This window comes from Macaca mulatta, chromosome 7 (assembly GCF_049350105.2).
Source record: "Macaca mulatta isolate MMU2019108-1 chromosome 7, T2T-MMU8v2.0, whole genome shotgun sequence".
Taxonomy (NCBI): Eukaryota; Metazoa; Chordata; class Mammalia; order Primates; family Cercopithecidae; genus Macaca; species Macaca mulatta.
In genome coordinates, this window is record NC_133412.1 from 134,804,708 (window position 1) to 134,948,886 (window position 144,179).

At 39.8% G+C, this 144,179-nt stretch overlaps 2 protein-coding genes and 1 pseudogene across 5 annotated transcripts; 2 read left to right on the top strand and 1 right to left on the bottom strand.

The window, feature by feature from the left end:
• Nucleotides 1-1,350: 1,350 nt before the first annotated feature.
• Nucleotides 1,351-54,785, top strand: HIF1A (hypoxia inducible factor 1 subunit alpha). Of its 4 annotated transcripts, none has more exons than XM_015143834.3 (15): nt 1,351-1,681; nt 25,589-25,782; nt 26,718-26,863; nt 26,948-27,032; nt 31,926-32,038; nt 32,681-32,883; nt 38,494-38,600; nt 40,243-40,390; nt 43,110-43,330; nt 44,303-44,589; nt 46,699-46,821; nt 46,945-47,378; nt 51,223-51,331; nt 52,230-52,356; nt 53,465-54,785. In XM_015143834.3, the coding sequence occupies exons 1-15, from the start codon at nt 1,647-1,649 to the stop codon at nt 53,614-53,616; spliced, it is 2,484 nt and encodes an 827-aa protein (XP_014999320.1). In that variant the 5' UTR covers nt 1,351-1,646; the 3' UTR covers nt 53,617-54,785. The 4 variants fall into 4 exon arrangements, with proteins under 4 accessions (XP_014999320.1, XP_001099149.1, XP_077797229.1 ...); XM_001099149.5 differs by having other exon boundaries at nt 25,592-25,782; XM_077941103.1 differs by lacking the exon at nt 46,699-46,821.
• Nucleotides 54,786-70,688: 15,903 nt separating this feature from the next.
• SNAPC1 (small nuclear RNA activating complex polypeptide 1) lies at nt 70,689-103,810 on the top strand. The gene is given in 10 exon segments (NM_001257672.1): nt 70,689-70,843; nt 75,126-75,285; nt 75,466-75,606; nt 76,878-76,982; nt 85,141-85,299; nt 87,061-87,129; nt 87,827-87,889; nt 91,539-91,689; nt 101,173-101,265; nt 103,301-103,810. Coding segments are annotated over 10 exon segments (1,104 nt in total). The 5' UTR covers nt 70,689-70,715; the 3' UTR covers nt 103,336-103,810.
• Nucleotides 103,811-140,454: 36,644 nt separating this feature from the next.
• Nucleotides 140,455-140,964, bottom strand: LOC100425700 (cytochrome c oxidase subunit 4 isoform 1, mitochondrial pseudogene; annotated as a pseudogene).
• Nucleotides 140,965-144,179: the final 3,215 nt, after the last annotated feature.

A 144,179-nucleotide genomic window follows, 5' to 3' on the forward strand; every position in this document is an offset into this window, starting at 1 on the left:
GAGATGGAGTCTCGCTATTGTTCTCTAGGCTGGAACTCCCAGGCTCAAGGGATCCTCCAGCCTTACCCCTCTGAGTAGCTGGAACCACGGTGTCCGCTAAGGTCAATGTTGAATCGTATCTTTGTAGGTCTACTGACCAGTTAGAAAGAGGTGCTGTATACATTGGTTGTTGTCTTATCAGAGTTTGATGCTTTTATATAGACCATTGTTTTTACATGCTAATACAATTGAAAGCCACTACAGATATTTATATTTACAACCCAAAGCTAGGTTTTAACAAGAAACTCGTAACGCAAAGGTGAGAAGTAAAATAATTTAGCGCCAAGTAGAGATATATGTGCAATGCTCCTTTATTGGGCTCAAAATATATTCTTTTGTTTTATAAGACTGACAGGCTTGAAGACACTTTTATATCCATTATGCCTCCAAAGACAAAAATGATTACGTTTTATTTAGTAGCTTGCAAAGTTGCCAAAGACCATTTTTTCTACTCTTTCCCCGAAATTGGTTTATATGCTTATTAAAGTCATTTATACCTATTTGTGAATGCTTAACATAGTTTCAGATTTTAAGATTTCCCTGCAACTTTATTTCCCTTGAAGTTTACAGCAAGAGGAGTTAATTTTTATTTTTAATTGCATTTATTCAGTAATTAAACTCCGCCACAGAAAAACTTAGTGGACAAGGTGAGTTCCCCTGTGTCCCATGGCAAAGGTGCAGTGGGTGACATTGACCCATGGTTAGGTAACCTGGCAAGGAAAGACCCCGTTGTAACACCTCTGAGCAACGAGACCAAAGAAGGGCTTGCAGCCACGAGGCGAAGTCCGCTTTTTTGAACAGAGAGCTCAGCAGAGTTGGGCGGCAGTCACGCTCAGCACTGCGGCCGAAGAGAAAGAGAGCGGCAGCATTACATTGCTGCACGAAGAGTAGGAAAATATGATGCAGGTTTGGGACCAGGCAACCGAAATCCCTTCTCAGCAGCGCCTCCCAAAGCCGGGCACCGCCTTCCTTAGGGGAAGGCGCAGAGTCCCCAAACCCGCGCTGAGCCGCGCCCCCAGCTCCTTTCTCTTTCCTCCGCGGCTAAACACAGACTACCACGTGAGCGCCGCAGCACGTCCCAGCTGTGCCTCAGCTGACCGCCTCCTGATTGGCTGAGAGCGACGTGGGCTGGCCGCCTGCGTGGCTCGCCATTGGCTCTCGAGGAACCCGCCTCCACCTCAGGTGAGGCGGGCCTGCGGGAGCGCGCGCCGGCCTGGGCAGGCGGGCGGGCGCGCTCCCGCCCCCTCCCCTCCCTGCGCGCCCAAGCGCGCCTCCGCCCTTGCCCGCCCCCTGACGCTGCCTCAGCTCCTCAGTGCACAGTGCTGCCTCGTCTGAGGGGACAAGAGGATCACCCTCGCCGTCGCTTCGGCCAGTGCGTCGGGCTGGGCCCTGACAAGCCACCTGAGGAGAGGTTCGGAGCCGGGCCCGGACCCCGGCGATTGCCGCCCGCTTCTCCTGCTTCTGGTCTCACGAGGTGTTTCCCGCCTCGCACCCCCACCTCTGGACTTGCCTTGCCTTCTCTCTCCGCGTGTGGAGGGAGCCAGCGCTTAGGCCGGAGCGAGCCTGGGGGCCGCCCGGCGTGAAGGCATCGCGGGGACCGATTCACCATGGAGGGCGCCGGCGGCGCGAACGACAAGAAAAAGTAAGCCCATTCCCTCGGCCGGCCGCCGGCGCCCCCGCCCGCCGTCCCGCCCTGGGCTCCCGGGCCGGCCTCGGCGCTCCTGGGGGTGGGGGGGCAGCCTTTTTGTTTCTGCGGCTTCTCCCCTCCCCTCTCTTTCCCCCAACCTCGCCGGCCGGGCTCCCCCGCTGTCCACGTCGCCATCTTGTCGTGGGGGGTGGGAGACGCCTCGAAAGTGCTTTCAGGGGCCGGGATCTGAGCCCTGCTTGCCCTCCCCGCCGGCCGTGGGGGCCTCGCGCCGCCCACCTACCCGCCTCAGAAACCCAGCCTGCTCTGTGGCCGCATCCAGAGGGGACTTTACCCAGCCCGAAAACCCCGGGAAGAGAAATGAGCTGCAGCTCGGTAGCCGCGGTTTGCACCCGGAGCTTCCGCTCCTTCCCGCCCCCATCCTCTCCGGTTCCATTGAAAACTCGGCCCTGGGGCGGACCCTGCACGCTGGTCCTGGCTTCCTAGTGGGCTTGGGGCCCTGAGTTCCCGACTGAGGGACTCGCGTGGTCGGATGCGATCTTGTCCTGTAGTTGTCCAGCCGTCGCGGGTGTCTTTGCCTTTGTGCATCCTAGGGATTTGCCGCGATGGCCTTAAGATGCGAACTTTTTAGTTTGCACGTGCAGGTTTTGTTTCGTTTTAAGCGCCTTAAAAAACTTGCCTAGACTGAGAGTCAGAGTAATGGGAATTTAGAGAAATAGCAACATTTTAAAGAGAACTTTAGAATTGGATACTTGAGTTCATATCACCTGTCACGAGAACGCAGATATTATAAATGAATACATGCCTCACTCATTCTTCAAATAATGAAAATGTAGGGGCTGGTTAAATGTAGGCAGACAGTTTTAATGATACTGAAAAAATTATATGATGAGTGAACGAAATGCGGCACTAAAATGTTGCAAAAATTTTCGAACTCTTTCGTTTTCCTGAAACTGAAGTATATTAAAGGAAAACCTTCAACATATATCCAAAGTAAGTTAATCACTCGGTTAGAACTTAATGCAAGTTTTATAAATCACCTTGAAGTTTGAGCCTAAGGGGTACATTAGAGATTAAGAATTGTGAGTTGAACCACTGGTATTAAGAGCGGACTCCCCCATCCCCCAACACACACACAATTTTGTCCACTTTGGTATTTTAACTTTTAAGGAAATCATTTAAGGAATTGAAGATTTAGAGTAAGAGTTTTGGTTAGTAGACTGGCTTTGCTCTTAAATCCTTCCACTCTTCTGGCAGAGAGATTAATTTCCCTAATCAGTATCAGCAGAAGATAAACTTGTTTATATTCTTGCTGTTTTGTAGATCCCTTCTCCTGGTCCTTCTTCAATAGAATATTAAATTCTTAGTTTGTGTACACCAGAGAAGGCACTTACAAAATTCAAAAAGTGAGCAAACAGGTTTAAATTCATTCCAAGAGTTACCAGGAATTAATTGCAGTTTATTTTGCGGAGGTGATTACAGTGCTTTTGATGAAATGATAAAGCGGCAGATTACCTCTGTGTAGTGCCAGTTTTCTATCCTTATATATATTGAATCATACTTAATACAATGTATTAAATTATGCACCAATCAATTCCTTTTTATATACAGTATCGAACTCATTTCTTTGCCATTCATCAGTTCAGAATATCAGAAGCAGTTTTGAAATGAATGAATGAATAAATTAGCTGCTGTTCATCAGCCCCAATTCTAAATGAGTTCTTAGATTTTCCTCAGCTCATCTGTTACTTTCAAAATTTTCTCATTTGAAAACTTAGCAACCTTGAGTTGGATGGATTCATTTCTTAATATAGAAGTTCTTGATATAACTGAAAAGTTAAACACTTAATAAGTGGTGGTTACTCAGCATTTTTAGATGCTGTTTATAATAGATGACCTTTTCTAACTAATTTACAGTTTTTTGAAAGATAACTGAGAGTTTGAGGGATGGGGATTTTCTTCATGCAATTTTTTTTTTTTTTTCATTTTAAATGAGCTCCCAATGTCAGAGTTTGGGAAACAAATTTGTCTTTAAAAGAAGGTCTAGGAAACTCAACCTGAAGAATTGGAAGAAATCAGAATAGAAAATGGGTATAGCTATGATATTTTAGATTTAAGATAGGACATTTCATGTTGCCTCCTAGTTATAGGGACTGAACTTACTTAATAGCACATGTGTTTTGATTTTTAGATTTTTAAGGGAATGTCAAGAGAGTAATGATTCTGTTTCAGGCTTCAGGCCAGACTCCTTCAAAGTTTTCCAAAACAAATAATTACTGAATCATTAAAGTAAAATTGCTGAGAATAGATATTCCTTAATTTCCTTTCATTAACTTTGGCCATTAAAAGTCAAGAAGCTCTCTCATTTATTAGCAAACTTTTCTCGTTATATTTCTATTTTGATTGTCCTTTTGTTTGAGGAAGCAGTATATAGTGGTTAAGAGCATAGGATGTGGAGGCAGATACCTCTGAGTTAAGGGTCCCAGCCCTTCACTTGTGAGCTTGAGCAAGTTACTGAATGCCTCTGAGCCTCTTTGCTCCTTTTGAAGTGATGATAAGAATAGCAGCCATCTGAGCAGTTATTGTAAAGGTTAAATGAGATAATGCTTGTGAAGCACTTAGCCCATTGCAGGAGTCTTGGTGACACTGTGTACTTGAAAATAGATGTTACCTGTTAAAATTCTTGTTTGAACTTCCACAACTCTTAAAATTCTTTTTTGCTAGTCCTTCCAGCTATTTCCTTTAGTTTCTTTTCTGTGTCTTCATGCATCTTTTCTATCTCCTGAAAGTGAAAAGACTAACATTGGATCCAGAGCTTGAAAAGGGCTTTTTTTCCTGTTAAAATGGGCAAAAGAGTACATCTTTGGGTTATATTGGCACCTAGTATCAGTTATTTTTCTTGAGCATCTGATCTACTCTCTACTCCAGGCCTCGTCCTTCACAATTCCTCACCCCTGTGTTTTCTCCCCAAATAGAAAACTTTGAGTTTACTCTGGACTTACATACTGTGTATGTAGAGTCAAACATACACAGCATTCTAGTCTTACTGTTGATTTAAGCAAGATATGTGCAAGACACTGCAGTCTTAGTACTGGCAGTAACTTAAAACATTTTTTGTCTTGATGCCAAAGTTTAGACAATTTTGTAAAAATTAACCTTTGTGAAAGATAATGAGTTGATAAAATATTCTCAGTAAAGCAGCTACATGATAGAAAAACTGTCCTTTGCTTATGAATTTCTCCAGAGTTAAGACCATTGAGTTCCATCTGAAGGCAAGACTTAAAGCTTGCCTTACTGGTCTGTTTTGTGGCTCAATTTGTATGAAGTCTATATTAGTGCACTCTTCCACACGTGCGTATTTACTGAACTATCAAGTTATTTTAGAGCATCTTGTGCAGTTTGGAGAATGTCAGCTTTTCTACCTGTTAACTTCCATTGTCTTTCCTTTTAATGCCATTGTCTATGGCTCTAATGGTGTCTGGGCTCAGGGTTTAGATTTTGTGGTTACATTCTATTCTTGTATGTCAAGAGTGGTGTATAGAAAGCTGAGGGGGATTAATTAGTCTCTTGACTGATTTTTTTTTTTTCTGGAAGAACTCAAAATAGTTTATTATGTTTGGTGGTGAAATTAAAAATTGATGTGCATGGATGTTAAAGATTTGGGTTAAATCGTGTGTTCATAGATGCCTTCTCTTAATATATCATTTTTTAAACTTAGATACTTGAAATACTGTATCCCTTTATCTAAGATTAACACAAGTCTGTTTCTTAACCAGGAGAAAATAATCTAAATTTAAATGTGGTGTTGGATGAGTTTCCGATCAAGAAATTGATTTTTTAAACTTTGTGACTAGTTATCCAGTGGGTGGATTTTACCCAGTGTGTGTATGTGTTCTCTGCTTAACTCTGGAAGGTTAGAAAGATAATTTGAAACTAAGACAAGCCAAACTTCTTGTTGCTCAGTATTTTTGTAAAAATATGGTGAGAATGTTTAAATTAACGATAGGCTTTGGAATTTTAAAAATAATTATATCTCTTGGTCTCTTGACACATCAAGAATTAACTGTTTTGTATATGCATTGAGTATTAATGTTCATGTTTTCTGCAGTAGAAATTTATAAACCCTTATCTATTTGCCAGACATCCCTTTAGAGAAATCTAATATCTAAAACCTGAATTTCTAAAACAAAATTAAAAATGTTTGTTTTGTAAAAACAAAAATTGTGATTACCTCATGGCTTTTTTCTTATAGCTTTTGATTGTTTTTTAAAATTGTAGTTTAAAAATATTAACATAGGGCCGGGCGCGGTGGCTCAAGCCTGTAATCCCAGCACTTTGGGAGGCCGAGACGGGCGGATCACTAGGTCAGGAGATCGAGACCATCCTGGCTAACACGGTGAAACCCCGTCTCTACTAAAAAATACAAAAAACTAGCCGGGCGAGGTGGCGGGCGCCTGTAGTCCCAGCTACTCAGGAGGCTGAGACAGGAGAATGGCCCGAACCCGGGAGGCGGAGCTTGCAGTGAGCTGAGATCCGGCCACTGCACTCCAGCCTGGGCGACAGAGCGAGACTCCGTCTCAAAAAAAAAAAAAAAAAAAAAAAATTAACATAAAATTTACCATCTTAACCATTTCTAAGTGTACTGTTCAGTAGTGTTCGATACATTCACATTGTGCAACTAACTTCCAGAACTTTTTCATCTTGCAAAGCTGAAATCATACCCATTAAACAACTCCCAGTTTCCCCTTCTCCTCAGCCTCTGGCAACCACCATTTTACTTTCTGTTTCTGCAAATTTTAACTACTCTAGATGCCTCATATAAATAGAATCATAGGGTTTTAATATTTTTGTGATGGGCTTATTTCACTTAGTGTAATGTCCTCAAGGTTCATCCATATTGTAGCATGTGTCAGAATTTTCTTCCTTTTTGAGTCTGAGCAATATTCCATTATATGTACCATATTTTGTTTCTCCATTCCTCTAGCAATGGACACTTGGGTTGCTTCCACATCTTGGTTATTGTGCTGCTATGAACATGAGTCTGCAAATCTCTCTTAAGCTTTCACTTTTTTGGGATATATATCCAGAAGAGGGATGCTGGATCATATGGTAACCCTTTTTAATTTTCAAGTCACCACCATATTGTTTTCTATAGCAGTTGCACCAGTTTACATTCCCACCAACAGTGCACAAGGGTTCCTATTTCTCCACATCCTTCTAAACACTTGTTTTCTTTCTTTCCTTCGTTCTCTTTCTCTTTCTCTCTCTCTCTCAGCCATCTAATATGTTGAAGTGATCGTTTTTAAGGGCTTGTTTGTGGATAACCAGCTGAAAGCTAACTACAGTTTGCCAGTGGAAGCTTTAGCAGAAAGAAGATTAAGTACCTCTAAAATGAGAATTCAATTTTTCTAGTGACTTAGATTTGCTCTGCCAGTACTTTTTCACAGAAACACTTTTTGGGTGAAATAGTGTACACCTGTTCTATTGTTGATAAAGCCCAATTTAATTAGGAAATTTGTTCTCTAAGATTTAAAACAATAATTGAAATAATGTATTTTTATTAAAACTGTTCCCAAGATGTTAGCTTTTAGCTGTTCTGGTGATCTCAACTGTTATTTATGAGTGTTTATTTTAAAATTTCACCTTAACCGGTTACAGTTTTAACCATAAGGATTATTTCAACATATGATTTTGAGAGTTTATTGTCTTATAAATGCGAAAATGTAGTGATGGAACATAGCTTACTGTATGTAGTTCTTCACTTGTTTGAAAAGTCACAATATATTTAGGCAAATTAATTTAAAAGTGTCTAGTATTTAATATTGCAGTTTTCACTCATTAAGGACAGGTCCCCTGTGTTCCCCCCCGCCCTTTTTTTTTTTCCAAGTAGTCTGGAAGGGTTTGTTTTTCCAGCTGAAAAATACTATGGTTAAAAAGAAGCATAAGGTTTAAAGGTGAAAGTTGAAGTCTTTGAGGGTTGGGATATGTTTCTGTTCTTAAGAGTCTTGTAAATTCAGATGCTAAGCAAATTTCTTTAAAATTATTTCTACCCTCCCCGTTTCCATTATAAAACTGGGTAGGTTTCAATGGACAAAATCCCAAGTAGACCGAATTTGAAATTTGTGGGCTGGGCACGGTGGCTCACGCTTGCAATCCCAGTAGTTGGGGATGCCTAGGCGGGTGGATCACCTGAGGTCAGGAGTTCGAGACCAGCCTGGCCAACATGGGGAAACCCCATCTCTACTAAAAATTACCAAAAATTAGCCAGGCATGGTGGTGGGCACCTGTAATCCCAGCTACTTAGGAGGCTGAGGCAGGAGAATTGCTTGAACACGGGAGGCAGAGGTTGCAGTGAGCCAAGATCGCCCCATTGCACTCCAGCCTGGGTGACACAAGACTCTGTTTCAAACAAATAAAAAAAGAAATCTGTGGTGTGAATACTGGTACCTGGTGTACACAGTGAGCTCTTAATAAGTATTTGAATTAACAAATGAGACAAATGATTGAATAATTGGATGAACAAAGAGAATGCAGGTTTTTAAAAGGTTTCTTTAGAAATATTGTGCCGGGCGCGGTGGCTCACGCCTGTAATCCCAGCGCTTTGGGAGGCCGAGGCGGGTGGATCACAAGGTCAGGAGATCGAGACCACGGTGAAACCCCGTCTCTACTAAAAATACAAAAAATTAGCCGGGCGCGGTTGTGGGCGCCTGTAGTCCCAGCTACTCGGGAGGCTGAGGCAGGAGAATGGCGTGAACCCGGGAGGCGGAGCTTGCAGTGAGCCGAGATCGGGCCACTGCACTCCAGCCTGGGCGACAGAGCGAGACTCCGTCTCAAAAAAAAAAAAAAAAAAAAAAAAAGAAATATTGTCGGCCCGGCACGGTGGCTCCTGCCTGTAATCCCAGCACTTTGGGAGGCCGGGGCAGGTGAATCACCTGAGGTTGGGAGTTCAAGACAATCCCAACCAACGCAGAGAAACTCCGTCTCTACTAAAAATAAAAAAAAGAAAAAGAAAAAGCCAGGTGTGGTGGTACATGCCTGTAATCCCAGCTACTCAGGAGGCTGAGGCAGGAAAATCGCTTGAACCTGGGAGGCAGAGGTTGCAGTGAGCCAAGATCATGCCACTGCACTCCAGCCTGACGACAGTGAGATGCTGTCTCAAAAAAAAAAAAATTAAAAAGAATGTTTTAATTCTTTAGTTCCTTGTCTCTCTGAGATTCATTGATTGGTAAGAAGAAAGTTATAGAATCTCCTTTGACTTTTCTTGATATAGATATTTAAATTCTATTACTTTATAGCAAGGTTGGGGCTTGATTATTTTCTTTGCTTTATAATAGAAGAGCATTGATTATTCTCTTTGCTTTATAATAGAATACCATTTAAATAGGAGTTCCTTGAGTGTGTTTACAATCATTTGATTTGGCTAAACTATTTTAATGTTTAATGAAATTTAAAAATTTAAAAATTTTGGAGGAAGAAACTTAAAAACTACACAGGTGCACAAAGAAATAAAAATCACCTGCTATTTCACTGTGTAGAGACCATTGTCTACTGTTTCTCAATTCTGTGTTACATATGTATGTTAATAACTGTAGGATTAGGGAATGAGTACTGTTTTTAACCTGCTTTTTAAACATTTACATCTACATTTTTTTCTGTCTAAATAGTGAGGGTCTCAGAATTTTGTAGGATTGTGGTGATGGTTAAATTAGAGAATATTAATGTTGGGTACTTAACATAGTATATGGCTGTTAATACTCTCTAGATTTCGGATATAGTATATTTTACCATTATTGCCTTTTTATCAAACCTATTCTCAAAAAAGTGAGAAAAGTGCTGGGATAATACAGGCGTGAGCCACCATGCCTGGCCCCATGGTTCTTTCTTAATAATAAATTCGAAGAGGTAGAATTGCAGGGTCAGAAAGTATCCATTTTAAAGCTTTCAATATAATTGCCTGTTTATCTTCTAGAAAGTTTGACTAGTTGTATTTTAGAGTGTCATTTTCTTGAACTTTATCATCATTAAAGTTTTAAATTTGAAACACTGGCAGTTTGATAAGTATATTAGGATTCTTTTTATTGCAAGTAACAAAATACAACTCAATCTAGTTTAAGAGGGGAAAATGTAGTCATTGGCTAACACAATCTAGTTTTGGTTTAAGAGACAAATCTAGAGTCTTAAATGATCTCAGAGTGTAATAATCCTTGACTTTTGTCTTGATATTACTTGGCTTGTATACCTTTGCTGTATTTGCATGCTGGCCTTATTCTGCCACTGACAGGCTGTCTGTATGGTGTGGAAGAGGACGGCTAGCATCCCCATACCTGCAGCCTTACAGTTTGTAATGGAAAAAAAAAAAAACAATGTAAAAAAACCCTTCTCTCTTCTAGTGTCTGTGTATCAAGTTTCCTGGAAGAATACCTGTTTGCCCTACTTGGCCATGTGAAAGGAGTTCCCTGATTACATGAGTCAAATATGTCTTATTGTAGCATATTTGATTGTCTTGTAGAATATTATCTTATTATACACAGAACTCTTGATCAGTGCTACCATTGTAATTAATGGGGAATGAGTTTTTGTTGCAAGTCATTTGAATTCATATTCTATAGTTTTCTACCAAGTGTAGTCATTCTGCAACTATTCTTGTCATGACTTTTGGGAAGTTGAGTATTTCTTCTATGGGTTAGGGTTTTCATCTCAAGAAAAAGATGATCCTTTACTAAGTAAGTGTTAAGATCGCACATTTTTCTAGAACTTTTAGCTCTACCGTGTGATCTTACACAAGTTGCTTTATTGGGATGATAAGAATGATTGCCTTATAGGATTGTTAAGAGAATGAAATGATATATCAACTCATATGAAACACTCAGAACAGCTCTTGGCACAAAGTAAGGGCTTAATTAGGTAGAAACTAACCCTATATTCATAATATTATAATATTTGTTGTTTTCAGCATGGTTTAGAATCGCTCAGGCCTTCTTTGGGATAATCTGATGAAGGCTATTCACCACCAGTGAGTAAATAATAGTGGCAAAATAGTTACTGATGCTTTTCCTTTGTTTTTTTTTTCCATGAAAATCTGGCCTTTGCAGACTAAATACTGGTTTATGTATAGACATGTTATTCTAAAATAATTTTCCATAGTGGTAATACTAAAGGAAGAAACATGTTCTCAAAGCTATTTATTTGGGATGTTAAAGGAGGGGAAATTAAGAAAGCTTACATTTCCATGTTCTTTGTGTCCAGAATCTCATTAAATGTCTTTTAACTTGTTAGCAGAGGAAAGTTGGATATTGCCTGCCTTTGTAGCTAACATAGTTAAAATATGTAAATGGTTATAGTGTCAAACGAGTAGTCAAAGCCCCAAAGCTGTGAATGGAGGAAGGGATATTTTCTTGAATAATTTAAGTTGACTTATTTCAGTGGTTCAAAAAATTTCTTCAACCCTTAACCACGACTCAGGCACGTAACTATTATACTATGTCCTATAACAGATTATTGTGCATTCATTTATTCAACAGGTATTTGTGCAGCCAGTTTATTGATATGGCATTGAATCATTGATGGCTTAGGCCACAGTTGAACATTCCATTTTTGATGTTAATTCATTCATTCATAGCATGTTCCATTTTTAAATTTTTAGTTCACTGCACTTTAAAGTTTGAGGTTCTTGCGAAGTACAGACTTTTGGGTTTGAGTTTTGTTATTTAATGTCAACCACCACAGGAGCATTGGCCAGTCTGTTTTTAGAATTTTCGTAGACATACACACACACGACATTCTCACAAGACAGTCTACTCATTTTCTTTTTTATTCCTGTGTTTTTTAACACAGGGTTAATGTTCAGATCTCTTTTGGAGCAAAATAATCCTCTGAATTTTTGAGATGTACCCAGTGACCTCAGTCTCAGTATATATACTGCATTAAAAAATGTAACCTTGTTCCTTTTAGTGGTCATTTGGTAACAGTTTGATCATAAACAAATGCAGCCTCAAACACAGAAGGCTTGAAGCAAGTATACAGAACTATGGAGAGATCATTTAGATGATCTAGAATATGCCTTTTTTTACGATGCCATCAAAATGAAAACAGTTTTAAAAATTCTCATAGAATGTAACTTTGACACTGCTTTAACTCTATTAAACAAAGCACTGCCATGTTGTAATTCCTATTTATTACTCTCTGGAGTTGCATAAGTTACCAGATCTGCCTTTTGTGTGATATCCTTTTCAAATATATGAGGGTAGATATCATGTTTCTCCTTCTATTCTTAAAAAGTCCCAAATTTCTTGAATCTTTTAATTCAAAAATTATATATTGAACATCTGATTTGTGGAAAGGGATGGGCCATATTAAAAATGGGGCTTCATATTAAAATGGGGAAAGGGTGGAGATTCTCAGGTGGAATCTAACCCTTTTTAAAGACAAAGAAACAGGATCAGAAGGTCACTTGGGAAAATTTATTTGGTAATATTGGGTAGCTGGATTAGTATAGTTGGAAAACAGAGACTCTTGCTTTAGGAGAGCTGCTCTTTTGTTATTTCCAGAATCTTCATCATGGTCAAGGTTTAGAGCTGAATATTTAATAGAAGAAGTCTTTAGGGTATGCTTTCTATTACATACCCTTATTTCGACATGTGTGTTTTTTCCTGTTATGTAAATGCTTTTTTATTACTTATGCATCTTCTATTATATTTAAGCAAATAATTATTTCAAGGACACATTCTTCTACATACACACAAAGTTTAGGGTCACCGACCTTCTTAGGTTCTAGTCTTAGATCTGTTACCATCTAAGAGCATATAAATAAGGGAAACAGAAAGAAAAGGATTTACAAGCTGAGAAGGAAGCAATGCAAAGATAGAAGAGTGATAGAGTAGGTAATTTGGGAAAAGTCAGTGATACACAGCTCTTAACCATGAACAGTGATTCTTAACTCTTGAATGTTTGTGGCATTCATGAAGGTATTAAAAGGTGACTTTTAAAAAATTGTTTCAGATAACTGAAAAAAATTGAGTTGCCACATTCTTCATTAGGTCATCTTTGAACTCTACTCATGCACTTACATGTTTAAGGCAAAGTTTTACTAAACACACACTTGTTCTTGCTAGCTTATCGAGTTTTACTGCTAGCTTCTTACTCTTAGCAATTGTACCTCACATTACATAGTATTGTCAAACCCACTATATTCAGTGTTTCGCCTGACAAACATGGTGTATTATAGGATGTGTATTCAGTTATAGATAAAAATAAATTATTCTCGTTTTTCAAAATTTGCTGGCCTACCTGTTAAGCTTTTGCTTTAAGACCTGCTAATGTTTCTCAAACTTCTGTGGTTTAATCACCTGAGTGTTTAGTTGCTCTATGGATTCCCAGGGACCCATTCCTCAGAGATTCTGATTTGGTAATTTTGGGGTGGAACTCAGGGATCTGTAAATTTCACAAGCACTCACAGATGAAACATAGACTTTAAACAGCTAAGAGTGCTCATCAGGATTATGTTGATATTATTTTTTAAACAGATGTGCCAAGCCTATAATTTGAATTTCCAGGGTTGGGATTTGGCCTTCTATATTTGGGGGAAGAAGTTCTATTGATGATTATGGATATATGCCACAGGTCAACCATTCAATAGTCTAGTCAGTGTAGTTAATGTATTTTATAATTACTAAGTTCTAAGTATGTGGTAGTATTAATGTTTTAGGAGGAGGATATATTTCCTGTATTTGTAAAGCATTTGGGTAGGTTTTTTAAAGAGGAAAGTATATAACAAACTAGTTTTGAGTGTTGCTCTTTTACTTCTTCGGGCATTTTTGAAGAACACGTACGTATTTTATTAGAGCAGAAGGCTCAGAGTGGCCCCCAGATCATCATCATTGGTAACACCTACTAACTCGTTAGAAATGCACATTCTCAGGCTCCATTCAGACTTTGTAAATCAGAAACTCTGGAAGTAAGGCTTAGCATTCTGTGTTTTGAGAATTCCTCTAGGGAACTGTGATGCAAACTGACGTTTGAGAACCTTCATCTTAGAGTAAAAGCTTTACATACACATTTTCGTTGTTTTATTTATCTAGCACAATACTTTTTTTTTTTTTTTTTTTTTTTGAGACGGAGTTTCACTCTTATTGCCCAGACTGGTGTGCAATGGTGCAATCTCAGCTCACCACAACCTTCATCTCCTGGGTTCAATTGATTCTCCTGCCTCAGTCTCCCGAGTAGCTGGGGTTACAGGCATGTGGCACCATGCAAGGCTAATTTTGTATTTTTAGAAGAGATGGGGTTTCTCCATGTTGGTCAGGCTGGTCTCGAACTCCTGACCTCAGGTGATCTGGCCGCTTCAGCCTCCCAAAGTGCTGGGATTACAGGCATGAGCCACTGCACCCGGCACAATATAATATATATAATCAGGGCTCAAAGATTTGTTGAGAGGCTCAACACCAATTCTGGACCAGGAAAGATTTTATTTATATCACCAGTCAGGAATAATCCAAAAACAAAAAGCACATTCTTCTTACAAATAACATTTCAATACACGTTAATGTAAACACATGGAAAAGTATTAGCTACTTAATAAATGTAATTAACATGTAAATGAAAAATTTACACATTATGGCTATTTCAGATGTGATATAGTTTTCATTTTCAGAATGAGCCTTCCAATTTAAAACAGTGATTCTTTTCCCCCTGTTTATTTTACTGCATTAGAAAATCACATTTAAAATAAGCATTTTGGTGAGGTTATTGGAAGGTGAATAAATCCATCTTTTCTTTAATTATAGATATTTAAGAGAGATGTTGCCGTGCCATTCAGATAATGATGATCTAAGGCAAGAAATTTAGTTGCTTTCAAAAATAAGTATATACATTCTGAACATTTTTCTTTATAAACAAACCATTTCATCTGTTTTTTTGAATTTCAAATTATACAGAATTTTCAAAATTTGAAAATTAGGTTAACATGAGAAGCTGAAGATACTGAATTATATTATCTGTTCAGTCTATACTTTTCTTTAGGATATACAGTAGGAAAGAATATATGATAGTTCAAGTTAGATTACTACTTCTTTCAGAGTTTTTTGACAAATACAGGTACAGTGAGAGTGTCAGTTCATGGTGAATTTTTGTTAAAATAAATTACAAAAAATTTGTGATCCTGATTTCTTGAAACTAGTATTGTTAATATTTGTAAACTTTACTAACATTGTGTATCACTGTATTCTGGTTTTATCTGTGCATCTATGAGTTAAATATATGTGTGTATAGCTACATATGGTTATATTTATACACATACCTTACACATAGGAGTGGAATCATACTCAATTTTTTTTGTATAGCCTGCTCTTTTCATATACTACTATATTGTAGCATCTAGTATAAGCAAAGATTAATTTTTATAGACTTTGCTTTTATCCTGAAATTTTATGGTAACTGGTTTAATGGAAAGACAATTTCTGTGACGTGTTTTGTCAGTTAGGGATTGACCCTGGTAAAATATTGCTGGATAACAACAAGCAATGTAAAAATACATTTGTTCCATAAGATAACCTCCGTGAAGGTAGGGGCTTGGTCTCTTTTGTTTATTGCACCATGTCCTGTTCTAGGAACAGTGTTAGACTCATAGAAGGTGATCAAGAAATATTTCTTGAATACATCAGTAACATTCTCTAACATGTGGGTATCCTAAAGGTTTATTTTTAAAGTTTATTGATTAGAATTCAGAAGATATTTTCCCAGACAAAATAATAATAGATTGCTAGCTGTCTTGAAAATGTAATTTGTATTTAATTTGAAATGTCAAGTTTTTGCTATTTTTTCCATTAAGTAGAGATAGGGTTTTAAAAAAATTACATGTGATGTTTTAAGTATTCTGGTTTTGCAACAATTACTAGGTAGAAAATGTAACAACAGATCCTACTAATATTACTTCCAATAATACATATAAAATACTTGTCTAAAAGTAACCCTCCTTAAAAAAACAAAGCTGGCCGGGCATGGTGGCTCACGCCTGTAATCCCAGCACTTTGGGAGGCCGAGGCAGGCGGATCACGAAGTCAGGAGTTGGAGACCAGCCTGGCCAACATAGTGAAACCCCGTCTCTACTAAAAATACAAAAAATTATCTGGGCGTAGTGGCAGGCACCTGTAATCCCAGCTACTCAGGAGGCTGAGGCCGGAGAATCGCTTGAACCCGGGAGGCGGAGGTTGCAGTGAGCGGAGATCACGGATCACTCCACTGCACTTCAGCTTTGGGTGACAGTGCAAGACTCTGTCTCAAAAAAAAAGGCAATAGGATTAGGTATCAACTTAATGAAAACTTCATGACAGCACTTTCTTGAAAAAGACTGTGGAAACCAAAGTTAGTAAACTCCTATTTCTGCCTGGGTTTGGAAGACGTAAAGATGATAAAGATGTTTAAGTGTTCCTTTCTTTTTTTTTGAGACAGTGTCTTGCTCTGTCTGGAGTGCAGTGGCACAATCACAGCTCACTGCAGCGTTGAACTCCTGGGCACAAATAATCCTCCTGCCTCAGCCTCCTGAGTAGCTGGGACTACAGGAGTGCACCCTTACACCCGACTAATAATTTAATGGTTAAGAACATTAATTATAACTCATACATTTTCCTGACCACATTAGCTTAGGACAAAACAGTAAAAGACATGAGTGTAGATGAAAGCGATAAGGGAACTAATCTTAAACACTGAACCTCTTTTCAGCAAATTGGCATTCTAGTTTCTCAGCTCTCTCTTTACACCTCTAAATCTGTTTCCTAGCAAGATCACTTACTTGCCTTGGTTTATGGTGATACTTTTCATTGTTATACTGCTGGGTGATTGTTTTAATTAGTAGCTGTTTTTTTCTACTTCAGGAAGATGGCACTGCTGGCTGTGATGTTTACCTTGTGGCTAATGCCTGTGTTTCCCTATGTTCACATTTATTCCACGATTCATTTGTTAACATTTACTAAGCTGCTTTTCTGTGCCAGGAACTTGGCTAGATGAATAAATGGTTGTTTTTGTACACAAAATTAGCTGTCATAATCAGTTATTGTAGCATTTATTCTTGCAAAAATATATATTTGTATTTCAACTAGTGATCGAATCTCAACTTATTAATTCATACATTCAGCCAGCACATAATTGAATACTTCTTATGTGTCAGAAACTGTTCTAGGTGCTTGGGATGTTCATTGAACAAAATAGACAAAAGTTTCTGCCTTTGTGGAACTTACTTTCCAGTGTAGGTGTGGATTGGTGGGGTAGAAAATAAGTAAACAAAGTAAGATACGTACTTAGGCTTTCATAAAAATAGAGCAGGGCAAGAGGACCAAGATGGAGGCAGTGATCAGGGAATCTCAATAATGGTGAGACTGGGACAAAGACTTGAAAAAGGTGGAAAAGCAAGCCTCTTAGGTATTTAGGGTAGCAAGGGGAACAACTAGTGCAAAGGCCCTAGGAGACAGTGTGTTTGAAGTGTTGTAAGGAACAGTAAGGAGGCTAGTTTGGTTAGAATAGAATGAGCAAAGGGGGCAAAGTGGTAGAAGATGAGATCAAAGAGGTAATGACGCCATTGTGGAGGCCCGTATGGACTACTGGAAGGGCTTTGGCTTTTACTCTAAAAGAGGCAAAAACCATTTTAAGCAGAGAGGAGTGATATGACTTGATTTCTTGTTAAAAGGATTATTCTAGTTGCTGTTACAGGAAAAGACTACAGCGGTGCAAAGAAACAGGGAGACAAAAGAATGTAAGATTTTCACTGTAACTTATATCTAGTATGCTTGCTTATACTTGAAAATGCATATCCAGATAATTGTAGTAAATTCAAATAGTATGTTTATTTAATAGTACTAACATTGATATGCTGGTTAATTATGATTAGGAGCACTAATAAAGCACAAATCAGAGATTCTCCAAAAAAAATGTTGAAAGGGCAGTCACCTTGTCCTGTGCCAGAAATCAAAGTCATAGCAGATTTGGGCCAAATATGTCAAAGTCAAACTTACGCACATCACTACTGAGAAGACAAAGATGAATGTGTGACAGTGTCCTGCCCCCAAGAACCTTTAAGGGTTGTAAAGGAAGATTAATATAGCCAAATAACTAGTGATCAGTTCTACCAGAGAGGACCAGTTCTGGAAGACAGGGGAAAAAAACCAGAAACAAAATGATGTTTGCATTAAATCTTTAAAAGTTTCTCTCATAAATTTACCAAGCCAGATATTGGGAAGGGTACCCCGAGCAGAAGGAGTAGAGTAAGCAAGCCAGAAAGGAAATACTGGTGCTTTTAAGTAACTGCAGTGTGACTGAAGAATGTGGAAAATGATGAGGATAAAGAGGTGGACAGGGAACTAGGTAAGGGAGGGCTTTCTTTTAAAATAATTAAACGTTGTCCTGTGTACATTTAATGGGATTTTAATCAGGCCATAATACCAAATTTCTTTACTTTAGAAGGATCTTTATGGTGATGGTTTCAGAAAGAAATTAAAGCAGAGTAATAGTGGTTGGCAATAATGATCAGCTAGTGGTTCCCAAACTTACGTATCATATGCATCTTGGGAGTTTTTAAAAACTCAGATTTTGGGGCCGGGCGCGGTGGCTCAAGCCTGTAATCCCAGCACTTTGGGAGGCCGAGACGGGCGGATCACGAGGTCAGGAGATCGAGACCATCCTGGCTAACCCGGTGAAACCCCCGTCTCTACTAAAAATACAAAAAACTAGCTGGACAAGGTAGCGGGCGCCCGTAGTCCCAGCTACTCGGGAGGCTGAGGCAGGAGAATGGCGTAAACCTGGGAGGCGGAGCTTGCAGTGAGCTGAGATCCGGCCACTGCACTCCAGCCTGGGCGACAGACCTAGACTCCGTCTCAAAAAAAAAAAAAAAACAAAACTCAGATTTTGGGATCCTGACTTAGATCTACTGAATCAGAATTTACAGATTCAAATTCCTAGTGAGGCCTAGGAATTTGAAATGTTGAATGCCCTTCATGATGCAGCTAGACAAGCATTTGGGAATAAAGCATTAGGTGACTATTTCAGTAGACTAAGGAGTGGGAGGCCATTTAAGCTCAAAGACTGTTCTACTTCTCACTATATTTCTAGTACCTAGCATAGTGCATGGTACTTGATAGATGCATCCTTTCTCCCATACCTCGCCCCACACATCTCTTCATCTGTATCCTTAGTAATATCCTCTATAATAAACTGGTGAACATGTTTTCCCTGAGTTCTGTGAGCTGCTCCAGCAAAGACGGGTTTGTGAGAATCCCAACTTTTCAAGTCTGTTGGTCAGAAGTTCCTGAGGCCCAGACTTGCAACTGGTGTTGAGGGGGCAGTCTTGAGGCCTGAGCCCTCAACCTGACACTATCTCCAGGTAGCAGAACTGATTGCTCACCTGGTGGTGGAGAGAACCCCTCCCCTCCCGATTTGGTTACAGAAGTTGTCTTCTGTTTTGTTGATTGCTGTGGTGTGGGAGCAGACGGGGGAAAAAGCTGTTGGAGAGTTTTTTCTAAAACAGTAGGGAGATATTTAGATTTATAAAAATAGAATCAAAGTAGATTAACTGAGCACACTGTGAAATATAGAGTAGAGCTGTGTAAGGAGTATATCTTAATGTCACACTGACACCAAATTGAATGTTTGCTGGAACATTCAAAGATCTAAGTGTCCCAAGTCTGTGAAAACAATCAGGTTAGTAAACAGTCTTATGCAAACAGCAACACAATGCTCAAAGCCATTTAAGGAAAAAGAACAGTAACTGAATTCTCTTATGGAAATGTGAGATGTTGTTTTACTAAGTACTGATTGTGTTATACTTTTTGTTTATTTGTTTGGTGGTATTTCAGTTCTTAAAATTCCTTCAAATGTGCTGCAAAATACAAACCAAGAACTTGGTCGATTTTCTTTTTGTTTTCCTGTGGAAAATGATGGAATTCAAAACCTTGAGGATTAGACCTTGAGAGTTAACCTTCCAGTGATTATGCCACCATTATACAAAATTCTGGAGGACAAAACCCTTCCCACTTAAAAACCAGTTAGTCTCAGAAAATCACCTCATGTGAGGAGACTGCATCATTATAGTATGTGTATTAGCTTTAGGTAGAGATCTAAAATGTTTTTAATATTTAAAAAACTTCAGCCTTTCTTCATTAATTTGGCCTAATACAAGTTAGAAGAACTTTAAAAATGAGTACAAACAACAAGGAAGGGCCGGGCACAGTGGCTCACGCCTGTAATCCAAACACTTTGGGAGGCCGAGGCGGGCAGATCACCTGAGGTCAGGAGTTCCAGACCAGCCTGGCCAATACAGAGAAACTACATCTCTACTAAAAATACAAAAATTAGCTGGGCGTGGTGGCACGTGCCTGTAATCCCAGCTACTCGGGAGGCTGAGGCAGGAGAATTGCTTGAACCCAGGAGGCAGAGGTTGCAGTGAGCTGAGATCATACCATTGCACTCCAGTCTGGGCAACAAGGGTGAAATGCCATCTCAGGGGAAAAAAAAAAAACAACAAACAAACAAAAAAGAAAGTTTCTGTGACTGCCAGACAAATGTTGAGCAAGTAAAACACCAACAATGTTGAACTTAGATATTGTAATAGCTGCTCTGTACAAATAAAGTCTACTGGGAGTATATAGGGTAGACTGAATTACCATCTTTTGATTCTTTCCCCGTAATGATTGGCGTTACCGGAAGGGATTGCCTTGCTTTGAAGAGCTGATGGACAGTAGAGCAGAGAGTATCTATCACCATTGTGGGTGCTTTTCAGTTAGGATTCTGGATTTATAAGCAAACTCCAAGAAAGAGCCTGGTTCTGAATCCCTCTGAATAGCTTCAGTCAAGTCCTAAATTCTGAAGCCAACCTCTATAATTCCTCCTTTATGTCTTTGGTATGTGAAGTAGGCAAATTTCGAACTTTATAATAATAGCCTAGACTTACAAATACTTGCCTTGGTAATTAGGATGAGTTTTTGAGAGACAGCATAGTCTTAATCGCATGGACACCAGACTGCTTGAGTGGAATATAGGTTCTGCCATTTATTAACGGAGTAACGTTGGGTAAGCTATTTAGCCAGGGTCCTTATCTGTAACATGGTGATAATAATAAATGTTAAATAATAGGTGAGAAATGTTTAGAATACCACTGTGTACATAGTAAGCACCATGCATAGGTGTTTAGATTTAAAAATACTGGCAAAGGCAAGGTTGGATGGCTCACACCTATAATCCTAGCACTTTGGGAGCCCAAGGCAGGAGGATCACTTTAGCCCAAGAGTTCAGGACCAATCTAGGCAACATAGATTCCGTCTCTGCAAAAAATTTAACAGAATTAGTTGGGCATGGTAGTGTGTGCCTGTAGGTATTTGAGAGGCTGAGGTGGAGAGAGGGAGGATCACTTGAGCCCACAATTTCGAGGCTGCAGTGAGCTTATGATCATGCCACTGTACTCCAGCCTGGGTGACAGAGCAAGACTCTGTCTCTAAAATAAAATGAAAATAAAACTGCAGGCAAAAATGCCAACTGAAAGTGAACATGAACTTTTCTTTGTATTTTTCTTGGGCCTGAGACTTTAAAAAGTGCAGGGCAGTTAAAACGATGAGATGTAATTCTCACCTATCAACTCAGCAGAAATTAATAAGATTAAAAAGATGCATAATATATTATATTGCAGAGTCCATGGGGGAATTGATATACATATTCATGAACTGGCAGAGACAAAAATGGGCACGGAACCATTTGGAAAGCTATTATGTACTTTTAAAAATTTCAGTAGCACAATTTTTATATCATGAAATTTCACTTCAGAATGTCAGTCCTGTAGAAATACTGACACAAGTGCAAAAACAGCAAAAACCAACTTGTACGTTCAAGGCCAGAAAGAGTTATTTCACCAGATAATAGAATTGAGGTACATTAACTTTATTAGAAATAAATCTGATAATCTGCTAACATTTTAAATAGTTATGGTTTAACTTCAGTTCTCGAAGTCACATATATTTACAATTAGGAATGCTAACAGGCTTTTTGTGCAATACGGAAAGATGACTTTAAATGCCTACTATTATTTTGTGTCCTTTTATTTTTTTTAATTTTTACTGACCTACTACAAAGCACCAAATGTTTTGTGTTCTTAATCTGAAGAATAATAGACATTCTCTATAAACAGCTATTGCTTATTCATGAACTTTGTACACAAGAATCTTCATAAGACAGGGGCTCAATTATTTTTCTAAATATATTTCCTATACAAAATAATTTCAAGATATAATTGTTACTTTTGTGTCTAATACTGTATATTAAATAATAAAATAGTAAACATGTAAAAACTACAGTACCATAAAGATTGAGCTATTTTGCCAGTAGTATACTCCCAGCTTTAGATCTAGAACAGTCATAGAAATGGGGAAACAAACTATTTTGACTGTACTCTTAACAGAAACAGTACCTTATGCAGTAGCAGAACGTAGCAGCAGCAGAACTTCATTTGACCTATACTTAAAAACAAAATAGATGCAATTTATAAAATTTAGAGAAATATAGTGACCTTATTTGCATGCAGAAGATGTACTTCTTTCTGATCTATACATCTTGTGTTGTGCAATGTAAGCAATAAAACAGATGGTACAGGATTCATCTCTGTGGGACCTAGACCCCCCTGGTCTAACAGAATAATTATTGGTCAGTACTGTAATTCTGTGGTATAAAACTGATAAAATTAGCCTTCCTGTGACTAGACAAGAAGCTGGGCAGTTTAGATGCTGAAACTCATAAGAACTTCGGAAGCTTTAGCTTTAAGCTTACTTAGAAATGTTACAAGACCTCTAGTAGTCACATATGAAGACTATCATAAAAATTTCTCCATTAAATCTTTATTATAGATCCCTGATTGGTTTATGTCTAGACTCATTGTGTGATAAAGGACCTAATGATTTTTATCACCTTCTTCATCTAATATAGGTTTGTCAACTCTATATTAGTTGTTTTCTTGAAGGCTGGTTTTCTTCCAAAATTCAGGCTCATGCTCAAATTCTTATTTTCAGTCTACACTAGCTTTTAAATATACTGTCCTTTAGATGCTTTATCTAACCTCACATTTCTAATGGATTTGTCTTAGACGCTTATTGCCACTCCTTGGATAGTCATTGCTATCTTCAAAGTTCTGGACAACACATGTATTTCAGAGGAACTGGAGACATTCCATCACCATAGTTAGCTTGCTTGGATACCCTTTAAAAGCATATACTCGCGCCTGTAATCCCAGCACTTTGGGAGGCCGAGGCGGGTGGATTACTTGAGGTCTGGAGTTCGAGACAAGCCTGGCCAACATGGTGAAACCCTGTCTGTACTAAAAATACAAAAATTAACCTGGCTTGGTGCTGCATGCCTATAATCCCAGCTATCCCAGCTACCCGGGAGGCTGAGGCAGGAGAATTGCTTGAACCTGGGAAGTGGTGCAGTGAACCGAGATCTTGCCATTGCACTCCAGCCTGGGTGACAAGATCAGAACTCCATTAAAAAAAAAAAAAAAAAAAAAAAAAGGCATATATAGCATGTATTATAAGGTTTTCAATTTTTCACCAAGTGTTTCATTTGGGTAGTCATTAATATATTGGTAGTTTACATCAGTTGAGTGGTTCAGAAAAAATATGGTAAGTTGCTTATAAAATTCTGAATACTTTGGCTAGGCACAATGGCGCAAGCCTGTAATTTGAGCCTTTTGTGAGGCTGAGGCAGGAGAATTGCTTGAGCTTAGGAGTTCAAGACCAGCCTAGGTAATAAAGAACACCTGGACTGATTTTGGCATTTGAACTAATATTCAGGTTTAACATGAGATAATTGATCATCACTCTATTTTGGAGGCTTTATTTGAACCAAAGAGAAAGCTATTTCCCACAGCTATCACTGCCTCTCACCTACAACTTAAGGGGGTCGGGGAGGAAGTGAGGGAGTTTCTGTTAGGGCCAATAGGGACCTGCTAGATACCCCCCATCCTGGGAATGGTGTATGGAACTCCAGTGTATGCTGGAATTATTATTGTCATACTTTTTTTTAATTTTACTCTTCTGCTTATACAGATCAAGTCATAACATTTTATTTTTAAGTTCAAATTGAACACATTTACAGAGAACAATGCAGCGAAATGAAAAATAAAATAGACTGCTGGCATTTGCATTTTCATGTAGCCTCAGTGACTAATTTTTTTTATTGTACAGCATTGAGAAAATCCTAGTTCATATAACTAGTTATAGTTCATATAGATTCATATAACCAGTTTTAAGTAATAATAGTTTCTTCCTTTTTTTACTCCACCATCTATCTAACCAGATGAAGATAATAGTTTTTAATAGCTCACCTTAAATTTCAAGGTACTCAAGTTAAATTGATCTACATGCTTGAGTTGAAGTTTTTTGTATCAAAGTTCAATAACATGCTTACATTCCTCATTAAAGTATAAAAGTCCTGTAAGCACATAAACTTGAGTGCTAAAATTAGTATTGCTATTGTCACAATACAACATGTTATATTGTAACAAGAGCATATGCTGAGAACTGTGCCTGTTAGTCCAGAATGTTGCTTCTATGGTTGTACCTTTCAGCTTTGCAGATCATTTGGAAGGAGGAGAGATCTGAGGTGGATACAATTAGGTACTTCATTCACAGGATGTAAGGAGGATTAAGTAAAATAATGCTGGCTAAAAGTCCTTACTTAGCATACTGCCCAATGCTCACAAAATCATAATAGCGGTTTTTAACTTTTGGTGAAGAACCTATTTAACAGGAGTGAGTTCAGGGGCATAGGAGATCATGTGTATGTTTAAAGTAGAAGCAGCATTCCCCATTAAGAAGAGAAATACAGTGGAAGAGCAAAGACTTTAGAGTGAAAAAACACCTGGATTCAAATCCTATTTGCTACATAATGGCTACTTTTAACCTATTGAACACCAGTTTCTTCATTTGTAAAATAGGGACAATATTTAACCTATTTACAGGTTGTTGTGAGAGAACTAGGCACCTAGTACAGGGTAATGTTGGCACATGGTAACCTTTCATACATAAACTGTCGCTATTCAAGAAGCTATTAGATGTCACTAGGCAGTTAAGCAAAGGATGACAGATTTGCTTGGTGTGACAATGAAAATCTTTGACTCTGACATCCTTCTTGAAAGAGTTCCCTGAAGATATGTCATTGTATTGACACCTTTATCTTTGCTAACCTATCCCTTTAAATTCTGGGTATTGTGTGTGCCACAGCTTTTTTTCTTCCATATTCCTGCATTTATTTGGCACCTGTTGTGCCAGTAATAGATAAGGGGCTGCTAAGGGAGGAGACAACCTGCACTGGCTTACAGCTGCTAATATCAGTTCCTATAGCTTATTGTTAGTGTTGTTCATGTGGTAAGGTAAACGGTGAGAAAGTACTGGAGTCTAAAGAAACTTGAGTAGAAATCAGTTTGTAGCTATTACCATTCTACCTGCTAACAACTCCTGTTTTCAAGTTATTATGTACAACTTTAGGCAGTTTCTCTAGCCTTAGTCGTGGTTTCTCTGTGTTGAGACTACTTTTGAATTCTATGAATTACAGCCTTAGATGTACAGGCTACTTTAAGTTTTTGCCTAAAATAAAAACATTCTCTCCAGTTACACATGCTGGGGAGGAAACGCCTGCTTCCGACAGGTTTAACGCTTGGTTTTGGACTTTTTGTGAGAGTTCCTTATGTGTGCAGTAATCCAAAATTTGTATAGTTGTCCTTTATAAAAGTACATTAATCTCGTAGACAAATCTCCATGTAACTTAATTACATGGCATCTTCTAATCCTTCTGTGATAAGCAGAAATGTAGTTTTATTCAAGTTAAGGCAAACTAACTTGTATACACTTTCCATCTCTTATTTTTTTTGTTGTTGTTGTTAAGTAGGATAAGTTCTGAACGTCGAAAAGAAAAGTCTCGAGATGCAGCCAGATCTCGGCGAAGTAAAGAATCTGAAGTTTTTTATGAGCTTGCTCATCAGTTGCCACTTCCACATAATGTGAGCTCGCATCTTGATAAGGCCTCTGTTATGAGGCTTACCATCAGCTATTTGCGTGTGAGGAAACTTCTGGATGCTGGTGAGTTATTTTACAAGGGTAGAAATAGGCCTGAAAATTAGAAGTTAGAAGTAAATAGAAATTATTTTTAGAAGGTGGTCGCAATGTTTTGATTTTGCATATCTCCTTATATTGTGATATGTACATGTTTAAAATTTTTTCTGTAATTCTTACTATTTTTATCAAGCTTCATATTTTTCTTATCAGTTATTCTTTGAAATAATCTTTTTTTTTGCATTGTAATTTGTTTTGCTTTATTCTCTTAAACATACTCCCAATTCTTTTCTAATATAACATCCTTTTTATTACCTGCTTTTAAAGCTTTAGTCAGCAATAAGATACTGGCTTTTTGTTTTTTCCCTTTTTCTCCTGTTCCATCTACCTTTCTTTCTTTGAAAAACATGACTCAGGCTGGGCACGGTGGCTCACGCCTGTAATCCCAGCACTTTGGGAGGACCGGGGTGGGTGGATCATGAGATCAGGAGTTCAAGACCAGCCTGGCCAAAATGGTGAAACCCTGTCTCTACCAAAAATACAAAAAATTAGATGGGCGCACTGGCAGGTGCCTGTAATCCCAGCTACTCAGGAGGCTGAGGCAGGAGAATCACTTGAACTCAGAGGGCGGAGCTTGCAGTGAGCCGAGATCGCGCCACTGCACTCCAGCCTGGGCGACAGAGTGAGACTCCATCTCAATAATAATAATAATAATAAGTAAATAAAAAACATGACTCTTCTTTCTTCTATGGTTTGCCTTGCTGCATTACTTTAAATAATCATGAAAAGCAGCTGGCACATCTAATTATAGTCTTTCTAGCTTCTGGCCTTCACTGTTCTGTGTTAAAATGGCTATATATATTAAAGTATCTGCAAGAAAACTTTATAAAAACATCTAAATATTATATCATTTAAGTACAACTTTTTAACTAATTATTTTCCTCTTCTTGTGCCCTTTTTAGGTGATTTGGATATTGAAGATGAAATGAAAGCACAAATGAATTGCTTTTATTTGAAAGCCTTGGATGGTTTTGTTATGGTTCTCACAGATGATGGTGACATGATTTACATTTCTGATAATGTGAACAAATACATGGGATTAACTCAGGTAAAATGCACACATATTAAGAGCCCTCCTATATGTTTTTATGATTTTATGATATAGCCCTAATTTTTAAAAATGTGTTTACAGTTTGAACTAACTGGACACAGTGTGTTTGATTTTACTCATCCATGTGACCATGAGGAAATGAGAGAAATGCTTACACACAGAAATGGTAAGAAAAGTCTGCTGTTTGATTTAATGTGACAGGTGGTTTTACATAATCAGATACTATTGCTAATTATTAAACTTTGCTATTGTAACTTACCTAAGGCAGAATGTTATTTCATGTTTAATAAAACGTTAAGTCTATTCTTCATTAAAACTATTATTCTAGTTTTTAGGAATTTCATTTTGAAAGCCCACCTAATTGCATAAATAATTGTGCATGTGTGAGAAATAAAATGGAAAAATAAATTAAAATCATGACCAAGAGAGTTATAAATAACCTTTTTTTTTTTTTTTTTAAGATGGGGTCTCACTCTGTTGCCCGTGCTGGAGTGCAGTGGCACAATCAGCTCACTGCAGCCTTTACTGCTGGGACTCAAGCGATCCTCCCACCTCAGTCTCCCAAGTTAGCTGGGACCACAGACGCGTGCTACCATGCCCAGCTAATTTTTTAAAAATCATTTGTAGAGACGAAGTCTTACTGTGGTGCTCAGGCTGGTCTTGAACTACTGAGCTTCAACCATCCTCTCATCTCAGTCTCCCAAAGTGTTGGGATTACAGGCATGAGCCATCACCCAGGCTACCATTTTTTTAAAAATTGAGATGGGGGTTCTCGCTGTATTGCCCAGGCTGGTCTTGAACTCCTGGACTCAAGTGATCCTCCCGGCTCAGCCTCCCAAAGTGCTAGGATTATAGGCATGAGCCACCACACCTGGTGGAGTTAAAAATTAAAATACACCATTAAGGCATGGAGAAATTATAATACAAATGGCAGATAATAGGACTTTAGAGAATCATTAAAGTTGAGGTGCCAGTCTGAGTCTAAGGCCCAATAAAAAAAAGTTCACCAGAATTTTAAGACAAACAACTGCTTATCTGACTTCTTTGGATGTTCTCAATAATTCAAGACCGTGTAGTTAGATTATAAGTATTACATTGTGGAGGCCCACATATTAACAAAAATAGACAGTAAGACCGCTAATTCTTACGAATGAATTGTTAAAAATAATCAAGTGTTCCGAGATTTTTGGAAAGTACCTCGTGAATTAAAAAATTAAAGTCTTTCTACATTTGTGTGTTCTTAAACAGTGTATACTGATCGTAATTATTTAAAAAATCATGTGTTCTAAGATTTTTGGAAAGTACCTCTTGAATTACAAAAACAATTCAAGCAAGTCATTCCACATTTGTGCCTCCTTAAGCAGTGTATACTGATCATAATTGAACTTTTCTTCATGATGGAAAGATACCACAAGGAAAATTTCTTATGTTCTGCTGTCCTTTGTTGCTCTCCAATTTAAGTGCATACGTTTGTTTGCTTCTATATTATACAACCTCAAATTTATTTTTTGTATAATATTTGAGGTTTTCTTTTTCATATCATTTATTATAATAATAGCTAACCTCCATTGAGAGAATGCTCTGTGCCAAGACGCTGTTCTTCCTATTTTATATGCTTTTAACTCCTTTATTCCTCACAACAACCCTGTGAAGTTAACTGTTAGACAATTTCTGTTTTACCAGGAAACTGAGGCACAGAGTTACTAAGTAACTTTCCCAACATTATTTGGTTAGTAAATGGCAGAGCTTGGGCTGAACTTCAGTAGACTGGCTTCAGAGTCCACGCTCGTTAGTCCTTTGGAGCGCTTTTCATATTCTTGAATTCTCACATTCTGTCTTTTTTCACGCTGTCAGCGGGACCTGACTCCTGTTTTTAAATTTCATATTGTGTTTTTACTGTTAATTTGGAAAACAAATGCGTACTTTTTAGAATTCTGTATAAAGGAGGAGTAAATATGCGATGAGCAAGGACCTAAGTGGGCTGTCAGTGAGTTTAATATATGAGTTCTAATGTGCAGAGTTGAGGTTTATATTGACTGCTCAGTGCTTCCCTGGGGCTAGACTATAAATGGATGGATATTAGGAAGTCTTGTTCTGATTTGGTAATGATGTTAATGCATTATTCTAAATCAGATAGTCTTAATATAGTTTAAATGTATGTTTCGAACCAAATGTTCTTTTTTAAAGCACACAAACATTTTGAAATCATTCCTAATGTGGTTATGAATTATTGATGTTCCATTGGGAAACTAAAATGCAGATTTTTCTCTTTTAGAAACTAGGGACTGTTGCAAAGCATCATATTTTAGTGATACACTGAGAGCCAGTGGTGTGTTTATAATAGGACAAACAGTCCTATTATTCTTCCGTATAAATTCTAGAAAAATGCTTTAGAATTTATAAATTATTACAAAATAAGACTTATTTTTAGAGAGTTTAAAATTTAGGGGTTTTTTTTAATGGTTTGTTGTGTTTTTTTTCCTCATTAGGAAAACACTAGTACTTTTCAGTTACCTTGATTTTTAAATTAATCTGCAGGTCCCCATTCAAAGGCCTTGGGTTCTTTTCAAAGGTCAGTATAATTCAAGCTTAGATTATGAAGGACTGAACATACCCAAAGGATTTTGCATGTGGATCTTTACTGCCACTACCACAACCATCACCACCTACGTACACACACGACACACTCATTCTCTCTCTCTCTCTCTCTCCCTCCCACACTCCCTCCCTTCCCCTCGCCTCCCACCCCCACCCTTTGCTCTCATGGCATCTTTTAAAAATATACTCTTGAATCCTTCCAGGGAGGGCAAATTCACTTCTTATCTAAGTAAACACAAGTGGCATGCATCAGTACCAGGACTGCCCATCTTGCCTAGTTCCATTATTAAATGAGTATAGGCTAGAATTCATCTTGTTCCTTAAGAGTCCAGTATTTCTAGCTAACCATGCCTACATTTAAACTTACTCTCATTTCTTTTCTACTTGACAGTGTTCTTCCAATATACTAGCATTACAATTTCTAGATTTGATTTTCTCTCCTGTCTTATTTCCATCCGTTTTCAAGTCTATTAAGATCTACCTCTTCATTTGTCTTTTACCACCATTCTTTTCACTCATACTACTGCTACTGGCTCAGCCCTCTCATTACAGTCACGTAATTCTAACATATATATTGCTGCTAAGTTAATTTTCCTTAAGTTACTGATTGTGCTTTTTAAAAGCCCCTTGTTGAATATTTAGGCAGGACTCCATGTGGACATCCACAGGCCTCCGTAGTACAGCCCTAACGTTCCCTTCTGACTTTGCCTTCCTACTCTTCTATGTGTACTTTACATTGTGGACAAACTACTATATGCAGTTTTTCAAACATGTCCTATTTTTCCTACCTCTGTGCTTTTCATTCTCTTCCTTCTCCCTGGAACCTTCTAACCCATCTCTACTTACTGACATTCTAATGTCTCTTTTTCTAAGCAGGACTTCTTGATTCCCCTTGACTAGAAGTTATTCCTCTAAGCTCTCCCTATCCTCCCTTAAAGCATTTTTATAAGTCTCAAGTACCAACTCTACATTGTGTTTTTGTTGACCTTACTATATCTACTACATTTTTAACTTCTTCAGGAAAGGTGGTGTGTCTTACTCATCTTTGTATTGCCTGCAATCTCTAGTCCAGGTTCTAAATAATAAATATTTTTATATGTGTTTTGAAGTACATTGACCAATGAAGATAAGAAATCAAGAGGCTATTTCCTTTTTTTTTTTTTTTTTTTTTTTTTTTTAGACAGTGTCTCACTTTGCCACCCAGGCTGGAGTGCAGTGGCACAATCTCAGTTCACTGCAACCTCTGCCTCCTGGGTTCAAGTGATTCTCACGCCTCAACCTCCCAAGTAGCTGGGATTATAAGCGTGCACCACCACACCTAGCTAATATTTATATTTTTAGTAGAGATGGGGTTTTACCATGATGGCCAGCATGGTCTCAAACTTCTGGCCTCAAGTGATCTTCCTGCCTCAGCCTCCAAAGTGCTGGGATTACAGGCATGAGGCATGAGCCACCATGCCCAGCAAGATGCTATTTCCTTAGTCACCTAAATATAATCTCATTTTTAGTTATAGAAGGTTTGAAATAGGAGTGAATAGACTTTACTTAATTCTGACTTTACTTTATTTCTGTAGTTTTTTTTTTTTTTTTTTTTTTTTGAGATGGATTCTCACTCTTTCGCCCAGGTTGGAGTGCAGTGGCACAGTCTCAGCTCATTGCAACCTCCGCCTCCCGGGTTCAAGTGATTCAACTGCCTCAGTCTCCCGAGTAGCTGGGATTACAGGCACCCACCATCACACCCAGCTAATTTTTGTATTTTTAGTAGAGACAGGGTTTCACCATGTTGGCCAGGCTGGTCTCGAACTCCTGACCTCAAGTGATCCTCCTGCCTCAGCCTCCCAAAGTGCTGGGATTACGGGCATGAGCCACCATGCCCTATTTCTGTAACTTTTGATAAGTCATTTGATCTGTTGTTGTTTTCTTATAGTAACAAAGTAGAAATAATTTTCTGCCTGCTTTACTAGATAAATTAAGGGGAAAAAATAAGATATGTAAAAATGTTATTTGTTATTAAAAAGAAAGTTGCTATTTTAAAGGTTCTGTAAATACATAGAGTGCTTATTAGAAATTGAGCTAACACATTCAGGAAAGAATAGGAAGAGTTTGCTGAAGTTCTTTCTTTAGGGATTCTTGTGTACCAATAGCACAGTTAAAGAGCAAACTCATACCATTTTTATATTTCTCTGTAGTTTGACTAAACTTACTTGCTTGAATGATTAACTGTTATCCCAAATACGGATTATCTTTCAGTCAACTCAGGGAATCAGAGCTACTGAGTAGTATGTGTCAGATCTCTTGGGTGTGCTGGAGTGAGTAAAAGGGGAATGAATTACTGTGTTCATGCTGAGACTTTTAATTGAACAGGTATTCAGTTGATCTAGGTGATGGGCACTTTGCTACTTTCATTGTAACAAATTTGTATATTTAGTTGCTTTAAAACTTTATTTCATGCTTTCATTAGGCCCTGTGAAAAAGGGTAAAGAACAAAACACACAGCGAAGCTTTTTTCTCAGAATGAAGTGTACCCTAACTAGCCGAGGAAGAACTATGAACATAAAGTCTGCAACATGGAAGGTAAGTGAAAATTATTTGTGATTGATGATACACTTTATTTATACATAGACATTGCAGTATTAAGATAACTTTAGAATTGTGAGGGAAGGTTTACAGTTCCTTGGTGTTTGGTTATGTAACATTTATACCTTCAACTGATTTGCATATGATTCCTAAAATCCAGAACCGTGTAGTAATTTGCCAATTTGAGGCACAAACTTAAATTAGGTGAATTGTGGCACTGGTATACTAGGCTTACCTAATCAGTTGGCTTTGCCAACCACACAATATTTGGATCCTGGTAGGGCTTAATTTTCTATTAATCATGGTTTTGTATCTTTGTTCAATGTTGAGACATAGTCATCAGTGCAAGAAATAACTATCAAACCAGCCCGGATGATGAGATGAATGAAAAAGCAGCCTAGACTTTATATGAGGGGAATTTTTTAAACAGTAATGTATAGGCCCTGGGCAGGAAGTAGGTCATGGGTGGTGGAAAAACGTTCATTGATTTTCAAAAACCTGGTTAATCCACTAGTGACAGTAAATTTTATCAAAGCTTACTGGCCATGTCACACTCAACAACTTATCTCTGCTTTTTTTTTCTTTTTCCTAGCATTGTAAAATTTTTGTTAACTGCTTTGTTTTCTTCTTCATACACAGGTATTGCACTGCACAGGCCATATTCACGTATATGATACCAACAGTAACCAACCTCAGTGTGGGTATAAGAAACCACCTATGACCTGCTTGGTGCTGATTTGTGAACCCATTCCTCACCCATCAAATATTGAAATTCCTCTAGATAGCAAGACTTTTCTCAGTCGACACAGCCTGGATATGAAATTTTCTTATTGTGACGAAAGGTAAATTAGATCTAAAATGTGAATTTGAAAGTTTTAATTAGTCTACAGCATTATTGAATATTCACCGTAGCAAAGATTCAGTGTTGGCCATGCATGGTGGCTCACACCTGTAATCCCAGCACTTTGGAAGGCTGAGGCCCGCGGTGGGATGGATCATCTGAGGTCAGGAGTTTGAGACCAGCTTGGCCAATGTGGTGAAACCCCATCTCTACTAAAAATACAAAAATTAGCACTGCGTGGTGGCGGGCACTACTCAGGAGGCTTAGGCAGGAGAATCGCTTGAACCTGGGAGGTGGAGGTTGCGGTGAGCCAAGATCACACCACCACACTCCAGCCTGGATGACAGAGCAAGACTCCATCTCAAAAAAAAAAAAAAAAAAAATTACTCAGTATTAAACTGTGCTTTCCACTAAATTAAACAGAATAATACATCCTATAATATTAGATTAACTTTGTAAATTAATTCAGCCACATTTATTGAACACTTACTCTGTACTATGAACGCTTACTTTACTAGGTGCTATCCAGAAATTAAGATGAGTCGTCTTTTCCCCAGTAGGGGCTCTGCTTACTTAAAGAGATAATTTCAAAAATATGCAGTGTGTATTTTGAGCAAAGATGGATTACCTTAGGTTGGGGACTAGAAAGCCAAGTGTTTGTACATCTCTTCATCCTACATATTTTCCTTGAGAAGCTTCAATCTTGCCCATGGTTTCTATCACTATTTCCCACATTTCTTTCTGTAACTAATTCTATTTAATTGCCAACTTAATATTTCTATCTGGATATTCTTCTGTATTGTAAACTAAGTATTTCTGTAACTGAACTGTACCACTACTGCCCCCAGACAACATCATCATCAAAAACTGCTTTTCTTCCTATAACGCTTATCATGGTTAATACACCACCATATGCCCATGACTCCAACAAAACTTTGGAAGTCATCCTTAACTTTTCTTTTACATTCATTGGCTACATACAGTTGATGTCTAAATCTTACAGATTTACTATCTACATATATCTCTTGATCGATTTCCTCCTTTCCATCCTTGCACTCCTGCCATTGAATTCATTAGCTCATTATTACCCTTGACTTGAGTTGTTGGCATAGCTGCCTTTTTGCCAACAGATTTGTACCCTTGTAATCTTTCATCCAAGTTGCCAGAAAGTGGGTGTCCTAATGTGAAAATCAGATCATGTCATTCTGTTGTTGAAAATGCCTCAAATGCTTCCCTTCATCTTTGCGCACAAAAATATTTTGTTTATAAAAATACTAGATGAGGGAAGTAAATTTTCATTTATCAAAAGAAGATGTGCATTTTAAAAGACTGAAAAAAAATAGACCTACACAATACAATCTAAACTTAGCATGGCAAACAAAGATATTTATGCTCTGGCCCTTGCCTACTTCTCCAGATTAATCAAGAGGAAGAGGGACTACTTATTCTGATGTGGCCGCCACCGCTCTATAGCTAGAGAGCTCCCCATGGTGTTTTAATGTCTTAGTGTAGTGGTCCCCAACCCCCAGTACTGGTCCGCAGACTGTTAGGACCCCGGCTGCATAGCAGGTGAGTGGTGAGCATTCCCACCTGAGCTTCACCTGCTGTCAGATCAGAGGCAGCATTAGATTCTCATGGGAGTGGCAAACTACTGTGAACTGCACGTGAGGGATCTAGGTTGTGTGCCCCTTATGAAAACCATCTCGACCAGTGCCTGATGATCTGAGGTGGAACAGTTTCATCCTGAAACCATCCCCACCCCCATCTGTGGAAAAATTGTCTTCCACAACCTGTCCCTGGTGCCAAAAAGGTTGGGGACCACTTTCTTACTGCCTTTGCACATACTTTCCTTCCTGTTCTGTAATGACATTTTCTTCACTTCTTAACACATACTTACCTTCCAAGCGCATCTACTCCTTTGTGGGGCTTTCCTTGTTCCTTCAAGAAGAAGCTGCACTGTTCCTTGTACATACCTCTTTTGTTAGCATTTATTCTACTATCGTACTGCTTGTCTCATTTTTTACTATAAGGCTATAGTATAGTATAGTAGCTAAAGGGGACATAGATTCTGTAGCCTGACTGCCAAATCCTGGCTTTGCTGCCTATATACAAATGATCTTGGACACATTAGTTCTTAGTTCTTGTCTGTAAGCATCAGTTTCTTCATAATACTAACTTGAAGATTATATGAGAAAACCAGTTTAAGCACTTAGCCATAATATAAAGTAGACAAGAAACCCCACCCCATTGGATAAGGAAATATGACAGAGCTCTGTCTTTAGAATCACATGTTAGATTCACTTATGGCTTGCAGCTCTGATACTTACAATGTGGCCTTGGCCTTGGTACTTAACCGTTGTAAAACTCACATTCCTTATCTATAAAATAAGAATCATGGCCGGGTGCGGTGGCTTATGCCTATAATCCTAGCACTGTGGGAGGACGAGGCGGGTGGATCATCTGAGGTCAGGAGTTTGAGACCAGCCTGTCCAACATGGTAAAACCGCATCTCTACTAAAAATACAAAAATTAGCTGGGTATGGGGGCACGTGTCCGTAATCCCAGCTACTTGGGAGGCTGAGGTAGGCGAATTGCTTGAATCCAGGAGGCGGAGGTTGCAGTGAACCAAGATTGTACCACCGCACTCCAGCCTGGGAGACAGAGTGAGACTCCATCTCAAAAAAAAAAACATACCTCAGAAGGATGTTATGAGGATTAAAGAAGTCTGTTGAGTGCCTAGTGCGCATAGTGAATGCTTCACTACTGGTGTCAACTTTAAGAAAATGAATATAGAAAAGCTAAGATTTTAAGGTGTTTACTACTAGTATTCATGTAAATGTATGATGGAACAGAGATTTCCATCCTATTTTGAGAAATTATTTTTTATTTTTTTGAAAACTTAAGGTAACAAAGTAGAGGGGAGGCCAGGGAGAAAGGAAGGTAATGGAGCAAAAATGAGAAAGGGAGTGACATTACCCTTTAGTTATAGCAGAAAATTAGCAAAATGATCATGACAGGAGGTAACAGTAAAGACAGTCAGCTCATATATCAACCAAAACAGTTTTGAGTTTGACCAACAGACTGTTATTTTCTGATTTAGAGCTCTTTCCAAGAACTTCTCACATCTATAACTCCTGAGAACCAAGCTATGGAAAAAATTTTACTCAATTTTAAGAAAATCTAACATATCAAGCTCCTAAATTCCAAAATATTCCACAAATAGCTGCTATTTACTATACTCAGTAATAATCATTTAAAATTATTCAACATTTTATTTGAGCATCTACTGTGTTCATGGGACTAAAGTAGAAATGAAGATGAATAGTTCCTACCTCAAAATAAATGAGTTGTATACTGCTTTAGATCACGGGTTTCCTAGTCCATTAAAAACACTTTTTGGTCATATTTTCTGGACACCCCGACCCCTTTGGTACAGAATATAACCTATGTAATTCTCTAAAGTTAAATTAACTTCACCTTTTTTGCTTCAATATGTGTAAAACTGACCTTCTAGGAAAGCATATACAGTTGATATTTTTGACTTTCTGGTATCTTTTAGTGATAGACACACCTCAGATTGAGAAGCACTGATGGACATTAGATTAAATCAGCTTCCTATGACAATATAAACAAGACCCTCATTAATCTGATCCCCCTACCTACTTCTTCAGCATCATCTCATATCTCTCTCCACTAACCATATTATAGAATCTTTGTTACCCGCACCACATTAAACATTTTTAAAAATCTTTTGCTTATGCCGTACCTTTTTCCTGAAAGTGGTTTTGCCTTTCCTTTGTCTCTCTCTAGTCATAAGTCTCCTATAAGAGGCTGTTCCTCATTCTACCATTCCTTTGCATGGATAGGATTCCATGGAATAGATTCTCATCACTGCATTTATCACATTATTTCCTAAGTAGTACAGTACATCTACTGGAAGATTAGCCACATGTTGAGTTTTGTCTTTGCATTTTCATACCTAGAATAATGCCAGGCACACATGGGCATATTAAGATTTGAATAGTGAAAAAGTCTTTAATTCCATGGGGATTTTATTTAAACAGAAAAATATAAGACCAATTAAAATTATTTTTAAAGCATAATTTCAAGAAATATGACTGATTTTGTTTAAAAACATGTTTTCCTTTATAATGCTGCCACCTGGTGTTGCTGTGTTTAGAGATGGCCCTTTGTAAAGAATTGAGGGTTTGGGCTGAGTTTGGTTTGGGTTTTGACAAATCAGCTTTTCATTTATGTATTTATTTTGTAATAAACTATGGAAGATCTTGCCTTTAAGTGTGAGAACACAAGCAATGTTACTTTTATACCTTTATAGGATATCTTGGCTATGTCCTTCCTGTAGTTAAGTGGGGTTTTTTTTCCACACACAGCATGTTATATAAGGTTTGCTTGCACCTCAGTAAGAAAGTCCTCTGAAATCTAAAGGCTGAGAATCTAAAAGCTTAACTCACGTTTTGCTCCTAGAAAGACTTGAGAAGAGAGTATTTCTGTTCAGCATGGTACTAAGAAGATAGCTTTCTCTTTCTCATGTCATGGTTGCCGTTACATACTGCTTAGAGAGAATAAGCTCTAGTCTCTGTCTTAAATAAAGGTCTACTCTCTGCCAGCAAGATAGATAGGGTAATGGGATTGTTTTCCAATCTGTTGTCATTTGAAATATTGTTTTATCTGAAATTACCCCCATAATTTCACGTAATGCCAAAAACTAAACTGAGTACAAGAGCATCTTCTAAAACCAACATAATTCCTTTAGTTCCCATTTAGTGTAGATGCTCTTTGGTTGATGATAATAGAATTGTGTAGTGGCTATTGATTTCTCAGAGTGAGGTGTTGCCTAGGGGCTTAAAAGTTACTACATAAAGCATTTGGCTTTATGAAAAAATGTTATAGATTTTATCTATATTTTAAAATAAGTGTCAGTGACTGCCTTTATAACTTTTACCATTTAATTTAGTAGTACTTCTTATCTGTTTATTAATACCCTGCCTTGTTACCAAAAGTATGTATAATGAGATGTGGTAAGAATAGGTAACAAGTAGGCCGGGCACGTTGGCTCACGCCTGTAATCCCAGTACTTTGGGAGGCCGAGGCGGGCAGATCACCTGAGGTCAGGAGTTCAAGACCAGCCTGACCAACATGGAGAAACCCCGTCCCTACTAAAAATACAAAATTAGCTGGGCACATGCCCGTAATCCCATCTACTCAGGAGGCTGAGACAGGGGAATCACTTGAACCCGGGAGGTGGAGGTTGCGGTGAGCCGAGATCATGCCATTGTGCTCCAGCCTAAGCAACATGAGGGAAAATTTGTCTCAAAAAAAAAAGAATAGGTAACAAGTTTGGGTGAAGAGGATAAAAGAGTTAAATAACAGAACGAACATAGAGGACTTAAAGAAATGTGTGGTATTGCATTTAATAACTGTAGTTCCTAAAGGTGAGGTGTAAATTTATTCTAAGCAAAGGAGGATGCTCTTTATTTTTGAAAATTCACTTGTCCATAAGATTAATGCTTATCAGTTAACTTGGGAGGAGAAAATTTTTTATCAGTTAGTCTCCCTTTTTTCCTTAAATCTTGTATTTTTTTACTAACAGAATTACCGAATTGATGGGATATGAGCCAGAAGAACTTTTAGGCCGCTCAATTTATGAATATTATCATGCTTTGGACTCTGATCATCTGACCAAAACTCATCATGATAGTAAGTACAATGGAAGAACTCAGAGATATTCTAATTACTTAACTGTTGCAACCTCTGTACAGTTTGGCTACCCATCGAATTCTCTGGTTAAAATGAACCAGTCTTCCCAGACTAAATGTGTTAACAGGCCTATTCAGTACAGATCTTGACCATTTTGTGTTTTGTATTTGTTGCAACAAATATCAGTAAAAATGGAATCATTTAATCATTGACAAAACTTGCTGGCATTTTAAATACAAAGACTTGAAAATCCAAATATTATAGAGTATTGAATAGCATAATTTTCAGAATTCACATAAATACTCAGAACAGTGGTTGGTATGTAAAAGGCACTCAGGAAATATTTGTACAATCAATGAATGTGAAGGTAGTGAACATCACATTTGATAATAAGTAGCATTTTTAAAAATATTTGTAAGTGCATAGTTATGTGTGTATATTTATGGGAGTGTATATTTATGGGTTACATGAGATATTCTGATACAGGTATGCAATACATAAGGATAAATGGAGTACCTATCACCTCAAGCATTATCTTATGTGACAAACAATCCAGTTATACTCTTTTGGTTATTTTATTTTATTTTTTTTTTCTTTTGAGACAGGATCTCACTCTCGGCCAGGCTGGAGTGCGGTTGAGCAATCTTGGCTCACTGCAACCCCTGCCTTCCGGGTTCAAGAGATTCTCCTGCCTCAGCCTCCCAAGTAGCTGGGATTATAGGCGTGTAGCACCATGCCTGGCTAATTTTTGTATTTTTAGTATAGACGGGGTTTCGCAATATTGACCTGGCTGTTCTCAAACTCCTGACCTCAGGTTATCCACCTGCCCTGGTACCTGGCCTCTTTTAGTTACTTTAAAATGTACGATTAAATTGTTTTTGACTATAGTCACCCTTAACAAGTACCTTTGACATAAGATTTGATTCTGAATTTTACTCAAATGAATGTTAAGATCCCAAGGTAAGTTAAACTTTGGACTATCTCACCTGTTTAATCTGTACCTATGCATGACTTCTGACTGTGATTGAGGATACCTGAATATCACTGAGTTTGTGTGATTGATGAGCCTTGAACTCAAGAGTAAATCCAAGTCTGCAGTCAGGACCCCCCAATCCTCAAAATAATACCATCATTAGGATTTATTCAGTACTTTCTCCCAAATCAATATTTAATTTAAATTGCCTAAATTGCCAAAAGACTTACAATGTGGTATCAATTTATATTTAAATATGCTACGTACAGCTTTTTAAAGTATCTTTGGTTCTCTGGAAACTTTAGTCAGAATTTAAGGAAGTTATTGTGGCACCATTTTCTTGAAAAAGGCTACTGATTATTCTCTAATCTTACACTTTCAACCTAAGTCATTAAAGGAATTTTAGTTACTGAAGATTGTATATTCGTGAACTCTTCACTTAGCTCATTGGCAGCAAAGGAGTTTTATTTAGGGGATTTGAAAAAGGAAATGGGTATATTTTCAGCTATTCTGGGACACACTGTCTGAATTTAAGCAGTTACAACTGATTCCACTAAATAAACATTTGTTTTCTAAAACAGTGATCAACATTCAGCATCTGTTCATTTAATTGAAAATTCAAAGTTACAATATTTTCTTTGCATGATTCTTTTTCCTTTTCCCCCCTAGTGTTTACTAAAGGACAAGTCACCACAGGACAGTACAGGATGCTTGCCAAAAGAGGTGGATATGTCTGGGTTGAAACTCAAGCAACTGTTATATATAACACCAAGAACTCTCAACCACAGTGCATTGTATGTGTGAATTATGTTGTGAGGTAAGTTTGAGAAATAAACGTTTTTGGGGAATAAATAGTGATTCTTTTTGGATACTCTGTTCATTTATAGGAAGATAAGATTATAAATATTAACTAAATTTTAATTTTTTTTTTTTTTTTTTTTTTTTTGAGACAGAGTCTTGCTTTGTCACCCAGGCTAGAGTGCAGTGGCCGGATCTCAGCTCACTGCAAGCTCCGCCTCCCAGGTTCACGCCATTCGCCTGCCTCAGCCTGCCACGTAGCTGGGACTACAGGCGCCTGCCACCTCGCCTGGCTACTTTTTTGTATGTTTTAGTAGAGACGGCGTTTCACCGTGTTAGCCAGGATGGTCTCGATCTCCTGACCTCGTGATCCGCCCGTCTCGGCCTCCCAAAGTGCTGGGATTACAGGCTTGAGCCACCGCGCCCGGCCAAATTTTAATTCTTTTACATCTCTACCAAATTATTATTTTCTGTACTCTGACCTAGGTTTCCAGTCCAGCTATTCTACAGTGATACCACTAAATACTGTCAGTAGTTGTCTATCCCCATACCTTCACTCCTATTTTTAAAAAGACCATGAAAAAAACACCAGATCCATCGACTGGTTTGGTCTACTTATACAGGTATTGGCATATATTATCTCAAGACAGCTCTGTTCTTTTTGTAGGAAGAATACTGACCTACGTTTGTATCATAGCTCTAGCACTCATTAGCTCCCTGACCTTGGGGAAGTCTCTTCATTTTTCTGAATTTCATCTATGTAGATAATCGTTCAGAAGGTTATAATGAAAAGTAAACGAAATTCTATGAGATTAATAAGCTGTATGATGTAATACATGGCTCTTGTATATTCATGAACTTTTCACTTAGCTCTTTGGCTTGTGAATATTATGTACATCACAATTTAATCTTTAATTTGATCTATTTTACCAGACTCCTGCCCCATCTAGTCTACCTGTCCACATTATTACCACCTTCTAGTCCACCTTGCCCATTACTGCCAGGCTAAGCTTTCTAGTGTGGATATCTCATCATCTTATTTTCCTTAGAATTTTAGTGATCTTTTTATCACTTCCAAGATAAACACTTGCCTAGGTGTATAGCATCCTTGTTTACCATCATACTCATGCATCAGAGATTTAGCCTTCCCTTTAAAATCTAGGGTCACCCCTCTTAGGAAGACTTTGGCCAGTTTTTATTTTTGCCACTTCTGACACCATCCTTTAATGTTTTTATATTAGTGCCACAGAGTTCTTTTGTGACTTTACCATTATGTATGAATCTTCCACTTGGAATGTCTTTCTCTTCCTCACACCCCAGTCTGCCTAGCAAATGCCACTTGATCCCAAGTACCAGCTCGTTAGCTTCTCAGTGAAGCAAGCCTTCTCTATTTTAGCAGTTATCACAGTGTATTTTAATTGTTTACATATCTACTTTCACACTGGGTTATAAATTTCTTAAGGTCAATCTTTGGTTCTTAAGGTTAATCTTTGCATTCTCAGTTCATCTCAGATAGTGAACATTTAATATGTTAATTAAAGGAGTAATTTACATTTAAGCCACTCGTGAAGATAAACTGCTGCTCATCATCCCTCTTCAACCCTGTCCTGTAGGTGGTATCACCTTATGTTCTTACCACCAAAGAAAATATGGCCCCTCTCTTAGGACTATCCTTAGATCATGCCTCATATGTTGATGCCAAAGAGTTCTTTTGTGCCAATTTCATAACGTGTGTCAGCACAACAATTCTGAAGATTTGTTGGTGTCCTTCATGTACTTGACTACAAATTGCCTTGTCATCATCACTCTTCCCAAAGGATATCTGAAATTCTTTCTTTCTTTTTTTTTTTTTTGTGAGACGGAGTCTCACTCTGTCGCCCAGGCTGGAGTGCAGTGGCGTGATCTTGGCTCACTCCACCTCCTGAGCTCAAGCAATTCTCGTGCCTCAGCCTCTCAGGTAGCTGGGACTACAGACGTGCACCACCACACCGGGTTAATTTTTTGTATTTTTAGTAGAGACAGGGTTTTGCCATGTTGGCCAGGCTCTTGAACTCCCAGGCTCAAGCGACCCATCTGCCTCAGCCTCCCAAAGTGCTGGGATTACAGGCATGAGCCACTGTGCCCAGCCTAGATATCTGAAATTCTTAACTGAAATTAGTCAAATTATCTTGTACTGGGAATTTTTTTTTTAATTTCAACTTTTATATTTGATTCAGGGGATACATACATAGGTTTGTTACATGGGTATATCATGTGATGCTGAGGTTTGGGGTACAATTGATCCTGTCACCCAGATAGTGAGCATAATACCCAACAGTTGTTCAACCCTTGCCCCTCTCTCCTAGTAGTCCTCAGTGTCTGTTGATGCCATCTTTATGTCCACAAGTAACCCAATGTTTAGCTCCCACTTACAAGTGACAGCATGCAGCATTTGGTTTTCTGTGTCTGGGTTATCTCACTTAGGATAATGGTCTCTGGATGCATCCATGTTGCTGCAAAGAACATGATTTCATTCTTTTTTATGGCTGCATACTGTGCATTGTATTGGGTCTTTATTTTGTAATAGCATTTTAAAACCCTAAATGTGACAAAGTACACGTGAGTGATCATGCATCTCAAGAAATCCTAAAATGTTCCTGTCCATAAAGCAGAATTTTTTAAGACTTTTTGACAGTCCCCCTTCCCCTCACTGTGTCAAGTGCTCATTTGTGAATTACTAATTTCTCTTGTTTTGACAGTGGTATTATTCAGCACGACTTGATTTTCTCCCTTCAACAAACAGAATGTGTCCTTAAACCAGTTGAATCTTCAGATATGAAAATGACTCAGCTATTCACCAAAGTTGAATCAGAAGATACAAGTAGCCTCTTTGACAAACTTAAGAAGGAACCTGATGCTTTAACTTTGCTGGCCCCAGCCGCTGGAGACACAATCATATCTTTAGATTTTGGCAGCAACGGTGAGTAGTTATTTTGTTAATGCCCTAAATTGTGTCTGTTGCTACAAGCCTCATTTCAACTAAACATTACTTTGACGTTTTTTGTTGGTAATCATTTGGACATTACAAGCTAATATATTTTTATAGTTTTCTTAAATGTATTTGCTTAAATATTTTTGCCCTCGTAATTTCTTACCATTCTTGCTTTTTTATATTGTTGGAAATTGTGCTTCAAAGTGTCCTTAAGGTATTTCTTCTTCCCACATAAATTTTTCCTGGCTGCTCTATTTCTGTATCCTGCTGTCAGATTTTCTCCACAGTTTAGCAGAGTTACATGGAAGTAGGCATTGTTGCATTAAAGGATAAAAAGGCAGTCATACTATAACATGAAGCATTGAAGATGAAAACTGCAATTTTAAAGTAGAGAACATTTTAATGTATAAAAAGGTTGGTGTTGCCTTTTGTCTTTTATGCCGTAGAGATTAAGAGGAGGTATCAATAGTGGATTGTAAAGATAACCCAGACTTATGGTTATACTATACTATTATATGTAAACTTTCTGATGAAGGAAAATTTGTTAACATTTTGTTGTTTGATGAATTAGACAAACCTTCCGTGAAAAGGAACACAAATTTTTTGTATGTTAAAATCCCTGTGGCCAGGCGCAGTGGCTCACGCCTGTAATCCCAGCACTCTGGGAGGCCAAGGCGGGTGGATCACTTGAGGTTAGGAGTTCGAGACCAGCCTGGCCACCATGGTGAAACCCCGTCTCTACCAAAAATACAAAAATTAGCTGGGCGTGGTGGTGTGCGCCTGTAATCCCAACTACTTGGGAGGCTAAGGCAGGAGAATTGCTTGAACCTGGGAGGCAGAGGTGGCAGTGAGCCAAGATTGCACCATTGTACTCCAGCCTGGGCAACAGAGCAAGACTGTCTTGGGTTAAAAAAAAAAATCCTTGTATACTTTAGACTGACTCGTATTTTTTCCCCACAGACACAGAAACTGATGACCAGCAACTTGAGGAAGTACCATTGTATAATGATGTAATGCTCCCCTCATCCAACGAAAAATTACAGAATATAAATTTGGCAATGTCTCCATTACCCACCTCTGAAACGCCAAAGCCACTTCGAAGTAGTGCTGACCCTGCACTCAATCAAGAAGTTGCATTAAAATTAGAACCAAATCCAGAGTCACTGGAACTTTCTTTTACCATGCCCCAAATTCAGGATCAGCCACCTAGTCCTTCTGATGGAAGCACTAGACAAAGTTCACCTGAGGTAGGTGTCATGATATAATCAGAAAGAGACAACTTTCAGATTTTAACATTCAAGAATGTATTTATAAGTTTGACTCAAACACTCATTTGAACCACAAATTACATTTGTGTGTGTGTTTGAATTTTAGCACTTTAAAATTATTGCAAGAGCTATTGCCTAACTTAGACCTGAGCATATGTTTTAGGCTCAAAGATAGTCAGGAACATGGGAAGAAACTAGCTTAATATAAACCAAAAGGTGAAATGTACATTATTTCTCTGTATCAGTAGGACAAAAACATCCTGAATTTGGACATTTAAAGAGAATAGTACTAAGTGTGCTCAAGGTAGCCACAGCCTATACCTGTTACCCCTTTTAGTTTGTTTTATTGTGTTTTGTTTTGTTTTGAGAGTCTCACTATCACCCAGGCTGGAGTGCAGTGGTGCAATCACAGCTCACTACAGCCTCAACCTTCCAGGCTCAAATGATTCTCCCACCTCAGTCTCCCGAGTAGCTGGGACTACAGGCCCGTACCACCATGCCTGGCTGATTTTTTAACCATTTTTTTTTTTGGTGGAGTCAGGGTTCTCACTATATTGCCCAGGCTGGTTTTAAACTCCTGGGCTCAAGTGATCCTCCTGCCTTGGCCTCCCGAAGTACTAGGATTACAGGCGTGAGCTCCCATGCCTGGCCCATTACCCCTTTGAGTTGGAGAACTGTCTGGTAGCAATAGACTTAACAGGGTTTAAATGGGAAAGGACTTTATAAATTCTTTGCCCAGTTTAGTCCAATTTCCATCACTATTTTGAAATTTTGGATAAGTATAACATGAAAATAACAAGTGTTACATAAAATACTTAGTAACTGGTCTTTTTTATTCTGGATCTGTCTTGATATTAATTGTCCTATAAACACAATAAAAATAATCTTTAAAGGCTAGGCTGGCCAAGACTGGAGATATCACACAGGGCTCTATTTCTAAATCTAGAATGATTCCATTTTAGGGCTTTGTACATCTAAAAATATACTCAGTAGGACAACTAAGATCCGAACATTATAACTTGATAAATGAGGCATAAATAAGCTTTAATAAGTGGTAAATAATTCTACATTGAATATTTGTTGAATAAAACTGACAAGCTAAGAGTAGGAGATTTGACATCTCATAGCCTTGTGGTGAATGAATATATATCCTATGCTCTGGTTGCTTAATTTACCCACCACAAAAAAAAAGTTTGGTTCATCTTGGTTTTTATCTAACAAAAGTAAATCTAACAAAAACATTAGAATGAGGAAAGCAAAATTTCTTGTTTAGAATACACAGCTATAGTTTTTTGTTAAAATTCTTGCCCAGAACTCTTAAAATAGTAATAATGTACATTCGTTCAGGTATATGCAGGTAAAATAACTTAAGTTTCTACTCCCACTCCTGACAATAGCTGTGAGATTTTTACGTAGCTCAGTCACCACAGGAATGTGCCTTCTCAGTTCAAAGATAAATTTCAGTGAATGTAGCATCTAGTTAATTGGTCAATTAGGTACCATTGTGGAATGTGAATTACCAAATAGGTTTTATTCTTAGAATAAGGTGTTTCTTTTCATCTTAATTTTGTAAATGATGTTATATTACATAGTCAGAAATATGTATATTGGCAAAATTAGTTACCAGTATAAGCTTCAAAATGTCACTATTTTCACTTTTTTTTTTTTTGAGATGGAGTCTCACTCTGTCACCAGGCTAGAGTGCAGTGGCACGATCTTGGCTCACTGCAGCCTCCGCTTCCCAGGTTCAAGTGATTCTCCTGCCTCAGCCTCCTGAGTTGCTGGGATTACAGGCATATGTCACCATGCCCAGCTAATTTTTGTATGTTTAGTAGAGACGAGGTTTCACCATGTTGGCCAGGATGGTCTCAATCTCTTGACCTCGTGATCCACCCGCCTTGGCTTCCCAAAGTGCTGGGATTACAGGCGTGAGCCACCAAGCCCAGCCTAGTTAAATAAAATTTGATAAACACGATGGACTTGGTTGTGTGTTTTCTGGTTTTTCTGAGATCTAGTTTGAAAATTCTGACAACTAGCAAAGTATATGGAGGCTTCTTCAGGAAATAGTAAACGTATTTCTTTTTACAGCCTAATAGTCCCAGTGAATATTGTTTTTATGTGGATAGTGATATGGTCAATGAATTCAAGTTGGAATTGGTAGAAAAACTTTTTGCTGAAGACACAGAAGCAAAGAACCCATTTTCCACTCAGGTATATTAACTTGTTTTATATTAAATTTCATTAATTTTTAGTCTGAAGTAACTTTGAGTTTCACTTGTTTTTTATTTATAAAGTGTAGCCATTGTAAAAACTCATGTATTTGCTGTTTTAAAGGACACAGATTTAGACTTGGAGATGTTAGCTCCCTATATCCCAATGGATGATGACTTCCAGTTACGTTCCTTCGATCAGTTGTCACCATTAGAAAGCAGTTCCGCAAGCCCTGAAAGCGCAAGTCCTCAAAGCACAGTTACAGTATTCCAGCAGACTCAAATACAAGAACCTACTGCTAATGCCACCACTACCACTGCCACCACTGATGAATTAAAAACAGTGACAAAAGACCGTATGGAAGACATTAAAATATTGATTGCATCTCCATCTTCTACCCACATACATAAAGAAACTACTAGTGCCACATCATCACCATATAGAGATACTCAAAGTCGGACGGCCTCACCAAACAGAGCAGGAAAAGGAGTCATAGAACAGACAGAAAAATCTCATCCAAGAAGCCCTAACGTGTTATCTGTCACTTTGAGTCAAAGGTATTTATGTGTAACATTCAAGTTACAGTTCTTTTATTATTTTTGAGATAAATGTATGTGATAGTACATGATTTCTAAACTTATAGCAAACTTTCTGATATATATGCCCTAAGGCAAATTCTTGAGCACTCAAAAAACTTTCTAAATTAACCTCATATATATATATATATATTTTTTTTTTTTTTTGAGACAGAGTCTTGCTCTGTCACCCAGGCTGGAGTGCAATGGTGCAATCTCAGCTCACAGCAACCTCCGCCTCCTGGGTGCAAGCCATTCTCCTGCCTCAGCCTCCCAAGTAGCTGGGATTACAGGCATGCGCCACTGCGCCCAGCTAATTTGTTTTGTATTTTTTGTAGAGACAGGGTTTCTCCATGTTGGTCAGGCTGGTCTCGAACTCCCGACCTTAGGTGATCCCCCCGACTCGACCTCCAAAAGAGCTGGGATTACCGGCCTGAGCCACCACACCCAGCCCTATTTTTTCTAAAATAATTATAAATTCTAAAATTATCTATCTAAATGTGGGAGGGTCTTTCAACACCTTTAAAATAAAATCCACCTCAGTTAAGTTCTGTAAATATTTAAGAGTTGGCTCAGATGTACTTCTTGCAGTTGTTTAAATCAGACTAGTTAACTACCCTTGCTACTTAGATGCTTCCATTTCTTAGAGCTCTTTTTTAAGCTTATCTGAAGGAAAGCCCTTCCAATTTAAGGGTTATTTCCAATTGCACATTCCAAATTGAGCCTTCCATCTTCAGCATTCAATATAGATATTTACAAGCCCCTCTTTTAAAATTTATTATAGTTAACTTGTATTAAAGTTGCTTTTATTTTTCATTACATATTTGTAGAACATTAGCTATATATATATTGCAGGCTACATAGGTTTTCTAACTCTATACCAGAAATCTAAGCATGAATTATGACATTACTTCTGTGGAGCTAGTTCAAACAAACATATGGACACGACCCAATTTTTAAGTTATACTTTCTGTATATAATTTGTAAGGGGATTTCACATATTTTAAGTTTGAGGCTATAGCTAGAAGAAATTTTTATCTAATAAGTGTGTGGAAGAGGGGAATGATTCCTCCTCCACTATGTCTAGACTAAGCCAGCTATCAATAGCAATAGGAAAGAACCACTGTCATAGCCAGAGCACATAGGTTTTTTTCCCTGCCTAGCATTCCCACCTTGACCTAGAGTGCTGGGAGACGTCTTTTCCCTAAGCTTGGAAAAGATCTTGGGGCTTTAGATGAACTCAGAAGTACTTTCTGTTACTTTATTTACTGTATCACTAACTCACTTTTGACTCTGAGCTCCACGAGGGCAATCATAGTGTCCTGGGTATTTTAGTGATACTAATACTTAGCTCATGACCTAATGTGTAGTACTTCCTCAGTAAATGGTTGTTGGGGCAGGGCGCGGTGGCTCATACCTGTAATCTCAGCACTTTGGGAGGCTGAAGCGGGTGGATCACCTAAGGCCAAGAGTTTCAGACCAGTCTGGCCAACATGGTGAAACCCTGTCTACTAAAAATACAAAAATTTGCTGGGTATGGTGGCACACGCTTGTAATCCCAGCTACTTGGGAGGCTGAGGCAGCAGAATTGCTTGAACCCTGGAGGCGGAGGCTGCAGTGAGCCAAGATCAGGCCATTGCACTCCAGCCTGGGCAACAAGAGTGAAACTCCGTTTAAAAAAAAAAAAGAAAGGTTGTTGTACTGACAGATGCATGAATACAGTAATAAAAATGACAATCACTTCTAAGTTACAGTTTACAATCAGCTACAGAGGATGGGATATCCAATTTTCTGAACAACTGTTCTCTTGTACTTGTCAAAGCCAAAGGGTAACACATCAGATCACTTTTTTTTTTTTCTGAGACAGAGTTTCGCTCTTGTTGTCCAGGCCGGAGTGCAATGGCGTGATCACGGATCTCAGCTCACCGCAACCGCTGCCTCGCCGGTTCAGGCGATTCTCGTGCCTCAGCCTCCTGAGTAGCTGGGATTACAGGCATGCACCACCACGCCCAGCTAATTTTTTATATATATATATATATATATATATTTTTTTTTTTTTTTTTTTGAGGCGGAGTCTTCACTCTGTCGCCCAGGCTGGAGTGCAGTGGCACCATCTCGGCTCACTGCAAGCTCCGCCTCCCGGGTTCGCGCCATTCTCCTGCCTCAGCCTCCGGAGTAGCTGGGACTACAGGTGCCCGCCACCGCGCCTGGCTAATTTTTTGTATTTTAGTAGAGACGGGGTTTCACCATGTTAGCCAGGATGGTCTCGATCTACTGAGCTCGTGATCCGCCCGCCTCGGCCTCCCAAAGTGCAGGGATTACAGGCGTGAGCCACCACGCCCGGCCCAGCTAATTTTATATTTTTAGTAGAGACAGGGTTTCTCCATGTTGGTCAGGCTGATCTCAAACTCCCGACCTCAGGTGATCCGCCCGCCTCAGCCTCCCAAAGTATTGGGATTACAGGCGAGCCACTGCACCCAGCTAGCAATTGTTTTTAAACATTAGTTCCAATGTAGTGTACACTGAAAACTTTTATGAAAGGAATTTCAAAAATTAAACCATTAAAAACATAACTACTAAGTACTACTACTACTACTACTACAATGATAGTTACATGATAGACTGAGTGTACATTTCATAAAGACAATATATCTATATAAGAATTTTTAAACTTGCCTGTCTGTATAATAGAAGTTTTATAGAAATTTTTTAAAAACCAAAGAAAACTGCAAAATAAGAGAGCAGTTAGATCACTTACCTATTTGGCATTCTCAACTATCTGGAACAACAAGGAGCCATTATGATTATGCATTTGGTTTATGGGGGGGTCGAAAAGTCAAAATAATATAACAAAGCTGATGTACTTTACTCATTAGAACAATTCTTCATGATTTAATATTAATTTTAGATATACATAGTTCATGTTTGATAACCAGATCAATACTGAGTGAAAAATAGCATAGTGGAAAGAGCAGGGGAGGGGAGGTAGGGATCTGGAGACCTAGAGTGTACTTTCATATCACAACTAGTGAGCAGTAGGACTTTGAGAAAGTTACCCAATAGGCCTCAGGATTCTCATTTATAAAATGGGTATGATATGCCTGCCTTATCTATCTTGGGAACTTAAGTAAGATTAAAATGAACTAATGAACTTGAAATGTTTTATAAACTGAAAATGCTATATGAATGTGAAATTGATCTTATATTTCAATAGTCCCAACAGTATCACCGCATTGTTATGTTAGGTGGAATAAAAGGACAATATTTAACTGTTTTGACTCTACAATAATGTCAATTTAGTTGTGTTCAGCTGTATTTTATAAAATAGGGATATGCATACTGTAGAAAATTTTCTGTTAAATTAAGCTTTGAAGGCCAGGTGCTCACGCCTGTAATCCCAGCACTTTGGGAGGCCAAGGTGGGCAGATCACTTGCGCTCAGGAGTTTGAGACCACCCTGAGCAACATGGTGAAATCCCATCTCTACAAAAATATATATATATAAATCAGCCATAATCCCATCTACTTGAGAGGCTGAGGTGGGAGGATCACTTGACTCCAGAGACAGAGCTTGGTTATAGTAAGCAGAAATCATGTCTCTGCACTCCAGCCTGGCTGACAGAGTGAGACCCTGTTTCACCCCAAAAAAAACAAGCTTTGACTTTTAGGGTGATAAACTTTAGTAATCAGGAGAGTTATGTTATATATATTACATTCCTTAATATTGGAGAACTAAGGAATTATGTATTTTCTTTAAAAGAGCTCACTGGATATTTTTTTAAAAAATAAAAGAGCTATATTTTCATTTACAATTTTTTTCTTTTCAGAACTACAGTTCCTGAGGAAGAACTAAATCCAAAGATACTAGCTTTGCAGAATGCTCAGAGAAAGCGAAAAATGGAACATGATGGTTCACTTTTTCAAGCAGTAGGAATTGTAAGTATGAGAGTAGTAGGTTTTGCTTTTCTAGCTAATGTGCTATTTCTGTGTGTGTGTGTGTGTGTGTGTGTGTTTCCACGTTTCTTCCAAATAGTAAAGTTATATTTTCAGAATTTATACATTGGGTTTTTTTTTACTCTGTATACACTGGTTTTTAAAAATACAAATGTTTAATGAATACATTCTTGGTATAAAAATTCCAAACAATTCCAATGTATTTTGAATTAAAAAGTGAAGTTCTCCCCTTACTCCACCCTGAATATCACCACCAATCTCATTCTCTTCCCTTTAAGTTACTTTGCCTGATTAAAAGAACTGGTATTGGCCGGGCGCAGTGCCTCACACCTGTAATCCCAGCACTTTGGGAGGCCGAGGCGAGGATCACTTGAGGTCAGGAGTTTGAGACCAGCCTGGCCAACTTGGTGAAACCCTGTCTCTACTAAAAATACAACAATCAGCCAGGTGTGGTAGTGCACGACTGTAATCCCAGCCACTCTGGAGGCTGAGGCAAGAGAATAGCTTGAACCCGGGAGGTGGAGGTTGCGGTGAGCCGAGATCAGGCCACTGCACTCCGCCTGGGTGAGAGAGTAAGAGTCCATCTCAAATTAAAAAAAGAACTGCTATGTTTTGGGGTAAGTCAATGGTGGTATAATACATTCTGATATTTTCAAACTAAATTAACTGGAAAGTATTTATAGACAGAATGGTCATAATGGATGGCAAATAACTTTATGGTCATAATGAATAGCAAATAACTTAAAGTATTTAAAATAATTTAGGGTAGTATTTTAGAAACTGCCTATATAATGTTATTAAATTTACACCGATTTCAAGGTTTTTGGTTGTTTAAAAAAAATTGAACAAACTAAACTTGAAATAACTTTACTGTTTATAGGGAACATTATTACAGCAGCCAGACGATCATGCAGCTACTACATCACTTTCTTGGAAACGTGTAAAAGGATGCAAATCTAGTGAACAGAATGGAATGGAGCAAAAGACAATTATTTTAATACCCTCTGGTTAGTTTATTCTTTCTGACCTTGAACATCACAGAGACAAAATACATGAAACATTTTTGTTTAGGAGCTTTAATCTAAGTGAGAAATGACTTTGGTTCCTTAGCAAGATTAAAAAGTAAAGTTGCGGCTGGGCGCGGTGGCTCACGCCTGTAATCCCAGCACTTTGGGAGGTCGAGGCGGATGGATCATCTGAGGTCAGGAGTTGGAGACCAGCCTGGCTACCATGGTGAAACCCCGTCTCTACTAAAAATACAAAAATTAGCTGGGTGTGGTGGTGGGTGCCTGTAATCCCACCTATTTGGGAGGCTGAGGCATGAGAATCGCTTGAACCCGGGAGGCAGAGGTTGCAATGAGCCAAGATGGCATCACTGCATTCCAGCCTGCGTGACAAGAGTGAGACTCTGCCTCAAAAAAAAAAAAAAAAAAAGTAGTATTTCATTTAATGGTCTTAATACAGAGATTAACATTTCAAGGTGGAGCTTTTCATTTTTCATAATTTTATTTGACTTATCTATGTCTGTGTGCTGTCAATATTGATAGAAGCTGAAATTTGTGAATTTTTATGACTACTTTTTTTTTCTTTTTTTTTCTTTTTTTTGTGAGACAGGGTCTTGCTCTGTTGCCCAGGCCTGGAGTGCAGTGGCATGATCATAGCTCACTGCAGTCTCAAATTCCTGTGCTCAAGCAATCATTTCAGCCCCCTGAGTAGCTTGCACTACAGACATGCCTCACCACGCCCGGCTGCTTTTTGTAGAGATGGGGTCTCACTACGTCGCCCAGGCTGGTTTCAAACTCCTGGCCTCAAGTGATCCTCCTGCCTCAGCCTGTGCTAGGATTACAGGCATCAGCCTCGATGCCCACCATATTTGTGCTTTTTTCCAAACTGTTATTTCTTTGTGCCTTTATTGTATCCTGTAAACATTTCTGAGACAGCAACAGTATCACTTGATTATACTTACTTTTTTACATAGTTGTTGTTTTGCCAGGTAGACTAAAAACCCTTCTAGAAGTTTGCTTTATTTTCTATGATACCTAACACATTGTGGGTGTTTAATAAATATTCATTGACTAGATGAATGTATACTTAGGTATCTCGTTTGTTTTTCAGATTTAGCATGTAGACTGCTGGGGCAATCAATGGATGAAAGTGGATTACCACAGCTGACCAGTTATGATTGTGAAGTTAATGCTCCTATACAAGGCAGCAGAAACCTACTGCAGGGTGAAGAATTACTCAGAGCTTTGGATCAAGTTAACTGAGCTTTTTCATAATTTCATTCCTTTTTTTGGACACTGGTGGCTCATTACCTAAAGCAGTCTATTTATATTTTCTACATCTAATTTTAGAAGCCTGGCTACAATACTGCACAAATTTGGTTAGTTCAATTTTGATCCCCTTTCTACTTAATTTACATTAATGCTCTTTTTTAGTATGTTCTTTAATGCTGGATCACAGACAGCTTATTTTCTCAGTTTTTTGGTATTTAAACCATTGCATTGCAGTAGCATCATTTTAAAAAAATGCACCTTTTTATTTATTTATTTTTGGCTAGGGAGTTTATCCCTTTTTCGAATTATTTTTAAGAAGATGCCAATATAATTTTTGTAAGAAGGCAGTAACCTTTCATCATGATCATAGGCAGTTGAAAAATTTTTACACCTTTTTTTTTCACATTTTACATAAATAATAATGCTTTGCCAGCAGTACGTGGTAGCCACAATTGCACAATATATTTTCTTAAAAAATACCAGCAGTTACTCATGGAATATATTCTGCATTTATAAAACTAGTTTTTAAGAAGAAATTTTTTTTGGCCTATGAAATTGTTAAACCTGGAACATGACATTGTTAATCATGTAATGATTCTTAAATGCTGTATGGTTTATTATTTAAATGGGTAAAGCCATTTACATGATATAGAAAGATATGCATATATCTAGAAGGTATGTGGCATTTATTTGGATAAAATTCTCAATTCAGAGAAATCATCTGATGTTTCTATAGTCACTTTGCCAGCTCAAAAGAAAACAATACCCTATGTAGTTGTGGAAGTTTATGCTAATATTGTGTAACTGATATTAAACCTAAATGTTCTGCCTACCCTGTTGGTATAGATATTTTGAGCAGACTGTAAACAAGAAAAAAAAAATCATGCATTCTTAGCAAAATTGCCTAGTATATTAATTTGCTCAAAATACAATGTTTGATTTTATGCACTTTGTCGCTATTAACATCCTTTTTTTATGTAGATTTCAATAATTGAATAATTTTAGAAGCATTATTTTAGGAATATATAGTTGTCACAGTAAATATCTTGTTTTTTCTATGTACATTGTACAAATTTTTCATTCCTTTTGCTCTTTGTGGTTGGATCTAACACTAACTGTATTGTTTTGTTACATCAAATAAACATCTTCTGTGGACCAGGCCCCTTTGATCAGCTTTTATGTTCAAATATAAATAATATTTGCTTCAACACCTCCAACTCATAAAATTGTTTACCAACAGTTTAAGCACTTTATGAAAATTACATGGTACTGGTTATTTCTACATTTGTCTTATTGCCATCACCTTAATGTATGTTGAGTCCCTAAATGTCATGTTAAATAATAACAACCATCATATCCCATTGAAAAGAGTATGTTATTAGAAAAGAAAGGTCATTTTTAAGTTTCTGAGCCTATTAAAATGTTCAAACACAAAATTTTAGTATTTTTAAAACATGCATGGGATGAGCGAAGCCGTTCTCAGCATTATAGTCACATAATGTTACAAAGGCTAGAGTTTCTCTGAAGATTTCTAATCTATTCCCATTAACAGATTAATAAATTTAGACCTCAAATGAAGAAGAATTTGCCCAAGCTTTAAAAGCAATACATGGCAGACCAAAAATGTAAGCTTAAGTTTCCTGACTCTAAAGTCAAACTTAGAACAAATTTGGTTTGTTTTTGTTTTAATGATACTGCATTTTAAAACAAAGTAGCTTTATCCTTTTTCTCCTGTATTTTTCTTTTACAAAATAGCTGTATTTTATACTCACAATCTCATTTTTAAAAATCAGACAGTGTAGAAAGATATTTCTTAAAACCAAAAAATCACTATGAATCCCTGCACCTACAAGTACAGAAAATTATTTTTATGAACAAATTATGTAGGAAGTGCCAGAGCCTTATATCCTGTACCCTGAGGTATATATACTGAACAAAAGGAACTGAGCCACAGATATCTTAGGTGGCTGTTTTTATCTTAAAATGGAGGACAGTGATTACAATTATATGAAAATTTTGGAACAAAAGTTAACAATACTAAGATTCAGTGCAAAATTGCGGGGGAGGGGCACACGTATATTTAACCACAAATACTGTGACCCAAAGTGCTTCAACATGTAGTTACAGATAGTAGTACACTAGAAGTGGTATTTTAGAATAAAGTAGTTGCTTACTATTCACAGGTCACAAAACAAAAAATTATGCTTATGTAGCAGATTAGCTTCAGTTGAAAACTATTTGTAAATCAGTAGATTAATGACCAGCAGTTCAGGAAAATGACTTCTGAAAGCATTGAGAAGGGAAAGCCACGTTAAAGGACAGTACAGCAGGAAGGAAGCAAGTACTTACCTACTGCTCAGTCACTCAGAAAACAAGCTACTTGGAGTGCTTTAAGCTACAGAATAGAAGAACTAGCCCTTCCCAATTTTAGGCACTGTCACAAATTTCTTCATAATGGTTTTATTCAAGGCTTATAACCCAACCCTGGCAACTATAGTTCTGGAATAGTTGTTCTCTCCTTAATATTCCTCTCCCCTCCCTATTTTACGAAACAACTGTATTTTTTTTATACTCACAACCCAGAAAATGAGAATGTATATTCTGAGTATAAAAGAAATGTAGCTATTTCTTTAAAATACAGGAGAAAAAGAATAAAGCTATTTCAATTTTTGTAATGCAGTATCATTAAAAACAAGTTTGTTCTAAGTTTGACTTTAGAGTCAGGAGACTTAAGCTTACATTTTTGGTTTGCCATCTATTACTCCTAGAGCTTGGGTACATCATTCTTCATTTGAGGTCTAAATGCTATACATAGTTCATTCATAGCAGTACCAGATAAGGGAGCAGTATATCTATAGAGTATATAGTCTTGAAGAAGTGATCTAAGGTTCAGAGCTTTTGAGGTGGCCATCAGTGACTCCAAAGCCCATGGAGCTAACCACCCTGCAGTGCTAGCCAATCCAGTTGAACATACGCTTTTCTCCATTATTAACTGTGTTTAAATAGCAAACAGAAGGCAGCAATGGAGGTGTGGAAAACTGAGGGTCCGATGTCACTTGAAAAAGTAATGAGATCACATAACACATTGAGGGAATGTCCTAAGAGGAGGGGCAGGGCATAAGTAGAAATGAATGAAAGTTTTCAAGTGCTATTTAGTGGGTTCTGAATTCGAACTAGAGATTGAGATCTCCAGTTATGGAGACATTAACTCACATTAACGAGGTAGTGAATGGGAAAGCACAAACTATAAAAGACTGTATTAATGTATGGTATGTTTTTCCCAGAGCTGTTTTGACTTAATGGCATAATAGATACAAGTTTTTATAACCTCACGATTACCATTCCAAATCTTGATTTCCTCCTAGAAACCTCTGTACAGAAAAGATGAACTTAAAATTACTCGCTTTGTAGAAACTCAATCTAAAAGTTAAAAATTTTCAAGTAGCAATACCTAAAACAAGTTGCAGAGCAAAGAATCCTTTTTTCCTTTTTTTTCAACATTAAGATCTGGTTAAATAAAACCTTTGCAAACGTGTTGCTAGCTGGAATCAACAAAAATGTAAAGAAGAAAAACTTTTACTTTTTTTTTTTAAGTTTTCCACTAACCACTTGGCTCGTATTCCGTTCCTTTAAATAGAGGTGAACCTGTCGTCCCAGATCATTTTACAGAGAATTAGTGAAATCAGTGGAATTCGATACGAAATAGTCTCCCTGTAGGATAAAAGTTATACTTTACCATAAACCTTCCTATGAACGCGTTCTGGAGATCTGATGTGTTCACACCTTTCAGAGGTTTGGACATCATTTTTTATTCTTACCTGTAGTGGATAGTTTTTCCAAGACGCTGCCCAGACACCCGATCTCCGTGTACTATTGAATTTCCTTTATTCCCTTGTCTTGGCTCCATTCTGGGACGGAGAGGAAAGACAGGTGCCTGAGAGCGGCAGCGGTCAGAGCCCTGCGGGGAAAATACCAAGCATGCGGAAGGGAACCGGCACCCTTCTGTTCCTGGTGCGGCTGGCGCTACATGATGAGGATGCGAAACCCCAGCCAACCCGAGAAAATTCCCGAGCCCCGCCTGGCGCGCGGCAGGCCACGCCTCAGTACGTGCTTGGGCGCAGCACCGCAGTCCGGGCCCCCGCCCTCGGCTCCGACCCCGGGCTCCGGGGCTCCAGCCGCGCAAGGTGGCTGCGTGTGCGCGGTGGGGTGGCTGCTGCCAGCTCCGCGTACGTGTGGGAGAGCATGCCGGAGGCCCTGGCCGCTGGTGGCCTACGAACGGGCGGCGCCAGGCGCGGGGGGTCAGCCCTGGGCTTTGTCTTCTAGGACTTGTCAAAGTCGGAAGCCTAGTACTTCCCCAAACTTTGTTTTTTAGATGGGGGGGGCGTGGGCGAATGGGACTTTGTGTGTTGCAGAGCTCTCTCCCGAAATTCCCAAGCAAATGCTTTGGGGTATGAGATTTTTTCTTTATAGAATAGAAAAAGGTTGAGTTCTAACAGATTGAACCGTGATTAGCTATATAATACTTTTTTAAAAAAATTAGACATCTAGTCAAAAATAGAGGAGTTCTGTGTTTATTTAAATATATTCCTCTTAAGGTATTCAAAGAGTTCGTTTATTTTAAATAAAGCACGTTGAGATATGCCTAGTTAAGGATCTGGAAAGTTTAGCTATCCCACTTGGTGCTGTTTTTATTTTGGGGTTTTTAGAGGTGGGGGTTGGCCTTTTTACTTTTTTGATTTTATCATATGCCAACTATTGAGAATCCTTTGGGAGAAGATAATCTTGTTGGACAGAAGGGAGGTGAGTGTATAGAATAAGGAAAAAGCTTGGAGTCTTAATCTCTGTAATAATTGGTATGTTCAGATTGCACAATGAATTGGAAAGTACAAAGCCAGGTATTGTTTAGAGTAAATAACTTCGCCTCTGCATATCCACAGCTCACTACATTTTGTATTTTATTTCCATTTGTTTCCTTCAGGAAAATTCATTGTTTATGAGTTTCCTCAAATAGAATTTCATAGAAAGCAAAGGCACACTTTTCAAAAGTAGTTGAGCTGTTTTAGATACTTTTTTACTAATAAAAACTGATCTGTAGCCTCACTCATCATAAGTGTGTGTGTTTGTGTCTAATTAGGGAGGTGCCCTTTAATGAGAATGCCATAATTCTTTTGGTCCTACAGATGCGTAATCATTATAGATGGACGATTCTCCATAGAAGAGAGCAGGCTAGTGGGGCTGTAATACTTACCACAAAGGGTCATGCTTTTTACAAAGTAGAGAAACGCTGTGTGAAGCCAGACAAGTAGATTAGGATTCTGTGAAGTAAAATCTAATTTTAAAGATCTTTGAAATGTTAACATTAAAAACCCTATTTTATGTAGAGATCCTTTCCAAATATGACTGGATAATATTATTTGCTCTTTGAAATGGATTTTTAAAACAGTTCTACATACAACTGCTATGACAAAATCTTTCATAGGGGTACAGAAACAAGCTGGACAGAAGTCATTATAAACTGTTGCCTGACTCCCTAATCTGCTGGTAGAATATTAAAGCAAAAACCTAAAGAAAGCGACCTACAAATACGGAAAATTAGAAAGGAGCCAATACAGCCTGGGAGGTACTTTGCATCAGCCTTTGCCTCTTACTTAGAGTTTTCCCAACTGCAAATATTTGTCACTCCTGTGAACTTCCTTATCACTTCCTCTTTAGCTTTCTCACTTCTCTCTTTTTTTTTTTTTTACCTTATAATTTTTGTGTGTCTTATCCCTCGTACTAAACTCTTAGTTTTTTCAGCGCATGGTTCCCATCTGACTCACCTTTGATTGGTCCTAAAACCTTCCACTCTGCATGCACAAAGACAACTCACATATGATCCAAGGTGAGAGAGGATGTCAGGTGACAGAGACTAGAGAAGAATTATGATCAGAGGAACAAAGTGGGGAACAGAACCATTTTCTAGCTCTTCCAGGCAGATCCATTCAATCAATGAATAGTGTTTAGTGAGTACAAGATATTATTCTAAGACCTCTAGGTGATATAAATATTCTAGAATATGGTGCCTCCTATCAAGAGTGCAGTTTTGTGAGGTACTCACAAATTCAACTGTACTTGTGCAAACACAGTTGAAATCTAAATAGAATTTTTATTGGCCCTTTGAGATGTTCCAAGCCACTGTTACCTTTCCTTTTCATGGCTGTCTCCAGCTTGATAATCTCTGTCTCCAGCCCAGGGTGCTCCCCGCAGGCACCCCAAATTTGGCATGTCAAAAATTAACTCCTCATTTGTCTTCCAAATGCCTTCTCCTCTTGCATCTCCTGCTCAATGAATGGCACCATTCAGTCTGAAACTAGAACCCTAGAGGTCACTTGTCACTACTCCCTTATCTACCACATATAGTCTGTCACAGTCCTTTGCTTTCCTTAAATTATAATTATGGAAACTTAAACAAAAGTTAAAAAAGTACAAAAGTACAAAAGTAAAGAGACTACAATGATGCGAACGTGTCTTTACGGTTTGTGTTCTCTGGGAAGTAGACTCTGAAATGATTTCATGTATTTATTGAGGAGTGCTTTTCAACACATGTGGAGGAGAAAGAGCAGAAGTAGGCAGAGGAAGAAACAGCTGAGGTGCAGTCCCAACAAAGCCTTCAGCAGCCACATGGGGAGCTCTGAAGCGCAGCAGCCCTTGAGACTTATCCCAAGTTACAGGGAGTGTGGAGGCCTTTACACCCCTACACTGATCAGTTTCTTGATGTGGGCTGCCCCCAGGAGACATGACCTTTAGTAAGGCAGGTTTCTTCACCTGAGACAATCCCCAAAAAGGGCTGACAGCTGAAGACCATCTTCTGCTGCACTTCCAGCAGCTAGGAGAGTAAGTGGTTCATTCCTGAGACATCTGTGTGTCATCACAGTGTCACCCACAGTGCAAGCTTTAACAGGGATCAACTCATGGATGATCTTTTTTTTCAGCGGCACCTCTACATACACACATGCACACACAAGCATAGCCATTATTTTGGTTTTTGGGTTTTTGTGGGGTTTTTTTGAAATTGAGTCTTGCTCTGTCGCCCAGGGTGGAGTACTGTGGCACGATCTCAGCTCACTGCAGCCTCTGTCTCCCGGGTTCAAGCGATTCTCCTGCCTCAAATTTTTGTATTTTTAGTAGAGATGGGGTTTCACTATGTTGGCCAAGCTGGTCTCAAACTCCTGACCTCTGGTGAACCACCTGCCTTGGCCTCCCAAAGTGCTGAAATTACAGGCATGAGTGAGCCACTGTGCCCGGCCAATAGCTACTAAATTTTAAATAAAATTTTTTTCCTGTTAACAAAAGTAATCATATTTCCTGTAAAATATTATAATGATATAGAAATGAATTATGTAAGAAGTAAAGTCCTCTGGCACTCCACCTCCAAGGACAACTACTGTTTTACATTCATTATACTGTTCCCATTGAGAATATTTGAAATATAGAAATAATATAATCATAGAGAGAAAGGGCAGGTCTTTAACTTTCCTTTACCACCTTGGAATGTAAATAAATGGCTCCAAGTAAGAGAAGTCTCTAGATCTCTTCCAAATTTTCTTCTTTAAGATTGATAATCTAGTTATCCTTTACTCAAACTGTTCAGGAGCACTGAGAAATCCAGGGAGAAAAATCTTACAACTCAAGGCATTCCAGGCCTGGGGATCTCTTGCCTATTTGTCCAAATTCTGCCAACTTCTTTCCCGTGCATCCTGTGTCCCAGTGATGTAACCTTCTAACATGCTCTCTGCCCTCTTTGTACCTTTGTACTTGCTTTCTCTCTGTTTCTGCAACACCCTTCTTATCTCATCTTCATCTCCTTAATTTCTCGCATTTTTCACAACTCATTTCTACTTTAGAAAGCCTATCCTCTCAGGGACTGGATTAGGAGATTCTCCTCAGTGTTCCCATTTTGTGTGGTGCTTAACTCTTGCACAGTATTAATCACAATAAAACTGTACTTATGTACTTGAAGTGAATTGTTCTGTACTAAATGATGAGCAACTTGAAGATAGGAGTTATGCCTCTAAATGCATACCTAGCAGAATGGCAGCATAAAGAGCTCTGTGGCCTCACTCCCCATGAAACAACTGTAACTGGTGAAGCACTTTAAAAACAATCATTTAAAGTTTCCTGAAACTGCCCAAAGGTTACACAGCAAATGAAGAACTGTTTATTCAAGAAAATAAATAAATAAATAAAAATAAAAAATTAAAGAAAAATAAAAAAAGAATCTACTACATCTTGGTAAGAACAGCAATAGGCAGTCAGTGGTACTTGAGTCATGACTTGCTGCTTTTACCACCCTGCCCACCTTGAGGAAAGCTCCACTCAGGTGAGTGTGGCCAAGAAGATGGGGCTGCTTCTTGCCCCAGATCCCCGTAGAGGACTATGAGCATTTTGGTCACAACCATTTAACCAGTCTTTAAGAAATTCCAAGCTTTCCCTCGTCTTCCTGTCTTCTTCTGAGCCCTTCAAACTCTTCCAGCCTCTGCCCATTACTCAGTTCTATGAAAGGAAAATAAATCTCAGAACCACAAAATCACTAAACCAAGCGAAAAGTCAAGCTGAGAACAATGTCTTATTTAGGAATAAAACTTCAAAATAAAGTTGTCCTGCCTAATTGGACCAAACCAATGTATATCTTACACATATTGATTGATGTCTCATGTCTCCCTAAAATGTACAAAAGCAACCTGTACTCCAATAATCTTGAGAACATGTCTTCAGGACCTCCTGAGGCTGTGTCACCAGTGCATCCCTAACCTTGGCAAAATAAACTTTCTAAATTGATTGAGATTTGTTCTAGATACCTTTTTGTTAACAGTTTGAAAGCCACTTCCACATCTTTATAGCAATGCCTCAATCCTGGTACCAATTTTCTGTGTTAGTCCACCCGTGCGTTGCTGTAACGAAGTACCTGAGGCTTGGTAATTTATAAAGAAAAGAGGTTTAATTGGCTCATAGTTCTGCAGCCTGTATAGGAAGCATGGCGCCAGCATCTGCTTGGCTTCTGGTGAGGCCTCAGGAGCTTCCAATTATGGCAGAAGGTGAAGGGGGAGCCAGCACATCTCATGGTGAGAGAGGGAGCAAGAGAGAGAAAGAGGAGGTCCCAGACTCTTTTAAACAACAAGATCTTGGCCGGGCGCGGTGGCTCAAGCCTGTAATCCCAGCACTTTGGGAGGCCGAGATGGGCAGATCACGAGGTCAGGAGATCGAGACCATCCTGGCTAACACGGTGAAACCCCGTCTCTACTAAAAAATACAAAAAACTAGCCGGGCGAAGTGGCGGGCGCCTGTAGTCCCAGCTACTTGGGAGGCTGAGGCAGGAGAATGGCGTGAACCCGGGAGGCGGAGCTTGCAGTGAGCTGAGATCCGGCCACTGCACTCCAGCCTGGGCGACAGGGCATGACTCCGTCTCAAAAAAAAAAAAAAAAAAAAAAAAAAACCAAGATCTTGTGTGAACTAACTGAACAAGAACTAACTCACCACCAAGGGGATGGTGCTAACCATTTGTGAGGGATTCACCTCCATGATCCAATCACCTCCCACCAGGCCCTACCTCCAACACTGGAAATCACATTTTATCATGAGATTTGGAGGGGATAAACATCCAAACCATATCATGTATCTCCCTGGAGGGACAAGCTGCTGGCATTTCTGCCCACTCTCATGTTCTGTTGCAAAGGCTAAATTCCAGATGAGTGGAGAATGGAAAGACTGGGGGCTCCTTTCCTTCTTTCAGACTGCATTCATAGAGCAGTGGCTCTATCCCAGGTGCAGCAGACTGAGAGTAGTGGAACCCCAGTTGCCCTTATTGCAACTCACATATACGGTATGAGTTCCATGCTAGGACAGGCAAGCTGAGAAGAATGAATGGAAGCTACTTCCCCCTTGCAGAGCCTTGCTCATAAAGCAGGAGAGTCACTCTGAGAGAAGGTGACTGTCCCCATCCTCAGCTCTGGCTGGAGCAGTAGTTCAGAGATTTTGCTCAGGGGGAGAAACATCCATAAGAAAAGAAAATTCTGAAGCTCTTCCCAGAAGAAATTACTTTATTTGGAACGGAGTAGGGGAAAAATTGAACCTAAATGTGCTCTTGAAAACAATGGATATTTTGGTTGTAAGCAATTAAGAGGAGGCTGGTACCTTCTAAAAGCAACAAGCCAAACTGCAGACCAGAGTTTACCAGAGAAAGCTAGGGAAGAGATGGCTAAGAAGAGTCTTCCTGGGATCAGAGCAAACCTCAAGACTGAACTCAAAAACTACCTCTGCAAAGGAGCCTAAATTTAATCTGATTAGACAATGGAGTAATTTAATCCCCCAGAGCATTGTCAAAAACAATAGAGCAATCAGTTAGCAATTAGTGGACTCTAACAGTTAAGTGGTTACTAAAAGGTAGACAGTTTAACAGAGAGATAGGGAAAGACAAAGAATACCGGTGAAACCACTATCATCCCAGGGTAAAGGGTGTAAGGAAGGTCAAGGCTGCAGTCTCTGAGGAACAACATCAGAAGCTTCACACTGAGCTGGGGAACTGGACTTCACTAAAATACTCCAGTCAAGTGAGTAAAATAAATAAATAAGTAAACAAAATCAATAAGCTCCAGAAGGGGAAGCAATCAATATCCATAATTATACAATAAGTTGTCTAAAGTATCAAATCTTTAACAAAAAAAGGCATGAGATATGAAAAGAAACAGGAAAATTTGATCCATACACAGGAAAAAAGGATGCAAGAGAAATTACATAACAGAGAGCCTCGATGGCTGACTTTTTAATAAAGACTTTAGAGCAGTCATTAAAAATATATTCAAAGAATCAAAGGAAACTCTGCTTAAAGATGTAAAGGAATGTATGGTGACAATAATTCATCAAATACAGAATACAAATAGCTAGAAAATATTTTTAAAAGAGCCAAATAGAAATGCTAGAGCTAAAAAGTAAAATAACTGAAATAAAAACATCACTAGATTCTTCATTGAGCACCTACTGTGTAGCAAGTACTTATAGGTGCTGATGGTACATTAGGGAACAGACACACACCCATTCTCTCAGGTTTATCTTTAACAGTATGGGAGGTCTTAGCCTGGGAAATGAAGTAAGAGGGAAAGAAATAAAAGCGATAAGGATTGGAAAGGAAAAAGCAAGCTATCATTACTATTGTTATTCACAGCTGCAGATATCACCTATATAGAAAGCCTAAAAGAATCAACAGAAAAATTACTATAAAAGTTTAACAAGGGGACTGGATACTAGATAAATATATATAATTCAATTGCATTTTTATATATTGGAGTCAAGCAGTTAGAAAATGTAAGGCAGTCAAAGATACTAAACACAGTAGCTACACAAAAACGTAAGACATATAAGAAAAATCTAACAAAAGACAAGTAAAAAGTTCAGGGAGAAAAATTATAAAACCTCAGTAAAGATGCTGCAGGTGACTTAAATGTTTATGGATATAAATAATACAATAAAGATATTATTCCAGCTGGGCTCAGTGGCTAACACCTGCAATCCCACCACTTTGGGAGGCAGAAGTGGGTGGATCACTTGAGGTCAGGAGTTTGAGACCACTCTGACCAACATGGGGAAACCTCATCTCTACCAAAAATACAAAATTAGCTGAGTGTGATGGCACATGCCTGTGATCCCAGCTACTTGGGAGGAGGTAGGAGAATCACTTGAACCCGGGAGGTGGAGGTTGCAGTGAGCTGAGATCACACCATTGTACCCCAGCCTGGGCAACAAAGGCGAAACTCCATCTCAAAAAAAAAAAAAAAAAAAAAAAAAGCTGTTATTCCTTCCCAAATTCAACTGACATCCCAATGGCGCTATTAGAGAAATTTGACAAGTCAAATTTAAAATTTATATGAAAAAGTGAAAATTCAAGAATAGTCAAGATATTCCTGAAGAACAATAAGAGAAATTTCTTTCTTAAGTAAATTCACTTAAAAAGCTGTAGTAATTCGAGTGTGGTGTTAGAGAATTGAAATCTAAATGGAGCCTTGAAGGTAGGTAACAACCCTAGGGGTAGACTGAAGCTGGAGCCGGCACTAAAGGTCTCTTCCTGTGCCAGGCTTAACCACTTCAGTTTTAGAGGCTGGGAGGTTAAGGGATTTGTGGCCTGGGGGGTCCAAGTGTTTGAGTTGAGGATAGTAAGGAGGCTTAGAGTGGTAACTGTTTTACTAACAGTAATGGAAATACTGCACTATGATTTGGTATTTTAATAACAGATACAAAGCCATACAGTTGTGTACTGGTTGCAATTAGCCATACAACTTGATATATAACAGAAGTGAATTTTGGGAAAGGATGGACTATTCAATAACAGATGCTGGAAAATTATGCATATGGAAAATACATATACATACATATGGTTATACATATGGAAAAAAGTGAAATAGGATCCTTATACCATACATAGAAATAAATTTTTAGATGGATGAGAGTAAATTAAAAGTGAAAGGTAATACTTTCAGAGTTTCTGAATAAAATTGCAGCAGACATGTTGGCAGTCTGTTCTGGTCTAAATGTCTCCCAAAATTAATGTGTTGAAACTTAATTGCCAATGTGATAGCATTAAGAGGTAGGGTCTTAGCAGGTAATTAAGTCATGAGGACTCATGAATGGGATTAGTGATTTTATAAAAGGGCTGGAGGGAACTAGCTAGGCCTCTTTTGTCCTTCTGCTATTATGCCATGTGAGGACACAGCAACAAGTGCTATCTTGAAAGCAGAGAGCAGCCCTCACCAGGCACGGAATCTGCCAGCACCTGGATCTTAGACTTCCCAGCCTCCCAGAACTGTGAGAAATAAATCTCTGTTGTTTATAAGTTATCTATTATATGGTATTTTGTTATAGCAGCAGGAATGAGCTAATACATGGTCCAACAAAGACGTGTGCACCTCTTCCAGAGATTGGAACTATTGTTGGGGAAAGGTTGCCTAATTAGGGATGACATTTCTCAGCCACGTTTGCACCTGAATAAGTCCATGTGACTGAATTCTGGCCAATAGACTGTGGATTGAAATGGTGTATAACAGTGCTTCTCAAATTATCTGTTGTAATGAACCATTTCCCCCCAATCTATCATGCACCAGTACTTTTATAAACTTTAATAAAATTAAATTATTTTTAAAAATCTAAAAAGTCATATCAAATTATTCCATCAAATTTCTATATAAAGTTAATAAGCATTTGTATTAGTCTGTTTTCACACTGCTGTAAAGAAATACACCTGACAATGGGTAATTTATAAAGGAAAGAGGTTTAATTGACTCACAGTTCCACATAGCTAAGGAGCCTCAAGAAGCTTACAATCATGGCAGAAGAGTCGTTCATCTTACATGGTGGCAGGGGAGAGAGAGTATGTGTAGGAGAAACTGTTAAACACGAATAAAACCATCACATCTCATGAGAACTACTATCATGAGAACAGCATGGGAGAAACCTCCTCCATGATTCCATCACCTCCCTCCCTCAAACCATGGAGATTACAGGTCCCTCCCTCCACATGTGGGGATTACAATTCGAGATGAGATTTGGGTGTGGACACAGAGCCAAACCATCTCAGCACTTATTCTTAATTTCTGTACTATTGTGAGATGGAGAAGTAATAAACAGTTTGCAGACCAGTAGTTGTCAGTGAACCACACTTTGAGTGCATACCATTTCCAGGCCTGGCCCATAAAAATCTCTCATGCAATCTTCCACATTCTCGTTCTTCTCCAGTCCACAGGCTCGATGTCTTCACTAAAACATTCCAGCCAAGTCACTCAAGGTGCTCAAGGTGACCTTGAAAGTCAATCACTGAAGATGGCAGAGTTTTCATCAGCTTTGGTCAGCAGGTAACTGCTTGAAGCAGAACCCTCCTCACTCCATCCTGTCATTAATTGAACTTAATGTAAAAGAAAAACAAGCTTAGTTTGTGTTCAGTCATTCAGCATTCAAGATTTATTAGTTATACTAATAATGAAATATAGGGAAAACACTTATAACTTTAAGATACAAGAGCCCTTATTAGAAAAGATTTTGAAATTTGACTATATTAAAAAAAAAGAATTTCTATACATAAAAAAATCACCATAAAGATAGTAAATAAAAACAACCTAGGAAATAAACAACACATAGTACAAACACCAGTTTAGTATCCAGAATATATAAGGTGCTTCTACAAATCAATATGAAGAAGTCAAATGCCACAATTGAAAAATAGACAAAATATATAAACAAGCATGTCACAGTAGAGGAAATATGAATAGAAAATCAGAATTTGAAAAGATACACAACCACATTAGTATCAGAGAAATGTGTATTAAGACCACAATTAGAAGCCAAATTTGTGAGATGATACGGCTCAAGTAGGAAATCTCATGCACTGCTAGTGAAGTGTAAATCAGTCCTATTCTTTTTTTTTTTTTTAAGACAGGGTCTCATTCGGTCACCCAGGCTGGAGTGCAGTGGTGCGATCTTGGCTCACTGCAACCTCCACCTCCCAGGTTGAAATGATTCTCATACCTCTGCCTCTCAAGTAGCTAGGACCACAGGCGCATGCCACCATGCCTGGCTAATTTTTGTATTTTTAGTAGAGACGGGGTTTCATCATGTTGGTCAGGCTGTTCTTGAACTTCTGACCTCAAGTGATCTGCCTGCCTTGGCCTCCCAAAGTGCTGGGATTACAGGTGTGAGCCACCACACCTGGCCAAGTCAAGCTATTCTAAAAAACAATTTAAAATTATAAAGTTGAACACTTGCACCTCTTATTATTTAACAGTGATGATAATGGTAGGTATATATTCTAATTCTAGGTGTATATACTCTAGATTCCTGCAACGTACAAGTAGAGTTGCCATATTTAGCAAACAAAAATATAATATGCCCAGTTAAATTATATTTTAGATTTAGATAAACAATGAATAATTTTTTTAGTTGATCTGAAAGTCAAATTTAATTGGGCCTCTTGTATTTTATCTGACAACCCTATAAAGGTGACATATACAAGTGATCAAAGTAGCATTGTTTATGATATCAAAATCTGGAATATACTTAAATTTCCATTGAGGAAATAATGAATAAGCAGTATATTTTTGCACAATAGAATATTAGCACTGAAAAATGAACTACAATTATGAGTAATAATATGAATCAATCTTGGAAACAAGTTTTAAAAGCAATTCAAATAACACATATTATAAATTGCAATACCATTTTCATAAAACTCAAAACCAACCACAACTAAAAAATATACCGTTTAAACATACATACATATGTGATAAAATATATAAATGAGAAAGAGAAACAAAATTCAAGGTAGTTATTTATTTTATTTTTTGAGATTCGGTCTCATTCCGTAGCCCAGGATGGAGTGCAGTGGCATGATCGTTGCTCACTGCAACCTCTGCCTCCTGTAACCACCACTTCCCAGGCTCAGGTGATCCTCCCACCTCAGCCTCCCAAGTAGCTGGGACTGCAGCTGTGCACCACCATGCCCGGCTAATTTTCACCATGTTTCCCAGGCTGGTCTCCAACTCTTGGGCTCAAGCGATCCTCTTGCCTTTGTCTCCCAAAGTGTTGGGATTTCAGGCGTGAGCCACCGCACCCAACCAGTAGTCGTGATTAAAGTAGGGTACAGGCAAAGGAATAGGTCAGAGGAGGAAATCGCAGATTGATGTGAAGGTGTTGGTAATGTTCTGGTTCCTACACAGGTGAAAGGTGCACAGGTGTTTAACTGCTATGCTTTTTATCTCACACATCACATACATTTTTCTGTGACATAAAATATCACATAACATTTAAAAAACAGGTCAAGAGGGCAGGGTGTAGTGGCTCACGCCTGTAAACCCCAACACTTTGGAAGGCCAAGGGGAGTGGATCACCTGAGGTTAGCAGTTCCGAGACCAGCCTGGCCAACATGGTGAAAACCCGTCTCTACTAAAAATACAAAAAAAAAAAAAAAAAAAAAAAAAAAAAATTCGGGTGGAGTGGTGCATGCCTGTAATCCCAGCTAGTCGGGAGGCTGAGGCAAAAGAATCGCTTGAACCCGGGAGGCAGAGGTTGCAGTGAGCCGAGACCGCACCATTGCACTCCAGCCTGGCAACAAGAGCGAAACTCCGTCTTAAAACAAAAAACAAACAAATCCAAAAAACAAACAAAAAAACAGGTCAAGGATCAGAAAGTAAAGTGAATTGATACTCCATTTACAGACAGAAAGCCCAATGTTTTTCTATAATATCAGGATACCTCTCCTGAAGAATGATAGCATACCTTTCAATCAGAGAAATGCTCTAAAATTCAAAATGTTACTCCTGGAGGAAGGAAGCTAGGTGGCAACGTGTACACAAAAAGGCAATTCATCCAAATAATAATATAAGAAGTAGGTATTTTCTAAGTACTATGTAGCACAGGGGTGAATGCGTGGCGGGGTGGGAGGGCGGCTGTTTACAAGAGGGTATGAAATACAGCTCTTCTTTTCAAGAGTGGTTGCAGAATACCAGGGTTTACAAAGAGAGGGTCACACATTAAGCATCGTATTATGTGGGTACAGAGTATTAGGGTTCTCGATGACCAGAAGGAGAATGAGTTCAGTTTGTTTCCTAGCAAGCCTTCTTTAGCTTCTCTTCCCACGTGGGGGTGGGTGGGGTTGGGACTGTTCTTTCCTAGCTCAAAAGTTCACTTATGTCACACTAGGGTCACTTTAAAGGAGAGTGCTAGTAAGGGTAAAGTCAAGTTACATAACCTAGCGGAAAATGAAGACCTAAAACCGCTCGTGAGCAAACACAACACTTGAGACGTAAACCTCTTCAACTAAACCTCTTCAATAGAAGGGTGGATCTTAGCACTCTGGGTGAAAGCAATCTCAGCCAGCAAAACAGCAGAACGCTTTCACGCACGCGCATTAAGCAGACGACCGGTAGCAAGAGCCCGGATAAAGGCGGAGCTAAAAGTGCCGGATAATACGACACGGAGCGCGTGTGCGCACGCCGTAGGGGGCGGGCCGTTCGGGGTTGGTTTCCTGGGCGACCACCGCTGGTTAGTCGGTTAGAGGTGTGCGGGCTTCGGGGGCCATGGGGACTCCTCCCGGCCTGCAGACGGACTGCGAGGCGCTGCTCAGCCGCTTCCAGGAGACGGACAGTGTACGCTTCGAGGCCTTCACGGAGCTCTGGAGAAACATGAAGTTCGGTACTATCTTCTGGTGGGTGTTTCTTGTCCACCACCCGCCTCTCCCTGCCCTCAGGTGGTGTAGAAAGTTGCCTCCTTCCCGGCGATGTTGCACTTGGGAAGTGCTGAGAAGAGCGGCAGTCACCGAAGGTTGCCTCCATCACTCCTGGACCTTCCCCTGTGCGCAGGCAACGCGGTTTCCCTGCTGTTTCATTGTGCCCTGGTGGTTGTTGCGGTCTCTTCCCAAATATGCGTCTTTGCTTCGCCTCCTTTCTAAACTCCTCTCTCCATCTCCACTGCCTCCACCCTGACCCAGGCCACTATCATTTGCCCTTCCCCAGTCTTGTTCTACAGTCTTGTTCTAGGACCTCATGTTTAAAAACACACAAGCAAAGACAAAACCCTTCGAGATTGAATTAATCTTTCCTACAACAACCAAAGTTGTTTTTTTTTGTTTGTGTTTTTTTTTTGAGACACAGTCTCCCTTTGTCGCCCAGGCTGGAGCGCAATGGCGCGGTCTCGGCTCAGTGCAACCCTCCGCCTTTTGGGTTCAAGTCATTCTCCTGCCTCAGCCTCCCGAGTAGCCGGGATTACAGGTGCCCGGCACCACGCCCGGCTAATTTTTTGTATTTTTAGTAGAGACGGAGGTTTCACTATGTTGGCCAGGCTGGTCTCGAACTCCTGACCTCGTGATCCGCCCACCTCGGCCTCCCAAAGCGCTAGGATTACAGGAGTGAGCCACCGCGCCCGGCCCAAAGTTGTTTTTCAAACGTGCAAATTTGATCATGTCACTCTCCGGCTCATTCTGTAGTGGCACCCATTGCCTTTGGGATAACGCTTGAATTCTCTGACTTGCCAAGACCATTCCTCACTGGCCTTTGCCCATCTCTCCAGCTTCGCCTGCCAGTCCCCTCCATGCACTCACTTTCTTGCTCCAGCCGCTGCTTTTTTTTTTTTTTTTTTTTTGGCCCTCCACAGGCTTTTCCTAAGCCTGGAGCTTTCCACCGCAACTCTTGTTTTTTCCACCTTATTCTTTACTCAGGGTTAAGCTCAAATGACTTCCTCGGGGAAGTCTTTTTCGCTCTTCTAGACTGAGTACGCTGTTCATGTCCCCCCCACCCCCAGCACCCTGTTTTTATTTTATCTCATCGCTTGCCACGTTTTGTTGTAATGGTATAGTTGAAAACGCAGTGTGGGATTGTTAAGGGCATAGGTTATGGATCCCAATTGGCTGCATTTGATTGCAGGGTCCACTGTGACTTGGGGCAAGTTACTTGAGTTTCCATATCTGTAAAATAGAGGCAATGATAAACCTCAGAAGCTGTGAAGATCAAATGAGTTGATATATCAGAAATTCTAAGTCCTCAATAAATGTTCATTATTATTATTATTTTTCTTGAGACATAGTCTCGCTCTGTCATTCAGGCTGGATTGTAGTGGTGCGATCTTGTATCACTGCAACCTCCACCTCCCAGATTCAAGACGTTCTCCTGCCTCAGCCTCCCGAGTAGCTGGGACTACAGCTCGTGCCACCATGCCTGGCTAATTTTTGTATTTTTAGTAGAGACGGGGTTTCACCATGTTGGCCAGGCTGGTCAAATGTTCATTATTACTACCGTTTTAAAATTTTTGTTTGACTAGACTGACCTCTGTGAGGACAGTGGCTGGATGAATCTATTTTTATTAGCATAGTACATATAATATTGAAAAGGCTAAATAACTGATTTTCGGAATGAATTAAACCTTATGATTAAAACTATGTTTTTCTGAACAAAATGTTAAGACTCATTTTCTCTCTGTCAGTGTAAACAAATTACCTTTGTAGTTTTTAAATTGCAAGAAATGGAGGATGAAGAGCTGTTCGTTGTACGGTTAATAAAAGGAGAGAGACTAATTTTTTTTAAATTGCTACTAAATGCAATGTATAGCTTTATTAAATGGCTACTAAATGCAATGTATAGCTTTATTGCATAAGACAGTTATAAAAAGCAGGTACAATTATCCTTGTTTTATAGATGAGGAAATTAAGGCTTAAAAAGGTTAAGTAATTTCTCCATTACAAAGATAGTGGATTGTAGAGCAGATGTTGGAAACTGTGTATCTGCCTGTTTCTAAAATCCGTAATATTCCACCGTACCACTTCTTGGGGGGAAAATGCATTTAAGGAAAACTTAGCTAAAAATGTAACATTTACATTTTCTAGTAGGGAAAACCTAAAATGAAAAAAGAAACAGGAATCACTAGAGGAGTGGTGGATTTTCTTGAGAAATTACTTTGGTTACCATAACTAGAGTAGGTATTTTGTGTTCTTTTCGTATATTTATTATTTGAAGAGCCAAAAAGTCCTTCTACTACCCCCTTCCCTTCCACCCCTGCTTTGTAATCAGATGTAATGGAGCCCCTGCTTATGGCTGCAGGGTGAATGTCTTTATTGTTGCTGTTTTAAAAGTGAAAGTTCTACATATTTATATTTGTACAGTGTATTAGTCACTTGCATCAACACTTTGAGACATTTAGTAATGTCTTATTTGAAATCTGGCATTTTTTATCTACTAATTTCAAGTCTTACATAGAAACCTATACAGTATGCACAAATATGGCTTCATTGTTTTATCCAAAGTGGTAAGAAGACTGTTACATTGACTTTTTTAAGGCCTTGTTTTAAAAAACTTTTTGTTAACTTAGCACAGCAGAACAGTTTCAGATAGTTTATTCATTATGCTGTTTATATCCACAGAAAATACATGTGAACCTTGAAAATCTGAGACAGGTCTCAGTTAATTTAGAAAGGTTATTTTGCCAAGGTTGAGGACATGCCCTTGACACAGCCTCAGGAAGTTGTGATGACGTGTGCCCAGGGTGGTCAGGGCACAGCTTGGTTTTGTCCATTTAGGGAGACATGAAACATCAATCAATATATGTAAGAAGTACATTGGTTCGGTCTGGAAAGGCGGGACAACTTGAAGCAAAGACAGGAAGACTGGAAGTGGGGAGGGAGCTTTCAGGTCACAGATTGGTGAGACACAAATGGTTGCGTTTGCGTTCTTTTGAGTTTCTGATTAGCTTTTCCAAAGGAGGCAAATCAGATATGCATCTATCTCAGTGAGCAGAGAAGTCACTTTGAATAGAATGGGAGGCAGGTTTGCCCTAAGCAGTTTCCAACCTGAGTTTTCCTTAGTGATCTTGGGTACCCAAGATACTTTCCTTTCAGGTACATTTCCTGTGTTATTTCTTTGATTGATTGCCAAGAAAGCCTTGTTCCTCTCTTGGATGTTTGGACAAAGCTTTTGGTTGTATGCTGGAGTATGCTCTTCTCCCCTGCTCCTCCCTTCTTCTAATGAGCTTGTGGTGCTCTGGACAATTAGGAGTGTGGGTTACTTTGTGCTGTTTCTCTTAACTTTTTCACCTAGGCTTCCCAAGGACAGAGGAGATTTAGTGCAAATCCCCGAGAGTACTGGAGAAAATGTTCATTATGTAAAAAGTAAGGTAGAGGTTTGTCTTCAAAGACTTTCCTCCCTATCTAATTAAGACTAAATAGTAACTTCTCTTAGAAGCAAAATTTATTCAAAGACCTATGCTAACATTCTTAAATATCTGCTAGCTGTAATAAAGAAATCAGTGTACTTTATGTTCTTAGCTCTTACAGTTTAGCCTAAATATTTGCCCTGGCGTGCTTATACTGGTCCAAGCAAGCATTAAGTCATAGCCTGTTCCTCTTCCTTATTTAAAAGTGTTTTTACCTTTCTCAGCATTCCACAAGTTACTTCAAGTTCTAAGTTGCTAGTCAATCAAGACAGATACAGAATGTGAAGTCCAAAGTAGACGCGTCAAGTTATAAATGACCCTGTCTCCTTTGTTCAGTGTAGCAAAACTGCTGGCGACTGTCCCCTTTCTGTAGAAAGTAAAAAAATGGCCTTGCTGAAGACATAAAATTTACGTTCAAGTGCTGCTTCTCTACAGCACCAAAGAACAAGCATTTCTGACGATTATATATTAAAATGCACATAGTTCTGTAACATAACCATGATTATTTTAACATTACGGGTTTTAAATATTTAACCAATAATAATTTGCAACCCCTTCCTTCTTGCTCTTCAATTTGGCAAGTAAAGTTGATGCTTTTGGAAACTGCATCATGTTTACCTAGTAGTTGCCTTTGCCTTGGTGTGAAATTATCTCTGTGCTTGAATCATGAAAGAATTGGGTATGGAATCCTCATCAAATTATTATAACTACCATTTAAACAAGTATATACTTCTGGCTTTTGTTCATTATTCACTTAATGAGTCATAATATATTTTCTCTCTGTTTATTAGTGGCAGAATGAGAAATTTAGAAAAGAACATGTTTACAAAAGAAGCTTTGGCTTTGGCTTGGCGATATTTTTTACCTCCATACACCTTCCAGATCAGAGTTGGTGCTTTGTATCTGCTATATGGATTATATAACACCCAACTGTGTCAACCAAAACAAAAGGTAATACTTAGTGAGTTATTTTTCCTTTGCAGAAATGTAAAACAAGTACCATATTTTTATAATAAATATTATGTGATTAAATATGATTTAAATAAAATGCCAGTATTTTAAAATTATAATATGTTTGTGAAAATATGTTTACATTTAGTACAACGTTTTTTTTTTTCTTCCTGGTTGCAGATCAGAGTTGCCCTGAAGGATTGGGATGAAGTTTTAAAATTTCAGCAAGATTTAGTAAATGCACAGCATTTTGATGCTGCTTATATTTTTAGGAAGCTACGACTAGACAGAGCATTTCACTTTACAGCAATGCCCAAATTGGTATGTTGCCTAAAATAATTTGTTTTTTTCAAAATGAGCAATTATACTTTATTGTCCATAAAACCTCTCAATCTCCAGAAAATGGAATGAGTATTGATAGTGTTCAAGACTTTTAGCCTTTTTTTTTTTTTTTTTGAGACAGGGTCTCACTCTGTCGCCCAGGCTGGAGTGCGGTGGCACCATTTCGGGTCATTGCAACCTCTGCCTCCTGGGTTCAAGCGATTCTCCTGCTTCAGCCTCCCAAATAGCTGGGACTACAGACACGCACCACCAAGCCCAGCTAATTTTTGTATTTTTAGTAGATACGGGGTTTCGCCATGTTGGCCACGATGGTCTCGATCTCTTGACCTCGTGATCTACTCACCTCGGCCTCCCAAAGTGTTGGGAGCGCCCGGCCTGGCTTGTAACTTTTTTTTTATGTGTGTGCCTTTTTGATACAGAGTCTTGCCCTGTCGTCCAGGCTGGAGTGCAGTGGCGCGATCTCGGCTCACTGCAACCTCCGTCTCCGGGGTTCAAGCAGTTCTCCTGTTTCAGTCTCCTGAGTAGCTGGGACTACAGGCGCCCGCCACCATGCCTGGTTGATTTTTGTATTTTTTGTTGAGATGGGGTTTCACCATGTTGGTCAGGCTGGTCTTGAACTCCTCACCTCAGGTGATCACCCGCCTCAGCCTCCCAGAGTGCTGCGATTATAGGCATGAGCCACCGTGCCCGGCCTTGTAGCTTTTTTAAAATAGGAGATGGTATTTTCTAATTACTACTTTTTTTTCTGCAAACAAAAATGGAGACTTTGCTTTTGAATGCAGTATATCTGGATGCCACATATTAAGCGAATTGTTTTGAGAAGAAATTAGATTTGACATCTGCATTTGCTCATGTCTCAAACATCAGAGGAGGTTTCTGAAAGACGTACAAAATTGTTAAAAATTCTTTGGTGAAAAGTTGAAACTTCTAATAACACTTGTTTTTGTTTAATCTTGTGATAATTGAGACACTAGGTTGAAGAGCACTAGTTCTGATTCTGCCATTAGCTGGCAAATTATGTAATTTCTGTCTTACCTGAATTTGTAGGCATGTGGCATGGCATGTGAAAGGATACTTCACAAGTCTAATAGTCTTTAGAACGTGGATGTTTAACAAATGTACCCTTACAGCTGCTTTTGTTTTATCTGTGTTTATTTAATAGACTATTTTTAGTGCTGGCTTATATTTCAATACTTTTAAAAATACTGTTTAAAAGATACTCATTTTAAAAGACATGTATTATCACATAGCTGTCATATAGGATGAAGAAAAAAATTCACCGAGCTGAAGTTACAGAAGAATTTAAGGACCCAAGTGATCGTGTGATGAAGCTTATCACTTCTGATGTATTAGAGGTAAATTTTCTTTTATGCTCTTGAAATTTTTTTAAAACTGTTTTATTGCCAAGTACATATCAAGGTTATACCTTCATCTACTGGACACTGATTTTTCTAATGATTTTCACCACTCTAGGATGCTGTTTCTCTAGAGTATCAGAAATAAAATAGCCTAAATATATCAAGACTTACAAATCTTAAAATAGCATGAGAAAAAAAGATGTAGAAGACTGGACTTGGACTGAGGATATGTGGATTCCGTTACTAAAACTACCGTTAGTTAGGTCATAAAACAAGAGTTTAAAGTGACTTTACTTACTTTTCTAAAAAACGATACGCATGGCCAGGCGTGGTGGCTCACACCTGTAATCTCAGCACTTTGGGAGGCTGAGGTGGGTGGATCATGAGGTCAGGAGTTTGAGACCAGCCTGGCCAACGTGGTGAAATCCCGTCTCTACTAAAAACACAAAAATTAGCCGGGTGTGGTGGCACACACCTGTAGTCCCAGCTGCTGGGGAGGCTGAGGCAGGAGACTTGCTTGAACTCAGGAGGTGGAGGTTGCAGTGAGCTGAGATAGCACTGCTGTACTCCCGTCTGGGCAACAGAGCAAGATTCCGTTTTAAAAAACAAAAAAAAATATGCATTTATTTCCTGAGGTTTTTTTTTTTTTTAAGTGGAGTCTCACTCTGTCACCCAGGCTGGAGCACAATGGTGTGCACCACCACGCCCGGCTAATTTTTTGTATTTTTGGTAGAATCAGGGTTTCACTGTGTTAGCCAGGATGGTCTCGAACTCCTGACCTAGTGATCTGCCCACCTCGGTCTCCCAAAGTGCTGGGATTACAGGCATGAGCACCTGGCCTACTTCCTGAGTTTTTTTTTTTTGAGACGGAATATCGCTCTGTCGCCTGGGCTGGAGTGCAGTGGCCAGATCTCAGCTCACTGCAAGCTCCGCTTCCCGGGTTTACGCCATTCTCCTGCCTCAGCCTCCTGAGTAGCTGGGACTACAGGCGCCCGCCACCTTGCCCGGCTATTTTTTTATTTTTTATTTTTTAGTAGAGACGGGGTTTCACCGTGTTAGCCAGGATGGTCTCGATCTCCTGACCTCGTGATCCGCCCGTCTCGGCCTCCCAAAGTGCTGGGATTACAGGCTTGAGCCACCGCGCCCGGCCTACTTCCTGAGTTTTAACATTTATTTTAAAACCCACCATTGAAAACAGTGAATCTATTTTGATAATATATTTTGGTATTTTGTTTGAGTATACAATATTGAGAAAAATCTTATGCATGGATAAGTAGTGTTACAAATCTTTTTAAGCATGAGTAGAAAAGCATTGCTTTGAGGTTAAAACAAAATCTCAGTACAGGGTTACAGGCTTCTAAATCAATGATATTTCAAAAGAACATATAGAGAGGAGACGAGGGGGTAAGGGGACACTTTGGTCATGCTTTTAAATTTTCTTTAAGCCTAAATATCTCCCTCATTAATATTAGGATTATAATATTTCATTCGGTTGTTGTGAGAATTGAAATGAGGTGATACCAAACTAGTGCCGAGTGTGGTATATTACACACAGTATACCCTTAATAAATGTTAATTCCCCTTTTCCCCAGCCCTACTCAGTCTTTTCTTGTATTACAATTGAAAGAGAGGGATCAGATCTTCGATTTACTCAAATGTTTGTTTAGATGCCCCCATGTTCTTTTTTTTTTCCCCCTTACGTAGGGTCTTCCTCTGTCGCCCAGGCTGGAATGTAGTGACACAATCTTGGCTCACAGCAACCTCTGCCTCCCAGTTTCAAGTGATTCTCGTGTCTCAGCCCCCCCGAGTAGCTGGGGTTACAGGCATGCACCACCATGCCCAATTAATTTTTTCTATTTTTAGTAGAAGTGAGGTTTCACTGTGTTGACCAGGCTGGTCTTGAACTCCTGGGCTCAAGCGATCTGCCTGCATTGGCCTCCTAAAGTGCTGAATTTACGAGTGTGAGCCACTGTGCCCGGTTGTCCCCATGTTGCAATAGCATGAGCCTGTCAGGTTGTTTGTAATTCAGGTAGCAAATTGATTTTTGAGAGCACTCTGGGTCTGTTCTGTAAAGTGACTTTATTTTTGAGCAAGGATTCTTAATCTCTGGCCTGGGGATCATCCATGTGCCCTCTCCCCCACCACATTGTATGAAAAATTGATGTCATACATATGGATCCTTTTTTTTTTCTTTCTTTCTGAGATAGAGTCTCACTCTGTAGCCCAAGTTGGAGTGCAGTGGCGCAATTTTGTCTCATTGCAACCTGCAACCTCTGCCTCCAGGGCTCAAGCGATTCTCATGCCTCAGCCTCCCAAGTAGCTGGGACTACGGGTACATGCCACCACACTTGGCTAATTTTTTGTATTTTAGTAGAGACGGGGTTTCACCATATTGCCCAGGGTGGTCTCGAACTCCTGAGCTCAGGCGATCTGCCCGCCTTGGCCTCCCGAAGTACTGCGATAACAGACATGAGCCACCCTGCCCAGCCCATAAGGATACATTTTTAGGGTGAGGTACTGTAACTATCCTCAGATTCTCAAAGGTGTTCATGTCCCCCAAAAAGGTTAAGGATTACTGTATTACAAGGAACTGAATATTCCTCAATATCTGAAGACATAGTATAATGCAGGAACTCTGGGAAGATGTTTTGTGTAGATTGTTTTACTTCAACATTTCTGCAAAATAAGTGTTTAAAAGAATTTTTAAAAGCAGGGGGTTTTATCTGTGATTTAAAGTTGAGGAAACTGAGTTACAGAGACTAGGTTAGGAAGTGATGGAGCTAAGCTTCAAACTCAGTTCTGTATGGCTGCAGTGCCTGTTTGTGGATAGCAAAGGACTGGTCTGAGGTGGGACTGGGGTTGGAAATTTGTCATTCGACAAGCAAATGAGTGAAGTGTAACAAGAACTAGGATTTTTTTTTCCCTTTAGCAGCTTAGCGAGAAAGAGGTGGGAGAGAGTTTATGTACAAAACTAAATAAGATAAAAGTACTTTGTATAATAGAAGGAATTTGTATTTTGTCTTTTTGGCAGAGGGGAGTCGTAAAGTTTTAGAGATTGGAGAGAAATAATGTTTATGTTTAGAGTTGAAGTAAGGAGCTAGTTAGAGGGAATGGTTGTATACAGGAGAGGTAGCAGCAGGGTTCCTGCTATGGAGGAGGTGGGTGTGTCTGTGATTGAGAATCCAGTGGAGAGAGTAGCCTTGAGCAGAAGGCGTACTTCTTCCTTTGAAACTTGAGGAAAGAAGGTGAGAATGGATTTTTATAAATCTTTGTGTAGAGGAGAAATAGAAGGCAAACAGACCTGACTGCCTGAACTGTAAGAGAGCATCATCGGGGTCAGGGAACTGAGAGTTGAAAATGTTTGGACTAGCAATTATGGAGAATGGAAGAAAGATTTCAGGATGCCAGAAAGCTGAGAAATGCTGATGTGAATCATGAAGAGAGAGGCACAGGGCATTTTCAAACAGCAAGACATTCTTATCAATATTCTAATGAAAAAGATGATTTGAACCCAGTTGGTTATAATTTCTTTTTTAAAATTTTTGAGACAGGATCTTGCTTTATCATCCCGGCTGGAGTGCAGTGGTGCGATTGTAGCTCACTACACCCTTAATCTCCTGGGCTTAAGTGATCCTCCCACCTCAGCCTCCTGAGTAGCTGGGACTACAGGCACTCACCATCATGCTGGCTAATTAAATTAAATTAAATTAATTAATTAATTAATTTTTTTGAGACAGACTCTTGCTCTGTGGCCCAGGCTAGAGTGCAGTGGTATGATCTTGGCTCACTGCAACTGCCACCCAGGTTCAAGCGATTCTCCTGTGTCAGCCTCCCGAATACCTGGGATTACAGGCGCGTGCCACCACGCCGGGCTAATCTTTGTATTTTTAGTAGAGGCAGGGTTTCATTATCTTGGCCAGGCTGGTCTTGAACTCCTCACCTCTTGATCCACCCACCTTGGCCTCCCAAAGTGCTGGTGTTAATAGACGTGAATCACCGCACCTGGCCCATGCTGGCTAATCTTAAAAATTTTTCTTGTAGAGACAAGGTCTTGCTATGTTGCCCAGGCTGGTCTTGAACTCCTGAGCTTGATTGCTCTTCCTACCTTGGCCTCCCCACAGTGTTGGGATTATAGGCATGAGCCCCCATGCTTGGCTGGTTATAATTTTTCTGACTATTGACCAATTTGGTGGTAGAATGTAAATTTTTTTCAACATATCTTTTTCTTTTCTTTTTTTTTTTTTTTTTTTTTTTTTTTTTTTTTTTTTTTGAGACGGAGTCTCGCTCTGTCGCCCAGGCTGGAGTGCAGTGGCCGGGTCTCAGCTCACTGCAAGCTCCGCCTCCTGGGTTCACGCCATTCTCCTGCCTCAGCCTCCGGAGTAGCTGGGACTACAGGCGCCCGCCACCTCGCCCGGCTAGTTTTTTGTATTTTTAGTAGAGACGGGGTTTCACCATGTTAGCCAGGATGGTCTCGATCTCCTGACCTTGTGATCCGCCCGTCTCGGCCTCCCAAAGTGCTGGGATTACAGGCTTGAGCCACCGCGCCCGGCCCATATCTTTTTCAACGTGCTTTTTCATTCTAAGCTCTTTTAAGTTGGGGGTGATGCACAAAGGTCTACTCTTTTAGAGTGAATAGAGAAGAGTGTCAGAGGGTCAGGCTATGAAATACCTATACCTGGAAGCTTTTAGGAATGGAATAGTCTGTGAAGTTATCCTGGCTCTGTTGGATCTCTGGCTTGTGACATAATTGCTTTGAGAGCCTTGTCCCTTGATACTTCTGCTGGCTCTGTATCTTTTGTCCTAGCATAGCCTGTGATCCATTCTCACTGATAATGCTTAAATTTAATACTCTTAAATTTTCCTTTTACTGCCTGCAACTGCTGTTAAGTCTTCATTTCAGAAGATCCAAATTCTGGTCATGATTCTGCCACTTGTTCTAGTTTTGTGGTTAAGGAGGCATAATAAAATGAAAAGAGAACAGGATACTGAATCAAAACATTTGACTTCTAGCCCTCTGCTATGTAAGTAGGACCTTGAGCAAATTATTTCATTTCTGTTCTTCATTTATATAGTTATAATAATGGACATTGTGTGCTGAGTACTCACCAAATGCCTGGAACTATGCTAGATGTTCTACGTGTGTTATCTTACTAACTGTCATAGTAACCCTGCAGAGGAGGTGGTATTTCCCCAGTTTTTTTTTTTTTTGAGATGGAGTCTCTCTCTGTCGCCCAGGCTGGAACGCGATCTCGGCTCACTGCAAGCTCTGCCTCCCGGTTCAAGCCATTCTCCTGCCTTAGCCTCCTGAGTAGCTGGGACTACAGGTGCCTACCACCATGCCCGGCTAATTTTTTGTATTTTTTTTTTTTTAGTAGAGACGGAGTTTCACTGTGTTAGCCAGGATGGTCTTGATCTCCTGGCCTGGTGATCTGGCCGCCTCGGCCTCCTGAAGTGCTGGTATTACAGGCATGAGCCACTGCACCTGGCCTTTTTTTTTTTTTTTTTTTTCTTAAAGCAGAGTTTCACTCTTATTGCCCAGGTTGGAGTGCAGTGGCATGATCGTGGCTCACTGCAACCTCCACCTCCCCACCTTCCAGGTTCAAATGATTCTCCTGCCTCAGCCTCCCGAATAGCTTGGACTACAGGCACCCGCCACCATGCCCAGCTAATTTTTTGTATTTTTAGTAGAGATGGGGTTTCACCATGTTGGCCAGGCTGGTCTCGAACTCCTGACCTCAGGTGATCTGCCTACCTCAGCCTCCCAAAGTGCTGGGATTACAGGCATGAGCCTCTGCACCTGGCCCCCAGTTTTAAAATAAGGAAACTGAGGTTTAGAGAAGTTAAGTAGTTTGTATCAGGTGAGGCACAATAAGGTACAGACACTGGGTTTGAATGTCCAAGTCTGTAAGGCTCCATAGTCCATGCACTGTCTTTTATTTCTTATTTAATTTTCTTCTTTTTTGTTTTTTTCAAGAGTGGGGGTCTTGCTATGTTGCCTGAGTTGGCCTTGAATTCCTGGGCTCAGGCCGTCCTCATGCCTCAGCCTTCTGAGTAGCTGGGACTACGGGTGCACACTACCATGCCTGGCTTCTTTAATTTTGTATAGTGCTTTACATTATACAGAATACTTTCACCTGTATAATAAGCTTGTTTAATAATTAACAATGGTGGGTTTGTTCATTTTGTACAAATGTGAAACGCGAACGTGATTCTTAGGTTGAGGGACTTCCCCATTGTCATACATTGAGCAAATGACAGAGCTCAGACTCAAAAACTAGATCTGACTGGTGGTCTTTCTATATCACATGAAATAAAAATCATGAGAGCACAGCCAATGTAAACTATAAAGAGTTAGGGGCTCTCCATGTCTGGACACTGTTCTCCCATTGCAGATCCCGTGTATGTGAGCACTTACCACTATTGATCAGTTTCTCATTTCTTTTTTTTTTTTTTTTTTAAGAGACGAGTTTCACTTTTGTTGCCCAGGCTGGAGTGCAATGGCACGATCTTGGCTCACCGCAACCTCTGCCTCCTGGGTTCAAGCGATTCTCCTGCCTCAGCCTCCTGAGTAGCTGGGATTACAGCATGTGCCACCACACCCAGCTAACTTTGTATTTTTAGTAGAGATGGGGTTTCTCCTTGTTGGTCTGGCTGGTCTCAAACTCCTTACCTCAGGTGATCCGCCCTCCTCAGCCTCCTAAAGTGCTGGGATTACAGGCATGAGCCACTGTGCCTGGCCTAGTGTCTTATTTCTTGAACAGGTATTGATTCTACCAAAATCTGGAAATGAATTGAGTATTCTGAGTTAGGGATGACTCAGATGTTGCAATGTCCATCTGTGATGGAAATGTCAGTAGTTCTCTCCTGATCTTAGAGCCAAGTCCCTATGCCAGGTTTTCTTAAGTCCACCTGTAGTATGCTGTCTTTTTCCTTACCCCACAGATCTGCCCATTTGGCTGGAGATTTTTGGAGGAAGAAGATCTAATAAATAATGCCACAAATGGTGTCATAAATCACCCTCTTTCTTTTTTGTTTTGAGATGGAGTCTTGCTCTCTTGCCCCCACTGGAGTGCAGTGGCAGTGCGATCTTGGCTCACTGCAACCTCCGCCTCCCAGGTTCAAGCAGTTCTCCTGCCTCAGCCTCCCAGGTAGCTGGGATTACAGGCGCCCACCCCCACACCCGGCTAATTTTTGTGTTTTTAGTAGAGATGGGATTTCACCATGTTGGCCAGTCTGGTCTTGAACTCCTGACCTCGTGATCCTCCTGCCTTGGCCTCCCAAAGTGCTGGGATTATAGGCGTGAGCCACCGCACCCGGCCTACCCTCTATTTCTTTTAATCCTGAATCTTATCGCTGAAGTAATGGTGAAACTTATGGGAACAGGCACATAGGTTTTGGGATTTCTGTGGCAGGTTGGGATGAGAGTCATTACATAGGAATTTCCAGCAGAGCATAAAGGACTATGTAAATATTCTTTTCTTTTTTTTGAGATGGAGTCTTGCTCTGTCACCCAGGCTGGAGTGTGGTGGCATGATCTCAGCTCACTGCAAGCTCCTCCTCCTGGGTTCACCCCATTCTCCTGCCTCAGCATCCCGAGTCACTGGGACTACAGGCGCCCACCACCACGCCCGGCCAATTTTTTGTATTTTTAGTAAAGATGGGGTTTGACCGTGTTAGCCCTGATGGTCTCGATCTCCTGACATCATGATCCGCCCACCTCGGCCTCCCAAAGTTCTGGGACTACAGGCGTGAGCCACCGCACCTGGCCATAAATATTCTTGATGTGACAATATGATATAAAAATATCTTAGTTATCAGTAGCAATATTTAATGATACATCATGCTACAAATAATTGTGATATTCTAGAATGGAATTGTATGTTAACTGATTCGTCTTTCCCCAGTGTCTTCCTGTAAGTGTATCTTAGTTAATGTTTGTTGAGGTAAGTCAGTAAATCCATACCTCTGGAATCCATACCTCTATGTTAATGAAGTTGCACTATTTTGTTTACATGATTATGTTATTTTCAACATACTGTAGCATGTTATTCCCTATCAACTGGAAGTCACCTTGGAAGGTGACTATTTTGTGTTGGTTTTGCCTTTTAGTTTCTCCTCAAAAAGTTAAATAAAGGACTCATCTTTTTGCTTTTAGGAAATGCTGAATGTTCATGATCATTATCAGAACATGAAACGTGTAATTTCGGTTGATAAGTCCAAGCCAGATAAAGCCCTCAGTTTGATAAAGGATGATTTTTTTGACAATATTAAGAACATAGTTTTGGAGCATCAGCAGTGGCACAAAGACAGAAAGGTATGCAATCACTTGTTTGGTGCTTCACCATTTTACTATACACGAATGATTATCCATGGATGATAATGTTGAGAGGCAGCCTAGTGTTAGAGGCTGTAATCCTGTGGAGCTAAGATTTAGAGGGCTTGGCTTTTCTAGTTCCACTTTTGCCACTTACTAGGTATGTGATGTTATTTAACCTTACAGATGGAATTTATATGTATTTTCCTTTTTTTGGTAGAAGAGTAAATAATCTTGTTACACCACAGATTTATTACAGTCTTTATAATTTGGCATTTTTCTAGGGGTTGCACACTCGGTCTTTGGGCTAAATCCTGCACACAGATGTGTTTTGTTTGGCATAGTGTTGATTTTAACATTGTTTAAAATTTTTGAGTTAATTACCAACTTTTAAGTACTTGTGGACCTCACCTAAAATTCTAGACTGGTAATACTGATTCCACTTTGCTGCATGACAGCAGACAGTGGGACCTAAGTGGTGGCTTTTCCTACTGCGATAGGGCAGGTGTTTCTCTGTTTACATATTGTCTACCTGGTGTGGTTTATCTTTTTGCAGGTCTCATCATCACAGATCTTCAACTTAGTTTATTTAACCAAAAGTATTGATGGTTTCACATTAGCCTTTTCAGCTAGAGGAACTTTTTTACCCTGGACACCTAAAGGCTAGCCTTGTGAAGTTTACTTTTGAAACTATTACTCCATCTTATTTTAGTAAATCTAGGAAAACAATTTTTAAAAAGTAAGCAATTTCTGATTACTTACTGTGTGTCTTGATAATGTGCTGGTGTTTTCACAGATGTCACACAGATACTGTTATCTATATATCGTCTTTCAGGAAGATTTCTTGCTACTTTTTCACTTTCTGTTATATAAAGGAACCTGGCTCACAGCTTAATTTTAGAAAAGATAAACAAGGAAACTGATAAGAAGATGATAGTCTTGGGAAGAAGAAAATAACTTTATTCCTCTGCATTTATTTTAATGAGAGATAGCAAGTTTTACAATGTTTGGATACTTTAAGTCCTACAAATAGGTTACACAAATGACTTAGGCATTTAATGTAAAAAAATTGTTAGTATTCTTTATATGTACGTATATAGACAGGGTCTTCTTGCTCTGTCACCCTGGCTGGAATGCAGTGGCAAGACTACAGCTCACTACAGCCTCGACCTCCCAGGCTTAAGTGATCCACCCACCTCAGCCTTCTGAGTAGCTGGGTTTGCAGACATATGCCACCATGCCCAGCTAATTTTTTTTATTTTTTGTAGAGACAGCGTCTTGCTATGTTGCCAGGGATAGAACCAGCAAAATTTAAAATTTTTTTGTAGAGATGGGGTCTTGCTATGTTGCCCAGGGTGGTTTGGAACTCCTGGCCTTAAGTGATCCTCCCACCTCAGCCTCCCAGAGTATTAGGATTACAGGATTAGCCACCATGCATAGCCAGTATTCTCTTTTAATAGATAAACTCTCTTCAAAGAGCATTACTACGAGCTCTGAAAACCTGAAGGAAAGGAGAATAAGCCTGTTTTCTTACTACCACATAGAGACTACCATATTAATTAGGAGGATTTAAGCATTTTATTGATGAATTGTAGAACATTTTGAAACCTGTGATCTTAATGTTAGGTGGTATATAATGTGAATGATCTTTTAGTTTTTCATTTATTAAAAGTAATGATTTCTCACTGTTCTAAAATTGATTTGCAGTTAATTGAATTGTAAATTTGTGTGTGTGTGTATGTATCTTTTTTGCTCTTTTAGAATCCATCCTTAAAATCAAAAATTAATGATGGAGAAGAAAAAATGGAAGGAAATTCACAAGAAACAGAGGTCAGAAAACTTTGCAATTCATATTATGTGTGGCTGTGATTCTGTATACTAAGCATTGTGACCCATGGTCAGTATTATAAGAAATATAAGAGAAAATTCTGAATCATGGTTTTGTGAAAAGGTAGTTTGTTATTTACTGGAAGCCTTGTGGAGGCCACATCAAGTGTAGGTTGGGAGAGAGGATGATAATAGTTTTCCGTAGGGAAAGGAAAGCTCGACTATGGAAGGTGCCCTCAGTTAATAGAGGATCAGGATCAGGCTTTTGTAATATATCTTTTCTGACTTGTCAGCCTTTCAACCAGTGTGGAGCCTAAGCCATTACACGGTATACTGCTTCCTGCCTCCAGAGTTTTCATCCATCTTAGTGGATGAGACAAGGAGCCATCTTTGAGTATAGGCAGATGAGGAGGGAATGGCAGTTCAAGGCTCTGCCTGATCACCCAGGCTTTCATTCATATTGTCCTCCTTGAATCCTGAATGAAAATGATCTGTAACTACGGGGATAGTATTATGGCACCTGCTACATCTGTGAGAGAATATGATGTATGTTTATGTGTGTGTACCCAATATATGTTAGTTTCTTTTACCCTACCTTCTGTCTAAAATCTTATTTCTGATAATAAATACTTGGGTATTCAGTTTTTTCACCTATTGTTTGTGTGTTTTAACTTTTTTTTCCTTCTTATTTTACATCCAGAGATGTGAAAGGGCAGAATCATTAGCGAAAATAAAATCAAAGGCCTTTTCAGTTGTCATTCAGGTGAGTTATTCTTTAATAAGGTAATTTGGAAATTGACTGCTTTTTAAATTATATTTCAATTTTTCATCAAAGTAGTGATACATGTACTTAGTTTTAAAAGTCAAATGCTAGAGAGGTTATATAGCACAACAGACCCCTTCTCTGCCACTTCCTACCCTTGTATTCCTAACCTTGAGAGGCAACATCTTCGACTTCTTTTCTTTTAGCAGTTTCTTCTAATATTTACCTGGAATTTTGATGCCATTTCCTTTATTGTCTTCCAGCTTCTAGTATTCCTGATTTTGGAAGGTTTTAGGGTTTTGCTTTGTCCCTGGAGTTCTGAAATTTCATTTAGTACATATAATGTAACTTGGTGTACATCTTTTTTGTTTATTGCCCATGGCACTCATGGTGACCTCCTTTTAATCTGATATCCTTCAGTTCTGAAGAAGTTTCTGTATTGTTTCTTCGATACAAATGTTCTTTGCTGCATCTTTTCTCTTCTTCAACTTTTCTTATTTTTCTCTTCTATTTTTAGTTTCTGTCTCATTTTCTATTTTCAGGGAGATTTCTTAGGCTTTATCTTCTGAACCATTATATTGATTTAAAAAAAATTTCCCCTGATATTTTTTCATTACCAATAATTTTTTTTGTTCTCTGAATGCTTCTTGTTTTGTTTTTTTTAAATGTATTTTTCTTTTTCACAGGATGCAATAACTTTTTCTCTTTAAGGATATTAACTACAGTTTTTTTGATGGTTCCTCCCATTTCCTGTGAGTTCTTTTTTTTCTATTTGTTTGAGCTCTTTCACTTTGTTGACTTTTTTTTTTTTTTTTTGAGATGGAGTTTTGCTCTTATTGCCCAGGCTGGAGTGCAATGGTGCGATTTTGGCTCCCCGCAACCTCTGCCTCCCAGGTTCAAGTGAGTCTCCTGCCTCAGCCTCTTGAGTAGCTGGGATCACAGGCATGTGCCACCACACCTGGCTAATTTTGTATTTTTAGTAGAGACGGGGTTTCTCCATGTTGGCCAGGCTGGTCTTGAACTCCCGACCTCAGGTGATCCACCTGCCTCGGCCTCCCAAAGTGCTGGGATTACAGGCGTGAGCCACTGCACCTGGCCCATTTTGTTGGCTAAATGATTGAAGAAGGCTGGGCGTGGTGGCTCACACCTGTAATCCCAGCACTTTGGGAGGCTGAGGCGGGTGGATCACGAGGTCAGGAGATCAAGACCAGCCTGGCTAACTCAGTGAAGCCCCGTCTCTACTGGAAATACAAAAAATTAGCCGGGCGCCGTGGCGGGCGCCTGTAGTCCCAGCTACTCGGGGAGGCTGAGACAGGAGAATGGTGTGAACCTGGGAGGCGGAGCTTGCAGTGAGCCGAGATTGCGCCACTGCACTCCAGCCTGGGCGACAGAGCGAGACTCCATCTCAAAAAAAAAATATGATTGAAGATCCTCAGATGTCTTTTCATATTTAAGGGTGATCAAGAGGAGATCAAGAGCTTATCTAACCTCTAGATTTCTTTGTCTTGGATCTAGTTATTTAAAGAACAATCTTTCACTTCCTTGTCTAGGGGAGGAGGGTGGGCAATAAGCCCAGCTGCCAGTGTTTTGGGAGCCTACAGAGAGAATCAGACATGAGGCTCACCATTCCTTATGCAGGTTTCACTCAGCCCCTCTATTTTCAGTAAGAGTCCTCATCTCCTTCCTCACCTACACCAGTTTCCTTTGAGCCCACAGCCTTTCTCGTTTAGCCTCTTCAGAGAGCAGCAGGCCTTCTGTTTTGTATAGGAGAAAGTCAGTTGCCTAGCTCTGAGTTTGAGGAATGAGACACTATTCTCTATAGATTTTCAATGCACCTGCCTGTTTTTTCAGTCCCACCTCAGCCTTCCAAAGTGCTAGGAGCCACTGTGCCCAGCCCTTTGCCCATTTTTTAATGAGGTGGTTTTTTTGTTTGTTGAATTGTTTAATTTTCTTATAGATTCTGAATATTAGACCTTCATTGAATGCCAAGTTTGTGACTATTTTCTCCCATTCTGTAGGTTGTCTGTTTACTCTGTTGTTTCTTTTGTTTTACAGAAGCTCTGTAGTTTAATTAGGTCTCACTTGTCAATTTTTGTTATCAACTTTGTCAAACATCAGGTGGTTGTAGGTGTGTGGCTTTATTTCTGAGTTCTCTGTCCTGTTCCATTGGTCTATGTGTCTGTTTTTGTACCAGTACAATGCTGTTTTGGTTACCGTAGTGTATCTATGGTTTCTGCGTCTATGGATTCAACCAATTGTGGATTGAAAATATTTGAACAAAAAAATGCATCTGTACCAAATATGGACACACTTTTTTCCTTGCTGTTATATTCCCTGAATAATATGACAATCACTTTCATAATATTAGGTATTATAAGTAATCTAGAGATGATTGAAAGTATATGGGAGGGAAGTGCATAGGTTATATGCAAATACTACACAATTTTACATCAGGAATTTGAGCATCTCTGGATTTTGGTATCCGAAGGAAGTCCTGGAACTAATCCTCCATGGATACTGAGAGACAACTATACGTGGTTGCTTTTTAAGAGTTGTTGGTCAGACGCGGTGGCTCAGGCCTGTAATCCCAGCACTTTGGGAGGCCAAGGTGGGCTGATCACGAGGTCAGGAGCTTGAGACCATCCTGGCCAACACGGTGAAACCGTGTCTCTACTAAAAATACAAAAAATTAGCCAGGCATGGTGGTGGGTGCCTGTAGTCCCAGCTACTCGGGAGGCTGAGGCGGGAGAATGGCATGAACGCAGGAGGTGGAGGTTGCAGTGAGCTGAGATCGTGCCACCGCACTCCATCCTGGGCTACAGAGCAAGACTCCATCTCAAAAATAAAAAATAAAAATAAAAAAAAGAAAAGAAAAAAGAATTGTTAATACCTGTATTGCATATACAACATTAACCAAAAATTCTTTGCTTAAGCAAGTAAGGGAATTCACCTACTGATATAACAAAACAAATCCATAGCCAGGATTGGCTAAAGATATCTGTGTCTCAGACAAAGATATCATTAAGACTGGCCCTCCATTTTCACTGCCGTCAAGTGCTATTTTCCTGACAGCTTCAGCCTTGCGTGTTCCCAGTTTTAGCTTCCAAGGCAAGAAAGAATCTTTCCTTCCTAATAGTTAAACAATTCCAAAATAACATTTCATTAGCCATGATACATACCACATACCCCGCCTACTTGCCTCCCCACTCCCAACAAATTACCCTGGCCATGGGGATGTTAAACTCATTGTGGCCAGATCTGGGCCACATGGCCAAACCTGGAGCCAAGCATGAAGTACTTCTACTTGGAACACATGGTAGTGCCTACGGGAAGTAAGTTTATTAGAAGATGCCTCTACACCTTTGTTGCCCAACCATGCCAGATAATAGAACAACTTCATTTAAAGCCCATGTGAGCAGATAGTGGTGACAGCTGCAGGAAACTTCATGTTATAAGAAGAATAGACTATTTACATGACACAGGTAGTTATATTATAGTAAACCAGCCAGGGGTAATAGTAAAGTACTTTATGACAGATATTTCTGTAAATCTTTCCTCATCTTTGATTGTACATTTTGTCTTCCTCTGAATTACCTGTCATTTGTATTCATTTTATAATTTATTGGTTAATTGGATTGTAACTCTTAAGGCATCCAAATCAAGAAGGCATCGTCAAGTCAAACTTGACTCTTCTGACTGTGATTCTGCATCTGGTCAAGGGCAAGTCAAAGCAACTAGGAAAAAAGAGAAGAAAGAAAGATTGAAACCAGCAGGAAGGAAGATGTCTTTCAGAAACAAAGGTAATTTTTTAAAGTCTTACTAAGACTCAACAAAGGAGAATGGGTTCTATTTACAACTTTGCCTCATCTTTATTTCGTTGTTAAGAAGGATTAGATACTTGTTTGAGAACATTTTTTTGAGATTTAATATTAAAAATAAATTGTTAGATTCTTGGAAACTTATTGCTGGAAAGGGACCCTAGGAATCATATCAAATGTATCATTTTATAGGTGATGAAATTTTGACCTGGCCAGGTGCTGTGGCTCATGCCTGTAATCCCAGCACTTTGGGAGGCCTAAGTGGGTGGATCACTTGAGGTCAGGAGTTCGAGTCCAGCCTAGCCAACATGGTGAAACCCCGTCTCTACTAAAAATATAAAAGCTGGGCATGGTAGTGCACGCCTGTAATCCCAGCTACTTGGCAGGCTGAGGCACGAGAATTGCTTGAACCTGGAAGGTGGAGGTTGCAGTGAGCTGAGATCATGCGCTTCAGTCCAGCGTAGGTGACAGAGCAAGACTGTCTCAAAACAAAACAAAAAACAAAAAGAAAGAAATTTAGGCCTATAGAGATTAAATAACTTGTCTAAAGTGATAATTAATAGCTAGATAGTTATGAAATCAGTCTAGAATTATCCAGTGCATTTTTTTTTTTTTTTTTTTTTTTTGAGATGCAGTTTTGCTCTTGTTGCCTACGCTGGAGTGCAATGGCACAATCTCAGCTCATTGCAACCTCCGCCTCCCAGGTTCAAGTGATTTTGCTGTCTCAGCCTCCCAAGTAGCTGAGACTACAGGCACCCACCTCCACACCTGGGTAATTTTTTTTTTTTTGTATTTTTAGTAGAGACGGGGTTTCACTATGTTGGCCAGGCTGGTCTTGAACTCCTGATCTCATGATTCACTGGCCTCGACCTCCCAAAGTGCTGGGATTACAGGCGTGAGCCCCTGCACCCAGCAATCGTTTGTTTTTTTAAAAAATTGTATGAATAATATATATGTACCCTACATAAATTTGGAATTTGATTAACAGGTTTACTTGGGGTGAGAAAAAGATCATTAGAAACATTAGTAAATATTTAATACTAACACGAAATTCACTCCTAACTACTGCAGGAATATATGAAGATAAGTTAACAGCCTTTTAGCATTTTTCCCCCTTTATTGAAGCAGTGGAAGGAGAATTGAAGTTAAATACCTTTAATATGTCCCAGATATGATTAAGTACTGTAACAGTAGCTTGAAGTGCACTGAGAATTCAGAGGAGATACCATATTTGTTAAGTATGATCGAGAAATAGTTCAAAAGGAAATTTTTCTACTTCCTTTCACAATGCTGAAGGATATTGTGAAGAAAATTGTTAGACTACACTCATGAGTATTACTGAAAAAATCCTAAGTCATATGTATCAAAAATAATCCTAGACACAAAAACACCTTAACTGAGTACACTTATTTCAGGATGCATTCAGAATCTATTAATATGATTTACCACATCAATAGGTTAAAGGGGAAAATGTGAATTTATTTTAATAGTTACCAAAGAAGACATTTGATAATATCCAGCATCCATTCTTTTTTTTTGAGACGGAGTCTCGTTCTGTCATCCAGATTGGAGTGCAGTGGCCGGATCTCAGCTCACTGCAAGCTCCGCCTCCCGGGTTTACGCCATTCTCCTGCCTCAGCCTCCCGAGTAGCTGGGACTACAGGTGCCCGCCACCACACCTGGCTAGTTTTTTGTATTTTTTTTTTAGTAGAGACGGGGTTTCACCGTGTTAGCTAGGATGGTCTCGATCTCCTGACCTCGTGATCCGCCCGTCTCGGCCTCCCAAAGTGCTGGGACCAGCATCCATTCTTGATTTAAAAAAAAAAATCTTCTAGATCAAGGAGTTAGCAAACTGTTTCTGTAAAGGGCCAGGTAGTAAATATTTTAGGTTTTGTGGGCCATGTTTCTGTCACAACTACTCAGCTCTGCCATTGTAATGTGAAAGTATCTATAGATAATACCAAAACACCTGAATGTGGTTGTAGTCCAGTAAAACTGTATAAAAGCAGGTGGTGGGTCACATTTGGTCCTGGGGTTTGTTAACTCCTGCCCCTGCCCTAGATAAAATAGAAGATTATTTCTTTAATCTTAAAAGTGTGTGTGTGCACGCATGTATTAGATTATAAGTTGCCTCATGTTCAATGGTAATATGCAAGAAGTATCACAGTTTTATTTAACGTTGCTCTTAAAGAGCTAGTCAGTGTAATCAGACAGGAGAGTGAAGGGAGATACGACATCAGAAAGAGAGCCTAGAAAATTATCATGATTTGTGAATGATTTTATGCCTAAAATATTCTAAAGAGAATTTGCTGAAAAATAGGAACAAAAATTTAGGGAGGTAAGGATTACCACTGTAGACCTTACAAAGATTAAAAGGTGACCAAGGCAAAATTATAAATAATTTTATGCCAGTAAGTTAGATAGCTTAAATAAAATGGATAAATTTATTAAGAGACACAAGTTTCCAGGCCAGGCGCCGTGGCTCATGCTTGTAATCACAGCACTTTGGGAGGCTGAGGCAGGTGGATCACCTGAAGTCGGGAGTTTGAGACCAGCCTGGCCAACATGGAGAAACCCCGTCTTTACTAAAAATACAAAATTAGCCGGGCTTGGTGGCGCATGCCTGCAATCCCAGCTACTTGGGAGACTGAGGCAGAAGAATCGCCTGAACCCGGGAGGTGGAGGTTGCGGTAAGCCCAGATGTGCCTTTACACTCCAACCTGGGCAACAACAGCAAAACTCTGTCTCAAAAAAAAAAAGAGACATAAGTTTCTAAAACTGACGCTGACGGAAGAAATCTGAATAGTCATGTCTACTGAGACCCCAAAACATCTGAGACAGGTCTCAGTCGATTTAGAAAGTTTGTTTTGCCCGGGTTAAGGATGTGCCTGTGATACAACCTCAGGAAGTCCTGAGGCGTGCGCCCAATGTGGTCGGGTTACAGTTTGCTTTTATACATTTTAGGGAGACATGACACATCAATCAATATATGTAAGTTGTACATTGGTTTGGTCTGGTAAGGCAACAAGTGGGGGCTTCCAGGTTAGAAGTAGGTAAGACAAAAAGTTGCATTGCATTTTTTGAGTCTTTGATGGCCTTCCACCTAATACGAATAATACGCAATTTACTCTGGCTCAATGAATCTGCATTTTCACATGAGCAATAGGGGAGAGGAACCAATCAGTATGCATTTGTCTTCGGTGAGCCTCAGAGGGATGACTTTGAATAGAATGGTAGGCTGGTTTGCTCTAAGCAGTTCCTAGCTTGATTTTTCCCTTTAGCTTAGTGATTTTGGGGTCCTAAGATTTATTTTCCTCTCACACTGCTAAGAAATTAAATTCCCAGGCTTCTCTGGAAATTTCAGCAAACATTTAAGAAAGGAGTGATCTAGATCTAGATTCTTTCAGAAAATACAAGAGGGAATACTTTGCAGCTTATTGACGTTGCAAGAAAGAACTAAAGACCAATATCCCTTATCTTATCCAAAAAAAAATTCAAAATGGATTATGGACTAAATTTGAAACCTAAATTATAAAACTTGTGAAAAAATATGTAGGAGAAAAATGTGTGTGTTCTTGGACTGGGCAAGATTTTAAAATACATGACACAAAAAAACACAAGCAAATCATGAAACAGAAAAAATTGATAAATCTGCATTCTCAAAGTTACAATTTTTGTCTTCAGAAGACACTGTTAAGAAGATGAGAAGATAAGCCATAGACTGTGAGAAAATTTCTGCAAACTACTACCCTGATTAAAGGTCCTGTATCCAAACTAGTAATATATAAAGAAGTCTAACTCAATAAATATATAGTCCACCCAATGAAGAAATGGCTAAAACATTTCACCAAAGAAAATATATGGATGGCAAATAAGCATATGAAAAGATGCTCTGCATCTTTAGTTATTAGAGAAATGTAAATTAAAACCACAGTGACATTCCACTAAACCCTGAATGACAGCAACAAAAAGACCCCACAAAACAAAACAAAAATTGTAATGAAAAAAGCTGTTGATGATTTGAAACAAGTGGAACCTGCATACTTTTCTGGTGTGAATCCAGAATGATGTGGTTACTTTGGAAAACTCAACAGTTTTTAAAAGGTAAACATGTACTTATCATCTTACCCAGAAATACTATTCCTTGGTATTTATACAAGAGAAATGAATACTTAATGTTCACACAGAAATGTGTATGCAAAAGTTTATGTGGCTTTATTCATAATTGCAAGAACTGCAAACAGCCTAAAAATCCTTCCACTGCTGATTGGATAAACTGTGGCATATCCATACAATGATATATAATCCAGCAATAAAAGAGCTGTCATACATGTAACAACGTAGATGAATCTGAATTCAGTGTGCTCTGTGAAAGAAGACAGATACAAAAGGCTATATACTCTATGATTCTATTTATGTGACATTCTGGAAAAGGCAAATCTTTAGGGACAGAAAATATGTATTTGGTTGCTAGGGACTTAGGGGTAGGGGAAGGTGTTGAATGCAAAGGGGCACAGAGAAATTTTTGGGGTGATGGAAATCTGTATTTTCATTGCAGTGGTAGTTTCCACAACCATGCATTTGTCCAAACTGCTCTGTACAGCAAAAATGGGTGAATTTTATTGTATGTTAATAATACTTCAATAAACCTGACTGATGGCCAAACACGAGCAAAAAGAGAGGACATAAGGAAAAGATTGTTTAGTTTGGTTGTATTTCAAAAATTAACTTCTGGTAGATTAAAATGTTTTTTTTTCTGAAAAGAAAATGTTCAGCTGAATTAAATTTAAAGGAGTTTAATTGAGCAATGAACTATTGGAGTATCACACAGCCCCCAGAATCACAGCAGATTCAGAGACTCCAGCGCAGCCACGTGGTGGAAGATTTATAGCCAACAAAAGGGAAATGAGGTACAGAAATCGGAAGTGAGATACAGAACAGCTGGATTGGTTATGGCTCGGCATTTGCCTTGTTTGAACACAGTTTGAAGACTCAGCAGTGTATGAATGGTTGAAGTACCGCCGCTGGGATTGGCCAAGACTCAGCTGTTGTTCAGGCATATACTGCTAAATTGGGTTTTCACTCTTGTCTACCTATTAAGCTAGATTGCAATTTGTCCATAAGGACTCAAATATAGAAGTATGGAGTCCTTCTCAGGCCATATTTAGTTCACTTTAACAGAAGTACCAAAGATATTTAGGTTTAGAAACCCTCACAAGCACTTTTTATTAATAGCCTTCATATAGGCATAGCAATGTGATAAGCTGGCCAAGCTGCTTTCTTGAAGACCTGAAAAAAATTTTTTTAATGTGGTTGAGGAACAAAGGAGGAACAAGAGCAAAATAGGAAAAGAAAGTTAAATGAAATGAGCTTTCATCTTGAATATGTGACAGGTATAATTTATGAAATATCACTTCCTTTGTTAATCATATCTTAATCAGTTCCTAAAAACAACTGTTTTGTAAATTCTAAAACTAACTTAAGTACAGGCTCTGTAGTACATCTGAGATTTGTTAATGAATTTTCTCAGGTTGTTAGGGAGGATTTACCCATGAGAAAGACTAAAGTATTATAAATGTGATCTGAATTCAGATCTCCATCATGGCTTAACTAATCCAGCTAAGGTATTGTAAATACTCTGAAGCAGAAGTAGTTACCTGAATAATAAAGACCCAAATGCTTACTTTGTAGTTTCCCATTAATCAAAAGTTCATTTCCATACAGTGAAAAGGTATTTTTGATTTTATAGTTTTTCAAAAAGAGGAGCCTCAGTTCCATAAAAGGCAAAAGATCTTACAAATCCATTTGCACATATGATACTTTTAAAATTTCTAATTTTAAAAGAGCTCTTATAAATGAATAAGAAAAGGGCCACCACCCAGTAGAAAAATAGCTTAGGACATGAACAGGCAATCACAAATGCAGGCAGAAAGTCAATGCATATAGGAAATAATTGAATTTCATCTATAATTACAGATATATAAATTAAAACATGATTTTTATATTATTTGATCAGCAAAGATTAAAGGTGTAATACCCATTGATAGTGAAAGTGTAAGGAAATACAATCTCAGTTTAAGTGGGAGAGTAAATTGGCACATTCTTTTCATAGAGCAATTTAGAATCGTGTCAAAATTTTAAATGTACATGCCTTTTAGAATTGCTAATTATTCTGTACAAATCATAAATATAAAAGGAAATTCATTGCAGGATTCTTTGAAGTGGCAAACTAAACAACTCAAATGTATAATGGGTAAATAAAATTCTTGTCAGTCCATACAAAGAAATACTTTGCAGTTACTAAAAAGCTAGGGAGGCTGGGCACGGTGGCTAACGCCTGTAGTCCCAGCACTTTGGGAGGCTGAGGCGGGCGGATCACAAGGTCAGGAGTTCAAGACCAGCCTGGCCAATATGGTGAAACCCCGCCTCTACTGAAAATACAAAAATTAGCTGGGTGTGGTGGCGGGCGCCTATAGTCCCAGCTACTTGGGAGTCTGAGGCAGGAGAATCGCTTGAACCCAGGAGGCAGAGGTTGCAGTGAGCCGAGATCATGCCACTGCTCTGCAGCCTGGGTGACAGGGCAAGACTCTGTCTCAAAAAAAAAAAAAGAAGCTAGGGAAAGCCCTATATTATGAAAGTATATCCAGAATATATCGATTAAAAATAAAGTACAACATGATACATTTCTTAGTGAAAAGGCTTTTTAAAAAAGAGTATGATCTCATTTCTATAAATCAAAAATATATATATATACACATACACACATGAACATAATATATAGCACTGAAGAAATCTAGACATGTATGAAGTATTACCAGTGGTTAATTTTCAAGGATGGTATAATGAGAAATTATCCATAAATTTCTGTAATGTTTGGATTTTATATAACCGTGTGTTACTTTAATCAGTGGAAATCCAAAGACCTTTTTACAAATAAGGTAAACATAATTCCATAGACTCAGACAAGTAGAAGGGCTGGTGTGAAAAAGGCAAAGTAGCTGGGAAGTATAGAGCAAGGGGTCCATTAAGATTGGATTGTAAAGGGTGTGTTGGGGAGTTAACTGTTAAAAGTGCTGGAAAAATAGATTGAGGGTTGTATTGTGACCAGGCCTTAAATGTGGAATCAAGTAGTTTACACTTCAGTTGGTAGGCAGAGGGGAAGTCAACTGAAACTTTTGAGCAAGAAAGTGGCATGCCCAAAGTTTTTCTTAAAGAAAATCAGTCTAGGAGTAGAATGGTAGGTAGCTGGGAACAAACTGAAAATAGGAACACTAAGTAGAAGGCTGTTGCAGTAGTTCAGATTTAGGAGTGACGAGCATGTGCCACATGGTTGTAGGAATTAGAGAAGCAAGGCTAACAGACATAAGAGCCAAATATGGAGGCTGGTGGAGAGGGGTGAGACAAGAATGCTTAATGTCTGAGCACCTGGGAGGATATTCATGTCCTTAATGTTGGAGAAATATGATGACATGATAAAGATTTCATTGGGGGGAGAATTCGCTCCAGTCTGCCTTTCCAGACTTAATTTCTGTAATAATTGTTTGATGCATAAATGGGTGCTCAGTATATTTATGGAATTTATTTAAGCTTATGTTATTTAAGCTTCAATTATGTGCTCACCATTCCTCGAATATAACATGCATGTTGATAGGACATCAGTAATATCAGTGCTATGATGGATGAAGATGATAGCAACTACTGTTTATGTAACACTTTTTTTGAGATAGAGTCTTGCTCTGTCACCCAGGCTGGAGTGCAGTGGCACAATAATGGCACGATCTCGGCTCACTGCAACCTCCACCTCCTGGGTTCAAGCGATTCTCCTGCCTCAGCCTCCCCAGTATCTGGGATTACAGGCACTCGCCACTATGCCTGGCTAATTTTTGTATTTTTAGAAGAAATAGGGTTTCATCATGTTGGCCAGGATGGTCTCGAAGTCCTGACCTCGTGATCTACCCACCTCGGCCTCCCAAAGTGCTGGGATTACAGGCGAGAGCCACCACGCCCAGCCAAAATTTACTTTTTAAAAATTTAATTATTCTTGGCTATTTTCTCAAATGTATTGCATTCTCTTTTATATGTTTCCTTTGTTCTACATTTATCATTTTTGTAATTATAAGTATATTAAAGTAAAATATATTTTATGCTCTTATTTTCTGTAACACTGTATCCTTAACATAATTTAATTTTCTTTTGACAAGTCATGGTCACCATCATGAGGATTATGTTACTGGGTTTTATAATGTAATGATTCTATCAAGAAAGAAGCCAGATGCGGTTGCTCACATCTGTAATCCCAGCAGTTTGGGAGGTTGAGGCAGGTGGATCACTTGAGGTCGGGAGTTTGAAACCAGCCTGGCCAATGTGGTGGCATGCACCTGTAGTCCCACCTATTCAGTAGGCTGAGGCACGAGAATCATTTAAGCCTGGGAGGCGGAGGTTGCAGTGAGCTGAGATTGTACCACTGTACTCCAGCCTGGGCTACAGAGAGAGAGACTGTCTCCAAAAAAAAAAAAAAAAAATAGCTTAAGTGTGGGGCAGTTTATACTAAATGGCTTCATGCCACAGTGTTTTGTTCTTATGTTTCTCTTTTTTTAAAAAAAAAAATAGTGTATCTGTTACACTTATTGTAGTGAAATCTTTCTGTTCTCAGTGTGCAGGCTCAGGAGGCAGAGGCAGGAGAATTGCTTGAACCCAGGAGGCAGAGGTTGCAATGAGCTGACATTGCGCCACTGCACTGCAGCCTGGGTGACAGAGTGAGACTCCGTAAAAAAAAAAAAAAAAAAAAAAGCAAGATATAATATATCAAATGAGAAAAGTGTTGGGCGAAGAAAAACAGCATAAAAATAGTCACTGTTTATGGGGCTTGCTTTTGGGACATGGAAGTTTTGTGCTAAATGGTACTCGATATGATAATGGTATCTGATACATTTGGTTGGGATATTTCTTCAGGTAACAGAAGGTTGATGTAGAGAACCTCTAGTGTTTTTGAAAATGGAAAGTCAGTCGCAAATTATGACTAGAGAAATATATCTTGTAGAGCATATGTGGTGAGAAAAGAAAGTATGTTCACATCCAAAAGTAAGGTTGTTAAACTCAAAAACTACATTTGTAATTAATAAAGTTGAAGTAACATATGTGATTATTCTTTGATGGCTGCAGATATAACCCCTGTTGTGTGTGATAAAGATTAAATATGGTATTTGTGTTTGGCTAATTTTTATTCCTTTTTTCTCTGTTTTATCTAGTGGAAGAACTAGAGACTACTTTCAAAGTATAAATAAAATATGTTAGTACTTGAAAAAATATAGGTATTCTAGAATGTGTATTTCTGCTTACTATTACAGTTTAAGTTTTTACATGTCTAATTTTTATGCTGTAATAATGACATTTTTTGTAAAATGTTTTCTCAAAAAGTATAATATTCTTTGCTTTCATATAAAATCATTTTCTAAATATTTCTAGGTAACGTGCAGAATATACACAAGGAAGATAAACCTTTAAGTCTGAGTATGCCTGTAATTACAGAAGAAGAGAATGAAAGTTTGAGTGGAACAGGTACAGATAAAATTTCGTCAAACTAGTGAAGTAAACTAACTTATATTCGTAGAGCATCAAGGTTTAGAGTCCTTGAGGAACATGACAGTTTGCTGTGTGTTCCTGTGATCCTTTCATCTTTGGCCCATTAGAGAATTTCAGTATTAGTCATATCATTAATGACATCTCAGAGTCCAGGATAACACAATAAATGATGGTATGGATATCCATTAGGTATCCTATCAGTTTCATCTGTGTAGAGATGTCTCTGTCAGACCTCTGACCTGCTTTCATCTGGACATTGTTTCAGTACTTCTAATCCTGACTGCTGCTCTCTTCCAGGAATTTGTTTTCTTTATTTTTTTTCGTGAGACAGGGTCTTGCTGGGTTGCCCAGGCTGGTGTACGGTGATTTGATCACAGTGACTTACTACAGCTTCAACTTCCCCGTCTCAGGCTGTCCTCCCCTCCTGCCTCAGCCTCTTGAGTCACTGGGACTGAAGGCACATGCCCCAGTGTCTGGCTAATTTTTGTATTTTTTGTAGAGACAGGGTCACACTGTGTTGCCTAGGCTGGTCTCAAACTCCTGGGCTCAAGTGATCCACTTGCCTCGGCCTTTCAAAGTGCTGGGATTATAGGCATGAGCCACCGTGCCTGGCTTAGGAATTTGTTTTCATCTTATTTTTTTTTTTACTTGTCTTTTCTCTTTTTCTTTTTTTTTTGCCATTTCCCTTTTCTTTTGCACTGGTAGGGAATATTTTTTTTTCTTTTTTCATTTTTGGTTTTTTTTTTTGAGATAGTCTTGCTTTGTTACCCAGGCTCGAGTGCAATGGCATGATCTCAGCTCACTGCAAACACCGTCTCCCGGGTTCAAGCGATTCTCCTGCCTCAGCCTCCCAAGTAGCTGGGATTACAGGTGCCCCCCCCATCATGCCCGGCTCATTTTTGTATTTTTGTAGAGACGAGATTTCACCATGTTGGCCAGGCTGGTCTTGAACTCCTGACCTTAAGTGATCCGCTTGCCTTGGCTTCCCAAAGTGCTGGGATTACAGGCATGAGCCACCGTGCTTGGCCAGAATATTTCTTTTTGCCACATCTTTTATAATTTTCATGTTTTTGTGTTTTCTATTGCTTTCTTTGCTTTTAATGATCAGTAACCTTTAGGTTCGTGCTGTTTGTAGATGGACAATTATTCGAGTGTTGGTTCTGGCATCTCCTATAGTAGCCAGAATGATGTATAGTACTAGTGTTTTGGGTTACATTTCTAGGTTTAATTGAAATGAAATTGAAATCTTAGTCATTTTCTTCTTCTTAGTACTGGCCTAAATACCTTTGAGATCTAGCACCCTGGGTTCATATAATTATAGGGAGGGTGTACCCATATGACCCATATGAAACAACTTTACAGTAACTTATTATTAATTAGGATTTAGAATGGCTAAGGGCCACTATCTTAATAGATTGATATTGCAATAAGATTGAGATCTTACTATTTCAATGGATATAGTATTTTTTATTGTTGTTATGTGTTTTTTTTTTTTTTTTTTTTGAGATGGAGTCTCGCTCTGTCATCCAGGCTGGAGTGCCGAGGCACAATCTTGGCTCACTGCAGCCTTCACCTCCTGGGTTCAAGCAATTCTTCTGCCTCAGCCTGCTGAGTAGCTGGGACTACAGGTGCCCGCCACCACGCCCAGCTAATTTTTTGTATTTTTTTTAGTAAAGATGGGGTTTCACCGTGTTAGCCAGGAAGGTCTCGATCCTCTGACCTCATGATTCGCTCACCTCAGCCCCTCAAAGTGCTGGGATTACAGGCACGAGCCACCGCTCCTGGCTGATAGTATGTTTTAAACTGCTATATCATTTTGAAGAAAAAATTCTTGAATATGTCAGGTTTAAGATTTTTTTGTTGTGTCTTTGCTGTGAGGGCATCCTTATTGTGTTGTGCCAGTTAGATAGCTATGTAGTTTAAATGTATGGTATCAATTAGGTATTATCATTTAAGTGTCAAGTTTTTTTTTTTTTTCGATCTGACTGACTTTTAAACTTTATGTCTTTAGAGTTCACTGCCTCCAAGAAGAAGAGAAAACACTGAACAAAGAGCCTGGTGTAGTTTTTAATTTTGAGTTTTCTGACAGAAGAAAAGAATGATATTTTGTGTATTGAACAGGAAGACTGCCAGTATTAAAAATAATCCTTCTGGGAAACTGTAGGTTATTTCTTGGAAATTGCAATACATAGTTCTAGAATAAAAGTACACAAAATTAGAATAAGAATTCTTTAACATTTTCTTTAATATGCATAAATGGAGATAAAACTTGTATTTAGTATGTAATATAAAAAATTCTGTTATTTGCAGATTGTTACTATTTCCTGTAACGTTTTGTGATACTATACTGTCCGAATACAGTCTGGTAATACTATTCTATTTTATTTAAAATATATTTTATTGAAATATTAATGTTTATTACATGCAAATAACTAATCATTTTGTATCTACAGTCTGATAATGGATTTTTTAATTTTGTATATTCTATTTTGTATATTGTTAAGTGCAATAAAGTTTTTGCCTTGTTTTATTTTTTAATACATAAAAGTTACATTCTCATAACATGTGATTAATAACTTAGGAAGTTCACAATATATTTTCTAATTCTGCAGTTAAATATTATTTAGTGCTTGTTTTAAAGCTCCCTTTGGTCTACTGTATGTTTATGTGTATGTGTATGTGTAAATATGTATATGTGTGTCCATATTTATATATATGACTAGTCAATAAATTTATGTGTGTCTATATATATGACTAGTCAATAAATTGTGTAAGTACTTGAATACTAATACTTAAATTAGTATTAAATACTAATTTAAGTACTAACTTAAGTACTTAAATATTAATGTATTAAGTATTTAAGTACTTTACTTTCTAATAAAATGTTTAAGAAGAATAATGTAAATTTCAGAATGTGTCTCTGGTACAGAATTGTTGATAGTCACAGAAAAAAAAATCTATAGCTTCATGAATATGCCTATCTGTTAATTTCTCGTTCCAGACATTTTAATAGAGATTGCTTGAGCCATGTTGTTTGAATTGCTGCCAATAGCAGACCACCTCCCTATCATGTTGTTGGCTCAGCTGTTTTTTTTTTCTTCCCCCTAATAGAGATGGGGTATTGCTGTGCTGCTCAGGCTGGTCTTGAACTCCTGGGCTCAAGTGATCCTCCTGCCTCAGCCTCCCAAAGTACTAGGATTATAGGTGTGACCTACTGTACCCAGTCCTAACCTGTTTCACAGTTGATTATACTTCATGCTGTTTTCCTGCATGAAGTATAATTAAGGGATTTGTTAAGGTAACCCTTAATTAAGGTATTATTAAGGGATTTAGAGTTTGGGTTGCACACCTGTAATCCCAGCACTTTGGGAGGCTGAGGCGGGGAGATCACGACGTCAGTGAAACCCTGTCTCTAATAAAAATACAAAAAATTAGCCGGGGATGGTGGTGGGCGCCTGTAGTCCCAGCTACTTGGGAGGCTGAGGCAGGAGAATGGTGTGAACCCAGGAGGTGGAGCTTGCAGTGAGCCAAGATCATGCCACTGCACTCCAGCCTGGGCGACAGAGCAAGACTCCGTCTCAAAAAAAAAAAAAAAAAGTTTGGGTTGAAGATCAAATTTGTGATATCTCTATATCTAATCTTTAAAAATCAGAATACTAATGCTAACCCAAATAAAATGTTCATTTATTAGCATTTATGCAGTCACAATTGTTTCCTTTGACTTCAAATGATTTTGATCAGAGGGGGCAGTTTTCATAATGTGGACATTGGGTGGAGCATCTTGAATTTAAACATTGTGGGGTTGGGGTGTAGATCCATTATTGGCCCCACTTGGTATACTAGGTTGTTTGCTAGAACTTGTCTGACAAAGTTTATAGACATTGTACAGCTAACACACTGAGTTGCCCTCTCTTTTTTCATAACTGTACTTACAAAATACATGCTGTTGTTTCACTTGTACCTCAAGATGGTTAGTGCCCTGCCCCCATTCACAAAGTTAGTAAGTCATGCTTCTGAGTCATAAACACAAGGCTCAGGCTTATAATTTCAATCTTTTTATATAAGCCAATGTGGAAATCCAGAAAGATCCTTTTTAACTATAAGCAGTAAAACTCCACTTCAAAATGGCTTAAATGAAAAGGAAAGTTTATTAAAATCAGGTGAGTTCCAGCAAAGGTTGACTCTGCATTATATAGCACATCAGTTTCATGATGGCTTCATATACCTAGGTTTCCATTTTTTCTTTTCTTTTCTTTTCTTTTTTTTTTTGAGACAGTTTTACTCTGTCACCCAGGCTGGAGAGCAGTGACGTGATCATGGTTCACTGCAGCCTCAGTCTCCTGAGATCAAGCTATCTTGCCACCTCAGCCTCTTGACTAGCTGAGTCTACAGGTGTGTGACCCCATGCTTGGCTAATTTTTTTGTTTTCTTGTTTTTTTTTGAGACAGAGTCTTGCTCTGTCACTCAGGATGGAGTGCAGGGACGTGATCCTGGCTCACTGCAACCTCTGCCTCCCGGGTTCAAGCGATTCTTCTGCCGCAGCCTCCCGAGTAGCTGAGATTACAGGCGTGTGCTACCATGCTCGGCTTTTATATTTTTAGTAGAGACGGGGTTTCACTATGTTGGCCAGACTTGTCTCAAACTCCTGACTTCAAACGATCTACCCTCCTTGGCCTCCCAAAGTGCTGGGATTACAGGAGTGAGCCACCGCACCCGGCTGCAATAGTGAGTTTTTCATGAGTATATGTTGAAGATAAGGTATGAATCACTTGATAGAGTTGCTTTAAATATGAAATTGAAGCTCATTGAACAGAGTTCAAATAGAACATACCTGTGTTTAACAGTGAGTTTTCAAAATTAAAGTATGAAGTCCAAATACTAGTTACCTATTAAGCTACTTATATTGCCAACTTAATTATAATTACCAAGTGATAAAGGCATGATTTCAGTATTAAATATTTACTAAATTAATATTTTGTGGGAGAAGAAGGGTTGTGGCAGTGTATATAAACATACACTGTATTTTAAAATCACACCACTCCTAGAAATCCCAGTATATGAAAGTGGTGTTCAAAGTAGATAATTAGAATTATAGTAGTATTAATGTTATATACCAGGTTTACTTGGGGTATCTTAAAACCCATGAATAAAAACTGGAGTCATAAAGGAAATGCAGCTTGTATGGATGCTTAATTAGGGAAATATTTTTCACTTTGATAGTAAAGTATCCTAATTTCTTCAGAAGAAAACTACCCTGGGAATATGCAGTTCTCTATGAGAATCATAGTGTTGTCTTTGCTTTCTTTTGTAGTACTCTTATGAGTTTATGTTGTAAGCACATCTAAGATCCTATCTGGGTTTATAACCCCTTTGTCTTGATAACTCAGTTTTCCTAACTGAGTGGATATATTCAATGAGGGGAAACATTCCCAGTCTCTTTAATACCCAGTTAGAGTGATTGTTCCCTGAGACAGGCACAGTTGTACCATTTGCAAGCAAAAGGAGAGACCATGAACAAACTTGAGCAAAGGCTTTGTCTTATATAGGGATTTTTCAGAACAGCAATTTATTAGGGAACTACGTTAAAAACTTTTAAGTGCTGCAAAACTATTTTACTGACTTGTTCAAAAATATTAAGAACTGCAGAGTACTTTGGAAATGGAAATGCAAAGATATGAATGCCAAACTTCAAAATAATTACAGCTAGAAAGTAAGCTTTTAAAAAGTATTTGGATGCCAAGGAAACCAAAGTAATTATGTGGTGACTTTTGAAGTGGCTTTTTAAAGTTATAATAATTGAAAGCTTATGTGTTTACAGAGATCTTAAGATTGATATGAGATGAAGCTCTCATGGCTTGACAACTGAAGGAGACCCAGGTTTCTTTTTTTTCAACTTGAATTGGCTACAATACATGTTTTATTTCCAATAACCTATTTTGGTTATGACAAAAGATTTACACATGTATAGAGAGATAAAATATTTTTAATTGAGGTATCTTTAAAAGTGAGCTTTATGGGCTGGAAATTACTTTCATTTTTATGTAAAGAGCCCAGGAAAATAAGCATAATTACTAATGTCTTCCTAACTTACCCTTGATTCTTGAATTCTAGTTTGAAGAATGCTTGCTTTTTAAATGCCATTGAGCAAACTCTGTGGGTGCTTAAGTATTCACATTTTCATTTATCTGTTGAACAACTATAGAGTAATTTTCATTGCACATTTTTCTTATTCCCTCTATTAAAGTAAATGTCAAAGCCTAGATTTCGGGTTGTATAATCTTTTTTTATGTGGTATTTTTTATGCCTGACTTACTTTATTTTAATGTGCTGTATATTGCAGGTCTGGGTTTTTCTTTTCATGATGAATTCGGGCTGCCTCCTTTAAGTTACAAGGAACAAAGGCACGTTGACATTATCTTAGATGCTGGAGGTTTATTTTAATGCTGATCAGAGGCAAACCTTCTTGGAGAGCTGGGAAAAAAATGGCTCTTTGTCATGTAGTGAACACCAGCAGCTTAGACGGCTGGGTTGAGTCCTTGCTTTTGAAGTGGATGTCTATTGCCCTGTAGTTACAATGTGCATCCTCTTATTCATGTGCTCTCCAGCTTCCCTGCCCACGTTCGCCTCTGCTACTTCTCCTATTCTCTATAGTCCCTGAGAGACGATCCGATTGAGTCTATTAGTTATAATCCAAAATAGAGCTCCCTGATTGGGTGGAGATTATTCTGGCTACTGGCCTCCTTTTTTTTTTTTGGTAGAGATTCGCTCTTTCACCCAGGCTAGAGTGAAAAGGTGCAATCTTGGATCACTGCAACCTCCATCCCGCAGGTTCAAGTGATTCTCCTGCCTCAGCCTCCCAAGTAGCTGGGGCTACAGGTGTGTGCCACCACGCCTGGCTGATTTTTTTTTTTTTTTTTTTTTTTTTTTAGTAGAGACGGGGTTTCACCATGGTGGCTGGGCTGGTCCCAAACTCTTGACCTCAGGATCTACCCGTCTTGGACTCCCCAAGTGCTAGGATTATAGGTGTGAGCCACCACACCCGGCCCGTCCCCTTCCCCCCCTTTTCTTGAGACAGCGTCTTGCTCTGTGGCCCAGGCTGAAGTGCAATGGTGCCATCTCGGCTCACTGCAGCCTCCACCTCCTGGGTTCAAGCGATTCTCATTCCTCAGCCTCCCAAATAGCTGGGATTACAGGCGCCCGCCACCACACCCAGCTAATTTTTGTATTTTTAGTAGAGACGGGGTTTCACCATGGTGGCCAGGCTGGTCTCCAACTCCTGACCTCAGATGATCCACCCGCCTCGGCCTCCCAAAGTGTTGGGATTACAGGCGTGAGCCACCATACCCCGCCTGGCCTCCCTTATGTCCAACTGAAAGGATAATGGCCCTTAACTAGGACATAGATCCCTGATACAATCAATTGTGGACAGTATAGAAGGGTCGTGTACCTCAGGACAGGGCAAATTATGGGGAAGGACCAACTCTGTCAGCTTTCTGCAGAAGGGGTTGTGAGTAGGGCAAGCCTGTAAAATTTCATGGATTTGTCAGTCTAATCATGGATTTGATGGAAATGATAATGATGCCATACACTACTGTCAATATTTTAACTTCATAATGTAAACAAGTAATGGCAAAAATGTTCACTTGGCTGGATGCGGTGGCTAATGCCTATAATCCCAGCACTTTGGGAGGCTGAGGCAGGTGGATAACCTGAGGTCTGAAGTTCAATACCAGCCTGGCCAACATGGTGAAAACCTATCTGTACTAAAAACACAAAAATTAGCCATGTGTGGTGGCATGTCCCAGCTACTTGGGAGGCTGAAGTGGGAGAATCACTTGAACAAGAAGGTGGAGGCTGCAGTGACCCAAGATTGCACCATTGTACTCCAGCCTAGGGGACAGGGTGAGACTTTACCTCAAAAAAAAAAGAGAAAAGAAAAAAAAAGTTCACTTGACAGCAGCATTGCACAGTGGAAGAGTATCAGACGGCATGGGTTTGCTCTGAGATTACAATCTGCATGTGAGATATAATAAAAATCTACCCATAAGTTAGGGATGGATATATTCCATTTTATCCTCTTCCATCCTTTGTGATATTGTCGTCATATTTTACTACTACGATATAAACCGCATCGTATTCTTAATTTAAATAAAGGAAAAAAATAGGAGAAAAAACTCTTACATTTACCCACATGGGAACCTTATCCACTGCTCTTCATTCCTTCATGCAAACCTATGCTTTCACCCGGAGTAATTTTCCCTCAGCCTGGAGACATTCTTTTAATTTATTGAAGCTTAGTTCTGTTGGAGATCAATTCTATCAGATTTTGTTTTCCTGAGTCTTTATTTCACCATTTTTGAAGGATATTTTTGCTGGATTTAGAATTCTAGGTAGACACCTCTTTTCTTTCATCACGTTAAGGATTGTTGCATGTCTTCAGCCTTCATTGTTTCTGATGAGAAGTTTTCATTCTTACCCATTTTTTGGTATATAACACGCCCTTTTCCTCTGGCCACTTTTAAGGTTTTTTTGTTTGTTTTTGTTTTTGTTTTTACTTTATTTTCAGCCATTTGTATGATGTGCCTAGTGCAGTTAATTTTTCCAGTATATTGTATATGTTTTTCCGCACTGGTCTTACTTACTTCTCTTTCTAGGATTCCAATTACATGTCTGTTAACTGCTTAGTACTGTCCCAAATGTTATTGTGGCTTCCTCCCACGTCCCCAGTAATTTTTCTCACCATGCTTCAGACTGAATGATTTGACTTATCTTCAAGTTCATGAATTATTTCTTCTTTTGTATTCAATCTGCTGTTAATCCCATTCAATAACTTTAATTTTAGATGTAGTATTTTTCAGTTCTAACGTTTCTCCTTGACTCTTCTTCATAGTTTTCATATCTGCACTGAAATGTCCCATTTCTTCACCAATTATAACATTTTTTGCTATAGGCTTATACTATTTTATAGATACTGTAAATTTATACTACAGGTGCTATAGGTTTAGCAAGTTTAGCTACCTCGAAGTGTTTGCTAGTTTCAACATTGAGTCTATCAGTATATCTGTTTCCCCCAAAGAGTATATCTGTTTTTATTGACTGATTTATTTTTTGTTGACTATGGTTTACATTTTCCTGTTTCTTTCCCTGTCTACTAATATTTTTTGTATGATCATACATGTTAGGGACTCTGAATTCTATCACCTTCCTCTAAAGAGTGTTGAGTTTCGTTCTATAAGGCAGTTAAGTTACTGACAGAGCATCTTGTACTTATAAGGGGCTTGATTGTAGGCTTTGTTAGGGTGGATCTATTCAGTTTGGTCCTTAGTTTTCTGGCAAATCCCTTAGTCCTGGAAGTGGTCCCTAAATCTAAGGTGTGGGCTTTTTGAAGTGTAATGGAAAGTGTGAAGTGTTTACCACATCACTCTATTCTTGCAAGACTTGAGCTTTGAACTCGGGAGACCTTTGGGTGGTCAGCCGCTGAAATACCCACTCGGGACTTTCAGATTTCTAGCTATTTGCCCTAGAATCATACGGGTTTTTGCTTTGCTTGCAGCCAAAGATCTGAGGGGATTTTATACACAGATTTTGGAGTTTCTCTCTATGATTGCTTCTTTCAGGAATTTCCCACCTTGACTTCCAACCACTCTGACAGCCCAAACTCCATTCTCTGACTCCTCAGATAGGGAAGACTATAACATTCTGCCTGAGTCCTACCTGCCCAGTGCCATGGACAGGGGAGTGCACTCAGGTAAAGTTGTATAAACATGCATATCTCCTTTCCAGCATTGAATCCCTTACAGTTGCTATCATAGAAAGTAATTAGGTGACGTTCCCCCTATTTACCCTGAAGTTACTGAATCATCTTCCCTGGCTTTGCAGGATGTCTCCTAGTTTGCGAAGATTCCACTTTGATTGGGAGTGTAACTTAACTCATTTAAGTCACCCAAAGGCTATTCGATCATCATTTAGTGTCTTGTTAACCTAATGGCTTGAAATGAACTGATGCACTTCTGAATATACAGTAAAAATCCCTGATTTTTCAAGGAGTCTAATCTTCCCCAAATGCTAAGCACTACAGAATCAATTATGTCATTAATTTGCTTTTGGTTGCAAGCTACAAAGCTTGATCAGGCTAATTACAGATTATGCTCTCAGGAAAATATTTTTATATGCACTAGTCTTTTTTTCTTTCAGGCACTTTAATATGGGGTTTTAAAAAACCTTACTTAAGACAAATAAAAAAGAAAACCTTCATATAATTACATTACCTACAGGCTAATTTTTAAATACTTTAACATCATAACAATTAAGTGGGCTATGTTAGCTTCAGTTGACAACATTTATTTATTTATTTATTTGCAATGAGGTCTCACAATATCCACCAGGCTGGTCTTGAACTCCTGGGCTCAAGAGATCCTTTTGCCTTAGCCTCCCAAATAGCTGGGCCTACAGGTGCCTGCCATTCTGCCCAGCTAGTTGATCACTTTTAGGAAAGGCAACACCCACAAGAGTTGTTGAACCTGAACTTCTTACGGCATGTCTGATTTTAAATGAAATGAATTTTGCTAAAGTCTCACAAATGGTTAACTCTTCTGCCTTTATTACATGTTTTAAATAGTTGATTTATCTCTTAGTTTCTTGCAGCATAATTGGTATAATGCTTCTCTTGCTCACTTTACATGTCATTTTATTGTAGGTGGTTAACTGAATGTATTCTCTCTGTAAATTTCAACAAGTTGATCATAAAATTTTCCCAGCAGAAACTTTTTGTTTTGTATTTAAAGACTAAACACGCTGTCCTTTATTTAGAGAGCGTATGTTTGGAAAATCATCCTGTTTATTTGTAAATAAAGATGAACCAGCCAGTCACAAAATATAGTTTGTTTTGTTACCACTTTAAAAAATCCCTTATATTTACAAATATAATTCATTCACAAAACGACACTCGATAGAATTAGGACTAAATTGCTTTATAATGTTTCTGGATCTCCATAATCAAGACTGAATTTCCTCAGAGAAGAAAATGGAGAATGTAGAGTGACTCCTCAGGGTTGTCAAGTCAGAATCACTTTGTTCTTTGGTGGATTTAAACACGTTTTCTAATATCAAGTTTTAATAAAATGAGGAGACTATTTCTAGCAATTTGTGTAGGCTAGATGACTACAGGAAATGAAACCAGGCAGGTGTAGCCTTCTAGGAAGGTATCGCTTGGCCTGGAACTTGTGGTATCAAAAGGAGCTAAGTCTGGGCCTGGTCAATAACTCCATCCATTTAGTTTTTAATTCCTACTTTTTTTTTTCCTGTATCTGAGAGTTTTATTTATATCTGTCTAGATTTTTTAATATTTTCTTGTTCTTTGGTCAGCTTTTCAATTTCATCTTTTATTTCATTAAATATTTCAAGCATAATTAATTTACATCCTGTATATTAATTTCAGTATCTGCAATTCAACTAGTCAGTCTATTATTTGTTGTTTTGCTGATTTTCACTCATGGTGATTTGTGTCCTTGTTGTATTTGGTGATCTTGATTTGAAGCTCAAATTTCCTTATACTGAATCCTATGGATTTAATTTGGGATGCTCTCCTTTAGAGAGGATTTATGTTTGTGTCCACTATGAGCCAAGAATGCTATTTTTTTTGTACCTCTAAAGTCCTTTGAGTCCTTGGAATCTCAGGTTAAACTCCAAGTTTGATCTTTTGATTTCAGGAGTTATTAGGTGAACTCTACTTCATTGGTTTCTACTCCACTTGCTTAATATCTTACTGCCTCTTGCTCTGGTTTCAGTTAATTGTTTTGTTTTTCTCCTGGAGATTCTACTACTTTCTGGTGAGCACAGGAATGCATTAACATTTTTTGTAGTAGTGTATTCAGGAGGAATGAGAAGACCCTTTGAAAATATCTGTCTGTCATACTGCCAGAAGTGGAAAGTCCTAGTTTGTGTTAATTTATCAGAAGAAGAAACAAAGGCACAAAGATGGCATGTAGTATGCTTAAGATCACAGAGCTGGTGAGTAGTGAGGCCGTTATTGGAAGCCATGTGGTCTGACTCCAGAGCCTACAATTTTAACCACCACACTCGAGTCTGAATCTCAGTGGATATTGCATAAGTATTGCAAATAATACATTCATGCAGAGCCCTCATGAATGTGATTAGTGCCCTTATAAAAGAGGCCCCAGAGAGACCCCTCAACCCTTCCACCATGCGAGGTGACAGGGAGGAATGGACCCTTGCTGGGCACTGAATCTGCCAGCTACTTGATCCTGGACTTCCCAGCCTCCAGAACTGTGATAAATAAATTTCTGTTGCTTACCAGCACCCAGTTTACAGTGTTTTATTATAGCAGCCCAAACAGACTAAGATAGTAAATGAGGACTTAATTATAGAGAATTATGACCAGTTCACTATCTTCATGGAGGATAAAAAGGATAAGAAGACTTTCAAAATAGATATCTTTAATTAGATATGAGTAAGAGTCATTTATTTAAAAAGTTTGTTAACACTAAATTTGTTTCCTAGTGGCTGTTTCTCAGCATTTAGTGGCTCTTCATTGTAGATAGAGAAAACTGAAGCAGGAACTCCCAGGTGTGAAATTCCAGGTCTCCAGGCAGTTTTATTATTCTGTAACCAGCTGCTGCTGCCTGAGCTAGGTATGTATTAGGATGTATTAGAAACACCCGGTGAGCTCATATGCAGATTACGGTGTCCCATTGCTGGCTTCAGATCCAAGTGTAGATTGGAGGCTAAAAATCTGCATTTTTAACAATTCTACAGGTGATTCTGGACCAGGTAGTCTGAGGCTCATACTTGGTGAAAGCTGGCCTAGGCTTGTCTTTGGCAAAAATGGAGATTTATGATGACGCATTCCTGGGTCCCTATTCTCTCCCTCCTCCAAGCATACTTAACTCCAGGGTGAGTGTGTCTTGCTTGAGACTGTTAGGGTTATTTCCATAACTGTGTACTTTTTGGGCTATTTTTTGAATGACTGCTAAAAAGTCCTTTTTTTTTTTCTCTTTTCCCCAAGACAGAGTCTCGCTTTGTTGTCCGGGCTGGACTGCAGTGGCGCGATCTCGGCTCACTGCAACCTCCAGCTTCTGGGTTCAAGCGATGCTCCTGCCTCAGCCTCCCGAGTAGCTGAGATTACAGGCACGCACCACAATGCCTGGCTAATTTTTGTATTTTTAGTACAGATGGGGTTTCACCATGTTGACCAAGCTGTCTCGAACTCCTGACCATCAAGTGATCCGCCTGCCTTGGCCTCCCAAAGTGCTGGGATTACAGGCGTGAGCCACTGTGCTCAGCCTAAAAAGTACTTTTTAAAAATAGGCTTTACTAAGTCACAAGAAAAAACATCAATAGAGTATTCACACATATGGCTTTGAACAGTAGAGCCATCCATTTGACCTATTTGTCTGCCCGGTCTATGGACTCTTACTTTTCCCTGAGACTGGTTATTCCCACACTTAATTCTGCTTCTAAATTTCTACCTCATAGATTCCTTAACTACTTGCCTTGCCTGTACATGTTCAGACAGCATGGGGCAACCCGGAGTGGGAGACAGGCAACCATAAGCCAGTAGTTTTCTGGGTTTAGGTCACTAAATCTCTCCAGTCATTGTTGGAAATTTAACCATCAAACCTAGGCCCTGCCTTCCACCTTCCAGACCAGAATTCCACCTGATTAGCTCTGTCTTACTTCTGTTCATTCTCCATATGACTTGCAAGGATTAAATTAGAACATAACCCTATTTATTATCTAATGGCTATTTTTAAGATCCTATGATTTTTATTACCATATTCTATGTCATATTTGAATATTCTGAAGTACTTGTGTTCAGAGGCTGAGGAGATATACAGAGATACTATTGCAAAGAGATATAGACACCTAATGAAACTCAAAGGTAAGTTCTATAAAAACAATAAAAAAACGCCTCTCCTTTGGTGTCAGATAAAATGCTCAATAGCTTGCAGGCCACAAGCATGGCTAAAATAATTTTTCCATTTTCACCTACTGCAACAAAGAAAAAGCAATAGCTGTTTCAACCAGAAATAGTCTCCACGGTGACACAGACCCACTCAGCATGTGGCTGCAGCCCTTCGCCCTGCCTTGCTCTCATTTCTTGTTTAAAGCCGGAGTGTTGATAAAGTCAGCAGGATGTGGTCATCAGCCAAGGGTCAGAGAGCCTATACAGGAACTTCTGTGCAGTGTGTATAAAAGGTCTTTGTCCTGCCTTATTCTGGAAATGAAGCAATGTGGACTGTGATATCTGAATTACAGTTATGACAAATAAGTCAGAAGAGCCCTGCAAGAATCGTAAATTATCTTTGCTGAAACTCTTTTTTTTTTTGAGAGGGAGTCTCGCTTTGTTACCAGGCTGGAGTGCAGTGGCACGATCTCGGCTCACTGCAACCTCCGCCTCCCGGGTTCAAGTGATTGTCCTGCCTCAGCCTCCCGAGTAGCTGGGGTTACAGGCATGTGCCACCATGTCCAGCTAATTTTTGTATTTTTAGTACAGATGAGGTTTCACCATATTAGCAAGGCTGATCTTGAATTCCTGACCTCGTGATGCGCCCACCTCGGCCTCCCAAAGTGCTGGGATTACAGGCTTAAGCCACCACGCCCAGCCAGCTGAAACATTTTAAATGCAATTGCTCAGTCCTGCCCTTTCTCTGTCCCGCTCTCTATTATGTATATACAGTCCCAAGAGCTAACATTCACCCAGACCACCTGAGCCTGTCCTCCTACCCGTCATCTTCAAGGTTTCCAGGCCCTGGGGCCCTCAGCATTCTCCCTCTTCACTCCTACTGTGTCTTCACTCATTTCTCCCAACCCCCTGAGCCCTATGGCTGGATATTTTGGGGACACAGTGACCTAGAATTCAATTTCCATCTGCTTCCACTACCTGCTTCCAAATGGCTGCCTTGCCTTCTGCACTTCTGGGGTCTAATTCCAGGAGGGCCCCCACTGCTGGCCGGAAGTCCTTCTTTTCTATCCCTTTCATTTCCTCTTCCTAATAGAGACATCTTAAAACCTCTTCCATGCTCCTAGATCCTCAAATCCACCTCTTTCCCTTCCTTCTTGGCAACCAAGCTCAGGTCCTATATTGTAGAGAAACTTGAGAACACATCACATGCCTGAGCTCCCTCAACCTCCCTCTTTATAAAATCCTTTTGCATCATATAATTCTCTCTTCCTCAACTTAGTTTCTGAGATTGAAAATGGTTCTTTATCAAAGGTGAACTTCTCTGCCTGTCTTGGCCATGCTGCCAGTAACACTTGTTCCTACCTTTCTTTGCTTTTATTTTATTTTATTTTACCTTATTTTATTTTTGAGACACAGTTTCCCTCTGTTGCCCAGGCTGGAGTGCAATGGAGTGATCTCGGCTCACTGTAGCCTCTGCCTCCCAGGTTCAAGGGATTCTCCAGCCTCAGCCTCCTGAGTAGCTGGGATTACAGGCTCCCGCCACCACACGCGGCTAATTTTTGTAGTTTTAGTAGAGATGGGGTTTCACCATATTGACCAGGCTGGTCTCGAACTCCTGACCTCAGGTGATCCGCCCTCCTTGGCCTCCCAAGTTGCTGGGATTACAGGTGTGAGCCACCATACCTGGCCTTTTCTTTGCATTTTAGATCTTTCCTCTCCCGTGGCTCTTTCCTCTCGCTTCATAAGTGTACTGAAGAAATCCTAGCTTGCTATGGAGTTATGTATTTTTCATTCCTATTACATAATTTCATGTATCATAGGGGTCTGCCTGTCTCTAACTACACTTTACTATCTCTGGCCTTAGGTGTGGAGGCAACCAAAAGAGCCAAAATCTTGGCTTTTGAATTTCAAAGGCGAAGGTCCAAATGTAAGACACAGAGATTTGCAAGAAAGCAGGATGTTTCAAGAGTGAGTTTTCCAGCCTGTTAGGAGATAGGTTGCCTTAGCCATGGAGAGGGGAAGGGTCATAAAGGATAGCAGTGAGGTGAGAGTATGCCGAGGGTATAAGAAGACGATGGCAGTCACTGACGGTGGGCCAGGCAGTCATTCCCACCCCCTTCTTCCTTGTTGGCAGCATCCACTTTGTGCCATAAAAGCTGAAAATAACAGATGCTTGCGTTCCCAGCCTCCAGTGCCACCAGAATGGTGGAGAAGGCCTTTGAGGGCTTTTACAAAGATTTCCTTCTCTGATGAAAAGAGAGAGACGAGGCTGGGCGCGGTGGCTCATCCCTGTAACCCCTGCACTTCGGGAGGCTGAGGTGGGTGGATTACTTGAGGTCAGGAGATCGAGACCATCCTGGCCAACATGGTGGAACCCTGTCTCTCCTAAAAACACAAAAATTAGCTGGGCACGGTGGTGGGAGCCTGTAATCCCAGCTACTCAGGAGGCTGAGGCAGGAAAATTGCTTGAACCCGGGAGGCTGAGGTTACAGTGAGCCGAGATCGTACCACTGCACTCCAGCCTGGGAGACAGATTGAGACTCTGTCTCAAAATAAATAAATAAATAAATAAATAAATAAATAAATAAATAAAGAGACGAGGAGGAATATCCCCCTCTTCCACCAGATTTGGGAGATTTTGTGCTACAGCAGCCTTACTGTGGCAGAGGAGGAAGGTGGGGAGTCCGAGTTCTTATGGGTGTTGTGGAGATGCTATATTAACTGCGGGACCACCCACCTTTGGATCCCTTGATACATAACAAGGTGTGTTATTGTTTAAGCCACCCTTATGCAGTTACATGGGGCTGAAAATATCCTATACCCCTTGTTAGAAAAACATCCTATTGTCAGGCGTTGGCGGGGAGGTGGTAGAACTTCCAGATAGGCTGGGGAAATTGAGCCATAAGGGGACCTTTGTCTCATGTCACATTAAATGTCTTGCTTGGCTGTCCGTCATGCAGAGCTCCCCTCCACCACATGGTAAGGGAATGATAAGAAAGAAATGGTTGTTCAGCTTGTTAGAAAAGGCCTGAGACTCCACAGATCTCACTGTTTCCTTAGAATGGAATGGGTGAGTAGCCAAACTTTTCCTCTCCAGAGCAACAGGAAAGTCAAGGAGAAAAAGTCAGACCTGAAGGGGCTTTGGTGTGGAGGAGGACAGAGTGGTGGCTGCCACCCTCACTCATGGCTGTGGAGGTCTGACGAGCTCTGAGGTCCAGACAAAAGAGGTACATCCCAATAGGGGCAGATGGGGCCTGATACCTCTTACCATCCCTGATGCTACCCAACCTGTCCTTCCAAACATGGATGCAACCCCAAGAAAAAATGGGGGAGGAAAACTCTGAATTGCCTGAGAAAAGCCTGAATTGATGTTTACCTTGAACTGAGTAGAATCAAACTCCCTAACAATGGGTGTAATAGGGGCTTGGGCCAGAAAGTTGATTTAGTTATAGAAAAGTGAAAATTTATTCTTGTATACATTAAATACTTGAATGTGTGTACAGAAATCTATCTTAAAGCAAAACAGAACATAAAACCCATCTTATCTTGATCCTGCTCTCTTCCAAAGCTCTCCATCCTCTTTCATTCCTTCACCAATAAACTTTTTAAGAGAATTATCTGCGCTTGGGGCCTCCGCCTCTATGAAATCTACTTGTTCATTAACCCCTTCTCATCTGACGTCTGGTGCTATGCAAACCTGCTATCCAATGGGTCCATTATTCAGAAATCATTGATTGAACATATACTTTGAATTGTCATTTTTTTTTCTTTTTCTCATTTGGAAAAACCAGTTTGATTAATGAATAAGGAGCCTCACACAGGTTCCACTGACCTTTCAGTTGAATCCAAACCCAACTCACCCTCTTTGTCCTCACACCAGCTTAGCATACTGGTTTGTGAGCTCCAAATAGGTTCAAGACTCCAGGGTCATGTTTCATTCTTCTTTTCCCCATTCAACCCATTTCAGGAGTGTTGGCTTTTGGGTCTACTGCAGATGGTTGTTGTCAAAGACAAATGAACCAGGTCTCTGTGGTTCTTAACTAGAAGTGTGCTTCAGAATCACCTGTGTTAAAACAAATAAAGGCTAAACACGAGTTTAAAAAAGGACTCCCCTAAGTCCTACTCCAAGTGGACTGAATCAGAATGTGGAACCAGATCAGAATATTCTCTCCCTCATCGTGCTCTGTGAACTGACCAGAGAGGACTCCTGCATTGTTCTCTGGCGGTTTTGTGTCTGCCTAGCCACATGGGAGCTAGTGGATAGGCAGGTAGACAGGAGCCTTGCTCCTGAGTCTTCTCAGCATCCAGCCTGGGGCTGGGGTGATACATACTGATTGGGTTTGGATATGCATCTCCAAATGCATCGAATGGATTGTATCTTTGTATTTTTATTTTATTTTTAAGACAGAGTTTCATTCTGTCACCCCGGCTGGAGTACAGTGGTATGATCTCAGCTCACTGCAGCCTTCACCTCCTGGCCTCAAGTGATCCTCCCCCTCAGCCTGCTGAGTAGCTGGGACCACAGGCATGCACCACCATGTCTGGCTAATTTTTGCTTTATTTTTTTCTAGAGACAGGGTCTCACTGTGTTGCCCAGACTGGTCTCAAACTCTTGGGCTTAAGCCATCTGCCTGCCTAGACGTCTCAAAGTGCTGGAATTGCAGGCGTGAACCCAGCCCTTTTTTCTTCTTTTAAAAGCTAGGAACAAGGTCTTGCTCTTTCGCCCAGGCTGGAGTGCAGTGGTGCAATCATAGTTTACTGCAGACTTGAACTCCTGGGCTCAAGTGATTCTCCCACTTTGGCCTCCCAAAGTGTTGGGATTACAGGCTTAAGCCACCATGCCTGGGCGAAATGGATTGTATCTTTAAGAAGTATCTAGCCTGCCATGTAATTTAGGACATGTGTTTGAGCCATGTGATCCTTCACATGATGGATCTGGTGGTGGAGATGGGGGTTTCTAATGTACCACTGTCCCCTAATATATTAGGTTGCTGCAAAAATAATGGCAGAATAACCCAATAATCCATCAGAAATTGGTTTTTGGACTTCAAGAAGATGTATACAACATCATTCTGAACTGACAGCCTCAGTTCAGAGCCCTCCTGAACCACAATGGCCTGTGAGGCACAAGACTCCGGCTCCCTCATTTGGCCTGGTCCACTTACTTACTCTAGCGTCCATCCCTAGTCAGCGGCAGGGTTGTGGTTGGTCATGTATGGGTTGCTCATCCAGTGGACATTCAATCAGTTAGTTAGCCATTCATTCATTCATGCAGGCATCCAGTTATAAACACATCCATTCACCCACTCAACAGAAATCTGCTGAGAGCCTACTACGTGCTGGGAACTATTTTCACATCGGAGACAAAACACAGGGTGACATGAAGAGCACGGCCCCTTTGGAGCCTACGGCGATGGCGTTGAGCGGTTTCACAGGAGACCTCCTGCCCCGGAGGATCAATGCCCAGCACCTGGCTCATCCTCCCAACACCCCCAGCTCATCTCCTGCTTTGCTCCTTCCAGCTGGGGCTAAGCATGGGGTCCCAACCCCGCTGGTGAGAAGCTCGAGGTAGGGATGAAGCGGAGAATGGGAAAGGTGACACGAAAACAAGGATGTAACGGGAACGTTGTTGGAAAGGTGGCGTGGACAGGCGACCCTAGCGTGGCCAGGAGCATGTTTCCAAGTTGCTGCGAGCATCCTCTTTGGGGGAGGGGCGGAAGGGAAAGGAGGGGAGGGGGACGGACGCGGCGAGGCGAGGACTGGGAGATCCAGCCTCCGGGCGCCGCAGCTCGGCCACTCTGCCCGGGAGGCTGGGCTCTCGGGACGCCGGCGGCGGCCGAGGGGCTGGCGGCTGCTGGGCGCGGGGCGGCGCGGCGGGGGCGCGCGGCAGGAGGGGCTGTGCGCGGCGCGGCCCCCGAGCGCACCGGGCCTGCCGAGGAGCGCGCTCCCGGCCGGGCTCGGCGCCGGTTCCCCGAGCCTGGGCGGCAGCCCAGCAGCCCCCTCGTCGGACCATGGCGACTGACAGTGAGTGCGCTCCGGCCGCGGAGGCCCGGGGTCGGGGGAGGCCGCGGTGTCCAGGGTGGGAAGTTCTCCGCTTTCAGACGCTGCCTTTGTGCTGGCTCGCGGGAGCAGCGGCCGGGTCCCTCTCCGCTCATCACCCTTGGCTGCCTGGCGGGGCTTGAAAGGGCAGGTGGCCCTGGCGGCGCGCCCCGCGAGGGATGTGGCAGAAGGGCGTGCGCCCGGCGCCGAGGCGGAGGGGACCCTCAATGCCGTGTGGCAGCGGGGCCTGCCATCGCAGCCCTTCGCGGGCACTGCCCCCAGGCCCAGAGCCAGCCTTCAGCGAGCCGGGCAAACGAAGGCACTGCGCGTTTTTGGCGCTGTGAGTTCAAGGTTCGCCTCGAGTTCTGGGTCGGGTTTGTGCGTCTGCCTTCTGAGGATCAGGATGGCTGGCAGGGCTCGGCTGCCCTGTGGCCCACAGGCTGTATTCGCAGCGGGCAGCACAAGGCCGGCTGGAGACCGCATCTGGTTACCATAGTCAGTGGATGGGAGGAGTGCCTGGAGACATCAGGTTGAAACTCTGAATGGAAGCGTTGGAAGGCGCTGGGTTGGCCTGCTTTTGGCATCTTGGCACCGCTGCTCTTATGGCTCAGTGCCTTTGGAAATTGGAATCCCGTCTATGAAAACTGGTTAAGTTAGTTGCATTTGAAGCCAGATACATATTAGTGAAGCCTCAAAGGGAGTTCAGAGTAAAACCAAGTCACACCTGCCATACCTAGCATCCAAAGTCCCTAGCACAGGCTTGGCGCATGTTAGGGACGTCATTAGGTGAGTGAATGGGGCTGGGTGTGGTGGCTCAGGCCTGTAATCCCAGCACTTTGGGAGGCCGAGGCGGGAGGATCACTTGAGCCCAGGAGTGCGAGGCTGCTGTGAGCTATGACCCTGCCATTGCACTCCAGTCTGGGCCACAGAGGAAAAAAACAAAAGATGGAATGGTGTGCTGGCTACAGAGGCCCTTTGGAAGGTATTTTTTTTGAGAGGTGAGGAGGAAAAGAGATGGGAAAATGAGATGTCAAAATTTCTGCAATAATTTATTATTTTCCTTGTAAACAATTATCCCAGCCAAGAACACAGCTTTAGGATAGTGCGGAGAGCTTGAGTTTTTGTAGTCAAACAGGCCTGTATTTTATCTCTCTAGAATTCACTAGCAGTGGGACCTTGGCACTGTCCTCAGTTTCTCTAAATTAGGACAAGGCTGTCATTCATAGCTCTTACAATCGTTGGGCACACAGGTGGCCTTCAGTAAATGGTGGTTGCCCTCTCCCTGCTGTTTTGTGTGTGGGATACCACCATGCTGTCCTCCTTTTTAAAGAGAAAAATGTTAATCAGGTGTTTCCAGTAAAATCAGCTAATCTGGGCCAAATTTCCCTTTCCTCAGCTCTGTTCATTTATACAAAGTGTGGTTCGGTTCGTGTGTGTGTTTAGAAAAAAAATTATGGTTGAGGCTTTACTTAACAAAGTAAGACTCAACAAAGAAGGAGATCATGAGATTTGGCCTTATTGTATTTTTCAGGAAAAACAAAGGCAAAGGGGTTCAAAGTATCTACGAGCAATTATGCATCACACACATGCAGTAAGACACTGTTCTGCTATTTATTTTATGTTTTGGTTAAGATGAAACATTTAGTACCCTAGAAATATAAACTGAGATGCTTCCATACCAATTTATTTAGATTAATGTTTCTTCTACTTCCTTATATGGTATATTCAACTCTACTGAAGAATCAAACTTTTGCCCATTGATTTTGTTTATGAAAAAATTATGATGATAGTTGACCATCTCAGCTCTTGAGCAGTTTTTTAGGCTCAATCTTATGTTCTCTCTTAGCTGAGACGGAGCTAGAAATCTGAAAGGTTTCTAAACTGTGGAGAAACATTATTTTGTCTTTGTTCTTATTCAAAAGTAATGTGAGAGGCTTACTATGTGTCTCTAGTATCAAAAGGGAGAGAAGGAAAGTATTCTCTGTCAGTGTCTTGAAAAATTTCCCACAAAGCTTGGCCACGTCTGCAGCCCAAAGTCCCACAGCCTTCTGTTAGCGTGGAGGTGATTCTGAAAATGTAGAGCCCAGGGCTTCTCCCAGATATAGAGTTCTTTAGTTAGCTCTGGTTCTTAGTCCTAGTTGCATGTTAGAATTACCCCAGAGAGCTTTAAAAAAGACCCTGACATCAGTATTTTTAAAAAGGAGGTCTTAAACTTTAACATGCATCAGAGTTACCCAGAGGGCTTGTTCAAACAGATTGCTGGACTTCACTCCCAGAGTTTCTGATTCAGTAAGTCTGGGGTGCATCCTGAGAATTTACATTTCTAACAAGTTCCAGTGATACAGGAACTACTATTCCTCTGTCCTTCTCCTTACCTCTGCAGGTGAGGAAATGACAGGTGAGAGGCAGGTAGGAACAGAGTGATGATCACTTCTTTAGCAGTCCTGTCTTGTCACTGTGCAGTGACTACATGACCTCGACAAGATAAAATCAAACCTGGGCACAATATTGCCTTAGGGCTATAGCTGACTGCTTCCCTCAACCCCCATTTTTCTCCCCCACAAAATTTCCCCTTGAGGGAAAAATTGGTTCTAAAACCAGGCGAAATCCAAGTGTTCTATTCCAGTCATTTCTGGAGAGAATCCAGAAAGACCTTCTATATGAATGTAGCATGTAAATTATATAAAATATGGAGATATTTTTAAAATATTTGCCTGGAAACTTATAATGTTCACAAAAAAGAACATAGCCAATAGAAAATGTTCTTATGTCTAGATAGCATGCTGTCTAAGGGCAGATTCCAGAGGAGAACAGCAGAACTCGAGAGCTTCAACTTGGTTTTCAGTAAGTTATCATGAAATCGTGAGGAACTTTGAGATCCCAGTCTGTTATATAAAGTGGTGGTACTTGGGTACTTGAACTATTTCATGATTTCCTCAGTGACAAGTATTCCAGATAATATTTTGTTTCCAGAACACAAAAGTAGTGAAGTACTACTTTTCTTTTTTTATTCCATTTATGGCATTTGTTGCATTATTAGTACTTCCTTTTATAGGTGTTTATTTTTGAAGTCGCTTTAGTCTGTTTGTAAGAATAATTTCTTAGGAACAGCCAGGCATGTTTAGGTAATGTTGGAAACATCTAACTCTATCATACCCTGGAAATCTTGGGCAGTTTTCAGGTGGATGTGTCTTTGGGGCTGTGATGGACGAGCATTTGGTATTGTAAAAGGAGACATCTGTCCCCATTTGGGTGCTCCTGGTTTCCTGGCTGATCTTGTGTCATTTTTGCCTGTTCCATCATAGGCTGATGTTCCGGCCCTGCACTCAGTCTCCACCAGCAGCCACTTTTTCCCTTCTTCTTTCTTGTTGGCAACCTGCAGTTTCCTTTCTCCCCATCCTGTCTACTCCATCAGCAATTTCCACTCAGTGCTCAGTCCTGGAAGAGGGTGGGTGGGGGTGGGGGATCAAATATAAGCCCTCAACAAGTCCAGGTTAGAAACCAGTGCTAAACAGTGACTTGAGATGTTCAGGATTTCAGATGCTTAGACTTTAAAAGAAAATTGCTTCACTTTGACTGAAAATGGATGGAAAATCTTGTGTTAAATGACTTCTAACCCTAGTCATTATTAAAAAGTTTATAAATGATGCCAACTAAAAAATATAGACCAAGAGAGTTAGAAAATTACTACTTTGAAACCATCATAGTAATTATTCAAGCAAGATTCATCCATGGATGCTGAACTGTTATGTGAAAATTTTAAGAGGAACAGAATTATTTACATTGTTAAAGAATTTCCCCCGGGGCAACCCATTTCTTTAGGATCCCTCTCTGTTGCAGAGAGCTCTTCTTTCTTTCTTAGTTAAGAGCTTCCACTCTTGGCCTGCGGTGGCTCAAGCCTGTAATCCCAGCACTTTGGGAGGCCAAGGCGGGCGATTCACGAGGTCAGGAGATTGAGACCGTTCTGGCTAACACGGTGAAACCCCCGTCTCCACTAAAAATACAAAAAATTAGCCGGGTGTGGTGGTGGGGGCCTGTAGTCCCAGCTACTGGGAAGGCTGAGGTAGGAGAATGGCGTGAACCCGGGAGGCGGAGCTTGCGGTGAGCTGAGATCGTGGCCACGGCACTCCAGCCTGGGCGACAGAGCGAGACTCCGTCTCAAAAAAAAAAAAAAAAAAAAAGGCATTTTCCCCAAAGATTGTTTATTAATTGGAAGACGAGGGGAAAACCTGGAGTATACTTACTTAACCAAATAATCAAAGTTAACATTAACAATAATGGGGCTGGGCATGCTGGCTCACGCCTATAATCCGAGCACTTTGCGAGGCCGAGGCGGGTGGATCACCTGAGGTCAGGAGTTGGCGACTAGCCTGGCTAACATGGTGAAACCCTGTCTCTACTAAAAATACAAAAAATTAGCCGGGTGTGGTGACAGGAGTTTGTAATCCCAGCTGCTTGGGGGGCTGAGGCAGGAGAATCGCTTGAACCCAAAAGGTAGAGGTTACAGTGAACTGAGATCACGCCATTGCACTCCAGCCTGGGCAACAAGAGCAAAACTCCGTCTCTAAAAAAAAAAAAGAAAAAAAGAAAAAAAAAAAAAGAAAAAAAAAGGAAACAATAATGGGACAAACTGATATCCTGTACTTCCTGATATGAAGCACCGAGAAGGACACAATGCTACTTATTGTGCCACAAATATATAACCTGGTTCTGATCATGAGGAAGCATCAGACAAAGGCAAATCAAGAGACATTCTATAAGTCAATGTCATGAAAGCTGGCTGAGGCACTGTTCAGATTGAAGAAGCCTAAAGAGACCACTAAATGCAATGGATGATTTCAGGTTATATCCCAGATCAGGGAAAAAATGTGACAAAGGACAGTATTGTGATAATTGGTGAGATTTGAACATGGCTTGTGTACTGGATAATAGCATTGTATCAGTGTTAAATTTCTAAAATTTGGTATTTTTATTGTGGTTGACATGGGACATGATATCTGCACCTAAATGTCAAATGCTTTAGGAAAAAAGGATATATGCATGTATGTGTGCATTTATATGTATATGTGTATCATATGAGAGAGAAAGCAAATGTGGCCGAAGGTTAGCATTTGGTGAATTTAGGAGTTCCTTGTGCTGTTCTTGCAGCTTTTCTGCAAATTTGGCGGAGAGGGAGTTTATAAATGAAAGCACTGAGATATTAATCTGTATTCTAGGCTTTATGGTCTGATACTATTGAGTTTACTTTGTGAAATAAATAACGTTGGACTCCTAACTCTGTTGTGAAGTGATAATGTTAACAAAACATTTTATTAGGGAAAATTTCATGTACACAAGAAGAGAGAATAATATAGTGAACCCCCATGTATCCAGGTCACATAGCTTTAATGAGCATTGGCATTTCACCAATCTTGTTGTATTCATCTCCACCTCCACCTCCACTTTTCTGGGAGAGGCATTTTGAAGGAAAATCCAAGACATCATGATGCTTCACTGCCCCTCTGTGCATACTTCCCTCCTCATAATCCCCATGCTGTTATCAGACTTCAGTAGCAATTCTACAATAAGAGATGACAGCAGCCAGGCGCGATGGCTCACACCTGTAATCCCAGCACTTTGGGAAGCCAAGGCGGGCGGATCACGAGGTCAGAAGTTCGAGACCAGCCTGATCAACATGATGAAACCCCATCTCTACTAAAAATGAAAAAATTATCAGGGCGTGGTGGCACACATCTGTAATCCCAGCTACTCGGGAGGCTGGGGCAGGAGAATCGCTTGAACCTGGGAGGCGAAGGTTGCAGTGAGCTGAGATTGCCTCACCGCACTCCAGCCTGGGTGACAGAGTGAGACTCTGTCTCAAAAAAAAAAAAACAAAAAACAAAAAACAAAGATGACAGCATTTAGATATTATTAATGTTATAGAATAGCAGAGTTCTGAGGAATGTACTGATTTGCCATATATGGGCTGTGCACTTGTTTTAAGTTTGAAAAGCTGACTAAGCCTGGGTAATTATAAACAGTGTAGAAGAAAAGGTCTGTGAAGCTGCTTGTTCTTGTTTTGTTTTCTGAACTGCTCCTCCTGTTTTTAAACCAATAATTAAATTCTAGAAGAAAACATAAAGATGGTTATGGTGGCAATATTCTCAACTGATTTACCCAGTTAATGTTATCCTATAGAAACATTGTAAATCAGCATAAATAATTTCATACTGTTTGTAGAATTCCTATGTTTTTATTTCAGCATGGCATCTTTGAATTGGTAAACCCAGTGAAGCTTTTTCTTGACCAACCTGAGTTTCTAAATGAATGTAAAATTTGGTCAATATGTTTTATAATAGAAATGGGACAGATATCTTGGGAGGAATAAACCTTCCCTTCTCCTGAGTATAGTAGATTTGGATGACATTTGTCCTTTTAGGTCACTAGGATATTATGTAGTCATTAACTATTATTTAGCATTATGAATGATAAGATGCCTATTATGCCATTTAACAATTATCTGTATATTAAGATGATAATCACACTCACTGACAGTGCTTTGTAGTAGATTAGAAAGGTATCTGAAGTGCATATTACAAAAAACATTTTATGCACAGCTGCCATCCTTCCATTAAGGATTATACATATCTGATTTTAGGTAATTTAAATTTACGGATGGATATCACCCCTTTAGAATGAAATTTTCTTATTGTAAGAATATAATATTCTTCTGGCTTCTAATTGTAGGAATATAATAAGTCACATTCTATAGTTTTACTCACAATGGAGCAAAGATTAAGAGACATAAAATGATTTTACCTGCCCTGCATGAAAATGACCCTGGTTTATATACTTAATTCAAAAGAGCACCATAAACATAATCTACCAATTACAAGCAGGTTTTCAATTGGCTTAGCTCAATAGAAATTACAAAAGATTGATGAACTGAGTGTGGTATGGTGGAAGAGAGCACAGGCCTGGTTCCAGAGGTTCCTGAGTTGTGAACTCTGGCCCTGCCACTCAATGGCTGGGTAACAGGTAAATTGTTTAACTTCCCAGAGGCTTTGGCTTATTCCACTCGGAGGAATTACAAGGAGTAAAAGAGATGCAACAGAGTTGCTGGCACAACATATGCATTAATAAATGTCTGTCCCTTTACCTGCTATAAGATCCTTCCCATGGCATGTACCTCCCCATAGGGCGTACCTCATATTATGAGAACAATCTGACTCTCAGAAACAGGGTACCTAGTCATTGATTCCATTTTTTGTGTGTGAGGAATATAAAATTAAGAACAAATGATCTGCGTACAAATGTAAGACTAGGGAAGAGAATCTAGGACAAGCACCCAAAGGTGCAGAACTCAGATTTTAAATAGAAGTATTAATCATGTTTTCTTCCCCAATGCTTATTGTTTTGTGCAAGCGTACTTGTACCATGAGCATGTGGGTCTGGGAAACGTGCACACACACAACCTGCAGAAACCTTGGCAGAGTTCACTGATGGGCTCTGAAAAGGGCTGCAACAGCTACCTCTTTGATTTAAGAGCCAAGAGGGTTTTCAGCACTTCTCCACTGATGTGCATTTGGTGATCTCTCTGGGCTTCGTGGCCTACCCTTCTCAGGAAAGACTGATGGATGGCTATAGCACTGGGTGGATATGCTTCAGGGTACCTTTTCAGAGTTGTTTTTTTTTTTTTTTTTTTTTTTTTGAGATGGAGTCTCTCTCTTGCCCAGGTTGGAGTGCAGTGGCACGATCTTGGCTCACTGCAACCTCCGCCTCCTGGGTTCAAATGATTCTCCTGCCTCAGCCTCGTGAGTAGTTGGGATTACAAGTGCCTGCCACCACGCCCGGCTAATTTTTGTATTTTTAGAAGAGACAGGGTTTCAGCCTGTTGGCCAGACTGGTCATGAACTCCTGACCCCAAGTGATCCGCCTGCCTTACTTTTCAGAGTTTAATGCCTTCCTGGCTCTGAAGTTTTATAAAAGCCCTTTCAATGATGTTGATAAGCCTGAAAAATTTCTGGCTGTTCCATTGTTGAGCTTTAAAAAGGCTTAATATTCTAGTAATACCCATACATAAATGACCTTGTCTCCACTGGTCCTGACCTTAGCCATCCAGCCCTTCCTTCTGGGAGTAACCTTTCTTTGTCTCAGATATCTGCTCTGGGATCCTCCCACTGCCCATGTTGACATTCTCTGTCACTCTTGCTTCCCAGCTCTTGCTCTAACTCCCCATATCTGCCAATCTGCTTTTCCCTTTGGTTTCACTATTCTTGGTATTTTGGCTGAGACATACCAGCTCTATTAGTGTCAGGTTTGCAGAGCCCTTACGAACTGGGCTGCCTTCAACAGCCCTCCCCTTCTTCTCCACAGGAAGAAGGTAGAGGGTGACCCCTCTCCCTTAACCCCTATCGTCCTATTTCTTAGAATTTTTAGAAGTTCATTACAATATCTTTCCTAACTAGTCCAAATCAATTGTTAGATTTTAGTGGTGATAATTAGAACCATAGTCATATTTTCTACAGTGTTATTTTTTTATACTCCCCTATATTTGTTATCTATTGCTGCATAACAAATTACCACAAAGCTAGTGGCTTAAAAAAATACTTATCTCTCATTCCACAGCTCTGTAGGTCAGGAGTTTGCATCGTTGCAATCAAGGTGTCAGCTATGGCTGGGCTCTCATCTGAAGGCTTGAGTGGGGCAGATCCACTACTGAGCTCACGGGCATTGACAGGATTCAGACTCTTGCAGGCTGATGGACTGAGGGCCTCAATTTCTTACTGGCTTTTAGCTAGAGGCTACCCTCAATTCCCTTCTATGTGAACCTCCCAGTATGGCCTCTTGCTTCATCAAAGCCAGCAAGGGAGAAAGTCTCCTAGTAATAGAATCATGCAAGTGACATTCCATCACCTCTGCTGTAGTCTCTTGGTTAGTAGCAAGTCATAGGTTCTTTCTTAACTCAAAAAGAAGGGATTAAACAAGGGTGTGAGTACTAGGAGATGGGGATAATCATAAGTCATCTTAGAATCTGTCTGCTATACTCCCCATGAAACTTTTATATCTACTTCTTCAATTAGATTTTTATTTGGAGTATTACATTTCCTCTTTAAGACTTTAGATATCATTGGGATGGTGTACTAGTCAGGGTTCTCCAGAGGGACAAAGCCAATAGGATATATCTATACAAATGGATTTACTAGGGGCGAATTGGCTAACACGATCACAAAGGTAAAGTCCCATCACAGGTCATCAGCAAGCTGGAGAACCAGAGAAGCCAGTGGCATGGCTCTCAGAGAGCCTGGTAGCATGGCTCAGTCCAATTCCGAAAGCCTCAAAACTGGGGAAGCCAACAGTACAGCTCTCAGTCTGAGGCCAAAAGCCTGAGAGCCTCCAGGAGCTTGCTGGTACAAGTCCAATAATCCAAAAGCTGAAGAACCTGGAGTCTGACATCCAACAGCAAGAGGAGGCAGTCCTGCTCTGGGAGGGAGAGAAAGAGCAGAGGTGAATCCCCCATCTTTTCCCGTACCCCTTCTTTGTCCTAGCAGGGCCACCAGCCAGCTGAATGGTGCCTATCCACATTGGTCTGCTTTTCTTAGGCCACTGACTCCTGCATTATTCTTCTCTGGAAACACCCTCACAGACACATCCAGAAACACTGCTTACCAGACATCCAGGCATCCTTCAATCCGGTCAAGTTGACACCTACTAACCACTGCAGGTGGTAAAGCCTGAAATAATCGCCTCGGTCAGAGAAGAAATTGTTCTCTTCTTTCCAACCTGAGAGCTGTTGCACTGTAGAAACCATGGCGCTGGAAGGGTAATTTTTGGTGTTTGAGCTGCTGTTGGGAAAGTCCATCTGAATAAGAGGCTGCTGTGGTGGGCTCTGAAGAAGCAGAAGGCAGTATGCTTTGTGAATGTTATGAAAACATTACAGATTTATAAAAATGAAAACACTCAAATTGTCTCATTTTTGGAAACATTAAGAAGCACAGGAAGTCAGGATGAGACTCTGAAACTCGGGTTGACAGTGGGTAAAGAGCACTGAGTGTGACAAATGAGGAAGAATGATACCAAAGAGCAACTGTTTTCTCATGGGGGAAAATGGACTGTTTCAGGGTACCTTGCCAAGGTGTGAGGCATCATATGGGGATAGGATATTAAAGTTTTAAGGCTCTAATTTTTATTTTTTATTTTATTTCTTTCTTTTTTGAGATGGAGTTTCATTTTTGTCGTCCAGGCCGGAGTGTAGTGGTGCGATCTCGGCTCACTGCAACCTCTGCCTCCTGGGTTCAAGCGATTCTCCTGCCTCAGCCTCCTGAGTAGCTGGAATTACAGGTGCCTGCCACCATGCCAGCTAATATTTTGTAGAGATGGGATTTCATGATGTTGGCCAGGCTGGTCTTGAACTCCTGACTTCGTGATCTGTCCACCTCAGCCTCCCAAAGTGCTGGGATTACAGGTGTAAGCCACTGCATCCGGCCTATTTTTTAATTTTTAATTTGTTTTTAAGAGACAGGGGACAGGGTCTTACTCTGTTGCCCAGGTTGGAATGCAGTGTAAAGTTTTAATATGCTTATGTTGTATACTCTTAATGATTTTATCCACTTCGAACTATTGCTTTGCCCTTACAAAAAGCGTGATAGAGGCTGGTTGTGGTGGCTAATGCCTGTAATCCCAGCACTTTGAGAGGCCGAGGTGGGTGGATTGTTTGAAGCCAGGAGTACAAAACCAGCCTGGCCAACATGGCAAAACCCCGTCTCTACTAAAAATACAAAAAAAAAAAAAAAAAAAAGCTAGGTGTGGTGGTGCACACCTGTAACTCCAGCTACTCGGAGGATGAGGCAGGAGAATCACTAGAGCCTAGGAGGCGAAGGTTGCAGTGAGCTGAGATGGCACCACTGTACTCCAGTCTGGGTGACAGAGGGAGACCCTATCTCAAAAAACAAAAAACAAACAGAGTGTGATAGAAATCTAGAAACTGGACAGTGACTGACTGCTTTATGATACTGTTCCGTGCAACAATAAACTGCTGATTGAATTCTTGCTTTAAGATGATTGTCTTAGAGTTTAAAATATGAAACTATTCTCAAGAGTTTGGTTAATGGAAAGTACTGATTTGATTCCATGTCTGTTTCTTGAAACTCTGAACACTATTTCTAATCAACTTAAGGCTATCCCACTCTTTATGAACTCAGTTGGATCCTGGAGACAAACATTTTTATTTTATCTGAGAAAATTGGTCTATATAAAATGAATACAAAGAGAAGAGTCTGAACTCACTTTATTAAAAAGGGTTCTTTTCTCCATTGTGGCCCAAGTCACATGCTGTTCTGTTTTCTCTTTGAAATCTTTGTCAACTCTCCCATTCAGAATCTGTCACTCATTTTATTCATATCTCTCATACACTTTTTCTTTTTTGGCCTTATTCTAGTCTATATTCTCCTCGAAGGAAAGAACTACTTCTGCAGATATTTCCTCAATTTTGTTTTCTATTGAGTATACATAGTGATAGCTTATATATAATAAGCATTTTATTTTATTTTATTTTATTTTATTTTATTTTTTGAGATGGAGTCTTGCTCTGTCTCCCAGGCTGGAGTGCATTGGCAGGCTCTCGGCTCACTGCAATCTCCACCTGCCAGGTTCATGCCATTCTTCTGCCTCAGCTTCCCGAGTAGCTGGAACTACAGGTGCCCGCCACCTCGCCCAGCTAATTTTTTGTATTTTTAGTAGAGACAGGGTTTCACCATGTTAGCCAGGATGGTCTTGATCTCCTGACCTCATGATCCGTCCGCCTCAGCCTCCCAAAGTGCTGGGATTACAGGCGTGAGCCACCACTCCAGGTTATAATAAGCATTTTTATGTTTGACAAATTCATTCTGGTTATCTACTGTGAGACTGCCGTTTTTTCCTGCATCCCATCCTTTACTCCAGCAGTTCCCAAAGTGTGAACTCAAGGTAATGGTGGTCCCTAAGACTTTTAGAGGGTCTGCAAGGTCAAAACTACTTTCATAATAATAAGAATGTGTTTGTCTTTTTTCTCTCATTTTATTGAGTGTACACCAAAATTTGCAGAGGGGGCACGAGGAGCTATGACTTCATCACCCAGTGGCTAATCGAACTTGTGCTTGTATATGCTTCTGTTTTTAAATTTTCTCATCTTTAATTTTGAATATGGTAAATATCAGTAAATAAAACAAAAACTAAAGTGCTTTGGGGTCCTGAAAATTTCAAAGTAAAAAAGAGCCCTAAAACCGAAAAAATGAAAAACTGCTTTTACTCTGTCATAGGTTATTCTGGAACAAATCCTCCATTAGCATCTTGAAAAATGAAGTGTGATCCTTGGTGGTTCTTTCACATTTGAGAGTGGGGCACCAAAATAGCTTGTAAGGGCAGGGTTGTGGGCTGCTTTACTTGCTGTGTCACTTCAGGGTGATTATTCGGGATTCCATTTCACTGTGGCCCCCAGCTCTTGGTATTTGTAGATGTAGTAAGTCTTCACTTAATGTAATTGATAGGTTGTTGGAACCTATGACTTTAAGTGAAACAACATATAACAAAACCAATTTTACCATAGGGTGATTGATATAAACAAGAGTTAAGTTCCTGGCTGGGGCTCTTGCCTGTAATCCCAGCACTTTGGGAGGTGGAGGCAGGTGGATTGCTTGAACCCAGGAGTTTGAGACCAGCCTGGGCCACAGAGTAAGACCTCGTCTCTACAAAAAGAATACAAAAATTAGCGTGCTTATAGTCCCAGCTACTTGGGAGGCTGAGGTAGGAGGATGGTTTGAGCCCAGGGACGTTGAGGCTGCAGTGAGCTGAGATCATGCCATTGATTCCAGCCTGGACAACAGAGCAAGACTCTATCTTAACAACAAGAACAACAACAACAAAGTTTCTATGGTGTATTTCTGGTAACAAAACTTCTAAATAAAGACCCCAAGCCCTTTAATATTAAACATAGAAATTAATGTGAGTTATATATACATTTAAGAAAGATTAATAAAAACAAGTAAGATAATTATCTAATTTTTGGTGAATCAGTGAGTAATAGTGGCTTATAGTGTGGTGGGCTAAATCAATGAATTAACTTTTGCAGAGTGAAAATTGTCACTAGTACTTCCTGCTACCCCATAGTTCAAAAAGCAAACAAGGGCTTGCTGAGTGCTTTCATAGTGCATCATTTATTTTTGTGCATTGGTATGGTTATAATATACTTTATGAATTTTTATTTTATAATAATTTGTTTTTATTTCTACATTCATTTTTCAACTCACTTATTCCCATTCAGGGTTGTGGGTGGCTGGGGCCTGTCCTGGCAGCTCAGGTGCGAGGTTGGAACCAGCCCTGGACAGGACGCCATCCCATCTCAGGGCACTCACACACAGCCACACTCACTGACACTGGGACCATGTGGACATGACAGTTCACCTCATGTGCACATTTTTGGGATGTGGGAGGAAACTGGGGTACCCAGAGAAAACCTATGCAGATATGGGCAGAACATGCAAACTCCACACAGGCAGTGGCTCTGGTCAGGAATAGAGTGTTTTGTTCTCATCAGCGTTATAACGGAACAGCATTATTCGAGAACCTGCTGTATTTTTTCTGGGCCCAGTAATTTTCTTTAGAGATGAAGATTCCAATTTCCTGTCTCTGTCTCTCTCCCTGAAGGTACTGCTGGGCATAAGCCTAGTTGTCATTATTTTGTGAATCCAGGAGGTGAAGAGACCTGGCAGACTTCCCTTTTATTATCATGGACTCTTCCTGAATACTCCATTTTTGGTACAGAACCTCATTCTTGCCACGAGGGATGCCTGGTTTCCAAACCCACAGCCTCTCTGCTTTTATTTCTCCAGAGATTAAACAGAGGTCCGTGTAGACTTGGTATATTAGTCAGCTGGGACTCCCATAACAAAATACCACTGTCTGGGTGGCTTAAACAACACACATGTATTTACTCACGCTTCTAGAGGTTATAAGTTCAAGACTGAGGTGCCAGCAGGGTTGGTGTTTGGTGAGGCCAAACACAACTTATAAATACCCCAACCCCTTTTAATATTCCTGGCTTGCCGGTGGCACCTTCTTTCTGTGACCTTACCGGGATGGAGGAGAGAAATCTCTTGTGTTTTTTCCTCTCCATGTAAGCCCACCAGTCCTATTAAATTAGAGTCCCACCCTTAGGACCTTATTTAATTTGAACTACCTCTTTAAAGGTCACCCTTATGACCTTATTTCATTTGAACTATCTCTTCCTCCTATATCTCCAAATATAGTTGTATTCGGAGATAGTGGAGTCAGGACTTCAACATATGAATTTTCGGGAACAATTCAATCCATGACCCTTAGGAAGGAAATAGTCCTCAGGCTTCATTGTTGGCTGCTGGATCTGGTGGAGGCTTGGCTCTCTAAATATCCTTTCCACCAATTCTCCTGTTTTCAGCCCTGTCTCTGTTCCCCACCTTCTGACGGAACAGGCACCTACAATGACAGAACCATTCTGGGATTCTGCTGCATGAATCAGCTAGCCTGTTGTGGCATTTCCCCTGTGTAGGTGCCTTGCAAAGTGAAGAAAGATGGTGAGACGTAGTTTCTAGCTATATCCTTCTCATCTTCCAAATATGTGTTGATCTTTCTCATCTGCTACTGTTTCTCCCTTGCTCTTTTTGTCGATGTTGGTTTTTACCTTAAAATTCTTTTCTCTAAGAAATCTGAGGTGCAGTAATAGAGATAAAAGTGTGTTCAGTCTGCCATTTTACACTGGAAATGAGTCATTGATAGAATAAGCAATGTTATTGATTGTTCTAATGTTAATCAAAGGTACATTGCTGGGATTAGACCTATTGGTCACAATTTTTTTTCTTTTTTGGTTATTCTATTTCCCCTTCTCTACCTTATTTTGGATTATTTACACATTTTTGATATTTTATTTATTGCCATGTTTTGTATGTTTTTAAGTGGAGTAGGAACTACACTGTATATACTGAACTTCTCACTGTCTACCTAGAATCAATATTTCACCACTTCAATGGAATATGTAATTCTTACCACCATATAAGTCCCTTTTTCTGCTCCTCTATTTTTTATATATTATATTTCACATTCTCTTATGGGCCAAATTGTATGCACCCCAAATCCATATATTGATGTACTAATCCTCAGGACTTCAGAATGTGACTGTATCTGAAGCTAGGGTTTTTAAATATGTAATTCAGTTAAAATGAAGTTAAAATGAGGTCCTTAGAGTGAGCCTTAAGTCAATGTGACTAGTGTCATTATAAGAAGAGGAGACTTGGACGCAGACACAGAGAGGATCGTGTGAAGACACAGGAAGAAGATGGCCATCTACAAGCCAAAGAGAGAGGCTCCGGAAGAGACCAACCTTGCTGGCACCTTGCTCTTGGAATTCTGATCTCCAGAAATATGAGAAAATTTTATTGTTTAAACCCCACAGTTTGTGGTACTTTGTTGTGGTAGCCCTAGCAAACTAATACACATACTTTTTGCCTTCAAAAATCAAACATATTTTAAAGAATTCATAAGAAGAATGGTTTACTATGTTTACCAGGATATTTATCATCATCGTTGCTCTTCTTTCACTCCTGGTGATCCGGATTTCTCTTAATAATATTTCCCTTCTGTCCAAATAACTTCCTTTAGCGATTCTTTTAGAGTAGGATTGCTGGCAACAAGTTTTCTTAGTGTTCCTTCATCTAAAAATGTCTTCATTTCCCTTTTGTTCTTGAAGGACATTTTCACTGGTATAGAATTCTGACTTGACAGTTGCTTTATTTTAGCACTTGAAAAATGTGCCACTTCCACCCCAACAAAATAATCATAGGATCTGAAAATGTGGTGCAGACTTGGTAGAAATGGAAAAGAAGAAAAACACGTAGTTACACAGATTGTTCTGAGTGTAAAGGAGAATTGGATCCTATCTGATACCATAAATGTATAAATCTGAATACACATCTCAGATCACTATGTGCAGTGAGAGTTTGTCCTTTGGCTGAGGGTGAGGACTCTGAGTACGTTCAGACACAGACAATACAGATCCAACTCTTTTTCCTTATTCTCACTTTAAGGTTATTCCTAACAAAGCATATGCACAATCAAGGAAATGTTAGGGAAAACATCACCACCAATTGGACCAGGAACAAAACACTGATCATAAAGTCTATGGGCTTAGACAGACGTTTGAAAAAGATAAGAATTGTAATGAAAAAATAAGCCATTATAAACCCAATGCTATTTCGCATTGGAGAATATGTTATATTGGACAAAATAAAGTTTGCTAAAACCTGTTTCCTCATTTTTATGATAATATCTACTATTTAGTGTTGTATTTTATGAATGATATTTTAGTAGAGTTGTTGGCATTCTATTTGACATATATTTAAGTCAATAAATATATGCCAAATATATATTTGACATATATATGATATATAGAATATATTTATATATGACATATATATTTGACATACATAAATATACAAATATATATATTAATCTATTAATATGTCACAAAAGAGAAAGTGCCACTTCCTTCTGGCCTCTATGATTTTAGATGTGAAATCCATGGTCATTTGAATTATTATCCCACTATATATACTTTGTCATTTCTGTCTGCTTTCAAGATGTTTTTATTGTCTTAAATTTTCAGAAATTTAATTATGATATGTCTGGGTATGGATTTCTTTGGGTTTCTCCTGTTTGAAGTTTAGTCAGGTTTTTCAATCTCTAGATTTATGTCTTTCCCCAAATTTGGGATATTTTCATAATTTCTTGAAATAGTTTTTCAGTCCTGAATTCTTTCTTTGATCCTTCTGAGATTTTGATGACACAAATGTTAGATTTTTTTGTTATTGTCCCACAGCTCCCTGAGTCTTTGTTCACACCTTCCTCCTAAACTTGTCTCTGTTGTTCAGATTAGACAATTTCTATTGATATACCTTCTTTTCTTTCTTTTTTTCTTTTTTTTTTTTTTTGAGGCAGAGTCTCGCTCTGTTACCTAGGCTGGAGCGCAATGGTGCGATCTTGGCTCACTGCAAACTCCGCCTCCCGAGTTCACGCCATTCTCCTGCCTCAGCCTCCTAAGTAGATAGTCCCCTGCCACCACGCCTGGCTAATTTTTTGTATTTTTAGTAGAGATGGGGTTTCACCGTGTTAGCCAGGATGGTCTTGATCTCCTGACCTCGTGATCTGCCCAACTTGGCCTCCCAAAGTGCACTGTGAAGAGCCCTGATGACCATGAGCCACCGCGCCTGGCTTTATTGATATATTTTTAAGATCACTGGACTCTTTCCTCTGTCATCTCCATTCTGCCACTGAGCCCAGCTAGTGAGTTAAAAAAAATTAATTTATTGTATCTTTCAGTTCTATTATTTTCAGTTTTGTTCTTTATGTCTTGAGTATTTTTCGGAGACCTCTGGTTTTTCCATTTGCTTGAAGAGGGTTCATAATTTCTTGGAGCATTTTTATGATAACTGCTTTAAAATCCTTGTCATAAATTCCAACATTTGTGTCACTTTGATGTTAGTGTCTGTAGATTGTCTTGTCTTTCAGATTTTCCCTGTTCTTGGTATGATGAATAACTTTGATGAGTAACTTTGGATTGTATCCTAGACATTTTGAGTATTACATAATGAGACTCTGGTTTAGAGGCAATCAACCTGCTTGGGCTCAAAACTCATGTCGTATTCACTTTTGTGGGCTGTGGCTTGAATGTCGATTTAGTTTTTATAGCATTTGCCCTGATCTTCTGATCTGCTCTATATAGTGTGTTATCCGTAGGTGAATTGAAATCTATATGATATTTCTCACCGTAGTTCAGTTCCCAAAACTTTACTATGTTGACGCCAGTTGATTTCACACATGGACCATTTAGGGGTATGCACAGGACTTCATACACAGATTTAACAAGATTTCTTTATCCAGTCCCCTCTTCTCCATAATCCTTCCTCACTCTCTAGCTGAGAGGAGGTAGGGCATTGCCTCTTTGCTGAAGAGATGCTTCAGTTAGTAAGTACAGGGTGGTGGAGTGTTTCTCCCTGCAGTTCATGTGGGTTCTGTGGTCGCTATGCCATTGAGGAAGGGAAGGGGCACTGCTTCTTTCCTCATCCTGTCTTGGTTTAGGGCAGGAATGGTCAACAGAGCTCCAACCCATTCCAGTGAGGAGGGGAAGGCACGGTACTTTTGCTGTTAGTGCCAGGCAAGGATGGTCATCAGGGCTCTTCACAGTGCCTGGTGGGGATGCAGAGAGATGCAGTTCTTTCATGGTGTTTGTCTGAAATACAATGAGTATATTCAAAAGCGTTCTGTCTTGCAGCACTGTCCTCTTCCACATCCTTTGGCTAAGGGGATTGATTCTCAGCTGGGGATAATTTTATTCCCCCAGATGACATCTGCCAATGTCTAAGACATTTTTGGTTGTCACAACTGGAGGGTTGTCACTGACATCTAGCCAGGGATGCTGCTCAATATCCTATAATACAGAGAACAAGATCCTACAGCAAAGAATTATCCAGCTCCAAATCAACAGTGCCAAAGGTGAGAAACCCTGAGGGAGAGAGTAGACTTTTCTTGGAGCTTTTTGTTTTTTGTACTTATTCCATCTTGTCCAGAAATGAGAGTCCCTTCAACATTTTAATGTATTACTTTTTAGTCCTTTATCATCTATCACTGATGAGAATTATAACTTATAATTTATTTTTGGATAAATTGTCTTCCTCTGGTTGATTTTAAGAATTTCTCTCTCTCTTTTTTTTTTTTTTTTTTAAATCTTACATTTAACCATTATGGGTATAGTGTGGATTTGTTTTTATTTAGACATTTTCCGTCTTAATTCTCACTTTCTAATTTTGGAAAATTCTTAGTCATCTCTTTGAGTATTATCTCTCTCTCATTCCCTTCTTTCCTTCTTAGACCTCTTTAAACTGCCATATGCTGAAGCATCTCTTTCTGTGTTTCTTATCTGTTAACTATGCATTGATTCATATTCATATTCTTTATTTCTCCTTTCTCCCTTCTCCACACCTTCTTTTTGGTAACTTCTCCAGATTTTTCTTCCACTGCGGTAGTTTTTTTTTTTTTTTTTTTTTTCAGGTAAACTGGTCATTTATTAGCAGTGGTACTGTTTGGCATAACAGGTTTCCAGTAAATAGGCATGGAGTTGCATGGTGGTGACAGAGCAAGGCACAGACGCAGGACAGCATCTCTCACTTCTTCCACTCGTTCTTGTCATAGTCCCATTTGGCGGCAAAGCCCTGCACGGGGTTCACCTCATGTCCAGCACCCTCTTGGTCTGCATGGCCCACCCACTATTTGTCAAAGATGTGCGGGATGGGGCCGTACAAACAGCGCTTCTCCCAGATGATAATCAACGCCGTGAAGCCAATGAAGAACATGGCAGCGCCAACAACCGTCTTCCACTCGTTCGCACCCCTGTTCATCTCCGCAAAGCTCTCCTTGAACTGAATGCAATACAACTCGACTTTCTCATCCATGGAGAGGTTGCTTCAGGAGGCCTTCTCCTCCTCCTTCAAGGCCTGCTATCTGGCAGACAGGTGCTTGACATGAGCCACATCAGGTAAGGGATAGTCACATCGATCCACATAAGCTGGGAGCGCATTGTCATCGCTCTTCACATCATTTCCGTGTGCTCGTACAGACGCCGATTTGGAAATTGCTCGCTTGCCAACTAGGCTAAATACCCTGGTAGGCAACATTCTGCCGCTGCTGTCCACCACCACCACCCTTTATGCCGGGTGTCCCGCGACCCCAGTACTTTTTTTTATTTGAAATGGAGTTTTGCTTTTGTTGCCCAGACTGGAGCGCAGAGGCGTGATCTCAGCTCGCTGCACTTCCAGCTCCCGGGTTCAAGTGATTCTGCTGCCTCCTGAGTAGTTGAGATTACAGGCACCTGCCACCATGCCCAGCTAATTTTTTGTGTTTTTAGTATAGATGGGGTTTCACCATGTTGGCCAGACTGATCTCGAACTCCTGACCTCAGGTGATCAGTCCACCTTGACCTCCCAAGGTATTAGGATGACAGGCGTGAGCCACCAAGCCTGGCCCAGCCCAGTAGTTCTTTTTAAAGGTAGCTCTGTTCTATTATTTAACCTAGCAATAGTTTTGTTTTCCACTAATAATAGTTTTTATTTATAAAATTTTATTTGGTTATTTAAAATAAATCTGTCCCTTTGCCAGAGTATCTTATTCCTTCACTATGGTTTCTAAATTATTTTAAACTTGACTGTTTTGTAGTCCATTTGATTCATCTATTGTTTTCACTTCTTAAGGTGTCAGTTTTCAGGTCTGCTGATTCACTGTCATGGTGATTCGTTTCCTCATGTGTTCTGTGATATTTAATTGTGCTAGTTCATCTTCAGTGAGTTTCCCATAAGCTTTGAGCTGTAAAATTATTTATTTCAATCTCTGTCTGTAAGGACAGAGATTTTCATGTTGTGTTTACTGGATCCCTAGGAATTTTGGTGGTCCTGGATCACTTTTTATAGTAACAATTCATCTTGGAGTATTAAAAACTATATGGAGGAAACATTTAGACCCCTCATCCTGTGCAAGCCCAGGATTTCTCACGGGTGGCTTTTTTTTTGTGTGTGTGTGTGCCGGAGTCTTGTTCTTGTTGCCCAGGCTGGATGGAGTGCAATGGCACGACCTCAGGTTACTGCAACCTCCACCTTTCTGGTTCAAGCGATTCTCCTGCCTTAGCCTCCTGAGTAGCTGGGATTACGGGTGCCTGCCAACATGCCTGGCTAATTTTTGTATTTTTATTTTTATTTTTATTTTTATTTTTGAGATGGAGTTTCACTCTTTTTGCCCAGGTTGGAGTGCAATGGCTCAATCTCAGCTCACCGCAACCTCTGCCTACCGGGTTCAAGCGATTCTCCTGCCTCAGCTTCCCGAGTAGCTGGGATTACAGGCACAAGCCACCATGCCCGGCTAATTTTGTATTTTTAGTAGAGACAGGGTTTCTCCACGTTGGTCAGGCTGGTCTTGAACTCCCGACCTCAGGTGATGCGCCTGCCTCGGCCTCCCAAAGTGCTGGGATTAGAGGTGTGAGCCACTGCGCCCAGCCAATTTTTGTATTTTTAGTAGAGACAGGGTTTCGCTGTGTTGGCCAGGCTGGTCTCAAACTCCTGACCTTGTGATCTGCCCACCTCAGCCTCCCCAAAGTGCTGGGATTACAGACAGTAGCCACTGTGCCCAGCAGTGGCTTTTTTTTTTTTTTTTTAATTTAAATTTTAAACTCAAGGACCAGGGCACTCAGCAACTTCCTCTCTCTCTCCTTGGGCTAGCGAGCAGGCTGTGTACAGTTTCCTTTTTACTTACAGGACTGTTCTTTAAGGTGCAGGGCTTTATTCCTGCAGGGAGGTGGAGGTGGAGCTTCCAATCCTCCTCTTTTTCCCTGTGGAGTCCATAGCCTCAAAGTCTGAAACTAAAATTCCAGTGGATTGCTGAAGCTCTGGCTTTGATTTTTTAAATTTTGGAATCTGGTAGATACTTGTCCTTTGGAAGTAAATTTTGCTTATTGGTTATATTTTATTCAGAATTTCCATGTGTTTTTAGTGGGAAGGATGCATCCATATCAGCTCTGTATACAACATGGTCAGATGTCCTGATTTACTTTTTTTTTTTTTTGGAGACAGAGTCTCGCACTGTCACCCAGGCTGGAGTTCAGTGGTGCGATCTTGGCTCACTGTAACCTCTGCCTCCCAGGTTCAAGTGATTCTCCTGCCTCAGCCTTCCAACTAGCTGGGATTACAGATGCCCGCCACTGTGCCTGGCTAATTTTTTGTATTTTTAGTAGAGACAAGGTTCCACCATGTTGGCTAGGCTGGTCTCAAACTCTTGGTCTCGTGATCTGCCTGCCTTGGCCTCTCAAAGTGCTGGGATTACAGGTGTGAGCCACTGTGCCTGGCTATTTTTTTATTTTTTTTATTTTTTTGAGACAGAGTCTTGCTCTTGTTGCCCAGGCTGGAGTGCAGTGGTGCAATCTCGGCTCACTGCAACCTCCGCCTCCTGAGTTTAAGTGATTCTCCTGCCTCAGCCTCCCGAGTAGCTGGGATTACAGGTGTGCGCTACCATGCCTGACTAATTTTGTATTTTTAGTAGAGACGGGGTTTCACCATGTTGTCCAGGTTGGTCTTGAACTCCTGACCTCAGGTGATCTGCCTGCCTTGGCCTCCCGAAGTGTTGGGATTACAGACGTGAGCCACCGCACCCAGCCCTGATTCACATTTGATATACAAGATCACCTGTCCATCTATCCAATTGTACTGGTATATAAATACTGCTTAGTGCTTTGTGTTGTTCTCTCTTGAAATTATTCATTAAACACATTGCTGTATTCCAATTACCTATTGTTTGAAAAAGATGTGTGTTGATATATGATGGTATATAGCATAGCATTCCCATAAAACCAGGCATGTGTTTGGAAATATTTCTGTTTCCAAAGCACTTGTTTTAGTTTCATTAAGGCCTTAAAGAAACTTACCTTTTTATAAATCCTGATCTTTTATACCCATTTTGCATATGAAGATAATATGAGAAATTGTTGCATTATTTGCTGTGATAAGACATTTTCAAGGAAGAAGGCAGTGTGTGCTGATTTATAATTTCAAGAATGGCAAAAAAACAGTTAATAGACTGCTACTTTGAGCAGCACTGACTAGTGGAGTAAATGTGTATAAGGACCTGCCTTTTCACTAAATAGTACATTGCAAATGTTGTCTCATGAAAGGTGAATTTTTTTTTTTTTTGAGACAGAGTCTCACACTGTCACCCAGGCTGGAGTGCAATGGCATGATCTTGGCTCACTGCAACCTCCTCCTCCTGGCTTCAAGTGATTCTCCTGCCTCAGCCTCCCAAGTAACTGGGATTACAGGCACCTGCCACCATGCCCAGCTAATTTTTTGTATTT

Coding starts and splice junctions, on each gene's coding strand:
- HIF1A (XM_015143834.3), top strand. CDS start 1,647: ATGGAGGGCGCCGGCGGCGCGAACGACAAGAAAAA. Junction 25,783..26,717: donor GAGGAAACTTCTGGATGCTG/GTGAGTTATTTT, acceptor TGCCCTTTTTAG/GTGATTTGGATATTGAAGAT. Junction 46,822..46,944: donor AGAACCCATTTTCCACTCAG/GTATATTAACTT, acceptor GCTGTTTTAAAG/GACACAGATTTAGACTTGGA.